Source organism: Uranotaenia lowii, chromosome 1 (assembly GCF_029784155.1).
Source record: "Uranotaenia lowii strain MFRU-FL chromosome 1, ASM2978415v1, whole genome shotgun sequence".
Lineage (NCBI taxonomy): Eukaryota > Metazoa > Arthropoda > Insecta > Diptera > Culicidae > Uranotaenia > Uranotaenia lowii.
This window is the reverse complement of record NC_073691.1, coordinates 19,971,369-20,085,382: the sequence shown is the minus strand read 5'-3', so window position 1 is coordinate 20,085,382 and position 114,014 is coordinate 19,971,369. Positions and strand designations below refer to the sequence as shown.

The 114,014-nt window shown below is 34.8% G+C and overlaps 1 protein-coding gene across 1 annotated transcript; it reads left to right on the top strand.

Annotated features, from left to right (window-relative positions):
- The first annotated feature begins 36,065 nt into the window (after positions 1-36,065).
- LOC129757113 (probable ATP-dependent RNA helicase CG8611) lies at positions 36,066-88,624 on the top strand. The gene is made up of 4 exons (XM_055754242.1): positions 36,066-36,282; positions 36,347-38,252; positions 81,775-82,024; positions 88,133-88,624. The coding sequence occupies exons 1-4, from the start codon at positions 36,229-36,231 to the stop codon at positions 88,374-88,376; spliced, it is 2,454 nt and encodes an 817-aa protein (XP_055610217.1). The 5' UTR covers positions 36,066-36,228; the 3' UTR covers positions 88,377-88,624.
- The last annotated feature ends 25,390 nt before the right edge of the window (positions 88,625-114,014 follow it).

The window sequence follows — 114,014 nt, the reverse complement described above, 5'->3', positions numbered from 1 at the left end:
TATCGCCGAAAAACGCTTCTAAAGGCCAGAAATCGCATTTTAAAGTTGTGATCCCAAATTAAGCTCAGAATCACGAAAAAACGTTTCTAAAGGCCAGAAATCGCATTTTAAAGTTGTGATCCCAAATTAAGCTCAGAATCACGAAAAAACGCTTCTAAAGGCCAGAAATCGCATTTTAAAGTTGTGATCCCAAATTAAGCTCAGAATCACGAAAAAACGTTTCTAAAGGCCAGAAATCGCATTTTAAAGTTGTGATCCCAAATTAAGCTCAGAATCACGAAAAAACGCTTCTAAAGGACAGAAATCGCATTTTAAAGTTGTGATCCCAAATTAAGCTCAGAATCACGAAAAAACGCTTCTAAAGGCCAGAAATCGCATGTTAAAGTTGTGATCCCAAATTAAGCTCAGAATCACGAAAAAACGCTTCTAAAGGCCAGAAATCGCATTTTAAAGTTGTGATCCCAAATTAAGCTCAGAATCGCTGAAAAACGCTTCTAAAGGCCAGAAATCGCATTTTAAAGTTGTGATCCCAAATTAAGCTCAGAATCGCCGAAAAACGCTTCTAAAGGCCAGAAATCGCATTTTAAAGTTGTGATCCCAAATTAAGCTCAGAATCACGAAAAAACGCTTCTAAAGGCCAGAAATCGCATTTTAAAGTTGTGATCCCAAATTAAGCTCAGAATCACGAAAAAACGCTTCTAAAGGCCAGAAATCGCATTTTAAAGTTGTGATCCCAAATTAAGCTCAGAATCACGAAAAAACGCTTCTAAAGGCCAGAAATCGCATTTTAAAGTTGTGATCCCAAATTAAGCTCAGAATCACGAAAAAACGCTTCTAAAGGCCAGAAATCGCATTTTAAAGTTGTGATCCCAAATTAAGCTCAGAATCACGAAAAAACGCTTCTAAAGGCCAGAAATCGCATTTTAAAGTTGTGATCCCAAATTAAGCTCAGAATCACGAAAAAACGCTTCTAAAGGCCAGAAATCGCATTTTAAAGTTGTGATCCCAAATTAAGCTCAGAATCACGAAAAAACGCTTCTAAAGGCCAGAAATCGCATTTTAAAGTTGTGATCCCAAATTAAGCTCAGAATCACGAAAAAACGCTTCTAAAGGCCAGAAATCGCATTTTAAAGTTGTGATCCCAAATTAAGCTCAGAATCACGAAAAAACGCTTCTAAAGGCCAGAAATCGCATTTTAAAGTTGTGATCCCAAATTAAGCTCAGAATCACGAAAAAACGCTTCTAAAGGCCAGAAATCGCATTTTAAAGTTGTGATCCCAAATTAAACTCAGAATCGCCGAAAAAACGCTTCTAAAGGCCAGAAATCGCATTTTAAAGTTGTGATCCCAAATTAAACTCAGAATCGCCGAAAAACGCTTCTAAAGGCCAGAAATCGCATTTTAAAGTTGTGATCCCAAATTAAGCTCAGAATCGCTAAAAAACGCTTCTAAAGGCCAGAAATCGCATTTTAAAGTTGTGATCCCAAATTAAGCTCAGAATCACGAAAAAACGCTTCTAAAGGCCAGAAATCGCATTTTAAAGTTGTGATCCCAAATTAAGCTCAGAATCACGAAAAAACGCTTCTAAAGGCCAGAAATCGCATTTTAAAGTTGTGATCCCAAATTAAGCTCAGAATCGCCGAAAAACGCTTCTAAAGGCCAGAAATCGCATTTTAAAGTTGTGATCCCAAATTAAGCTCAGAATCACGAAAAAACGCTTCTGAAGGCCAGAAATCGCATTTTAAAGTTGTGATCCCAAATTAAGCTCAGAATCACGAAAAAACGCTTCTAAAGGCCAGAAATCGCATTTTAAAGTTGTGATCCCAAATTAAGCTCAGAATCGCCGAAAAACGCTTCTAAAGGCCAGAAATCGCATTTTAAAGTTGTGATCCCAAATTAAGCTCAGAATCACGAAAAAACGCTTCTAAAGGCCAGAAATCGCATTTTAAAGTTGTGATCCCAAATTAAGCTCAGAATCACGAAAAAACGCTTCTAAAGGCCAGAAATCGCATTTTAAAGTTGTGATCCCAAATTAAGCTCAGAATCACGAAAAAACGCTTCTAAAGGCCAGAAATCGCATTTTAAAGTTGTGATCCCAAATTAAACTCAGAATCGCCGAAAAACGCTTCTAAAGGCCAGAAATCGCATTTTAAAGTTGTGATCCCAAATTAAACTCAGAATCGCCGAAAAACGCTTCTAAAGGCCAGAAAACGCATTTTAAAGTTGTGATCCCAAATTAAGCTCAGAATCGCTAAAAAACGCTTCTAAAGGCCAGAAATCGCATTTTAAAGTTGTGATCCCAAATTAAGCTCAGAATCGCCGAAAAACGCTTCTAAAGGCCAGAAATCGCATTTTAAAGTTGTGATCCCAAATTAAGCTCAGAATCACGAAAAAACGCTTCTGAAGGCCAGAAATCGCATTTTAAAGTTGTGATCCCAAATTAAGCTCAGAATCACGAAAAAACGCTTTTAAAGGCCAGAAATCGCATTTTAAAGTTGTGATCCCAAATTAAGCTCAGAATCACGAAAAAACGCTTCTGAAGGCCAAAAATCGCATTTTAAAGTTGTGATCCCAAATTAATCTCAGAATCACGAAAAAACGTTTCTAAAGGCCAGAAATCGCATTTTAAAGTTGTGATCCCAAATTAAGCTCAGAATCGCCGAAAAACGCTTCTAAAGGCCAGAAATCGCATTTTAAAGTTGTGATCCCAAATTTAGCTCAGAATCGCCGAAAAACGCTTCTAAAGGCCAGAAATCGCATTTTAAAGTTGTGATCCCAAATTAAGCTCAGAATCGCCGAAAAACGCTTCTAAAGGCCAGAAATCGCATTTTAAAGTTGTGATCCCAAATTAAGCTCAGAATCACGAAAAAACGCTTCTAAAGGCCAGAAATCGCATTTTAAAGTTGTGATCCCAAATTAAGCTCAGAATCGCCGAAAAACGCTTCTAAAGGCCAGAAATCGCATTTTAAAGTTGTGATCCCAAATTAAGCTCAGAATCGCCGAAAAACGCTTCTAAAGGCCAGAAATCGCATTTTAAAGTTGTGATCCCAAATTAAGCTCAGAATCACGAAAAAACGCTTTTAAAGGCCAGAAATCGCATTTTAAAGTTGTGATCCCAAATTAAGCTCAGAATCACGAAAAAACGCTTCTGAAGGCCAAAAATCGCATTTTAAAGTTGTGATCCCAAATTAATCTCAGAATCACGAAAAAACGTTTCTAAAGGCCAGAAATCGCATTTTAAAGTTGTGATCCCAAATTAAGCTCAGAATCGCCGAAAAACGCTTCTAAAGGCCAGAAATCGCATTTTAAAGTTGTGATCCCAAATTTAGCTCAGAATCGCCGAAAAACGCTTCTAAAGGCCAGAAATCGCATTTTAAAGTTGTGATCCCAAATTAAGCTCAGAATCGCCGAAAAACGCTTCTAAAGGCCAGAAATCGCATTTTAAAGTTGTGATCCCAAATTAAGCTCAGAATCACGAAAAAACGCTTCTAAAGGCCAGAAATCGCATTTTAAAGTTGTGATCCAAAATTAAGCTCAGAATCGCCGAAAAACGCTTCTAAAGGCCAGAAATCGCATTTTAAAGTTGTGATCCCAAATTAAGCTCAGAATGGCCAAAAAACGCTTCTAAAGGCCAGAAATCGCATTTTAAAGTTGTGATCCCAAATTAAGCCCAGAATGGCCAAAAAACGCTTCTAAAGGCCAGAAATCGCATTTTAAAGTTATGATCCAAAATTAAGCTCAGAATCGCCGAAAAACGCTTCTAAAGGCCAGAAATCGCATTTTAAAGTTATGATCCAAAATTAAGCTCAGAATCGCCGAAAAACGCTTCTAAAGGCCAGAAATCGCATTTTAAAGTTGTGATCCCAAATTAAGCTCAGAATGGCCAAAAAACGCTTCTAAAGGCCAGAAATCGCATTTTAAAGTTGTGATCCCAAATTAAGCCCAGAATGGCCAAAAAACGCTTCTAAAGGCCAGAAATCGCATTTTAAAGTTATGATCCAAAATTAAGCTCAGAATCGCCGAAAAACGCTTCTAAAGGCCAGAAATCGCATTTTAAAGTTATGATCCAAAATTAAGCTCAGAATCGCCGAAAAACGCTTCTAAAGGCCAGAAATCGCATTTTAAAGTTGTGATCCCAAATTAAGCTCAGAATGGCCAAAAAACGCTTCTAAAGGCCAGAAATCGCATTTTAAAGTTGTGATCCCAAATTAAGCCCAGAATGGCCAAAAAACGCTTCTAAAGGCCAGAAATCGCATTTTAAAGTTGTGATCCCAAATTAAGCTCAGAATCGCCGAAAAACGCTTCTAAAGGCCAGAAATCGCATTTTAAAGTTGTGATCCCAAATTAAGCTCAGAATCACGAAAAAACGCTTCTATAGGCCAGAAATCGCATTTTAAAGTTGTGATCCCAAATTAAGCTCAGAATCACGAAAAAACGCTTCTATAGGCCAGAAATCGCATTTTAAAGTTGTGATCCCAAATTAAGCTCAGAATCGCCGAAAAACGCTTCTAAAGGCCAGAAATCGCATTTTAAAGTTATGATCCAAAATTAAGCTCAGAATCGCCGAAAAACGCTTCTAAAGGCCAGAAATCGCATTTTAAAGTTGTGATCCCAAATTAAGCTCAGAATGGCCAAAAAACGCTTCTAAAGGCCAGAAATCGCATTTTAAAGTTGTGATCCCAAATTAAGCCCAGAATGGCCAAAAAACGCTTCTAAAGGCCAGAAATCGCATTTTAAAGTTGTGATCCCAAATTAAGCTCAGAATCGCCGAAAAACGCTTCTAAAGGCCAGAAATCGCATTTTAAAGTTGTGATCCCAAATTAAGCTCAGAATCGCCGAAAAACGCTTCTAAAGGCCAGAAATCGCATTTTAAAGTTGTGATCCCAAATTAAGCTCAGAATCACGAAAAAACGCTTCTAAAGGCCAGAAATCGCATTTTAAAGTTGTGATCCCAAATTAAGCCCAGAATGGCCAAAAAACGCTTCTAAAGGCCAGAAATCGCATTTTAAAGTTGTGATCCCAAATTAAGCTCAGAATCACGAAAAAACGCTTCTAAAGGCCAGAAATCGCATTTTAAAGTTGTGATCCCAAATTAAGCTCAGAATCACGAAAAAACGCTTCTAAAGGCCAGAAATCGCATTTTAAAGTTGTGATCCCAAATTAAACTCAGAATCGCCGAAAAACGCTTCTAAAGGCCAGAAATCGCATTTTAAAGTTGTGATCCCAAATTAAACTCAGAATCGCCGAAAAACGCTTCTAAAGGCCAGAAAACGCATTTTAAAGTTGTGATCCCAAATTAAGCTCAGAATCGCTAAAAAACGCTTCTAAAGGCCAGAAATCGCATTTTAAAGTTGTGATCCCAAATTAAGCTCAGAATCGCCGAAAAGCGCTTCTAAAGGCCAGAAATCGCATTTTAAAGTTGTGATCCCAAATTAAGCTCAGAATCACGAAAAAACGCTTCTATAGGCCAGAAATCGCATTTTAAAGTTGTGATCCCAAATTAAGCTCAGAATCACGAAAAAACGCTTCTAAAGGCCAGAAATCGCATTTTAAAGTTGTGATCCCAAATTAAGCTCAGAATCACGAAAAAACGCTTCTAAAGGCCAGAAATCGCATTTTAAAGTTGTGATCCCAAATTAAGCTCAGAATCACGAAAAAACGCTTCTAAAGGCCAGAAATCGCATTTTAAAGTTGTGATCCCAAATTAAGCCCAGAATGGCCAAAAAACGCTTCTAAAGGCCAGAAATCGCATTTTAAAGTTGTGATCCCAAATTAAGCTCAGAATCGCCGAAAAACGCTTCTAAAGGCCAGAAATCGCATTTTAAAGTTGTGATCCCAAATTAAGCTCAGAATCGCCGAAAAACGCTTCTAAAGGCCAGAAATCGCATTTTAAAGTTGTGATCCCAAATTAAGCTCAGAATCACGAAAAAACGCTTCTAAAGGCCAGAAATCGCATTTTAAAGTTGTGATCCCAAATTAAGCCCAGAATGGCCAAAAAACGCTTCTAAAGGCCAGAAATCGCATTTTAAAGTTGTGATCCCAAATTAAGCTCAGAATCACGAAAAAACGCTTCTAAAGGCCAGAAATCGCATTTTAAAGTTGTGATCCCAAATTAAGCTCAGAATCACGAAAAAACGCTTCTAAAGGCCAGAAATCGCATTTTAAAGTTGTGATCCCAAATTAAACTCAGAATCGCCGAAAAACGCTTCTAAAGGCCAGAAATCGCATTTTAAAGTTGTGATCCCAAATTAAACTCAGAATCGCCGAAAAACGCTTCTAAAGGCCAGAAAACGCATTTTAAAGTTGTGATCCCAAATTAAGCTCAGAATCGCTAAAAAACGCTTCTAAAGGCCAGAAATCGCATTTTAAAGTTGTGATCCCAAATTAAGCTCAGAATCACGAAAAAACGCTTCTGAAGGCCAGAAATCGCATTTTAAAGTTGTGATCCCAAATTAAGCTCAGAATCACGAAAAAACGCTTCTAAAGGCCAGAAATCGCATTTTAAAGTTGTGATCCCAAATTAAGCTCAGAATCGCCGAAAAACGCTTCTAAAGGCCAGAAATCGCATTTTAAAGTTGTGATCCCAAATTAAGCTCAGAATCGCCGAAAAACGCTTCTAAAGGCCAGAAATCGCATTTTAAAGTTGTGATCCCAAATTAAGCTCAGAATCGCCGAAAAACGCTTCTAAAGGCCAGAAATCGCATTTTAAAGTTGTGATCCCAAATTAAGCTCAGAATGGCCAAAAAACGCTTCTAAAGGCCAGAAATCGCATTTTAAAGTTGTGATCCCAAATTAAGCCCAGAATGGCCAAAAAACGCTTCTAAAGGCCAGAAATCGCATTTTAAAGTTGTGATCCCAAATTAAGCTCAGAATCACGAAAAAACGCTTCTAAAGGCCAGAAATCGCATTTTAAAGTTGTGATCCCAAATTAAGCTCAGAATCGCCGAAAAACGCTTCTAAAGGCCAGAAATCGCATTTTAAAGTTGTGATCCCAAATTAAGCTCAGAATCACGAAAAAACGCTTCTAAAGGCCAGAAATCGCATTTTAAAGTTGTGATCCCAAATTAAGCCCAGAATGGCCAAAAAACGCTTCTAAAGGCCAGAAATCGCATTTTAAAGTTGTGATCCCAAATTAAGCTCAGAATCACGAAAAAACGCTTCTAAAGGCCAGAAATCGCATTTTAAAGTTGTGATCCCAAATTAAGCTCAGAATCGCCGAAAAACGCTTCTAAAGGCCAGAAATCGCATTTTAAAGTTGTGATCCCAAATTAAGCTCAGAATCGCCGAAAAACGCTTCTAAAGGCCAGAAATCGCATTTTAAAGTTGTGATCCCAAATTAAGCTCAGAATCGCCGAAAAACGCTTCTAAAGGCCAGAAATCGCATTTTAAAGTTGTGATCCCAAATTAAGCTCAGAATCGCCGAAAAACGCTTCTAAAGGCCAGAAATCGCATTTTAAAGTTGTGATCCCAAATTAAGCTCAGAATCACCGAAAAACGCTTCTAAAGGCCAGAAATCGCATTTTAAAGTTGTGATCCCAAATTAAGCTCAGAATCGCCGAAAAACGCTTCTAAAGGCCAGAAATCGCATTTTAAAGTTGTGATCCCAAATTAAGCTCAGAATCGCCGAAAAACGCTTCTAAAGGCCAGAAATCGCATTTTAAAGTTGTGATCCCAAATTAAGCTCAGAATCGCCGAAAAACGCTTCTAAAGGCCAGAAATCGCATTTTAAAGTTGTGATCCCAAATTAAGCTCAGAATCACGAAAAAACGCTTCTAAAGGCCAGAAATCGCATTTTAAAGTTGTGATCCCAAATTAAGCTCAGAATCGCCGAAAAACGCTTCTAAAGGCCAGAAATCGCATTTTAAAGTTGTGATCCCAAATTAAGCTCAGAATCGCCGAAAAACGCTTCTAAAGGCCAGAAATCGCATTTTAAAGTTGTGATCCCAAATTAAGCTCAGAATCGCCGAAAAACGCTTCTAAAGGCCAGAAATCGCATTTTAAAGTTGTGATCCCAAATTAAGCTCAGAATCGCCGAAAAACGCTTCTAAAGGCCAGAAATCGCATTTTAAAGTTGTGTTCCCAAATTAAGCTCAGAATCGCCGAAAAACGCTTCTAAAGGCCAGAAATCGCATTTTAAAGTTGTGATCCCAAATTAAGCTCAGAATCGCCGAAAAACGCTTCTAAAGGCCAGAAATCGCATTTTAAAGTTGTGATCCCAAATTAAGCTCAGAATCACGAAAAAACGCTTCTAAAGGCCAGAAATCGCATTTTAAAGTTATGATCCCAAATTAAGCTCAGAATCGCCGAAAAACGCTTCTAAATGCCAGAAATCGCATTTTAAAGTTGTGATCCCAAATTAAGCCCAGAATGGCCAAAAAACGCTTCTAAAGGCCAGAAATCGCATTTTAAAGTTGTGATCCCAAATTAAGCTCAGAATCGCCGAAAAACGCTTCTAAAGGCCAGAAATCGCATTTTAAAGTTGTGATCCCAAATTAAGCTCAGAATCACGAAAAAACGCTTCTAAAGGCCAGAAATCGCATTTTAAAGTTGTGATCCCAAATTAAGCTCAGAATCGCCGAAAAACGCTTCTAAAGGCCAGAAATCGCATTTTAAAGTTGTGATCCCAAATTAAGCTCAGAATCACGAAAAAACGCTTCTAAAGGCCAGAAATCGCATTTTAAAGTTATGATCCCAAATTAAGCTCAGAATCGCCGAAAAACGCTTCTAAATGCCAGAAATCGCATTTTAAAGTTGTGATCCCAAATTAAGCCCAGAATGGCCAAAAAACGCTTCTAAAGGCCAGAAATCGCATTTTAAAGTTGTGATCCCAAATTAAGCTCAGAATCGCCGAAAAACGCTTCTAAAGGCCAGAAATCGCATTTTAAAGTTGTGATCCCAAATTAAGCTCAGAATCGCCGAAAAACGCTTCTAAAGGCCAGAAATCGCATTTTAAAGTTGTGATCCCAAATTAAGCTCAGAATCACGAAAAAACGCTTCTAAAGGCCAGAAATCGCATTTTAAAGTTATGATCCCAAATTAAGCTCAGAATCGCCGAAAAACGCTTCTAAATGCCAGAAATCGCATTTTAAAGTTGTGATCCCAAATTAAGCCCAGAATGGCCAAAAAACGCTTCTAAAGGCCAGAAATCGCATTTTAAAGTTGTGATCCCAAATTAAGCTCAGAATCGCCGAAAAACGCTTCTAAAGGCCAGAAATCGCATTTTAAAGTTGTGATCCCAAATTAAGCTCAGAATCACGAAAAAACGCTTCTAAAGGCCAGAAATCGCATTTTAAAGTTGTGATCCCAAATTAAGCTCAGAATCGCCGAAAAACGCTTCTAAAGGCCAGAAATCGCATTTTAAAGTTGTGATCCCAAATTAAGCTCAGAATCGCCGAAAAACGCTTCTAAAGGCCAGAAATCGCATTTTAAAGTTGTGATCCCAAATTAAGCTCAGAATCACGAAAAAACGCTTCTAAAGGCCAGAAATCGCATTTTAAAGTTGTGATCCCAAATTAAGCTCAGAATCGCCGAAAAACGCTTCTAAAGGCCAGAAATCGCATTTTAAAGTTGTGATCCCAAATTAAGCTCAGAATCACGAAAAAACGCTTCTAAAGGCCAGAAATCGCATTTTAAAGTTATGATCCCAAATTAAGCTCAGAATCGCCGAAAAACGCTTCTAAATGCCAGAAATCGCATTTTAAAGTTGTGATCCCAAATTAAGCCCAGAATGGCCAAAAAACGCTTCTAAAGGCCAGAAATCGCATTTTAAAGTTGTGATCCCAAATTAAGCTCAGAATCACGAAAAAACGCTTCTAAAGGCCAGAAATCGCATTTTAAAGTTATGATCCCAAATTAAGCTCAGAATCGCCGAAAAACGCTTCTAAAGGCCAGAAATCGCATTTTAAAGTTGTGATCCCAAATTAAGCTCAGAATCACGAAAAAACGCTTCTAAAGGCCAGAAATCGCATTTTAAAGTTGTGATCCCAAATTAAGCTCAGAATCACGAAAAAACGCTTCTAAAGGCCAGAAATCGCATTTTAAAGTTGTGATCCCAAATTAAGCTCAGAATCGCCGAAAAACGCTTCTAAAGGCCAGAAATCGCATTTTAAAGTTGTGATCCCAAATTAAGCTCAAAATCGCTGAAAAACGCTTCTAAAGGCCAGAAATCGCATTTTAAAGTTATGATCCCAAATTAAGCTCAGAATCGCCGAAAAACGCTTCTTAAGGCTAGAAATCGAATTTTAAAGTTGTGATCCCAAATTTAGCTCAGAATCGCCGAAAAACGCTTCTAAAGGCCAGAAATCGCATTTTAAAGTTGTGATCCCAAATTAAGCTCAGAATCATGAAAAAACGCTTCTAAAGGCTAGAAATCGCATTTTAAAGTTGTGATCCCAAATTAAGCTCAGAATCACGAAAAAACGCTTCTAAAGGCCAGAAATCGCATTTTAAAGTTGTGATCCCAAATTAAGCTCAGAATCGCCGAAAAACGCTTCTAAAGGCCAGAAATCGCATTTTAAAGTTGTGATCCCAAATTAAGCTCAAAATCGCTGAAAAACGCTTCTAAAGGCCAGAAATCGCATTTTAAAGTTATGATCCCAAATTAAGCTCAGAATCGCCGAAAAACGCTTCTTAAGGCTAGAAATCGAATTTTAAAGTTGTGATCCCAAATTTAGCTCAGAATCGCCGAAAAACGCTTCTAAAGGCCAGAAATCGCATTTTAAAGTTGTGATCCCAAATTAAGCTCAGAATCACGAAAAAACGCTTCTAAAGGCCAGAAATCGCATTTTAAAGTTGTGATCCCAAATTAAGCTCAAAATCGCTGAAAAACGCTTCTAAAGGCCAGAAATCGCATTTTAAAGTTATGATCCCAAATTAAGCTCAGAATCACGAAAAACGCTTCTTAAGGCTAGAAATCGAATTTTAAAGTTGTGATCCCAAATTTAGCTCAGAATCGCCGAAAAACGCTTCTAAAGGCCAGAAATTGCATTTTAAAGTTGTGATCCCAAATTAAGCTCAGAATCATGAAAAAAGTCTTCTAAAGGCCAGAAATCGCATTTTAAAGTTGTGATCCCAAATTAAGCTCAGAATCACGAAAAAACGCTTCTAAAGGCCAGAAATCGCATTTTAAAGTTGTGATCCCAAATTAAGCTCAAAATCGCTGAAAAACGCTTCTAAAGGCCAGAAATCGCATTTTAAAGTTGTGATCCCAAATTAAGCTCAGAATCACGAAAAAACGCTTCTAAAGGCCAGAAATCGCATTTTAAAGTTGTGATCCCAAATTAAGCTCAGAATCATGAAAAAACGCTTCTAAAGGCTAGAAATCGCATTTTAAAGTTGTGATCCCAAATTAAGCTCAGAATCATGAAAAAACGCTTCTAAAGGCTAGAAATCGCATTTTAAAGTTGTGATCCCAAATTAAGCTCAGAATGCCGAAGAAACGAGGTCTAAAGGAATGTTTTATTTGAAACGATTCTTCGGAATCACAAAAACACGGAACGACAAAAATACCCACCACCCCCAGAAAATTTATGGTAGGGCAATTCCACCCACTGAAGTTCAACACAACATAGAACTTTTCGAGACCGAACGTGGCTTTTTCGTTGTTTATGTAACGAAAACATAGATGGCACTCGTAGTTATGCTTTCGAATCTTTCGAACTTAGCTGTGAACGGATTCGTGAATTCTTACGAAACAAGCTTTTGATTTTGAGATTTATTTCCGAGTGTCCTTTTCTCGGTCTGGTCTGGGAAATAATTCACAGTGGGAACGACGGAAACGGTAAATTTTCCCACGTTGAGCATGAGGATTTACTTATCTAGTTCAGAGGATTTTCGATTCAATAAAAAAAAACATAGCGAATAAAGCATACAAACCACGTGGGATCACAACTTTAAAATGCGATTTCTGGCCTTTAGAAGCGTTTTTCGGCGATTCTGAGCTTAATTTGGGATCACAACTTTAAAATGCATTTTCTGGTCTACAAACCACGTGGAGAAGAAAAAAAAATTCTGAAAGGTTTTAATATTCAAGGCCTACTTATAGAATGAGTTGAACTTAAACAAAAACCGCACGCAAAAGATTGCCACCAAAATCATTGTTTTGAATAACGCAAATCATCAACGAGTAACTCGGCGAAAGGTCGAAACGTATTTGTTTACAAAACCAAAAAGTTTATTTGTTTTTGGGTTGTTTTTCTCCCTCAAACGAAACACCATTGAAGTAATAAATAGCCCGATAATTTAGTGCCACGTGGCAGCGTTTTATGCTCGAACATCATCAATAATAGCGGACAGAAGCAGCAATAATTCCACTGTTGATAATGTGCGATACGTCGCGCCGCCGGGAGTGTGTTAGCCCTTTTGTTTGATGACAGACTTTATTGTTCGATGAATGGATCAGTTTGATACACTTAAATTTCCATACTGCCGTAAACGATCCAATCGGAACTAATGCGCTATTGCTTGCTGCTGTTGTCCAAATTTTGAACCGTAAATGGAAAGGTCAACGTATTGTTTGTGGGAAGGATCAAAACATCAAATGCTTGAAGGGGTTGGTAATCGAACCACCAAAACGGAAAGCGGATTTATTTTTGGCAATCAATCGATTATTTTTTTTGTAAAATGCTTTCAACGATCATAATCAGTGATGCGATATGTATCCTAGAGACTGAAAAAAAACTTCTCTAAAAGTATAAAATATTCATCATAAATCAATGAAGTGACCGTTTCCTCATCGAAGACAGATTTCCTTATCTTCCGAACCGTATCTGTTATGCTAAACTTATCCATAAAAGCATCCGTTAAAAACATTTGCTGATCAGAAGGAAAAAAACGACGAACCATCCATTATGTTTTTTACAGATGTATGAAAAAAAACCCACCACATCCCTCCCGAAAATATCAAAACATTCGTCGTCGTGTCGGTCGTCGTTTTAAAATTCCACTCAAATGACCGAAAACTTTTCAACCCCCAACTCCAGATTGATGGTCGGTGAAATCCTGTCGTCGAAGTCCTCTCCCTTCTGCATATGGCCAATTGTTATCGGAGGGTGATTTGCCAAATCCACGTCCTTCGCCTTTTGGTTGGCTTTTTCATCTCTCTCGCTCCCAAAACATACATATAAGTAGCTATTATGTTACACATTTACTCGATTTTATTTTCGGGGAATGTAGCGGAGAATTTTATGAATTGGGAAAATTTATTGGTCTTTTTCGGGAGATGCGCATGCAGAGGAAATCGACGATGAATTGAGTCGAAACCTGTCTGTGTACCTATCTACATTTATTTGATATTTATCAATCGTTTGTTGATAGATAGAAGAAATGAGGCAAGGGGAAAATTTTCTGGGGTTTATTTACCATGTTTGATTGAGCCTTTGTTTTGATTCGGATTGACTATCAAAATTTATTCACTTGCTTCTAAAATCTCTGATAATTTTTTTCCCAAATTATTGCATTTCGATGCTATAGAATTCAAGAATTAAATTGGCAAAATATTATTTACGACACATTAGTGACAATTTCAGTTATTTTGATTCAATTTTTATATCACTGTTTTAAATTGTTGATCTCACTCCGGTTTGATTTTTCTGTTAATTAATCAGTGAGTTCCACTGATTACGTGATTAATTTTATCGCCTTATTTAAAAATAAAATAGAATAATAGTAGTATTCGGCAACACTGAAGATAAATAAAATAAAACAAATTTGTATGGCAACGTTTGTTATTTTGGCAACACTGGCAAAACAAACAAAAAAGTCAGTCATTGATCTATTCTTGTGAGTGAAAGACAAGTCTGAGTGAATCTCTGAATTGAGATTCACAACAATCGTAAAATCACGACAATGCACAGTGGTTTAAAACTCGAAAAACGTGATCATGGGCTTTTTGATGCCTTAGATGTCAAAATAGCTTAATGACATGTTCTACAATGTTTCATTATTTTTAATTGCGCATATTTTATCATTATTATTTTTCTGATCGATTCACCTAAAAGTGAGATATTTTTTTTATTTTTTGAATTTGTCATCCAATCAAAATGATGTGTTCAGAAAACTTGTAGACAATACAATTTTAAAAACCTTTGTAAAAAACTTTGAAGCTCTATCTCTCAAAACAACAGATTTATAAACATTTTTCTAAAAACTAACCTCAAAAAACGAAATTTTCGTTTAACTTTTTTCAAAGCAACTTTCGAGTCTTACTTTATATGAGAGAGTTGTAACAATTGTAAAAGTGCACAACTTTATTGAAGGTGTCAAGTTTCTATCTTGACGTTAAATGGTACTTTTTGTGTAGTAACGTTTTAAAATTGCATATTTTCATTGATCCATATCTCTAAAAGTTGCAAACTTATGGAAACAAAATTATATGCATTTGAAAGGCACATTCTTGAGCTTTAATGAACATATAATTTCATTCGTATGTATCAGGTTTTACTACTAAAATCATTTATCTGAAAGATGGTAGTTTTGAAGTTTTTGTTAAGCCAGCCTGGCAAACTCTTGCTTTTAAGCAAAAGGAAGGATGAAATCTTTTTTTTTCTATTCCCACCGTTGACAAGTGAAGACGACAGTTCTTAATTTGTTAAGATTGAAGAGTTGGCCCTGTCTAGAAGCGTTAGTACTAGCTTAGCTAGCTTAGCTTGTTTGACTACTCATATCCACCTTTAATCATTGAACTCGAAATGCTTAATTTACAGTTTTTAATTTTAAATCGATTTTAGAGGAATGAAGTATTTTTAACATTTGATTTCAAACTATACATTTCGAATTCGATGATCGCTGGCGTGGCTAAGCAGAACAAGTTCCACGTCGCCAATGGTTACTACTCCGTGATTAATCGAGGCCCTCAATTTTGCACAAAGTCCAAAAGAATGGTGCTTGGGATTAGCAGCCATTCTCATTGTACAAAATTGATGCTCTCCCTTTTTTATATGATTTATCTGATTAATAACGGCGCCGGCCACGTCCTAGTAGTCAATGGGGAAAAGGGAAGGATTGTTAGTTAGATACTCTTTAAGTTCAACTAGCCACCTCTCACTCCTGCATACTCCAAAAACATTTTTTTGAAATAGTCAGAACCAGAGATAAGCTAGTATCATCATCTATGGAAACCGTCTATACGTCTGCGAATCCATATTCAAGTATCCAAGGAAGGAGTTGTGTTAGTTGGTGAAAGGTAGAGATCAGGATTCATTTTGGTAAATGGTGCGATCATGATTTTCCTACACCCTGTCTAGAAGCGTTAGTTCTATTATAGTAAGTAAATCATTTATCTGAAAGACCTGATGGCAATTGTGTGAATGGATAAAACGGACACTTCGATATTCGACACGAGCGTGCACGCCAGTCAGTCAGTCAGTCGGCGAGCGAGCGAGCCAACCGAGTAGTGCGTGCGATTCCCGTGGCTGTAAGTGATTCGGTGGGCCACCAGTGCTTCTTCCGGGCTTCAGAGCTTCGGACAGGTCTGCACATTTGGCGACCGTGGCAGGTAATTTTTAAGAAGCTTATAAAAAAATGAGAAATTCGAAAAAAAAAGCGAACCGAAAAAGAACAACAAATGCGATTCACGATGAAATAGTTTTCATCAAACGAGGTTGAAAACCAAACAGTTTATTATTTACCTATTGCAAAAACGGGAAAAATGAGTAGGTTGATTACCTAACATTTCAAAACTTGTTTAAGAAAAAGCAACACTGTTGGAAGATTTTCGGAAGCTATTTCGATCAAGGGGAAGAAAGGCAACGTTCCATCCGGGAATAATGCCGAAACTGGACTGGAAGAAAATCACAATTCTGATTAAATTTCAAGTCCGTTGAGAAGAGAGCTTGGAAAAAAATGTTATGTTAAGCGAGTCGCAAGGGCAGCTTTATTATGTTCACAATTTCAAGCGAGTTGAGAGGACAGCTTGAAATTGGAAGGCATGATGAGAGAACAGCCTGAACATATTGACGTTAGTTTCAAGCGAGTTGAGAGGACAGCTTGAAACTGAAAGGCGAGTTGAGAGGACAGCCTAAAGAAGTCGATTAAAATTTCAAGCGAGTTGAGAGGACTGCTTGAAATAGGAAGGCGTGTTTAGAGGACAGCCTGAGCGTTTTGGTAACAATTTCAAACGAGTTGAGAGGACAGCTTGAAATTGGATGGCGAGTTGAAAGGACCGCCATTTCATATTGACGAGAATTTTAAGCGAGTTGAGAGGACAGCTTGAAACTGAATGGCGAGTTGAGAGGACAGCCTGAATAAATCTATTAAAATTTCAAGCGAGTTGAGAGGACAGCTTGAAATTGAATGGCGAGTTGAGAGGACAGCCTGAACAAATCGATAAAAATTTTAAGCGAGTTGAGAGGACAGCTTAACATTGAAAGGCGAGTTGAGAGGACAGCCTGAAGAAATCGATTGAAATGGAGAGAAAGAACAGCTTGGGATTTGAAACGCGAATTGAGAGGACAGGCTTTAAGTATTATTAGAAATTTTGAGTGTGTTACAAGTATAGGTAGAAATTAAAAGGCGAGTGGATAGGGCAGCCTAAACGTATTGATAAAAATCAATTCAAGCGTGTTGAGAGGACAGCTGGAAATTGAAAGGCATGTGGAAAAGACGATACAAGTATTGCATCTCATTGGAAACTATGCGAGTAGGAATGACAGCTTAAGATAAGAACGAATTTTAAAACGTATCGATAGTATAGAGGGCTTTATATTAAAATATTTCTTTAAAATTTCAGTCGATTTGAATGAACAAAGAAGTGATAAAGCAGATAGGAAAATACAATACTTAGCGAGTCGAGATAACGGATCGAGTAAATACGTTAAGCATTCTTGAATTGAAATAACAGCAAGGTCACGGCTTAAAGCTTGAGGTAGAATAAAATTTGCAATAAAATTGAATACAAAATAGTGAGAACATATTTATTGGACTGCTTGAAATTGAAAGACGAGGTAAGAAGGTCTCTTGAAAAAAGGAGTCAAGCTAACTGTTTGGTTGAACACAGTAGAGGGGATACACTGGACAGCTTGCAGGAAATGTATAAAACAGTTCCTTTACTGATATTTGAATTGATCGATGAACACGTCCTGGGAACGAACCAATTGATGTTAGAAATTGCACCTTGCATCGAAGTAAGATTTTCCGATGATTATCTTGCAAAGTGAGTAAGTAAATTACCTTAAGCTATCGTATTGCAACCTGAATAGAATTTAAAAGTCTGTCAACATAGTAATAAATGATGTCAGGTCTTTCGTTGGTTTTTTTTTACCTCTCATAAAGATTTTGGAATGTGAATCTGTTAAATGTTTGAGAGAGTTCTCTAAAGAAATTGCGAGAGTGTTGAGATAAGATAACCTATTGTGCATAATCACTCATAATGCAGCTCAACATTCAAATACCTTGCTTACATACACTCTGTCAATTCCTTGAGTTAGCGATCTTGAATAAAATTTGGAAAAAAACATTTAAAATGTATGAGATAGTATTTTTTTTAAATATTTTCAATCATATTTTTTTAGGATAGGAGGGGGATGTGTGAATGGATAAAACGGACACTTCGATATTCGACACGAGCGTGCACGCCAGTCAGTCAGTCAGTCGGCGAGCGAGCGAGCCAACCGAGTAGTGCGTGCGATTCCCGTGGCTGTAAGTGATTCGGTGGGCCACCAGTGCTTCTTCCGGGCTTCAGAGCTCCGGACAGGTCTGCACAGCAATACAGCAAGGCGTTTTTTTCAAGAATCTGAAAAATCTGCAGAAATCAATGGTACTCATAGAGTACGATTTGTTTTTTCTGTACTAACTTTTAATATTTAAGGTATAGATTTGGAAGTCATCCAACGATGCGGTGCTATTCTGCTAGTTTTGGCTTCTGGCCAGAAAATAAATGTGGAAAAATTCGATAAGTTTTCTAAGGAAACGGCCATGAAACTAGTCAATTTGTATCCGTGGTTTTACATATATACCCGCAGTAGTTCACAAAATTTTATTTCATGGGGCCCAAATCGCGATACACTTTTTAATACCCTTTGGGCAATTATCCGAAGTCGCTCAAGAGTCTAGGAATAAGGATATTTGAAATTATAGAGAACATCACACTCGAAAATTTTCAAGGCAAGCAACAAACATCGACCTTATGCATCGGATGCTCGAATCTCGGATCCTCTTATAACGAGCCTAAGAAAATCTAAACCAAGACCACATTTTTCTTTTGTTGCCGATGCAAAAAAAAAAGCTTGATTTAAAACAATCAGAAGAAGAAGATCATGAATATTAATTTTAATATTTCATTCTAATTTACTCTCTTACACAACTATTCAACCAAAAATAAAACTTTATAAATAAAGAAAAAACTTTAAAGATAGCCATGAAAATTAAAGGTTACAAAATCATGCATCTATGCCACTTTCGTGTTAAAAGGGCAACATTTTTTAAATATGTGTGTTGATAAAATACGCAAAATGCCCATTATTTCGAAACTACCTTCTTTCAGATAAATGATTAACTAACTATAATGGAACTAACGCTTCTAGACAGGGCCAACTCTTCAATCTTAACAAATTAAGAACTATCGTCTTCACTTGTCAACGGTGGGAATAGAAAAAAAAGAAGATTTCATCCTTCCTTTTGCTTAAAAGCAAGAGTTTGCCAGGCTGGCTTAACAAAAACTTCAAAACTACCATCTTTCAGATAAATGATTTTAGTAGTAAAACCTGACACATACAAATGAAATTATATGTTCATTAAAGCTCAAGAATGTGCCTTTCAAATGCATATAATTTTGTTTCCATAAGTTTGCAACTTTTAGAGATATGGATCAATGAAAATATGCAATTTTAAAACGTAATTACACAAAAAGTACCATTTAACGTCAAGATAGAAACTTGACACCTTCAATGAAGTTGTGCACTTTTACAATTGTTACAACTCTCTCATATAAAGTAAGACTCGAAAGTTGCTTTGAAAAAAGTTAAACGAAAATTTCGTTTTTTGAGGTTAGTTTTTAGAAAAATGTTTATAAATTTATATAAATTGTTTTGAGAGATAGAGCTTCAAAGTCTTTTACAAAGTTTTTTAAAATTGTATTGTCTACAAGTTTTCTGAACACATCATTTTGATTGGATGACAAATTCAAAAAATAAAAAAAATATCTCACTTTTAGGTGAATCGATCAGAAAAATAATAATGACAAAATATGCGCAATTAAAAATAATGAAACATTGTAGAACATGTCATTAAGCTATTTTGACATCTAAGGCATCAAAAAGCCCATGATCACGTTTTTCGAGTTTTAAACCACTGTGCAATGGCGTGGTTGGCAGAATAGGGACAGAGAGCGCAGATTATCAAGGCTGCTGCTACGAACAAAATTGTTTCTGTTTGGGCCACTGGAAAAAAGACGAAATGGCTTAGGAAGCGCAGATTTTTAAGACTGTTGCGACTGACTGTTTGTTATGAAGGCGAAATGGCTTTAGAAACGCAGATTTTTAGAACTGTTGCGGCTGATTGTTTGCTATGATTTGGCCGGCGGAAAAAGACGGAATTGGCTTAGGAAGCGCAGATTTTTAAGACCGTTGCTGCTGATTGTTTACTTTGATTAGGCCTTCCGGTGGAAAAAAATGAAATTGGCTTAGAGAGTGCAGATTTTAAGGCTGCTTTTGCTAATTGTTTGTTTTGATTTGGTTTCTGGTGGAAAAAGACAGAATTGGCTTATGAAGCGCAAATTTTCAAGGCTGCTGCTCTTGATTTTTTATTTTGATTTAGATTTTTAAGGCTACTGCTGCTGATTGTTTGTTTTGAAGCCTTCTGGTTGGGAGGCTGTTTCTCAAGCCTAGTCCACACTCGGCAACTTGAGGTGTGGGGGATAGAATAACACGAGAGTGTTAAAATCCCAGAAAAACAAAAAACAAAAAAAGGCAACTTGAGGTGCAATTTGGGTTGATGAGACTTGTTTATGTTTACATTATGGTTGCCGAAAATCTCCCATACTTGTCGGGAGACTTGAGGTATGCATCACTGGCCCTTACAACCCGAACTGCGATGCAGTTCAATTAGAGAAAGAAGAAGAAGAGGTATGCATCTCTTTGTCTAGTTCAAAACGGAAACATAAACAAGTCTCAGCAACCGAAATCGCAGTTCAAGTTGACGAGTGTGGACTAGGCTTAAGAATACTTCGAATTATTCCGGCTCAAACAGAGTGACAAGAAAAGCACAGTTTGAGAAAGCTGTTGCTAAGAATGTTTTCGGATTGTTCCGGCTCTGGTAAACAAAAGCAGAGCGACAGGAAAAGCACAAATTGGGAAGGCTTTTGTGAAGAATATTTTCGGATTGGATGAAGAATATGCATAAAATAAGATTTGAAAAGTTTTTGCAGAGAATGGAAGGTAGAATAGAGATGAGGGATATTTGAGATATAAAATTTTGTATTTTAGAAAAACAAAAGTCTGTAAATTAAAGATTCTATTGAGAATAGAGATGAGAAATGACATTTTTGTCATTTATTTTGTTTTTTTTTAATATAAGTAATTTTCGCCTCGTTTGGTATTTCATACATTTTATTCTTTTAGCTACGTTGTGTCTGTTTGATTTTTTGTTCCTCTTCTATTTATTCCTAAATTTTCTGGAATTCAAACCGTTTGTAACATGTTTATTTGAAACGGTTCATACCTTTAGGCTTTGAGGAGCCATCTTTCGCTCATTGTCGCAAGTCTCTGCATATAACAATAACATTCGTAGCTCGTAGTCCATTTCGATTTTTCTCAACAAACTGAAGTCTCGATCTGCTGTAACTTTTTCTGTAAAATTTTTTCTAGGCAGAGCTCTCAAGCGACTGAAACACCACTGAAAGAATAGTATAGTATTTCCATCAATAATCTAATTATATTAAATCATATGCAGTGACATTGCTGCTCGATTGTTTTTCCAGTTATGCTGCTGCTCCCCTCTTTCGTCTCACTGGAAGCAGAGGGGGTACCAAATATTCATAGATCTATTTATCGTACCCAAATACCTTTCCAAGCCAAATTTGGTTTCATATGCTTGAATAGTTTTCAAGTTATGCAATAAAATTGGGCTAAAGACCCCCCCTTCTTCCTGTATCTTCGTTGGTCGGAGGGAGGGGTCTGAGATAATCATACAACCATTTCTCGCATTCCCCTACCCTCCCAAATCAAATGTGGTTCCATTAGCTAGATTAGTTCTACAGTTATATAAAAAATTGTATGGTAGGCCCCCTCTCCCCTTCCCATCTCCCCACTAGAAGGAGGGAGGGATACCAAACTATCATACACTCCCGTGCCAAATTTGGTTCCATTTGCATGATCAGTTCTCGAGTTATGAAAACTTATTACATTTATTTGAGAGACCCCCTCCCCCTTCCAGGCATAGGGAGGGGTCCCAAACCATGACAGAAACCTTCCCCTGCCTTCAATACTCTCATCTGCCAAGTTTCACGCAAATCGGTTCAGTAGTTTTCGAGTCTATAGGGAACAGACAGACATACAGAAAGACAGACAGACAGACAGACAGAAATCCATTTTTATATATTTAGATAAATCATACCATTATAGTTAAATCTATAATATTTATAGTTGATTACATAAGGTCAATCAGCAGTATATAGCTGAATCTCTTTTATTTATAATTGAATGTGAAAAAATCAACTGCACTTTGATAATTGATATAAATAGCTGAAATAATTGGAACAACTGTCGTCTTTTTCTCCTTGGCGTTTTATCGAGCAAAAATATCAACCTGCATTTCCCTTTCAGATTACCATTGGAAGTCGCTGTTCGCTGTTATATTTAGTTGCTCATAAATTGTTGTTTCCAAGCCGCTAACTAACCAAAAGTTTTTGCGGTTTTGTCATTTCCGACCTGCGGAAGTCTCAATCCGCTGTGATAATCCAGTAAAAAATTGCAATAAAACGTTAGCCTGTAATCACTACATCAAAATGCGGATATTTTAATGAAAAGTACGACAGTAAGCTAAATGCTTAAAAATAGCAAGAATTTGCGCTTAAAAAAGCCTGGATTTTGAGTTGTAATCGTATCATGGAAAGCAGCTATGTCGATGCCAATTCGGCATCTTTATGATCTTGTTTATTTTTCGAATAATTTCCTTCCTTTAAGTCTTCCACAAACCTCATGCACTTTTGAACAGTGCTGCGCAGGGACGACAACTCGTGCGAAATGCTAAGAGCATTTACATCAATTAAATATAATTCTCCGAATATCCGGTTTTATTGGTTTTGCCACAGGACCGGGCTTTGTATCCCTTCGTTATTCCACAACAAAAGGACACGATGCTATACAGCAGTCAAAATTTCGCGACCACGACCAACCCATTCCATGGAAAAATCAGTTCCTCCGCAATCAATACATATAGACTTCTACGCGCTGATAATGCCATGCCTGCCGCCATTAGGACAATTTGTCACGGTTGATACGGTTTGGCGATTTCGGGATCCTTTTCTCTTTTGCAGTCGCGCGCTTCCCTTCTCATCGGAACAAATCCAGAGCCACTTCAGAGCCGGCACGCTTCTTGCATTTGTCACAGTGACGCATTTCCGCCTGTTTGAACTAGGATTGTGAAGGAGGTTTATTTTTGTGTTACTTGTTTTGGTGTGTTGACAGAAGAGAAGAATTTTAAACTAAATGTTGTGCAAATCGATAAACACTAAAATAATAAAAAAAATCATCCATAGTCTGAAAGTAAACATTCCAGCTCGTAAATCAGACTGTTTACAAAGAAAACGAAACGCTCATTTAGAGAAAAAGGGATCACAATTCAAGCCGGAAGAGCGGAAATTTCTCTCAACTGATCCAAAACGAAACTTTCCGAGGGCAAAGAAACGCAAAATTTACATTCCATTCTTCCGTCCAAACGACATGGCAATAGTGTAGTCGAACATATTACGAGCTTGTTAACATCCGACCGATCCTAAAAAAACTCTCTCAATTCCCATAAGTTTTTATGGCTTGCTTCTTACCAGTGTATCTAAATACGCAACATCTCCCCTAAACTGTTTATTCGATTTCGCTTTATTTCGGAATTGCTTTTTTTTGTCAACCAAAGCGTCTGGCGTACCAATCATATAGACACAATCGCAAACCCCGGGACCGGAAATATTATCCGAAACTGCACGTTTTCCGGCCATAGTGGCGGAAATCGTCTGTTGCCAATCGTTTGCGGACGTCGTCGCCGGCACAAATTGTGCAAACTTGGCATAAAGCATTAAATCTTTCTATTGGATTGGATGTCTATCTATTTGAATAGAGTAAGTATTTGTTGATATGAAATAGCTCCGGACGAACGCACGGCAAATTGCGTGATTTCAGGGTGGTGATATTGTGTATGGAAAACACTTCCGGTCCTAATGTTGCGTGAAAAGAAACTCGGAGTCCGAAGAAACCGTGTGTTGAGATTCTGTCTCTACTTAAAAAGCACAAGAATTTGATTGAGAAAAATGTTAATAATCACAAATTCGAACGTTTGAGTTCATTTTATCAACAAAAACAAGTTGATTAGAAGTAGGCCCTGAAAATTTATCGAGAAGGCGGATAAACAGTTCAGAATATGGTTTCAAAATGAATAAAAAAAATCATGATGACAAAAATGACAAAACTTACAAAAATTTCAGAAATTAAAAATAACAACAATTACACAAATATCAAAAATGACAAATCGTACAAAAATAACAAAAATGACAAAAAATACAAAAATTGAAAAATTATAATAATAACAAAAATAACAAAAATATCAAAAATAACAAAACTTACAAAAATAGCAAAAATTACTAAAATCACAAAAAAAAACAAAAATAACAAAATGACAAAAATATCAAAATTTATAAAAATTACAAAACATTACAAAAATTACAAAAAAAAACAAAAATTAATAAGATGACAAAAATAACCAAAAATTACCAATTACAAAATGTAATTACTAAAAATACAAGAATAACGAAATTAAAAATTACAATAATAACAAAAATTACAAAAATGAAAAATTTACAAAAATGACAAAAATGAAAAAAATGACAAAAATTATAAAAATTGTAAAAATTACAAAAATTACGAAAATAACAAGAATTTCAAAAATAACTAAAATTACCAAAGTTACAAAAATTACAAAAATTATAAAAATTACAAAAATTACAAAAATTACAAAAATTACAAAAATTACAAAAATTACAAAAATTACAAAAATTACAAAAATTACAAAAATTACAAAAATTACAAAACTTACAAAAATTACAAAAATTACAAAAATTAAAAAATTACAAAAATTACAAAAAATTACAAAAATTACAAAAATTACAAAAATTACAAAAATTACAAAAATTAAAAAAATTACAAAAGTTACAAAAATGACAAAAATTACAAAAATTACAAAAATGACAAAAATTACAAAAAGTACAAAAATTACAAAAATTACAAAAAATTACAAAAATAACAAAAATAACAAAATTGACAAAAAATACAAAAATTAAAAAAAAAAAAACAAATATTACAAAAATGACAAATATAACAAAAATGACGAAAATTACAGAAAATACAAAAATTGCAATAATAAAGAAAATAATAAGAATACAAAAATTGGCAAAAATTACGAAAATGACAAAAACGATAAAAATGACAAAAATGACAAAAATGACAAAAATGACAAAAATGACAAAAATGATAAAAATGACAAAAATGATAAAATGATAAAGAAATGACAAAAATGACAAATATGACAAAAATGACAAAACTTACAAAAATGACAAAAATGACAAAAATGACCAAAATGAAAAAAATGACAAATATGACAAATTTAACAAAACTGACAATAATGACAAAAACGACAAAAATGACAAAAATGACAAAAATGACAAAAATGACAAAAATGACAAAAATGACAAAAATGACAAAAATGACAAAAATGACAAAAATGACAAAAATGACAAAAATGACAAAAATGACAAAAATGACAAAAATGACAAAAATGACAAAAATGACAAAAATGACAAAAATGACAAAAATGACAAAAATGACAAAAATGACAAAAATGACAAAAATGACAAAAATGACAAAAATGACAAAAATGACAAAAATGACAAAAATGACAAAAATGACAAAAATGACTAAAATGACAAAAATGACAAAAATGACAAAAATGACAAAAATGACAAAAATGACAAAAATGACAAAAATGACAAAAATGACAAAAATGACAAAAATGACAAAAATGACAAAAATGACAAAAATGACAAAAATGACAAAAATGACAAAAATGACAAAAATGACAAAAATGACAAAAATGACAAAAATGACAAAAATGACAAAAATGACAAAAATGACAAAAATGACAAAAATGACAAAAATGACAAAAATGACAAAAATGACAAAAATGACAAAAATGACAAAATGACAAAAATGATAAAAATGACAAAAACGATAAAAATGACAGAAATGACAAAAATTGACAAAAATGATAAAAATGACAAAACTTACAAAATTGACAAAAATGACAAAAATTACAAAAATTACAAAAATTACAAAAATTACAAAAATGACAAAAATGACAAAAATTGCAAAAATTACAAAAATTACAAAATGACAAAAATTACAAAAGTTACAAAAAAAACAGAAATTCATTTTTGATTTAATTTTTTCTTTTTGGTCAATTTTGTTAATTTTGTCAATTTTGTCAATTTTGTCAATTTTGTCAATTTTGTCAATTTTGTCAATTTTGTCAATTTTGTCAATTTTGTCAATTTTGTCAATTTTGTCAATTTTGTCAATTTTGTCAATTTTGTCAATTTTGTCAATTTTGTCAATTTTGTCAATTTTGTCAATTTTGTCAATTTTGTCAATTTTGTCAATTTTGTCAATTTTGTCAATTTTGTCAATTTTGTCAATTTTGTCAATTTTGTCAATTTTGTCAATTTTGTCAATTTTGTCAATTTTGTCAATTTTGTCAATTTTGTCAATTTTGTCAATTTTGTCAATTTTGTCAATTTTGTCAATTTTGTCAATTTTGTCAATTTTGTCAATTTTGTCAATTTTGTCAATTTTGTCAATTTTGTCAATTTTGTCAATTTTGTCAATTTTGTCAATTTTGTCAATTTTGTCAATTTTGTCAATTTTGTCAATTTTGTCAATTTTGTCAATTTTGTCAATTTTGTCAATTTTGTCAATTTTGTCAATTTTGTCAATTTTGTCAATTTTGTCAATTTTGTCAATTTTGTCAATTTTGTCAATTTTGTCAATTTTGTCAATTTTGTCAATTTTGTCAATTTTGTCAATTTGGTCAATTTTGTCAATTTTGTCAATTTTGTCAATTTTGTCAATTTTGTCAATTTTGTCAATTTTGTCAATTTTGTCAATTTTGTCAATTTTGTCAATTTTGTCAATTTTGTCAATTTTGTCAATTTTGTCAATTTTGTCAATTTTGTCAATTTTGTCAGTTTTGTCAATTTTGTCAATTTTGTCAATTTTGTCAATTTTGTCAATTTTGTCAATTTTGTCAATTTTGTCAATTTTGTCAATTTTGTCAATTTTGTCAATTTTGTCAATTTTGTCAATTTTGTCAATTTTGTCAATTTTGTCAATTTTGTCAATGTTGTCAATTTTGTCAATTTTGTCAATTTTGTCAATTCTGTCAATTTTGTCAATTTTGTCAATTTTGTCAATTTTGTCAATTTTGTCAATTTTGTCAATTTTGTCAATTTTGTCAATTTTGTCAATTTTGTCAATGTTGTCAATGTTGTTAATTTTGTCAATTTTGTCAATTTTGTCAATTTTGTCAATTTTGTCAATTTTGTCAATTTTGTCAATTTTGTCAATTTTGTCAATTTTGTCAATTTTGTCAATTTTGTCAATTTTGTCAATTTTGTCAATTTTGTCAATTTTGTCAATTTTGTCAATTTTGTCAATTTTGTCAATTTTGTCAATTTTGTCAATTTTGTCAATTTTGTCAATTTTGTCAATTTTGTCAATTTTGTCAATTTTGTCAATTTTGTTAATTCTGTCAATTTTGTCAATTTTGTCAATTTTGTCAATTTTTTCATTTTGTCAATTTTGTCAATTTTGTCAATTTTGTCAATTTTGTCAATTTTGTCAATTTTGTCAATTTTGTCAATTTTGTCAATTTTGTCAATTTTGTCAATTTTATCAATTTTGTTAATTTTGTTAATTTTGTCAATTTTGTCAATTTTGTCAATTTTGTCAATTTTGTCAATTTTGTCAATTTTGTCAATTTTGTCAATTTTGTCAATTTTGTCAATTTTGTCAATTTTGTCAATTTTGTCAATTTTGTCAATTTTGTCAATTTTGTCAATTTTTTCAATTTTGTCAATTTTGTCAATTTTGTCAATTTTGTCAATTTTGTCAATTTTGTCAATTTTGTCAATTTTGTCAATTTTGTCAATTTTGTCAATTTTGTCAATTTTGTCAATTTTGTCAATTTTGTCAATCTTGTCAATTTTGTCAATTTTTTCAATTTTTTTAATTTGGCAAATATTGTCAATTCTGTCAATTTTCAATTTTGTTAACTTTGTAATTTTTTTAAATTTTGTAAATTTTGTAAATTTTGTCAATTTGTCAATTTTGTCAATTTTGTCAATTTTGTCGATTTTGTCAATTTTGTCAATTTTGTCAATTTTGTCAATTTTGTCAATTTTGTCAATTTTGTCAATTTTGTCAATTTTGTCAATTTTGTCAATTTTGTCAATTTTGTCAATTTTGTCAATTTTGTCAATTTTGTCAATTTTGTCAATCTTGTCAATTTTGTCAATTTAGTAAATTTTGTCAATTTCGCCAATTTTGGCAATTTTGTCAATTTTGTCAATTTTGTCAATTTTGTCAATTTTGTCAATTTTGTCAATTTTGTCAATTTTGTCAATTTTGTCAATTTTGTCAATTTTGTCAATTTTGTCAATTTTGTCAATTTTGTCAATTTTGTCAATTTTGTCAATTTTGTCAATTTTGTCAATTTTGTCAATTTTGTCAATTTTGTCAATTTTGTCAATTTTGTCAATTTTGTCAATTTTGTCAATTTTGTCAATTTTGTATTTTTTTTCAATTTTGTCAATTTTGTCAATTTTGTCAATTTTGTAAATTTTGTCAATTTTGTCAATTCTGTCAATTTTGACAATTTTGTCAATAATGTCAATGTTGTCAATGTTGTCAATTTTGTCAATTTTGTCAATTTTGTCAATTTTGTCAATTCTGTCAATTTTGTCAATTTTGTCAATTTTGTCAATTTTGTCAATTTTGTCAATTTTGTCAATTTTGCCAATTTTGTCAATTTTGTCAATTTTGTCAGTTTTGTCAATTTTGTCAATTTTGTCAATTTTGTCAATTTTGTCAATTTTGTCAATTTTGTCAATTTTGTCAATTTTGTCAATTTTGTCAATTTTGTCAATTTTGTCAATTTTGTCAATTTTGTCAATTTTGTCAATTTTGTCAATTTTGTCAATTTTGTCAATTTTGTCAATTTTGTCAATTTTGTCAATTTTGTCAATTTTGTCAATTTTGTCAATTTTGTCAATTTTGTCAATTTTGTCAATTTTGTCAATTTTGTCAATTTTGTCAATTTTGTCAATTTTGTCAATTTTTTCAATTTTTTAATTTGGTAAATATTGTCAATTCTGTCAATTTTCAATTTTGTCAATTTTGTCAATTTTGTAAATTTTGTCAATTTTGTCAATTCTGTCAATTTTGACAATTTTGTCAATGTTGTCAATGTTGGCAATTTTGACAATTTTGACAATTTTGTCAATGTTGTCAATTTTGTCAATTTTGTCAATTTTGTCAATTTTGTCAATTTTGTCAATTCTGTCAATTTTGTCAATTTTGTCAATTTTGTCAATTTTGTCAATTTTGTCAATTTTGTCAATTTTGTCAATTTTGTCAATTTTGTCAATTTTGTCAATTTCGTCAATTTTGTCAATTTTGTCAATTTTGTCAATTTTGTCAATTTTGTCAATTTTGTCAATTTTGTCAATTTTGACAATTTTGACAATTTTGTCAATGTTGTCAATGTTGTCAATTTTGACAATTTTGACAATTTTGTCAATGTTGTCAATTTTGTCAATTTTGTCAATTTTGTCAATTCTGTCAATTTTGTCAATTTTGTCAATTTTGTCAATTTTGTCAATTTTGTCAATTTTGTCAATTTTGTCAATTTTGTCAATTTTGTCAATTTTGTCAATTTTGTCAATTTTGTCAATTTTGTCAATTTTGTCAATTTTGTCAATTTTGTCAATTTTGTCAATTTTGTCAATTTTGTCAATTTTGTCAATTTTGTCAATTTTGTCAATTTTGTCAATTTTGTCAATTTTGTCAATTTTGTCAATTTTGTCAATTTTGTCAATTTTGTCAATTTTGTCAATTTTGTCAATTTTGTCAATTTTGTCAATTTTGTCAATTTTGTCAATTTTGTCAATTTTGTCAATTTTGTCAATTTTGTCAATTTTGTCAGTTTTGTCAATTTTGTCAATTTTGTCAATTTTGTCAATTTTGTCAATTTTGTCAATTTTGTCAATTTTGTCAATTTTGTCAATTTTGTCAATTTTGTCAATTTTGTCAATTTTGTCAATTTTGTCAATTTTGTCAATTTTGTCAATTTTGTCAATTTTGTCAATTTTATCAATTTTGTTAATTTTGTTAATTTTGTCAATTTTGTCAATTTTGTCAATTTTGTCAATTTTGTCAATTTTGTCAATTTTGTCAATTTTGTCAATTTTGTCAATTTTGTCAATTTTGTCAATTTTGTCAATTTTGTCAATTTTGTCAATTTTGTCAATTTTGTCAATTTTGTCAATTTTGTCAATTTTGTCAATTTTGTCAATTTTGTCAATTTTGTCAATTTTGTCAATTTTGTCAATTTTGTCAATTTTGTCAATTTTGTCAATTTTGTCAATTTTGTCAATTTTGTCAATTTTGTCAATCTTGTCAATTTTGTCAATTTTTTCAATTTTTTTAATTTGGCAAATATTGTCAATTCTGTCAATTTTCAATTTTGTTAACTTTGTAATTTTTTTAAATTTTGTAAATTTTGTAAATTTTGTCAATTTGTCAATTTTGTCAATTTTGTCAATTTTGTCGATTTTGTCAATTTTGTCAATTTTGTCAATTTTGTCAATTTTGTCAATTTTGTCAATTTTGTCAATTTTGTCAATTTTGTCAATTTTGTCAATTTTGTCAATTTTGTCAATTTTGTCAATTTTGTCAATTTTGTCAATTTTGTCAATTTTGTCAATCTTGTCAATTTTGTCAATTTAGTAAATTTTGTCAATTTCGCCAATTTTGGCAATTTTGTCAATTTTGTCAATTTTGTCAATTTTGTCAATTTTGTCAATTTTGTCAATTTTGTCAATTTTGTCAATTTTGTCAATTTTGTCAATTTTGTCAATTTTGTCAATTTTGTCAATTTTGTCAATTTTGTCAATTTTGTCAATTTTGTCAATTTTGTCAATTTTGTCAATTTTGTCAATTTTGTCAATTTTGTCAATTTTGTCAATTTTGTCAATTTTGTCAATTTTGTATTTTTTTTCAATTTTGTCAATTTTGTCAATTTTGTCAATTTTGTAAATTTTGTCAATTTTGTCAATTCTGTCAATTTTGACAATTTTGTCAATAATGTCAATGTTGTCAATGTTGTCAATTTTGTCAATTTTGTCAATTTTGTCAATTTTGTCAATTCTGTCAATTTTGTCAATTTTGTCAATTTTGTCAATTTTGTCAATTTTGTCAATTTTGTCAATTTTGCCAATTTTGTCAATTTTGTCAATTTTGTCAGTTTTGTCAATTTTGTCAATTTTGTCAATTTTGTCAATTTTGTCAATTTTGTCAATTTTGTCAATTTTGTCAATTTTGTCAATTTTGTCAATTTTGTCAATTTTGTCAATTTTGTCAATTTTGTCAATTTTGTCAATTTTGTCAATTTTGTCAATTTTGTCAATTTTGTCAATTTTGTCAATTTTGTCAATTTTGTCAATTTTGTCAATTTTGTCAATTTTGTCAATTTTGTCAATTTTGTCAATTTTGTCAATTTTGTCAATTTTGTCAATTTTGTCAATTTTGTCAATTTTGTCAATTTTGTCAATTTTTTCAATTTTTTAATTTGGTAAATATTGTCAATTCTGTCAATTTTCAATTTTGTCAATTTTGTCAATTTTGTCAATTTTGTAAATTTTGTCAATTTTGTCAATTCTGTCAATTTTGACAATTTTGTCAATGTTGTCAATGTTGGCAATTTTGACAATTTTGACAATTTTGTCAATGTTGTCAATTTTGTCAATTTTGTCAATTTTGTCAATTTTGTCAATTTTGTCAATTCTGTCAATTTTGTCAATTTTGTCAATTTTGTCAATTTTGTCAATTTTGTCAATTTTGTCAATTTTGTCAATTTTGTCAATTTTGTCAATTTTGTCAATTTCGTCAATTTTGTCAATTTTGTCAATTTTGTCAATTTTGTCAATTTTGTCAATTTTGTCAATTTTGTCAATTTTGACAATTTTGACAATTTTGTCAATGTTGTCAATGTTGTCAATTTTGACAATTTTGACAATTTTGTCAATGTTGTCAATTTTGTCAATTTTGTCAATTTTGTCAATTCTGTCAATTTTGTCAATTTTGTCAATTTTGTCAATTTTGTCAATTTTGTCAATTTTGTCAATTTTGTCAATTTTGTCAATTTTGTCAATTTTGTCAATTTTGTCAATTTTGTCAATTTTGTCAATTTTGTCAATTTTGTCAATTTTGTCAATTTTGTCAATTTTGTCAATTTTGTCAATTTTGTCAATTTTGTCAGTTTTGTCAATTTTGTCAATTTTGTCAATTTTGTCAATTTTGTCAATTTTGTCAATTTTGTCAATTTTGTCAATTTTGTCAATTTTGTCAATTTTGTCAATTTTGTCAATTTTGTCAATTTTGTCAATTTTGTCAATTTTGTCAATTTTGTCAATTTTGTCAATTTTGTCAATTTTGTCAATTTTGTCAATTTTGTCAATTTTGTCAATTTTGTCAATTTTGTCAATTTTGTCAATTTTGTCAATTTTGTCAATTTTGTCAATTTTGTCAATTTTGTCAATTTTGTCAATTTTGTCAATTTTGTCAATTTTGTCAATTTTTTCAATTTTTTAATTTGGTAAATATTGTCAATTCTGTCAATTTTCAATTTTGTCAATTTTGTCAATTTTGTAAATTTTGTCAATTTTGTCAATTCTGTCAATTCTGTCAATTTTGACCATTTTGTCAATGTGGTCAATGTTGTCAATTTTTACAATTTTGACAATTTTGTCAATGTTGTCAATTTTGTCAATTTTGTCAATTTTGTCAATTTTGTCAATTCTGTCAATTTCGTCAATTTTGTCAATTTTGTCAATTTTGTCAATTTTGTCAATTTTGTCAATTTTGTCAATTTTGTCAATTTTGTCAATTTTGTCAATTTTGTCAATTTTGTCAATTTTGTCAATTTTGTCAATTTTGTCAATTTTGTCAATTTTGTCAATTTTGTCAATTTTGTCAATTTTGTCAATTTTGTCAATTTTGTCAATTTTGTCAATTTTGTCAATTTTTTCAATTTTGTCAATTTTGTCAATTTTGTCAATTTTGTCAATTTTGTCAATTTTGTCAATTTTGTCAATTTTGTCAATTTTGTCAATTTTGTCAATTTTGTCAATTTTATCAATTTTGTTAATTTTGTTAATTTTGTCAATTTTGTCAATTTTGTCAATTTCGTCAATTTTGTCAATTTTGTCAATTTTGTCAATTTTGTCAATTTTGTCAATTTTGTCAATTTTGTCAATTTAGTCAATTTTGTCAATTTTGTCAATTTTGTCAATTTCGTCAATTTTGTCAATTTTGTCAATTTTGTCAATTTTGTCAATTTTGTCAATTTTGTCAATTTTGTCAATTTTGTCAATTTTGTCAATTTTGTCAATTTTGTCAATTTTGTCAATTTTGTCAATTTTGTCAATTTTGTCAATTTTGTCAATTTTGTCAATTTTGTCAATTTTGTCAATTTTGTCAATTTTGTCAATTTTGTCAATTTTTTCAATTTTTTAATTTGGTAAATATTGTCAATTCTGTCAATTTTCAATTTTGTTAATTTTGTAAATTTTTTAAATTTTGTAAATTTTGTAAATTTTGTCAATTTGTCAATTTTGTCAATTTTGTCAATTTTGTCGATTTTGTCAATTTTGTCAATTTTGTCAATTTTGTCAATTTTGTCAATTTTGTCAATTTTGTCAATTTTGTCAATTTTGTCAATTTTGTCAATTTTGTCAATTTTGTCAATTTTGTCAATTTTGTCAATTTTGTCAATTTTGTCAATCTTGTCAATTTTTTCAATTTAGTAAATTTTGTCAATTTCGCCAATTTTGGCAATTTTGTCAATTTTGTCAATTTTGGCAATTTTGTCAATTTTGTCAATTTTGTCAATTTTGTCAATTTTGTCAATTTTGTCAATTTTGTCAATTTTGTCAACTTTGTCAATTTTGTCAATTTTGTCAATTTTGTCAATTTTGTCAATTTTGTCAATTTTGTCAATTTTGTCAATTTTGTCAATTTTGTCAATTTTGTCAATTTTGTCAATTTTGTCAATTTTGTCAATTTTGTCAATTTTGTCAATTTTGTCAATTTTGTCAATTTTGTAAATTTTTTCAATTTTGTCAATTTTGTCAATTTTGTAAATTTTGTCAATTTTGTCAATTCTGTCAATTTTGACAATTTTGTCAATGTTGTCAATGTTGTCAATTTTGACAATTTTGACAATTTTGTCAATGTTGTCAATGTTGTCAATTTTGTCAATTTTGTCAATTTTGTCAATTTTGTCAATTCTGTCAATTTTGTCAATTTTGTCAATTTTGTCAATTTTGTCAATTTTGTCAATTTTGTCAATTTTGTCAATTTTGTCAATTTTGTCAATTTTGTCAATTTTGTCAATTTTGTCAATTTTGTCAGTTTTGTCAATTTTGTCAATTTTGTCAATTTTGTCAATTTTGTCAATTTTGTCAATTTTGTCAATTTTGTCAATTTTGTCAATTTGTCAATTTTGTCAATTTTGTCAATTTTGTCAATTTTGTCAATTTTGTCAATTTTGTCAATTTTGTCAATTTTGTCAATTTTGTCAATTTTGTCAATTTTGTCAATTTTGTCAATTTTGTCAATTTTGTCAATTTTGTCAATTTTGTCAATTTTGTCAATTTTATCAATTTTGTTAATTTTGTCAATTTTGTCAATTTTGTCAATTTTGTCAATTTTGTCAATTTTGTCAATTTTGTCAATTTTTTCAATTTTGTCAATTTTGTCAATTTTGTCAATTTTGTCAATTTTGTCAATTTTGTCAATTTTGTCAATTTTGTCAATTTTGTCAATTTTGTCAATTTCGTCAATTTAGTCAATTTTGTCAATTTTGTCAATTTTGTCAATTTTGTCAATTTTGTCAATTTTGTCAATTTTGTCAATTTTGTCAATTTTGTCAATTTTGTCAGTTTTGTCAATTTTGTCAATTTTTTCAATTTTTTAATTTGGTAAATATTGTCAATTCTGTCAATTTTGTCAATTTTGTTAATTTTGTAAATTTTGTAAATTTTTTAAATTTTGTAAATTTTGTAAATTTTGTCAATTTGTCAATTTTGTCAATTTTGTCAATTTTGTCGATTTTGTCAATTTTGTCAATTTTGTCAATTTTGTCAATTTTGTCAATTTTGTCAATTTTGTCAATTTTGTCAATTTTGTCAATTTTGTCAATTTTGTCAATTTTGTCAATCTTGTCAATTTTGTCAATTTTGTCAATTTTGTAAATTTTGTCAATTTCGCCAATTTTGTCAATTTTGGCAATTTTGTCAATTTTGTCAATTTTGTCAATTTTGTCAATTTTGTCAATTTTGTCAATTTTGTCAATTTTGTCAATTTTGTCAATTTTGTCAATTTTGTCAATTTTGTCAATTTTGTCAATTTTGTCAATTTTGTCAATTTTGTCAATTTTGTCAATTTTGTCAATTTTGTCAATTTTGTCAATTTTGTCAATTTTGTCAATTTTGTCAATTTTGTAAATTTTTTCAATTTTGTCAATTTAGTCAATTTTGTAAATTTTGTCAATTTTGTCAATTCTGTCAATTTTGACAATTTTGTCAATGTTGTCAATGTTGTCAATTTTGACAATTTTGACAATTTTGTCAATGTTGTCAATTTTGTCAATTTTGTCAATTTTGTCAATTTTGTCAATTCTGTCAATTTTGTCAATTTTGTCAATTTTGTCAATTTTGTCAATTTTGTCAATGTTGTCAATTTTGTCAATTTTGTCAATTTTTTCAATTTTGTCAATTTTTTCAATTTTGTCAATTTTGTGAATTTCATCAATTCTGTCAATTTTGTAAATTTGGTAAATTTTGTAAATTTGGTTGATTTTGTCAAATTTGTCAATTTTGTCAATATTGTCAATTTAATTAATTTTGTCAATTTTGTCAATTTTTCTAGTTGTCAATTTGGTCATTTTTTGTCAATTTTGTAAGTTTTGTCAATTTTGTCAAAATAGTCAATTTTGTCAATTTTATCAAAGATGTAATTTTTTTTCATTTTGTCAATATTGTCAATGTTTCAATTTTGTCAATGTTGTAAATTTAGTCAATATCGTCTGTGTTGTCTATTTGGTTATTTTTTTTTCAATTCATTCAATTTTATCATTCCTATCAAATTTCCTAATGATGTCATTTATGTCATTTTTGTAACTTTATTATTTTTGTCAAACTCTCTTTAAATATTCTTTTTGCTTTCCTAAAGAAATTTTTATGAGATATTTGATGCAAGAGTTTTTGCTCGTCTTAAAAACAGATAATATTTGCAGCATTTATTATATTCTTTATTTTTGAACACCCGTAAGCCGATTATCAACGTATTTTTGTTGATATTTTCCTCTTAAAATCAACATCGATCATAACAAATAAATTCCAACGATAAATAATTGATGCGCGATTATTTTTCTACGTGCCATGCCAAAGCATCAACAACTTCAGTCGCAGGGGTGAATTCGGAGACGTCAAATTTTACGCTCTCTCTGTTTTGATTCTCCCCTTTTTCGAAAGAGCAAAACTCCGGCGGCCGGCAGCTGCACGAGAAAGACGGCACACGTGCGTTCTGTTGTTTTGATTCGACATCGGTAGTTTTTGGTAGTGCGGTTTTTATTTGCTTGTTTCGCGAGTTTTAAATTGTTAAATTTATCCTACGTGAGTTGAAGGATTACCTTTAAAATGGACTTGATGCTAAGCACCTTTGTCACCGAGGATGTCCCAAAGGTCGAAAAGGTAAGAGCAATGCGGATGTTTAGACAAATCAAACAATGATTGAGAGGATGCTTTTCGTTTTTAGAAAAAGGGCAAATCGTCAGCCGGTGGAACGGATTCCGGTGGTAAATTTTCAATGGTTTTCAGCAAAAGTCAACCTGTGAAGGCTATTGTGGCGAGGAAAAGAGTTATTCCAGCAACGGCTAAGAAATCTGAAACGGATAATCAAGAAAAGTCCTCAGAAAAAACGAAACCGTTTTCCATGAGACTGGAACCACCTAACAAAAAACAACAGAACAAGTTACCAGTTAAAAAAGACAACAATTTGACAAAGAAAGCTAATCCTAAAAATGTTGATAAAACTCCCGAGACTGCGGACGAAAGACCAAAATTTTCGTTGACGGAACAATTCAACAAAAAGGTTCCCCAAAATCGAAAATCCAACATTTTCGACAAACTGAAAACGCAAATGCCCAAAGTAGACCTACCGGAAGTCCACCCATTGACAGAAAAAGTCTTCAGTGATGTCACCGTTGATTCACTAAATATCCATCCTCATTCGAAGAAGAACGTAGCCGATTTGCTGGGCTTCAAGAAGCTAACGGTGGTGCAGAATCTTTCGATTCCGAAAATTTTGTCCGGGAAAGATGTGCTGATTCGAGCGCAAACCGGCTCCGGAAAGACACTGGCCTACGCTTTACCTCTGGTGGAAAGGTTGCATTCCCAGGATGTTAAAATTTCCCGGGGAGATGGAATTTTAGCCGTTATTGTTGTTCCAACAAGAGAATTGGCTCTGCAGACTTACGAGCTTTTCGTGAAGCTATTAAAACCTTTCACGTGGATTGTATCCGGGTTTCTATGTGGCGGAGAGAAGCGGAAAGCTGAGAAGGCTCGCCTTCGAGCTGGTTTGAACATTTTGATCGGTACCCCTGGTAGACTTTGCGATCACATCAAGAATACGGAATCGATGAAATTCAACGCGGTTAAATACTTGATCCTAGATGAAGCTGATCGATTGCTTGAGCTGGGCTACGAAAAAGATGTTAAAGAGATTGTGGAATCGATCAAGGAAGCACGACAGGATCAGGAAGAGTCGATCCAAACAGCTCTTCTTTCAGCCACTTTGACCAATTCCGTCAAGGAGCTTGCCGGATTAACTTTAAACAATCCGGATTATGTCGATACAAGTGACATCGTTGTGGAGCGCCGATTCGACAGTATCAATGTTGAAGATATAGAAGATCGAATAACGATCCCGGCCACTGTTCGACAAAGTTACATCATAATTCCACCGAAACTTCGCTTAGTCATACTTTGTGGAGCGATTGCGGCGGAATTCAATCGAAAAACCAACAAAGCGCTTGTTTTTATGGCCACTCAGGACCTGGTCGACTATCACTACGACGTCATGGTCGAAGTCTTGACTCAGGAGAAACCCGACTCGGACAACGAAAACGATTCCGACGACGATGAAGAAGTTTCGGAGGATGAGGAATCCGACTCCGAATCGAAAGAAACGATCCTTCTACCCAACGTAAGATTTTTCAAACTGCACGGTAAAATGACTCAAATCGAGCGAAGTTCCGTGTTCAAAGAATTTCGGAGTAGTAAATCTGCGGTCCTATTATGCACGGACGTTGCAGCTCGGGGTATTGACGTTCCATCGGTTGATCTCGTGGTTCAGTTCCATGCTCCACAAATTCTATCCGATTACGTTCACCGCGTTGGAAGAACCGCTCGAGCTGGCCAAAGTGGTAAAGCTTTACTGGTAGTGGAACCAGCGGAAGTTGAATTCGTGAAATATCTAACTGAAAAGAAGATTCGACTGGTGGAGGATCCGGTGGATCCGATTTTCAACCGTATTGGATTGATGGTTAACAAGTCGGTTAACCGCAGGAATAAGAATAAGGAACAGGCAGCCGTGGAGTTGCAGCATCGGTTCGAAAAGCTGGTGGCCGCCGAAAAGGAGCTGTACAGTGAGGCGTGTAAGGGTGAGTCATTTTTATGATACTTTTTTTCATATTGAATCATTTAATTCCAACTCCAACCAAAAACCTTATGAAATTGAGTACCCTTTATGAAGAAACTTATTTACTTACTTAATGATCCCGCGTCGATTCTTCGGCACAAAGAGCCGTGGCAAAAGACTTCCACTGTTGGCGATTCGGAGCCAGCGTCTTCACTTTGTTCCAGTCAAGGTTCTCGTCGAGTTTCTGGGTCTGTCGCTTCCTCGATGTCCTTCTGGATTCCATTCGAGTGCCTCTCTGCAAATCTCGTTTTCATCTCTTCGCAGCGTGTGCTCAATCCATCTACAATCTACACTTACGTTCTCGAATCTAGATTTTTAGCGTCCTTAGATGAAACCGGCAATGTAGTTCAGCTTTTTAATGCACCGAAGGGGAGACTTTCATACAATACTTTTTTGGACATCTCGAGAACTTAACAAAAATTTCCAGCAAAGAGAATTACACCTAGTACAAGTTTTGTTTTCTATGATTATTTGAGGCTTCTCCATCCTTTCATTGGGGTAAAAGCAGTGTTGGCATCATTCAACGTCATTAGTCAAATGACTGTGACTGTTGAGCCTCTTGGTCCGTCAAACTCATTTGACTGTTCTTTAACGACCAGTCACTTCGTTTGCCAGTCATTCATTCCCCAGTCATTAGAAGCTAATAGAATTACCTAGTCAAGCAATCGCATTCAAACGACCGAAGACGAAAAAGAAAAGCATTTATTATTATTGTTGCTTCTGCCAGCAAGTCTTTCAATTAGTTGTACCTGCCGTCTGCAGCCGATCGAAGTGTGAAGAGATTTGCCAGTCCACTCATGAGAAATTTGACCATGTGTAGGAGCTTCGCCAGTCGCATGATGGAGAAATGTTGATTGTTGTCGTGCTTTATCCGTCATGCGAGTAGTGAGGCTCCGTCAATTTATGGCGTATTTTTTTTTGATTCCGGATTTGGCTCTGGAACCGTCAGAATAAAAAAACGATTTTCGGGTTTCGAGTTAGAAATCGCGGCAATAATCATTTTCCCGTTCATTATTTCAACTGTTTTGCTTTCAGCCAAAAACAACTGTTTAATGTTTTGACAACAACGTTGAGAGTATGGGGGTCGGACGCAATGTGGTGGAAAGAAGGTGATGAAGAAACACGCACACTAATACAGAACTCGTTATTCGAGAAGTAAAAAGGTAAACAAAGCCTACGTCACTTGCCAGGATGTTTATGTATCCTAGGCGAGAATCGTAAACAGCAGTTGGCAATGATTTTTTTCTCTATAGTTTTCGCTGTTGGTTGTTTGTTTGGAAATACAACTGACGTCACAAATTGTCATGGTTTCAATGTTTACAAAAAAAAACTTTTACTAACACTTAGCACGGGATTTCCATCGTCACCTGAGATGTGTATACAGGTTGGGTCGGACGCACTGAATTTTGACAGCTGAACAGAGTGAAGCAAAATGTAAACAAATGATGCATGGAAACAACATTTTTTAAAGTGAAATTTTGAAACACCTGCCGAGTTTTCACAAAAACTGGTGAAAGGGAAAGTTCGGAAAACTATTCAAGATTCTATTTTTGCTTTTTTTGATTGTTTAAACGTATTCTCAAGGTGAGTATTATGTGATTGAAGTCAGTGGTTTTAAATGTTATTAGAAAACAATCTTTTTTAAAAAGTGAATTTATCAATGAAAAGTTATCAGTTTTCAATTTTTTTCAACTTTATATTCATAAAAAATAGTTGAATAATCACATATAAGCCAGTTTTGGTTGTGTTAAGCCGTCAAGGTATCGTATTTAAATCGGCTTGAAAGTTGATTAAATTTTTTAGGTTTTCTTTGTTGTTTTTAGATTGATTCAGTTGAAAATAAGCACAAAGGTAAGTAAATTAATACAAAAATCAGCATTCATTATACAAAATTTATTATTACTTTAATATTAAACTATATGCTTCACTCAAAAAATGTACTTTTCATGTCTAATTAAATAATTTTAAAACCATAATATCAACAAATTTTAGACATGCTAGTTATTTATACTTGATGTAAAATTTAAAAAGAATCTCATTTTAAAAGTAAGGTACACCGGGGTAAGTGTGGACGGGTTTTCGTATAGTTCAACTTTAAAAAATCATAAAAAAATCAGCAGTGGAGCAATTTTGATAAATTGACGTTCAATGTGATGCAGAACATGTTTTTTACAAAAGCTGAAGAGATGAGCTCGATAGAAGCAAAGCGAAAAAAGTTATCACGCAAATCGTTATGGACGGCTGGTGTCTTCACTCACCCCGCTTTATGGGGTAAGTGTGGACGGTAGATTTTCCCTTTGATTTCTCAGGAAATTTTCAAAAAATTTGTGTTTTCTTGGTTGAATACGTTACTTTATTGCTCGAACCGTCCAAAATTTTGAAAAAAGTTCATGATACTATAATTATAGTGTGTAATTTATGTTACAACACACTAGATCCGATTTCATCAAAAACACAGAACAAATAAGTACTTTACTCAAATTTTCATGATCCGAATGCTTAATATAGCTAAATAATACAACTCATAAAGGATGAAGGACAGAAAATTGAAAAAATGTGTAAACATCAAGTCTTTTTAAAGCCGTCCACACTTACCCCAGGTAGGGGTTGGAGACACAATTTTAGTTTTTTGTAAATAAACTCTTTTTTCTTAATTTTTAACCGCCGTTTCTTTTCCTAACTGGTTGTTTGGAATGTAAGGATTGTTTCAATGTAGAGTTTTTCATCGAGAGCCAGCTAGTTTAGGAGAAATTTGCAATTGAAAAAGATGCACATCAACTCGACATCGTAGTTGAAAATAGAAAATTCCGAAAAAGTCGCTGTAAACAACCGTTATTGTCTGAATCGTATCTTTTTCACAGTTATTGGATAGATTACAAGTAAATTGAACATTCTGCATCAAAAGTTTGAAATAATAGTGCACAGTATTGTTTTTATAGCCATCGTCCACACTTACCCCGCGTCCACACTTACCCCGGTGTACCTTAATTGAATAAATATTGAACCGAGAATTTGATTTTTTTTTTCATAATTTTTCTGCCAAACATATTGTGAGGCCATATGAAATTGATTATCGGATGTGATGAAGCATCGTTCTTAAATAATTGTATGTTGCTGAACTTTTTTCTATTCATTCCTGATAACTATTTTAAATTTTTCTAAACTTTTCAAGTGTTCGGAAAAAAGATCATTTTAACATTATTAAAATAACCAAATTGTAGCCGAATGAACTTAGTTGAATGGACTACACAAACTGTAGCCTTCCATTCGCATATAGTCATTATTCGCTTGCTCGAACTGTATGCATCTTTGAGCTTAAAAACATTTTATTTGAAATTTTTGGCTGCTGCAAAACTGTAAAAGTAAATAAATAAGAATACACTCTAGGTCGTTTGACCAGAACGATTAAAGCGGTTCCGCTAGAGAATTAGTTTTGTTCTCATATGCTTGATTTGGTCAATGAAATCAGTGATTTTTATATGTTAAAAAATTTGGTAGTTTCAAATTTCAAAATTCTACCAAAAATCATTTTGCAACTAGTTATATCTCTTTTAACTTTTAGTGAAAAAAAACGGGGAGGGTTAAAGCAAAAATTCATAATAAAATAATGTTTTTTGTGGGGTTCCATAAATCGATGAATTAAACATGCATTTTATTTTAAGCATCTGTAACTAGATCACGGTGTCTCTGGGAGAAAACTTTACTTTTCAAAAATTAGCATCGCTAATTTTTGCACCAGTCGAAAGCTGGGACTTTCCCCTTTCATTTGAGCCCAAATTTGAAATAATCCACCGTGGGGTCTAGAACATTTTATTTTTATGAAGCTTTTTTAACCTATTTAACGGTTTTTTTTTAAGACAAAATCATACTAATCACTGTGAAAACGTTCGTCTTACCTCTGGCGTAAATCCAACATCATATGTCAATAATACGATTGGATAGGAAGTTTTCCTAGCTACAATTTTGTAGAAGACATCAAAGTGATACAAATTGAGAGAAAAAAGTTGGAATGTCACAAACAGAGGGATTATTATTTCATTTGAAAAATCTAATAAAAATTCTCACCACTGATTGTACTATGACCAGAAAAAGTATTCAACGAGCTTAGTAATTGATCGTAGAGTGAATTTATTAACATTGAAAAATCAATCTTTTACATGAAATTGATCAGGATTATCTGAAGTTATGAGCAATTGTGAGGTTTTATTCTGAAAAAAAATGTCTCCCGCCTTTCTTGAAAATTTAGTTATTTATATTTTGAGCTATGTTAGTTTGAACACTTTATGAACAAAAATTTGGGACTAGGAAACAAATAAGATTTACTTCTTACATTTAAGGCCAAATTTTATCACCTGGATTTCAAAATCAAATTTCTTTGTTGAAAATCATTCATTTTCTTTTATATTTTCTGAAGTTTTCTTTCACTTTTGATTGATTGTAAAACCTTAGGCACGTGTATAACCAGCATGATAAAGTGTCATATATAAAATTTAAAAAAAAAATAACCTTATTTTTTATGTTTGATTGCATAAATCAGTGATTTTGGAGGCACTCATGTATGTAAAAATGTGGTCGAATTTAAATTTTCAAGCAAAAACTCTAGATTGTTCATTTTTCTCAAAAGTACAGGAACTGAACCTAATGTCATCCATTTATTTTATTTTTTTTGATAAAAAGGAAAAACAAGATTACAAAATCTCAACATCAACTTTGTTTTCAACAATATTAAGAGGTTGATTTCATGTAATACTATTATCTGAAAATATTCTCTCAATTCACTTTAAGTTGTCAGATCTGAAGTAAGCAGATTTTTTGCGAATTTTTTATTACGTTTTCTAAAATTATTTCATTTGTTCAAAATAATGATTTTTTCAAATTTCTTAGATAAAATAAAAAAAACATGGGTTTTTATCTGATAGTATGGAACACTGCAAACATTTGTCTGTGGATTTCTGCATTTTTTGCTTTCCCCTGGAGCCTGGAATATTATTTTCTTACTTCTATGAAAACAAAACGTAACATCGTGTCATGAACAGTATTTGAAACAGTGGCTTGAAATGCTTAAAATATTTTTTCTACATATATTTGCCCAGTTTAGGCACTTATTCAAAATGTAATATTGCTCAAAGTATGAAATGAGTAACAACATTTTCATGTCAAGCAGGTGCCATCTTTTTTTATATGGCCGGAACAAATTTGAAATCTATCTTTTGTCACTTGGAGTTTAAACATCACGAGGAGGAGGGGGAGGGAATTCAAAATAAAAAATTATTCAAATTTTCAATACATTGAAAAAAATTGAACCAAAGCTGGCTTGCAACAAACTTGTATACAACCTACATTGCACAAAATCAAACAATCGAGAAAATTAAGATCAAACATTTGAAAAAATTCTAAACAACAGGTGATGTTACTTCAATCCTCTACAGTTCAGCTTTCGCTCTTTCAACTGTTTGAATTTTCGAAGAATGTATCAAATTTTTGTCTGAAATACCTTAAACTCTATTCATTCCCTACTTCGGGATTTTTGGAAAAATCGGAGCGACAAAAAAAAAGAATTTGATATTTGTTCCGGAATAATAAAACACCAAAAATGCTCATAACTTCAGATAACCTTGATCAATTCCATGAAAAAGATTGATTTTTCAATGTAAATAAACCGTTTTGAACATTTATACACTCTACAATCAATAACTAAGCTCGTTGAATACTTTTTCTGGTCATAGTACAATCAGTGGTGAGAAGTTTTATTAGATTTTCAAATGAAAGAATAATCCCTCTGTATGTGACATTCCAACTTTTTTCTCTCAATTTGTATCACTTTGATGTCTTCTTCAAAATTGTAGCCAGGAAAATTTCCTATTAAATCGTGTTATTCACATATGATGTTGGATTTACGCCAGAGGTAAGACGAACGTTTTCACAGTGATTAGTATGATTTTGTCTTTAAAAAAACCGTTAAATAGGTTAAAAAATCTTGAAAAAAAATAAAATGTTCTAGACCCCCCGGTGGATTATTTCAAACTTGGGCTCAAATGAAAGGAGAAAGTCCCAGCTTCCGAATGGTGCAAAAATTAGCGATGCTAATTTTCGATAAATAAAATCGTTCCATCAGAGACACCGTGAGATAGTTGTATAAATTTTTTCAAACTATACGAAATTTGAATCTACTTACGTTAAACAACAAACTCGTAGAAAAAACTGACCAAAAAACCTTTTTAAACTATTGAAATAATTGTTTGAAAAACCTAATAAATATGCTCACTTTATTTACACTTGAGCTCACTCTGTTCGTAAATTTCACAGCTGGCAGAAGTGCAGCTGGACTGAAGCGAATTGGTGAACTTCTCGCAAAACTGACTTTCTTCTCAGGGTGACTCCGTCCGTTTTTCGAGCGAACCTAGGTTGCCTCTCGAGCAATAAATGAGCACGATGACAGCAGTTAGAGCGAACCTAGGTTGCCTCTAGTCAGGCTTCGGACGCTCCTCAGAGCCCTACAAGAGCGGTGTAATTTTCTGCTCCGCTCTTTAAATGATGTTGTGAGCGGAGCAAGAGTGGTCAATAGGATCAGAGTGACGATACACACAGGGAGCGTTTTTCGTCACTCAAACAACACTCAAAATTGAAATAAGTACTCTATAAGTGCGTTTCCCAAAGAGCACTCTGAGAGCGTACACTTAGTGCGTCTAAGTAATGAATTGATGGTGTTGTTCGCTTTGGTTCGTTTTTTGCTGTGTTTTCCAAAGATAAATCAAATAGACAATAATTTCAAAATCGGGATTAATGAATCTAATACACTTTGGTTAAAAAATTGGCATTAAATTACAAGCTTACAGCGGCAATCTCTTCACGATTAGGTCCGAATTTGCAACTTTCGAAAACACCAAATTGCGATTTTTTTCATATTTAGATTTCTTTCATTTCATTGCGGGATGACCTGTTTCAATTTAAAATTTGTTTATATACTTCTGTGTGCGTTGCAACACATCATGTTATGAATTCCATTCAAATTAAATAATGAAAAAAGTCTTGAAATTTAACTTCAACTTCAAATCACTTGAACTTTGAGAAAATCGAAAAAGGTGGTTCGATTTGAACTGCAAGCCAGCCAAGAAACTGGTTACTGCTATTGCATAAATCAAGGCGTTTTCAGCACCTGGATTCCGCCTTTGTTTATGCAATATAAGCAGAGCTGCTTATGATTTCCATAAATCAGGAGATCTCATGAAAAATTCTGATTTTTTGCTGTGAATGATCCTGATTCTTGACGAACCAACCTCGCAACCCTGAATTGTGTTAAGACGTAAACGATCAATTACTTTACATTATAATAATTTCATAAAACCCTTGGAATATGAACCTATGCACGACTGCTAGCGAGCTGCGCTTTTTGTGCGTCTTTATTTTTGTTACGAAAGGAAGGGCGGTTGCCTAAAACACACTTAACTTCCCTCAGTGTTAACACTAAGAGTACACTCTGAGAGCGACACTTACGGAGCACACATCACTCATGTAAGTGAGTGTCGAACATTTTTTTCCGGGAAGCTTGAGCAAAGTGTGTGCGGTTTGTCGCTCACAAGAGTGTGGGTTCCACACCTCTTTGTGAAGCTTTGCTCTTGCACTTATGAGCGACACCTCAGGAGCCGTCCGAAGCCTGCCTCTAGTTTGCCTCCAGGTGAAAAAAAATACGGTATTAGTAAGGTGCCGGTCGTTTGATGAAACAAAACTAGTCGGGTCAAGCGTGACGGGCGAAATTTACCAACCCTGGGTAAAAGGAAGGGAAAAGGGACCTCCAAATCAATGTTTTGCATAACTCGAGAACTCATCGAGCAGATGGATAAAAATCCGGAAGGGGAGAGTATAAAGGTACAAGAAATATTTCTTTCAAGATTTGGTTCCCCCACAGGATAAGAAGGGAGAAGGAGGTGTCCATACATATATTCAGCATAATCCGGGAGCCTGAAATCAATCATACAAATGTATGCTAGCTAATAAACAAATAAAAATTGAATCCCCGCAATAATAGAAAAAAAAAACAAAATCAAAATCCAAACAAGAAAAACCTCAAGAAATACCAAATTCGAGCAACACCCGAAAAAACGTAAATGATAAGTTAAAAAATTTTCATCCGATCGAATCCAAAAGACAATGAAAGGTTCCATCCAAATCAAATTAGGTAGAATTTATTATCCTGATTATGTGTTCCTGCTGGAATGGAATGGCAACTTCCCGCAATGAGACCCCCCATTTCGATATGCGAAAAACCCGTGTAAGATATTTAGATAGAAGTTCGTTCGATACATCCTCATTCATGTAGGTGGTTTTCCATGAATGTACGTATCGTACACAAATGCCCTGAACATGGCGACGAGGCGCCCACCCGAAAATATCGCTTCCAATTACGAGGGAAGGAAATGAAATTAAGAGTATAATGCATAAAACCAATTGTAGCTCAAACACAATAGAAAGCTGTGTTCATGTTGTTGTTGTTCAGATGTAAATTGCAAAGCAAGAGACGAGAGACAAGTTTCGCACGGGTTCGAATTCGTTCCCAAAAACTAGGATAAATAATTTCTGGGAGGTTGAGCACACATCCCAATAAAATTTCCTCCAAAGATTCCAGATGAGATTCGTTCGTTCGTCCCTGCCCGAACAACATCAACATGGTTCGATTATTGTTGTTGTGATACATTTACGAGCACAGGGAGCACACAGCACGTCGTCTGACGCTTTTCGTTTCAGGAGAAGGACCTCTCGTTACAAACCAACTAAAATCGAACCAGCCAGCCGGAAGCCGCATGCGGAAAGCTGTGTCGCATTAACGGTTTTACGGGAATATTTTTGGGGTGGCCAATAAACAGCCAGAAGTCTATTAACTAGGAATGGTGTCGCACCGCCGCATGAAGTGATTATTGGTTCCATGCTTATTAGAGGCTAGGCTTTGGCTGCATCTGTAGGCTAACTCTAACTACAGGGGATTGGAATAAAGTCATTCCGCGATGAGTGGATTCGGCACAGGTTTTGGTCATGGTGATTTCGAATGCGTTGAGTACGACGACAACGCAAACCCGAAAAATAACATGCGAGGGAGATTATGGTAATATAATTGACTGTATTAACAAACTTCATTGGAATGGTTCCCTAGTTAGGGCAGCTTGGCTCTAGCTTTGATTGGAATGATTCTCAACTGAGCGAGGACCGAATTTGAAAATTGTAATCAAAATTGTGGGGATTTAGAACAAATTTGTGTAACTTAGTCTACGAGTTCCCTTAAAAAAGCCAGGAAACATTTTTCCAACAAAACCAGTTTGCTTTTCCTGTACCAATTCCTTAAAAATGCCCTGCCTCAGACTTTTTAAAGAAATTGAACTAGTTGCTTTGGTTTTTTTTAATTCAAATCAACACTCGGTGCATTAAAAAGTTGAAGTTCAGAATAAACGAGGTATTTTACCCCACTTCAATTTATTTATGGACCACAGTAGAGATAATATGAAGCATATGCAGAAAAAAAAATAAAATTTTGTTAAAAAAAAAAATTTGTTATTTGTTATTTATTTCTGATCAACGGATCACATGTTGATCCAAATGATATCTTAAAATTAAAGTTAAAAACAAAACATTCCAATCTAACTATGGGGTTCTCAAGGCCCTAATCACTTTTCTTCGGAAAACATCCCTCGAAATGTCGAAGTCAAAATGCTCCGAAAAACGGTTGAACGATTTCATTGCACCGATGAGGGCGCTGTTAGCTCCGTAATTGTTCATTCGAAAGGGAATGTACAATTGAAGATCCTGATTCCTAAATCCACGGGGTCGTACACTAAGCGGAATAGCCTCCAGTAGCGTGGGACAGTCGATTCGCGATGTCAGGAGGTTGGCGACAAATGAGGCACGTGTTGCTTGTCTGCGGGCTTGAAGGGTGTCGATATCTATGAGGCGGCATCGATTTTCGTAGCTGGGTCTTGCCAGTACAGGTGTCTAAGGGCATATCGCAAGAATCGCCGCTGAATGGCCTCGAGCCGATCGACACCGTTCTGGTAGTAGGGACACCAAACAGCTGAAGCGTATTCAAGGATGGAACGAACAATGCTGCAGTATAAGCTTTTCAGGCAATACACGTCCTTGAAGTCCTTCGCCACTCTAAAAATGAAGCCGAGACTTCTGGATGCTTTGTCAATCACGTAGTTGGTGTGTGCCTTGAATTCCAGCCGCTGATCTAAGATTACGCCAAGATCGTTAACGTGATTCACACGTGAGATAGGTTCGTTTCCAAGGAAGTACTCCGCAATTAAAGGCTGCCGCTTACGAGAAAAGCTGATGACTACACATTTGCTACGGTTTAATGGCAGGCAGTTAATGTCGCACCACTCAGCGAAGAGGTTGAATTGACATTGCAGAAAATTTATGTCGTCGTTGTCGTTTATGGAGTAAAATAGTTTTAGGTCATCAACATAGCAAAGTTTGGGGACGTCGAGGAGTGACAACACGTCGTTAAAATAAATTAGGAAAATAACCGGTCCGAGATGGCTACCATGAGGCACACCGGAGGTGACAGAAAACTGCCTGGAAGTAACTGCGGAACCAGCCGAGTAGAGTACCGCAGAATCCTAAGCGTTCGAGTTTTCCGATGGCAATCTCATGATTCACCTTGTCGAAAGCAGCAGACAGATCGGTATAGATTGCATCGGTTTGAGATTTGGCAGCAAAACTTTCATGCACAAAAGAAGTGAACGTTAGCAAGTTACTTGTCGTAGAGCGTTTGGGCATGAATCCGTGTTGATCATTCGAGATGTTATTTTTGCAGTACGTGAAGAAAGGATCCAAGACCACCAATTCGAATAGTTTGGCAATCGAACATAAGGCAGAGATTCCACGGTAATTGTTAACATCTCTCCTATTTCCTTTTTTATGTACCGGGAACATGTAAGCTTCCTTCCATAGTAGAGGGAAAGTGGCTCTATCTAGCGAAGCTTGAAAAATGAGCCGAATAGGGGTCAGCAAAACAGGCATAAAACTTTTTAAAAAAGCAGCTGGTATTCCGTCCGGGCCCGTAGAAAAGGAATTCTTAAGCTTCGCTGCTGCTCTAGAGATGACTGCTTCCTCGATTTCAATACCATTTATTGAAAAACCCAATGGCAAAACGTTCCTGACAGCGCTAGCTAGATGTTCTGGGGATGTTGATGCTGATGTGAAGATACTGGAAAATTTTTGGGCGAAGAGATCGCAGATTCCACGATCAGAGTTCGCCGTTATGCCGTCCAAAAACATGTTTGAAGGTATGCCAGGTTCTTTCCGCTGACTATTTACGTGTTTCCAAAAGGATTTTGGGCAAGACTTAAGGTTACGTTGTACGCGACGTAGATAGTTATGGTAACAACGTTCACTTGCTTTTTTATAAACGGAGTTAAGTTTACGATATATATCCCTAGTGTAGGATGATTTTTGCTTCTTGTAGTTTCGAAGAGCACATCTTTTCGCCGTCTTCAGTTGTCGCAGTTCAGTCGTGATCCAGGGGATTCGCGTGTTTCCACTGCTAGAGCGTTTTGGAAAGTGGCGATCGATGACATAATTCAGAATGTGTGAAAAGGTATCAGCTGCAGCGTTGGGATTTGAAAGATCAAGCTCAGATACCCAGTCGATAGTGCCCAGAACGTTAGAGATATCGTCGAAGTTAGCGTTCTTGAAGTCGAGGAAGAAGGTCGCTGGTTTCTGTACTGTAGCGTTCAGCCTAGTTACTTCAAGCGATGCCAATAGAGCAGGGTGATGTGGGACTACTTTAACAAGCGGTGCAGGAGCGAATTCGATGGTCGGTAAACGAGGTCCATCATTGGCAAAGCAGAGGTCCAGCGTACGACCGTATTCGTTCACCACGTCGTTGATCTGGCGCAAGGTCGCTGCACTCAGGGAGTCCAATATGATGTTTGAAGGCGCCGAAAAAGTAGAGCGTGCTGGCTCCGGGTACAGAAAGCTGCCATGGTTGGAGCACCACTTCAAACCGGGCATATTGAAGTCGCCAATGACAAGTAAGTCATCATCTGGAGCGCAGGAGAAACTGACTTCGAAGATGCAGCGAGAAAATGACTCAGCGAGGGCAACATCTCTTGAGCGATCGGGTGGCAGATACACTACACATACGTACAATTTCCGGTCTACAAGATCAATGCGAATCCATACAAGTTCCAGATCGCACCAGGAATTGTTGTCGATGAGCTGCGCTGGAAGATTCGACTTTACGGCAAGTAGCACCCCGCCTCCACTGGACTTTTTGCTGTTACGGGCGCTTCGGTCACAACGGAACACTGCGTAATCAGGGCCGAAGATCTGACTTGATAGTGTGTGGTCATTCAGCCATGTTTCCGTGAAGGCGATGACGTCATAGCAGGAACACGAAGTTGCGAGCAGGTAGTCGGTCAGGCAGGAATTTATACCACCCACATTCTGGTAGTAAAGGGTTATGGTATCTAAAGGACCCGGAGCGGATCTGAAGAGACGTGCACTGGAAGGTAGAACATCATCAGGCACAGGAATGCGATCAGAGGTACCATACTTGCCTGAATTCACAGGCCGGAGAGAACCCCTTCGCCGCAGACGAACTCAGGGCCGGGACGACTGATGAAGCTGGCAGGAATCAGCGCGACTGAGTCGAAGGGCTCAGGGGTCTCCGAAGTGTCTAGCTCGTTGCGTCCCGGTGCAGAAATCCCAGAATAGTTGGAGATGTTCTCGTTGGGCGGGTGATTGCCGAAGTAATAATGGCTGGAGTCAGCGCTGTTGGTACGACTGGAAACCGAAAAAGCGTCACGCGGTGTAAAAGTTCCAAAGGACAACTTATACTTGCCTGTCGATACAGGCTGGAGAACCTCGTCGCCGCAATCGAACTCAGGGCCGGGACGACTGATGCCGCTGGCTGGAAACAGCGCGACTGAGTTGAAGGGCTCTGAGGACTCCGGAAGGCCTGATACCTTGCGTCCCGGTGCGGAAAACCCAGAAGAGTCGAAGAAATTCTCGTTCGGCGGGTGCTTGTCGAAGCGATAAGGGCCGAAATCAGGTATATTGAAACAGCTAGGGTTCGAAATTTCGTCACGCAGTGGAAAAGTTTCGAAAAACAATTTATACTTGCCTGTCGTTGCAGGCTGGAGAACCTCGTCGCCGCAATAATATCATAGTTGTATTCGCAACACTGGAAATAATTGAAATACAATAAATTTCTATGATGAAGTTTTATATTTTGGCAACACTAGGCAAAACAAACATAATGAAGTCAGTCATTGATCTATTCTCGTGAGTGGAAGACGAATCTCCATATTGAGATTCGTATTGGTTGGTCGGCTCCTCTCAAACAGCACTCCAGTTCAGCTTCCGAGTGCAATCCTCTTTCGCTAATCTGATCACGTTCATGGGGAAAAAAGACCTCAGTTGTTCTAATTATTTCAGCTGGTTATACCAATCATCTAAGCGTAGTTGATGTTTTTGCATCCAACTATAAATATAATAGACTCAACTACAAACTGATGATTGACTTTACGTAATCAACCGGGGAACTGAAATGAAGGGAGAAAATTCGTCAATGATCACACAAATTGTGCAGCCAATGATTGAATTTGTGGTAAGTTGTGGCAATTTGTTAGAGAAAATTAGAAAGTTTGAGATCAAATGAGAGAAACCAGTGCTCAGAGAGAGTGAAAACGTGCAAATTGTTGCAAGTTGTGAAGGAGTTGTGGAATTTTGATCATTACCACTCCAAATGCAAAGATTTCTCTCTTGATTTCAATCCCTTGTAGAAAATGCTTCGTTTATCGTGTGTTTTAAAAGAGCCCTTTTGAATAACACTATCTTAAGGGAGTTGTAAAAAAGTTGCAAAAGTATTGCTAAAGCTTCAATAAAACACATACTTTGCTGTTTTTATTAGGGCTTTGGTACCTGTTTTAATGAAGCACTCAATGCTCTTTAAAAACTAGCGTTCAAGCCAAGTAGAAAAAAATGTTTTATTGGAAGAGTGGATGTAGGAATGATAAAACTAAGTGACAAATGATTTGACAACCGAGAAAAACGTATACACGCTTAAACTTTTTTACCTCTTTTTGAGATAGCATTAACTCTTTTGAAAGAGTGTTGAGTGATGGCTTTGAGAAAAACGGGCTCTCAAAATGATATAAATTAACACAGCTTCACGTGAAAAATAAAAACAACTTTGTTGCATCCGCATTCGAATTTCAAAAGACGGAAATCAGTCCACATCACTAACAAAACTCTTTCCAGATAAACCGCCCTTGTAGATTTCTAGCAGACTGCAACTACCGGCTGCTTTTTAGCAAAGACGAAGAAATGGAGCTTCATCACACACGAAAATGCTCATTCTAAGCATATATCAGCCTCAACAAGTTTCGGATGATATATCTAGTCAGAAGGAAGACCATTAGCTTTGGCCGATCATTGAAAACTACGATTTATTTAAAGCGTAACGCAGTTCTGATTATCGTGAGGAAAACATCCGAAGCAAGTTTTATAGAATCGTTTTACCGCTTCCAACTGCAACAATCACCATTATAGTTCGATATGCTGCATACTATTATAAAAGCGTTTCCTAAACCGTTAGCATACTGTTTGCAGAAAAGTTATCCCATACAACTGTTTTAACAGTTACATAACCTAACAACATATTCGAAATAGAATCATTTCGGGATTCAAGATTCAAGCAATATATTTTACAATTTTCTATAATCCTTTGCTAAACGTTTTTTACGCTTCATCAAATCGCCGTTTGACGATTTAAAACATCGTTTGGTAATAATAATCCTCATTATCAAATGACCGTCCCAACCCCGGTGCCTCACACAAAATTTAATACCGGCAATCGATTGCCCGTCTCTAAAAATATCCGAGCGCAAATTTTATTCTCATTCCGATGTATAATAACGTCAATATCACAAAAATATTGAAAAGTTAATATTGCCGACCCCTTTTGCCGGTCCCTTACATTATTGAATATGATACCTAAAATCGATTGCACGTCATTCAAAATTCTCGTGTATCAATTTTCATCTGAATCCGATGTATAATACAGGGTGTCGACTACCTGGAAAAACCTGGAAAATCAGGGAACATCAGGGAATTTTTCCACGAATCAGGGAAAAAATAATGATCCTGATTTTATTTGAAGAAATTGAAACGTCATAGTTTATTGTCTGCTTAAAAATTTACTTCAGTGAACGTTGCTCATGTAATTATCGTTATCCCTTTGATTTTTTGCGTTTCCGGGGCTTGTTTTGCATGAGAGCGGTGTTAGCCCTTCAATTTACGCGCTTTTTCATGAAGTGCATGAAATAAAAAATCATCTACCATCGAAAGACTTTGTTCTCGGATATGACACTGAGAATGCTATGAAAAAATGTCCTAAGCTCAGCGAAAAGCAAGTTCTGCAATTTCGTATCGAATGCAAAGGAATGCTGAAGGTACTTAAGTTAATGAAGCGATCGCCATTAACTTATCCTCTGACCAAGGCCGCCTCTTGCCTTGAGACTTCGACTATATTGACAGATCCTCGGCAGATTTAGCAGTACGGCAGTATTCCGGAGTGATTGCCAGAGGCGATAAATTTGATAATTATGACCGTAGCAAAGACAGGCTGGATCATTTTTGGAGTGGAGTGCTAGCAAATGCCAATTGTCCAGAATACTTCAACATCGTCAAAATGATCTGCTGTCTTTCACATGGCAACGCGAATGTTGAACGTGGTTTTTCAGTAAATTCCGAATATCTATTCGAAAATATGCGTGAAGAATCAAGGGTGGCTAAACGACAAATCTATAATGCTGTTTTTACGCTGGAGGGATAAAATCAGTCCAAATTCCCAACAAACTTATTCAGAGGGTTCGAAATTCACATGCTCTGTATTTGGAAGACAAAGATCGCCGCAAAAAGGAAGCTCTTGAATCAGATCAAACAAAGCTGATGAAGCGTCATCGAGAAGCGGAAGCAAAAGCGCTTGAGGTGAAAAGGAGGAAAATTTTGGAAGACGCACAGAAGAAGGCTGATAGCTTGCAAGAGAAAATTGTTATGCTGAAATCATAAGAATTTCTACAAGTGGATCCAAACTTGCTGACTTATCTTAAAATGTTTAGTATCACAAATAATACTTCCATTAAAATTATCGTAATAAATTAGTATTCTCGACTTAATGCTTTCTGTGCGTTTATTTTCGGGAGAAATATATTTTTTATAACTTTTAGTTTGTTTGTTTGTTTCTTCAGGTTGTTTTTCAAACCTGGAAATTTCTGGAAAATCGACTGGAAAATCAGGGAAAATCAGGGAATTTTTTTACCAGATATGAGTCGACACCCTGTAATATCGTCAATATCGCAAAAATAGCGAAAAATTGATATGCACGACCCCTTTTGTTGGCCCCTCAAACAAAATTTGAAACCTGAAATCGATTGACCGTCCCTAAAAACTCTCGTGTACCAATTTTTATCTAAATCCAATTTACAATAACGTCAATATTGCAAAAATAGAGAAAAGTTCATAAGGACGACCTCTTTTGCCGACCCCTGACCCAAAATGCAATTCCTGGAATCAATTGCCCATCTCTCAAAGCCCCCACGTGCAAATTTTCATCATAATCCGACGAAAAATAACGACAATATCGCGGAAACAATATTTGTCTTGTATGGACGAATCCCTTCAAAAGGGGTCATCTGAAAATCTGAAAACGTTTTTCATCATTCCTGGTCCAAATGAGCATCCATGCCAAATTTCAGCTATCTTGCTCTTAAAACGACTGAGTCTATAGAGGACAAACAAACAAACAAACAAACCCACAGAAATTGCTTTTTATATATATAGATAATCCACCATCCTCACAGTCAAAAGGAAACAAAACAAAAAGTTGCATGAATGCCTTTTGCCAAGCAACAAATCGAAATATTCTCATTTACTGCGAAAACTTCTCTTACTCAAAAATGGATAAATCCATCATAAGCGTGTATGCCATTTAGAGAAACGTCAAACGAAGCTGTGATTCAAGGTTTCTCAAAAATATTTTAAAACTGTTGATTGATATTGTTTTATTACAACTAATTTTCTAACTGGCATAAAACTATTTTAAAACTGATTTACAACTGCTTTAAGATTTTCAATTTTAACTTACTAAACGCCATGTTGATTAGGAAATTCAATCAATAGGTAATGAGTTTCAATGCAAAACAAAAATTGGATCACTTGAGCAAATTAATATGTTCCTTAAATTATTACTTTCAAATTAAAAATATTCTTCAAATGTGGTCAACCTTAATTTTCTTTGAGGCGCACTTATGTTTTGATGCTATTTCGTATATATTTCACCAGAAATCTGAGGTTGCAGTAAGTTTCATGCTAAGATATATTAAAAATGAAAATGAAAATATTTTTTTATATAATTCAAATGGAATCTTCACCAATCACCAAATGCTTAGGAGAGAAAGTGATAACACGAGAAAAAATACGGAACAGAAAGCTCCCACAGTAAAATTCCTATCAGATTCCTTGACGTCGTTTTAAAAGAGTTGTGGATAGTCTTAAGAGAGCCTTGAAGGGTTTATTAAAGCTTTGTCTATAAGGTCGAATAAAACTATTCTGTTGTATGTTTAATTATAGCTTGTAGAATTAGCTTTAAAGAGGTTAACAAAACAGGGCCAATTAGTCCATATGCTAGCTTTAAAGTAGTTGTGCTAAAGCATAGAATGCGCTTGGGTTTATAAAGTAGCTTTAGGAAATAGTCTTAAGCGAGCTGTGAAGGTTGGCATACAACTTAAATTGTTACTTGGGACAGCTTCAACAGTCAGCCGTACACAGTGGTTCTAAATCAAAAAAACTAAGTGGAATTAGAGCAACTTACAAAACTTAAGATGTTTTTTTTGCATGTATGTATGTAGGTAATCTACCATGGGTACACAGATTCACCGCAGTTTCGCCAACGCAAGCGCTAACTTGCACCCTTTAGATTATTAGTTCGGCAAATCTGCAATGCAAATCACCGCATACCCGACACCAGGCTTCGTAGGATGTGTACAAAACTCAAGATGTTTTTTATTATCTAAAAACTGTTAGACAGTTTGCAATTTATCACTTTTGTATAGAAATTACTTAATTGTTTAAGTTTAGGATTACTTTTCTATTACCCGGAAAACATTATACTCAGATTTGTTTTGTTTTTTGCTTTTCGTTCGTATTTTTTTCTTGGATAAAGGATGAAGAGTGCAGTAAAATATCGTGTTTTTTTTTAAATGTTACCTTACATCATTAGATGTTGTCGATACTTACGGTTTCGGATTCATAGAAGAACCGTTTTTCCAGATCGGGCCGATCCATAGTATTCCGCGACGAAACCAAGCCACATTGTTTTGGTTCCTCTAGCTTTGTCCAATTTGCAATCGAGAACAATGGATCAATGATTGCTGATGGCAGGTGATGATGATAAACGCGTTACAAATGTTTACATCATCACACGGTTAAGCGAGCCAACAAAAATTGGGTTTGTGGTAACACAACCAGATATTCTGGGTAAGAGTATCACAGTACTCATTGAGAAATGAGTACTTTCCCGGTTAAGGAATATAAGAGGTGAAAAGTGACAAATAGCTATCGCTAATGTAACAGGTAGTTATTTAAGGACTTCACGAACATTACGAATAAAGATTAACTTCATTCCACCACTGAAACCTACGTTTTCAACAGATGTTAATCCAATTAAAAATTTTTTAGCAAGATTCACATTTTTCCAACCTTTTGGCATTTCAAACAACTGCGCAGCGCACCGGGCATTCGAGATGGCTTTTGCTCAGGGGGATGGCATCCCTATCCTTTGGCATTGAATTTGACAACCATCAATATTGAGGGCCCCACATTTTTTGGCCTCCAAAAAAACTGACATTTGACTGTCAAGGACCCGAACTAAATGTCAAATGTTAGAGAAGTATGGTTTATAGCATACTAATAAAAAAATCGTTGAAATTTTGACTTTTTCAACTCTGTACTGCTTTGAGAGGAAAACACAGTAAACGTCTCTCCCGATGGATAGAAAAGAAGAAAAAGATTCTTGCTCGCAAGAAGAATCAGGTCGCCATCCCTCTGCACTTGCTTGATGGCCATGATCAGGGATGCCAGGTGGTTTTGTCGAAAATAAGTACAGCATGAACAAAAAAATCTGGATTGTTCAGGACACCACCGAAAATCTGACAAATTAATTATGCACAAAGGCCAACAGAATGATGCTTGAGATTACAAAGCAGTACATTCTCAATGAACAAAACTAATGCTTTCTCTTTAGTAAATGATCAAAAACGGTGCCGGCCACGTCCTAGTAGTCAATGGGAATAAAAAAAAAAGGAATATTAGTAAGCTACTCTTTGGTTCAGATAGCATCCTCTGAAAAATAGTTCGCTTTGGAATAATGTTGAAATTTAATTTGAAAGAAAGTTTATTTTAATTGAATAATTTTAACGAACTGAATGTTTTCCATGGAAGGGGTGCAACGCACACCAGGTCAGCTAGTTATTATTATTACAATTAAAATACATAAGTACTATTTTTTCGAGTTTTTGACGAGACTGCCAAATTCAGCTCAGAATGTCGAAAAAACGCTTCTAAAGGCCAGAAAACGCATTTTAAAGTTGTGATCTCAAATTAAGCTCAGAATGTCGAAAAAAACGCTTCTAAAGGCCAGAAAACGCGTTAAAAAGTTGTGATCCCAAATTAAGCTCAGAATCGCCGAAAAACGCTTCTAAAGGCCAAAAAAACGGAAAAGTCGTTCATATCATACAATTGTTCGAATTTGTAAAAATGAAAATTAGTTATTTTTAAGGCGGTTTCTGCAACCAATTATATTTTAAAGTTTAAACAAATAAAAGTAAATGTCAGAAAGTCATTTATAATAACGTCAATTTTCCCATAAACCGTTCAAAACTTTATGGGTCAAACCGAATTTGAAGAGAAAATAAATATGTTCAGAAAAGAGGTTATGGATGTTCTGGATGGATTTCAACTAAAAGGGGATTGAATTTTTACGTATAAAAATTTTCACATTTCCGTAAGGAACTCAGCTATTATTCTATCAATTCGTCAGAGCAATCACCGGAAGACAAAGAGCATTCGCGCACGAGCCGACTGTCATTTGATACTCCAATTGAAGTGTCACGAAAATATTTGCAACCCAACTAAACGTGGCCAGTGATGTTCAAAGCTTCCAAAGGAAGCTTCCAACCGAGAACAATCGGTCTAATATTGTTCTATTGTTAAATGGAAAAAATGTAGACCTCTGCTCAAAGAACCCCTAAAATGAGGAACAAATAAATTAAACGAAAATGACCAGAAGCAAAATATTCGCACCTCGGACAAATTGGGCACGCGATTGTTTTCCAAATGTTTCAATTTTCTATACTTTCAGAGAAAGAGAAAATAAAATAAACGCGATGGCTCCAGGGGCCGGAAACGGTTCGACACCATCAATGATACAATCTGCAGAATTGGAAATAGGTAACACGGCAGGGATTCATTGTCGCTCACGGATAGCCCGCAGCCAATTATCATTATTTTAGGAAGGCTAGTATTGATGGTGGAAGTGCCCTAATTTTGGGAAATAAAAAATTTGAAAAGAAGAGACCCTTCCGACTTCCGAAAGGTTCGACACGGCTAGAACTGAAATAATTGATCAAATCTAGGAAAACAAGAACAAACGACAGAAGAAAAAATCGCACCGACAAACCGCAGCACCAGCACCAGCAGCTCGAATTGAATTGACTTGAATTGAAATGAGCGAATGAATTATTATTTTGTTTGATAATAATTCTCCCATTTTCTCGCTTTGGCACTTTTCTCACAGTGGGTGGCGGGTAGCGATATAAAATACACGTAGATTTGTCAGTATAAATTTGGAACAATTCCTGCTGCTGCAATAACAAAAGGAATCGCCAATCGAGGACGGCGCGAGGAGGAGGAGGAGGGTTATATAAAATGGAAATTTTCAAAACCCGAAACAAGCGACGACGACAATAAAAGTAATAACAATAACACACAACACACCCCCTCTGGAAAAATTTGGCCCGTTTATTAGAACCAGAGAATGAAGTGGTTTTTAGTAAGCATGATTCTGATTGTTGTGTAGAAGAGAATGAAATGTACAATAAACACCACCGCAGGCCAATTTGGAAAATATTATAGCCGTACATACACTTCCACATATTTTGAGGAATTTCCCCCCACACCCGTTTTGTGTTTTTGTTTTTTTTTTCTGCTGACAAGATTTTGTAGCATTGCCGTTGTTTTTCATTGGTGAATTCAATTATTCTCCAAAAATTCCAACATGTCTGATGCTGACGAAAATTGCTACAAATTCTACGAAGTTTTCAATCATTTGACAAAAAAAGCATAACAAAAAAAAAAACAAAATATGAAATAACAATTTGTTTTAAAAAAATAAAAAATGACAAAAAGGACAAAAAATTCAAAAAAATAGAGAAACAACAAAATGAAATGTCAAAAAAACTAAGTGGCAAATATTTCAAAAAAGACAAAAAGAAAAAAAAATGATAAAAATTACAAAATGGTAAAAAATGACAAAATGTCAAAAATTTCAAAAACAACATAAATCCCAAATAATGTCAAAAATGACAATACATATAATAAAAAGACAAACATGTCTAAAGTAACAAAAAATTAAAAAAAAATTTAAAATAAAAAAAGGAGAAAAATTTCAAAACTTGCAAAAATTTTACAAATGACATAAATGCCAAAAAAGACAAAAAAACAAAAAAAGACTAAAAAGACAAAAAAAGACTTAAAAGACAAAGAAGAGAAAAAATACAAAAAGACAAAGAAGAGAAAAAATATACAAAAAGACAAAGAAGAGAAAAAAAACCAAAAAAGACAAAAAAGACAAAAAAGACAAAAAAGACAAAAAAGACTAAAAAGACAAAAAAGACACAAATGACAAAAAAGACAAAAAAGACAAAAAAGACAAAAAAGACAAAAAAGACAAAAAAGACAAAAAAGACAAAAAAGACAAAAAAGACAAAAAAGACAAAAAAAAACAAAAAGACAAAAAAGACAAAAAAGAGAAAAAAGGACTAAAAAGACAAAAAAGACAAAAAAAAACAAAAAAGACAAAAAAGACAAAAAAGACAAAAAAGACAAAAAAGACAAAAAAGACAAAAAAGACAAAAAAGACAAAAAAGACAAAAAAGACAAAAAAGACAAAAAAGACAAAAAAGACAAAAAAGACAAAAAAGACAAAAAAGACAAAAAAGACAAAAAAGACAAAAAAGACAAAAAAGACAAAAAAGACAAAAAAGACAAAAAAGACAAAAAAGACAAAAAAGACAAAAAGACAAAAAAGACAAAAAAGACAAAAAAGACAAAAAAGACAAAAAAGACAAAAAAGACAAAAAAGACAAAAAAGACAAAAAAGACAAAAAAGACAAAAAAGACAAAAAAGACAAAAAAGACAAAAAAGACAAAAAAGACAAAAAAGACAAAAAAGACAAAAAAGACAAAAAAGACAAAAAAGACAAAAATGACAAAAAAGACAAAAAAGACAAAAAAGACGAAAAAGACAAAAAAGACAAAAAAGACAAAAAATAAGACAAAAATGACAAAAATGACAAAAATGACAAAAATGACAAAAATGACAAAAATGACAAAAAAGACAAAAAAGACAAAGAAGACAAAAAAGACAAAAAAAAAACAAAAAAGTCAAAAATGACAAAAATGACAAAAAAAACAAAAAAGACAAAAAAGACAAAAAAGACAAAATAGACAAAATAGACAAAAAAGACCAAAAAAGACAAAAAAGACAAAAAAGACAAAAAAGACAAAAAAGACAAAAAAGAAAAAAAAGACAAAAAAGACAAAAAATACAAAAAAGACAAAAAAGACAAAAAAGACAAAAAAGACAAAAAAGACAAAAAAGACAAAAAAGACAAAAAAGACAAAAAAGACAAAAAAGACAAAAAAGACAAAAAAGACAAAAAAGATAAAAAAGACAAAAAAGACAAAAAAGACAAAAAAGACAAAAAAGACAAAAAAGACAAAAAAGACAAAAAAGACAAAAAAGACAAAAAAGACAAAAAAGACAAAAAAGACAAAAAAGACAAAAAAGACAAAAAAGACAAAAAAGACAAAAAAGACAAAAAAGACAAAAAAGACAAAAAAGACAAAAAAGACAAAAAAGACAAAAAAGACAAAAAAGACAAAAAAGACAAAAAAGACAAAAAAGACAAAAAAGACAAAAAAGACAAAAAAGACAAAAAAGACAAAAAAGACAAAAAAGACAAAAAAGACAAAAAAGACAAAAAAGACAAAAAAGACAAAAAAGACAAAAAAGACAAAAAAGACAAAAAAGACAAAAAAGACGAAAAAGACAAAGAAGACAAAATAGCCAAAAAAGACCAAAAAAAGACAAAAAAGACAAAAAAGACAAAAAAGACAAAAAAGACAAAAAAGAAAAAAAGACAAAAAAGACAAACAAGACAAAAAAGACAAAACAAAAAAGACAAAAAATACAAAAAAGACAAAGAAGAGAAAAAAAAGACAAAGAAGACAAAAAAGACAAAAAAGATTAAAAAGACAAAGAAGAGAAAAAAAAAACAAAAAAGACAAAAAAGACAAAAAAGACATTAAAGACAAAAAAGACAAAAAAGACAAAAAAGACAAAAAAGGCAAAAAAGACAAAAAAGACAAAAAAGACAAAAAAGACAAAAAAGACAAAAAAGACAAAAAAGACAAAAAAGACAAAAAAGACAAAAAAGACAAAAAAGACAAAAAAGACAAAAAAGACAAAAAAGACATAAAAGACAAAAAAAAACAAAAAAGACAAAAAAGACAAAAAAGACAAAAAAGACAAAAAAGACAAAAAAGACAAAAAAGACAAAAAATAAGACAAAAAGACCAAAAAGACGAAAAAGACAAAAAAGACAAAAAAGACAAAAAAGACAAAAAAGACAAAAAAGACCAAAAAGACAAAAAAGACAAAAAAGACAAAAAAGACAAAAAAGACAAAAAAGACAAAAAAGACAAAAAAGACAAAAAAGACAAAAAAGACAAAAAAGACAAAAAAGACAAAAAAGACAAAAAAGACAAAAAAGACAAAAAAGACAAAAAAGACAAAAAAGACAAAAAAGACGAAAAAGACAAAAAAGACAAAAAAGACAAAAAATAAGACAAAAATGACAAAAATGACAAAAATGACAAAAATGACAAAAATGACAAAAATGACAAAAAAGACAAAAAAGACAAAGAAGACAAAAAAGACAAAAAAAACAAAAAAGTCAAAAATGACAAAAATGACAAAAAAAACAAAAAAGACAAAAAAGACAAAAAAGACAAAAAAGACAAAATAGACAAAAAAGACCAAAAAAGACAAAAAAGACAAAAAAGACAAAAAAGACAAAAAAGACAAAAAAGAAAAAAAAGACAAAAAAGACAAAAAATACAAAAAAGACAAAAAAGACAAAAAAGACAAAAAAGACAAAAAAGACAAAAAAGTCAAAAAAGACAAAAAAGACAAAAAAGACAAAAAAGACAAAAAAGACAAAAAAGACAAAAAAGACAAAAAAGACAAAAAAGACAAAAAAGACAAAAAAGACAAAAAAGACAAAAAAGACAAAAAAGACAAAAAAGACAAAAAAGACAAAAAAGACAAAAAAGACAAAAAAGACAAAAAAGACAAAAAAGACAAAAAAGACAAAAAAGACAAAAAAGACAAAAAAGACAAAAAAGACAAAAAAGACAAAAAAGACAAAAAAGACAAAAAAGACAAAAAAGACAAAAAAGACAAAAAAGACAAAAAAGACAAAAAAGACAAAAAAGACAAAAAAGACAAAAAAGACAAAAAAGACAAAAAAGACAAAAAAGACGAAAAAGACAAAAAAGACAAAATAGCCAAAAAAGACCAAAAAAGACAAAAAAGACAAAAAAGACAAAAAAGACAAAAAAGACAAAAAAGACAAAAAAGACAAAAAGACATAAAAGACAAAAAAACAAAAAAGACAAAAAAGACAAAAAAGACAAAAAATAAGACAAAAAGACCAAAAAGACGAAAAAGACAAAAAAGACAAAAAAGACAAAAAAGACAAAAAAGACAAAAAAGACAAAAAAGACAAAAAAGACAAAAAAGACAAAGAAGACAAAAAAGACAAAAAAGACAAAAAAGACAAAAAAGACAAAAAAGACAAAAAAGACAAAAAAGACAAAAAAGACAAAAAAGACAAAAAAGACAAAAAAGACAAAAAAGACAAAAAAGACAAAAAAGACAAAAAAGACAAAAAAGACAAAAAAGACAAAAAAGACAAAAAAGACAAAAAAGACAAAAAAGACAAAAAAGACAAAAAAGACAAAAAAGACAAAAAAGACAAAAAAGACAAAAAAGACAAAAAAGACAAAAAAGACAAAAAAGACAAAAAAGACATAAAAGACAAAAAAGACAAAAAAGACAAAAAAGACAAAAAAGACAAAAAAGACAAAAAAGACAAAAAAGACAAAAAAGACAAAAAAGACAAAAAAGACAAAAAAGACATAAAAGACATAAAAGACAAAAAAAACAAAAAAGACAAAAAAGACAAAAAAGACAAAAAAGACAAAAAAGACAAAAAAGACAAACAAGACAAAAAAGACAAAACAAAAAAGACAAAAAATACAAAAAAGACAAAGAAGAGAAAAAAAAGACAAAGAAGACAAAAAAGACAAAAAAGATTAAAAAGACAAAGAAGAGAAAAAAAAACAAAAAAGACAAAAAAGACATAAAAGACAAAAATGACAAAAATGACAAAAATGACAAAAATGACAAAAATGACAAAAATGACAAAAATGACAAAAATGACAAAAATGACAAAAATGACAAAAATGACAAAAATGACAAAAATGACAAAAATGACAAAAATGACAAAAATGACAAAAATGACAAAAATGACAAAAATGACAAAAATGACAAAAATGACAAAAAAGACAAAAAAGACAAAGAAGACAAAGAAGACAAAAAAGACAAAGAAGACAAAAAAGACAAAAAAAACAAAAAAGACAAAAAAGTCAAAAATGACAAAAATGACAAAAAAGACAAAAAAAAAACAAAAAAGACAAAAAAGACAAAATAGACAAAAAAGACCAAAAAAAGACCAAAAAGACAAAAAAGACAAAAAAGACAAAAAAGACAGAAAAGACAAAAAAGACAAAAAAGACAAAAAAGACAAAAAAGACAAAAAAGACAAAAAAGACAAAAAAGACAAAAAAGACAAAAAAGACAAAAAAGACAAAAAAGACAAAAAAGACAAAAAAGACAAAAAAGACAAAAAAGACAAAAAAGACAAAAAAGACAAAAAAGACAAAAAAGACAAAAAAGACAAAAAAGACAAAAAAGACAAAAAAGACAAAAAAAAACAAAAAAGACAAAAAAGACAAAAAAGACAAAAAAGACAAAAAAAAACAAAAAAGTTAAAAAAGACTAAAAAGACTGAAAAGACTAAAAAGACTAAAAAGACTAAAAAGACTAAAAAGACTAAAAAGACTAAAAAGACTAAAAAGACTAAAAAGACTAAAAAGACTAAAAAGACCAAAAAGACAAAAAATGACAAAAAAGACAAAAAAGACCAAAAATACCAAAATGACAAAATTATTTGAAATTGCCAAATAGGCAATTATGACAAATATAAAAATAATGACGAAATGATTGAAAATTTTTCATTTTTGTCATTTTCGTTTTTTTTTTTCATTTTTGTCATTCGATTTTGTCATTTATCATGCAATAAACAAAAATTCAACAAAAACCGCATTTTGGTCATTTTTTTAAATTTTCATTGTTTTGCTATGTTTTGGTCAGTTTTGTTATGTTTCACTTTTTCTGCATTGATGTCGTTTTTGTTGATTTTGTTGCCACCGCCATTTAACACTCGTTAGTCGAATACTTCAAGAGTGTGCAGGTCCTCCTCGAGCAAGGTTCTGTCTTGGACGTTTTAATCATCAACCCAATCCATACTGCATCGCGTTTCAGTTTGCGATTGATCTCCTCCACCGCCGCCGATGATCTGCCGACTATATCAATGTCATCGTCAAAGCAGATACGATTTTACTATGAATCGCCGTGAACATAAATACAGTAGAATTTAATGTTTACTGCGAATAAAATTGAACAGTATACAACTTTATGTGCCCTTGATTACATTGATGGACCTTGTTATAAAAATACTGAATGGCAATTTCCAAATACTGCGTATGCATATTGTCATCTTGTGAACGTCCTTAACTTTAACTGTTGGTTTAATAATGCATATTTTGTTGATCAATCTTCCCTCAGTCTCGATCTCACAACGTTCCGATCCCTCCGATCCCTGTCCTTCGATACTTCCTCGGCACCATTTCATGATGATACAAACAAGCAAATTTGTTCATGTACAGTTGAGAGTTCCGTTTAAAAATCAGTTGATCGTATAAAATATCACTGACTGCATCATTTCGGACTCCAAATCTATTAATAGATACCGTTTTTTGATTTACAACTTTAACCTATCTCATAGACGATTCTATTACAATCAATAATAGTATTCAGCGCTGTGCGATCTTAGCTAGCTATTTACTGTACTGTTAAACGATTCGACAATCTTTTTCTGTCGGAGATATCTTAGAAGCAGCATCTGATTTTATGGAATCATTTATCACAGAACCGGATTTTTTGAAGCATCGCCTGTGTTTTTGCAAACGCCGACTGCATGTGCCATTTTTTTCATTTTTAAATTTTTTTCTCAATTAAAACTGCCTTCATTTTTGCAACAAAATTCGTCAAGGATTTCAAATTTTTGCAATTGTTGACATAAGATGATTACGATATTTCTTAGCATAGAAATTGCATTATTAACAATTATTTACCGATTAAGTTTATCTCAATAAGCGAATTTGAATGACAAGTACGAATAGATTGTTTAAATTCCATTATACGATGTTCTCATAATTACTGTACGACCTTTCATGGAAATAATATTACATCATAGATTGCAAGCATGAAAGATTGCTTAGTTGTACAGTGGGATTAAATATTAAGCTTTACACAATTCTACTGCGATTCAAAACAAGTTTATTGATCATTCTATACGATTAACAAAATGTTATCAAATATAATAAACTATACAATCCATAAACGATAAAATATAACTTGGTTTAGCTGAAACATGATGTTTATGCAATTCCAATCTAAACTGGATGCTGATACAATCTACAATGAACACTACTTTACGATTTCTGGTTATATGGGTAGACCGTTTCTCCATGGCGGCGGATTAGGGTTCGGGACAAAACTTTGTAGGCGGCGGCTTTGAGATTTAATCTAAACTAGAAATAGAAGAATTTCGATACTAGATTTTAAAATAATAATTCCAAACGATTCCGTATATCTTCATGCTTAACACTAGAAAGACCGCACCAGTCATAATGACTGGTCTGACATTTAGTTTGTTGAATATCTTTTAAATTCTTCGTTTTAAAAATTCGCAAAAAATACGACTTTTCATGAATTTTGAATCTCTACTCTCTAGCTCTTTTAATGAGCGCTTTCTTTTAGTTTGATTCGCAATCTTCATTCAAAACAATGATTCCTAGTTGATTTATGGTGAGCAGAACTGTGTCATTCGTTATAAAATTATTGATTTTCGAAGCGAAGTCATGAAGATTTGTGGAAAAAGGTCTCGGATTGACCGCTGTGTAGCGCTTCAAGCACTTTACTCCCAATTTTATTGATCTGTTGCTCAACTCTAATCAAACTAATCCGTCTCACGATACAAGTTGACGAAGTTGAGTAATTTACCATGGGTGCCATCAATTTAAAATTAACTTTTTTGCATGCTGAAGGTAAAAAACAACGGCATTTATAGACTTTTTCAAAAAATGCTATATTCGACGAAAATGCGGTGAATCCATGCACCATAGTGAAGAACCATGTATATAACACCATTTTTCTTTCGAATCCATAAATGCCGTTATTTTTAACCTTCAGCATGCAAAAAAGTTGATTTTGGAAGAATGGCAGCGAATCCATGCACCCATGGTAAATTGCTCTACTTATAGAAAAAATATGCTTTTAAACCTACATATCAGGCAGGCGCGGTCCTATGGGGGGGGGATCGGGGTGATCACCCCCCCTTAAGCGGCAAAAAACCGTTACAAAATACTCGCAAACGCTGGAAATTCTATAAAATCTTAGACATTTTCTTAGAAGGAGTACTTATAAATTTTCAAAATTTTCCACTCCGTGGGGGTGTCTATTAAATAAAAGAAAATATTAATCACTTAAAGGCTCAAGATTGAAAAAAGTCGGTCCGCCAAACTAAAAGAGCTGTAACTTGCAATTCCCTGGACCGAATTTTACCAAATAACTTTTGATGAGGTACTTACAGCGTTGAATTCGAATTTGCTGACCATATACGCTGCCGGCCATAAGTTTGGGATCACCCCCTCAAAATGAAACTTATTTGTTTGGCCATATTTATCTCACTCATCTTATAACATATTGCATTTCTTTTGATCTCATTCTAAAGTCTATGAGCAAAACCTTCTTCGTATGTTTTTGGCAAAATGTTTATGTTCAGAGATCAGTTCAGGGTTGGGTGGACCAAATTCGAGTTGCATTTGAATAAAAATCGAAAAATTTTTTTTAACTACTTAAGTTATCGATCATAAATTTGGGCCCACCCCTCAGTTTGGTGCATCGGCAAAAAGTTTGGGATCATGCGAAACATGCAATTTAATTTCGTGTGTATCTCTGTCATCAAACAACGTTTCGCTAATCTGATAAGTAATCTTGAATGCTCATGAGTTTTTTTTTTTCGCTTTTTGGATATTTAGTGAAAATGTTTTTTCAGACTAACATCGTTAAAACTTAAGCTATAGTTTGATCATTTTTTTAATGTTCACCAAATAGTCGGTATGTTCAATAAATACCTGCAAACCTGTTTCGACCATAACTTTGTTATCTTACAAGTACAAGCAGATCGGTTTGGCTTCATGTTTGATAGATAGAAGTAAAAAAGACTTGAGCCTCTAAGTGTAAAACTACGTTTGGGGCCATTCAGGTACCACGTGGACAAAAAAAATAGATTTTAACCCCCTTTTCGCTCTCCGTGCACAAGTGTGGATATTTGGCAACCCTTGCCCCCTTTCCCAAATGTCCTCCTGAACATATTCGATTTATGTTGCTTTCATCTAATACTACCTACATTTCCATTTCTTGGTTTATTTTTCATTGCAAGCTCCGATTTTTACAGAATGCATCTCCATAGCCCACATTTTTTGCTTAATTAAAGATACCGAAACTGACTAGACAATTTAAATTAAAAAGATACATTTTCGTAGATAATGGAAAAAATTAGAGAAAAATGAGCTATCAAAGAACGAAAGAACATAAGCCGTAAATATCATGAATTTTTCGAAAAAGAAACAACGGCTCACCGGCTGGACTTGAACCTGCAATCTCCGCTTTGCAAGCGGAGTGTATCTTTTTCGAAAAATTCATGATATTTACGGCTTATGTTCTTTCGTTCTTTGATAGCTCATTTTTCTCTAATTCTTTCCATCATCTACGAAAATGTGAATATTTTCAGGTACAAAGATGTACCAAGCGATTTCATAACATCAGTATTGATAAAAAGATACATTTAAATTTCAGATTTTTTAAAAAATAATTTCTTATTTTGGAACGTTTTTGAAAAAAACAAGCTTTGATTGCATTTGCCTCGACGTAGCAAAAATGATCGATTTTGATTTATTGATATGAAACGATTCTTCATAATTTGGTAATTTTTCAGATTTTTAGAATTTTAATTTACATACTTTTACGTTTGGTGTCGAGAGGTGTCGGATAAAATCTAATAACAAATCGAGTTCAGAAATTTATTTCAAAATTCAGTTTTTAAAAAGCACAGGCTCTAAAAACTTGCCTATGTTTTAATTTGTCCCAGGTGAGATAAAACTATTCCGTCATCCCCGACTATTTTCTCGGAATCAAGGCAATCGCTCAAGTTGAACATTCGGAACACATTTTTCTAATTTTTGACCAACACGGCTGGATATCAGGATTCACACCAATTATATCATCGATACTATTTTAAACTCATCTATACAATAATATTTAAATTTTGAATAGAAAGCCAGCTTAATAATTTAGGTTACAAATCCACTCGTAATCTGAATTTTTTGTTATTTGAATTGCAATTGATTATGATTTTTCACTGAAATATTGAAATAGTATTAACTTTAGGAAATTAACTCTTTATTCAATATTCTTTTATTTTATTCAAACATTTGGAAATATTAAGAGCATGAAGAAAAAAATACTACTTTTCACTTTTTCATAAATTGTTCGTTGCAAATTACTTAGTATTTCTTTGGATTCAGTTACAAAAAAAAATCCAGTATGAGAGCTTGAAATTCAAGAAAAACACATAAAAATAAAGTTCCAAAAGCTTCATACCTAAGAATATGATTTTGGTTATTTAGAATTAAATTTATATTTAAAAATTGAAGAATTGGAACAAAAATTAATAATAATTCGATACTTTCGAACAACGATTCAGCAAAATACTTCAGAAAAATAATTAAATATTCAGTTTTTAATTTAGAGCAGTTATAAACGAACACTTTTCTCGAATAATTGTTTTGGAATTGTTGCAAAATGAGAAAAATGAGAATCATTAAAATTTTGGTGAGGGTCTTACGCAGATATGAAGATGACCAGTAAAAATATTGTGGATAACTTGAAATTTTTTTTAATATTCTTCTACAAAAATGTGTCTTTAATTTTAATGTGTGAAATGACATTTATATCGGCAAACTCTTTAAAGAATTCTTAAAGTTAAAATTTTTAAACTTTAAATTGTAAAAATTACGAAAATTATCTTTTTTTTAGCACTTTTTCGCAGTGAACAAGATTTGCAGTTGATTTATAAAAGGATATCAAAATAGATGTATTGAAAAAATTTCTTAAAATTTTTCACTTTTTTTTCTCTAATTTAAATTTTTTCAAATTACAACCCTACAACTATACAAACCTACAAAATACAAGTCTTATTTGCAACTGTAAACCCTCTCCCCCCTTCTCCCCTCCTCCACCCTGTTTCTCAAAATAAACGTTTTTTCAGCAGATATTTACGATCCTTCTTATTTACTGATTTTTGAAAATTTGGAAAATCACCCCCCCCCCCCCCCCCCCAAGAGCCAACTCTAGGACCGCCCCTGATATCAGGTATGATTATTAGCAACATGTTGAAGAACTTCAGAGCGGTAGGTGCTAGAAAATATCTACTACGACAAAATTGGAGTGAAACCGTCACCTATTGTCAAAACCAATAACCATTTAACGTTAATTTCTAATATGATTGGTAATGTATTTCAATTTTTTGATAATTATTTTAAATATTCAATTTATAACATACACGCGAAGGTCAACTACGCCAAAATGAGGTGATTCCGTGCACCCATGGTGAAACAATATCCATTTTATAACAAAAATATTATCGAATAAGTAACAAAATAGTATCAAAAGAAAAAAAGTTAAAAATAACTATTATGTTATAAAAAATTTCCCCTTTACCAGTCATTTTGACTGGTCACGGTTATTGGTCCCTTATGCTTTTTAAACCCCTTCCGTTCTGGGGGCCTCAAATATGACTACGACGACTAACATTATTGAGATTCGTTTAATTTAAAACAAATTAAATCTGGAAAGTTTTGTCGAATTGAAGTTGCCAGGATCCTTTAACCTCCGATCGAAACCTCAAATAAAAAATACAGATATACAGTGAGCGAAATAAGAATAGCACCACTATGTATTTTGCTTGTTAAAATATGAATAATTGAAAATCAGCCAACACTTTGTTCTATAAGTTGTTTTCAATTGTTTAACGAATAAATCAAGCATAAGTTTACTTTTTTTGGACGTTGCAATTGGCGTTGAGGACCAAAACTATGGAAAAAGGGTGCGAAATAAGAATAGCACCACTTGTGTTTTTTCAACAAAAACAAGATTATTTCTAAAAATTTACTGTGTAAAAGTGAATAATAATACTTCTACGAATCATCTGAATAGATAACTGTATGTTAAGGAGTTTTCTAGAATTTCAAAGATTTTCAAAGGTTTTAAAAAGGGGTTTAAAGAGATGCTCCTCTAGCGTTTAGGAATTTGATACTTGAGCTATAATACTTGATCAAACTGCTTTATATCTTCATTATCATTCATAAGTATGATCCAAATTGACGAAACGTAGATTTGATGCTGAATTTGAATAAAAAACAGGCTTCAAATTCAAAAATACTAATGTTTTTAAATAGTCAAACGCTATTTCTCTAGTTTCAAGTCATAGATGGCAGCACTATCTTGCAATTAAACCGAATTGATGCCCATTCTCGAATATTTGGGATTAATTCAGGTGTGCTGGATGATTTTGGCCAAGAAATAAGTACTTGGTACTGTGTGACCGCCTTGGAAATTCTAAGATCACAATATCAAAAAATAAGAATTTCATCAAGGACCCATAAAAGTGAATTTCTTGGACCGATAATCAGAATAATTTTGTACTTTCCGATGGAGTTTGCTGAACCAGATAACTAGCAGTATTATTGGTATGATTTGAAATTGAATCAGAAGTTGAGACGAGCAGGAATTTCGGTGGTGGTATATTCTTGTGCTGGTGATTTTTTTTGCAAATTCGGAAAAGTTTTCTGCAGCGTGAATCCAACAAAACTGTGTTGGAAAACTGCCTCGAAATGATGAATATGAGCCTTAATATACCTGAAAAATCAATATTGAGACTGAATTTGGTTTTAACGGCAAGATAGTGCTGCCATCTATGACTTGAAACTGGAGAAAGTGATGTTTATTGAAAAAAAAATCTAAGTTTATGAATTCCAACCTGTTTTTTTTCTGATTTAAAATGAACCGAAAATGTTCGATTCATCATTTCACATCATTGTAATGAAGAAAGTAAGTAGTTTGGTAAAGAATTACAGCTCAAATATCAAATTCTTTAGTTCCAGAAGAGCATCTCTTAAAACACCATTTTAAAACCTTTGAAAATCTTTGAAATTCTAGAAAACTCCTTAAAATGCAGTAAACTATTCAAATAATTCGTAGAAGCATTATTATTCACTTTTACACAGTAAATTTTTAGATATAATCTTGTTTTTGTTGATAAAACACAAGTGGTGCTATTCTTATTTCGCACCCTTTTTTCATAGTTTTGGTCCTCAACGCCAATTGCAACGTCCAAAAAGAATAAACTTATGCTTGATTTATCCGTTAAACAATTCAAAACAATTTATAGAAGATAATTTTGGTGATTTTCAAACATTCATATTTTAACAAGCAAAACACATAGTGGTGCTATTCTTATTTCGCTCACTGTATGTATACTCAGATAAAATTGCAGTGTTCTCAAGCGAGTTTCGATCGAGTAATTAATCTCACGATTCTCCAAATGGTCCCAATCGAACTCGAGAGATTATACAAAACAGAGAATAAAATCCGATTCAATTACCACTCAAGAATATTCGACTTCTTCTTCCCGGGAAATGTGGTCACCGACAAACGACAAGACTAAATCTAACAATTCCGTGTGAGTAGGTATTCAAATCCGACCGCCGCGCCGATTCACAAAAGCCGGAACGAATGAATCCACGGTCGGAACGCCCAACTAATTGTGGTTTTGGTCCGTCATGACCCATTGAATGCCGAGTGTCAATGTGGAAAAATATTTCCCTTCATTAAATGTAACTTCCATTAATTATGTCTGTGAGATTGTGCGAGCGAGGAGGGAAAAAGGTTCCTGGCTCCTGAAGATGTTCTTAGCTAGCATCAAGTATTTAACTCCCCTACACGACGAGAACGTTTTAACATTTTCCCTTACGATTAGGTTTCTACCTTGGTTTTTCCCTCGAGAGTGTTTGGTTTGCTGCAGAAGACGGTTTGATTCGGCTAGGAAGGAAAAGGGAAGCACAACATGAATCAGAAGGTAGGAAGTAACGAAAGTCGTAAGTAATGTGAGATGCTGGGTACTTTACGTGGGTACCAATGTATGGCATCGAGCACGAGATTATTTGTTAGCCGCAGTCAAATTCCCATTCAAATTCACATTCCATTCAATGTTTGATTAATATTCTTTTCCCCCTCCCCATCATGTGCAATGATGTGAGGTAATGAATAAATTGTTGTTTCTGTCCAGAGGCGTTACTGGTCTTCTAAAATTCTTAATACATAGAAATAAATTGAAAAATGTTGCAAAGCAAAATCACTGAATTCAAAATTTACTCTATCTTATACATTAAGTGAGTGAACAATATACCGCAAAATGAGATAAATAGGGACAAAAAGGGGGAAAATCATCAAAATTTGAATTTACACAAATTGTTAAGATTTTCCCCCTTTTTTCAGAATTATAAAAGTATTTCTATTCTCGTTTTAATAATATTCCCGATTATACATAGCTCGATTTACCTTGCAGTGTTTTTATTCTAATACAACTATGTTCTTAAAAATGTTAAAATTTTTGCAACTACCTACCGGTTGATTTTTTCATTTATTTATGAGCAAAAGAAACTTAAAAATGCTAGTCTAAAATTTGAAAAACAACTTCATCAACAATTTGACGGCATATAAGAATTATCTAAAAATTTATTTGGGAACTCATTTTAAACTATTACTTTATTTTGTTGTGATAAAATTCAATTGCCCTCGAAAACATAAGGTGATAAAAAATTAATCGTAGATTCGAATGCTAAGATTTTATTCCGAGAAACTTCAATGGGTTTTGACGGAGAATGAATGATCAAGTTCTTGAACATTTTTCATGAACATCTACACGAATTGCATAAGAAAAACTATGCTATAGTTGAAATTTATCAATAAGTCGAAGTAACTACACAAATTACTCACTGAGGAGTAAGACTCTGTTCTACCTCTGTTCTTCTGAAGTTTAACTGAAGTTCTACCCATAAGGACTACTGACAGTCACCATGAGTTACCATAAGTGAGTTTTATTTTTTAAGATAGGTGGAAATAAAGTTTTCTTGGCGACTGAAAAGCCTGGAGTTTTTATGAATTCTGATATCAGCGTTGTTAAGTTGGTTTTAAAAAAAATCTCCATGGTGGTTTCCACTTTTTTTTAAGCTGTAAATAATCAGAAGTGGCACGAACCTAAAATATAGGTTTCGGGTAATATGACATCACAAGCTAAAATTGAATACCTGTTACGACAAAGTCACTTAGAAATTCACGCCTAACATATCTCGTTTCACGTCTTATTACCCACAGCTCGTGTCTCACTAAGGTCTTACGTCTTAGGCCTTAGGTATCAGTTCTCATTTCTTGTATCTTAGGCCGCGTTTTCACAAAACTCAGTATTCATGTATACGTATTGATGCGTTTATCTTGAAAATTTCATCCGTAATGTACACACTTTTAATGATAATTTAAAGTTTCAGAATATCAGAATATTTTTTAAAAAATGAAATGAACTTGTTTTTATACTCATAGAAGTTTCAAAACTCTATATTCAATGATTTTTAAAATCATAATTTAAGTGCAATTATTGCACTCATCGATAGAAAAAGCCCCTAGATGTAGACTTTTGATGTCTGTATAACAGTTGAAGGCTCTGCTGGAGCTTTCAAATGAGCTGTCAATTCTGGCAAACAATATGCTTCTCTTTCCAGCATAGGTGAATTTAGGCTAGGGAGACAAAGGGAGACAAAAGTTCCAACTGCTGGATTTTTCGACTGTTATAATGTGTGCAACATTTCATTTATGCACGCATCAATAAGAAATTTTGTGAAAACGATGCCTTACATTCTCTCTTATTCTTACTCTGCACTTTCAAAATCTTACGTATCGCGTTCCCAATTTATCCCTCATATCGCACGTCTCTGTCTGGCGTCTCACATCTGAAGTCTGAAGCGTTACGTATGTATGTTCTTACATTTATGCGTTATACGTCTGACGTATTGCGTTCTGCGTCTTCATTTTAGAATCTCACCTTCTCACATTTAACCTCCTAAGTCTCGCGTCTAATTTTTCACATCTTACATGTCACGTATCATGTCTTGCGTATCATAGTGCTCGTATCTTGTCTTAGGTGTCACATCTCACCTTCTCAGCTTCTCATATTTCACTCCTCAGCTTTCACATTTCACCCTGTTACATCTCACGCGTTACACTTCAGCTTGTGCTTGTCAAATTGAGCAACTCACACACATTTGTTCTTATTTCTCATACGTCCTACATCTCGCAACTTACATCACAAGTTATTATCAGAATCTTGTCACTTCTCACGTCTCGATTCACCTTGTCACGTTTCACGTCCCTTGCCTTACGTTTGACGCCCAATGTGTCACGTGATACCTTCTCATATGTGTCATGTCTTGTTTCTCACGTCTTACGTGGCTTCATTATATGAATTCGATTTCTGCTCGTGAAGCCTGTTTACCTGATTTTCATATCGTAGAGATTTTATGCCGTCTTTAAAAAAAACAGATCCTTTTACTAGACGTTTATTTTTAATGTTAAAATTTTTTAGGGTATACATAAATTTGGGTGGTTCAAAAATAGATCTGTCTCCAATTAAAACCTTAAGAACCAACATTGCTTCTAAGCCTAACATAAAGTTTCATGCCAAATATTGGCTTAAATAATTGGTTTAGTGGCTAATTCGATAGATGAGCTCATTATGGAAATCCTTCATGAGAAAGCAGAGATACACAGATTTGAAGCTGCTATGAGCTGTTTCTACACCGTAATCGTTCGAAATAACATTCAACGTTGCCACATTGAAATCTGTATTTTGATCTGTATAAAATCTCAAATATCTCAATTGAAATGATTATTCAAAATTTTGATTCCGATTTTATAATGCGTAGCGCGCTCATTTGAACTACGCTCCACATTACTGCGTCTATTTATTTGTGTAACATGTCAAATCAGTGTTTATTCTGTTATTTTGCTACACACGAATAGTTTTTTTTTTCTTAAATTAACTTTGTACGAATAACTGCAACTGCAAAACATTGCATGAAGTCCAGTTTCCAGTGCGTCCGTTGCAAATACATGTCCGCTACAAGTTAAAAAATAAATTTACGTAAAGTTTCGAGTCGGCGAGAAAAATATCCACAGTGTGTGGCATCTGGCATCCTCATGTATGCTCTCTCGCCATGAGAGCCATATTGAGAGATAAGCGATATTGAACAATCGGTAGCACAAAAGGGCTAGAAGAAATGTTAAATAATTAGAGATTAAAGAAAAATTGAATACATTATTAATCGATAGTGAGCTAGGTTTCAGTCCATGACCGTCGAAAGTTGTAAGCGTTGCTAGTCTGTCGGAGGATGTTGCAGTGATCTTGTTGTAAATTTATTTAAATAACGTTGCTGTGGTGTTCGTGGGGTTTAAGGGTTTCTCTTTGGTGAGGCAGTTCACAAAGCCACCCTAACCCAGTGAACGACAAAGCGAAAATGTTCGTTCTACAACCCGCCACCAGAGGACCGTTGGAAGATGTGAGCCGCATATGGAGCGAATTGGCGAAGGGGCGAAATGATCGGGCAAAGCGAAAACAGACGCAGACGAGGGCAATGAACGGTAATGGGGTTAAAGCAGGTCAAGACGGAAATGGTCATAGACTTTGCCATTAGTTCGCGAACGCATTCAGAGATCTCACGCAAAAATTCAGAGATCCTTTAATTAGTTCAAATACAGAAACGTGTGGTGTTTTGTTCTTCCCGTTAAAATTGTGGAACAGGAACTACCACCCGCAGAAGAGTCCCAGAAGAAATCTATTGGTGACAAACAATATTAGAACTCCAGGACCCCGCTGTTTTGAGTTAAACTCTAAACTGACTCAATCCCAGAGCGTCTTGCGCGACGCCCTATAACGTCGACCAACAACCGCTACAACGTTGGTTTGATCTACACCGATACCTGGTTCAGCACCCAAGGTGGGACCAGGTACGCCATTGCCACGCGCCGCTTCGCTTACCGTCGAAGACCCAACAGTGCCCGGTTCAGCACCCAAGGTGGGACCGGGTACACTCTGCGAGAACCAGCGGACCTCAAAGCCGACATCAACGAACCCGAGCTCGACGCCGAAGGAGGAAGAAGGAGCACATTCCCGCTACTTTTCCCGCAACACAGCTAAAGGTCAGATAGAAGTAAGAAAGTGGTGGGTGGAATCCTAAAATAATAAAAGGTACCAATTTGCTAAGCCGAGGAGTTTTCCCTTAGATTTCCCGAACTTCCCTGCAACGTAGTATTTTTGTGGTAAGCGTGCCGACCCTAGGGATTGATAGGGGTTCACAGCACTTTCTACCGATTGGCTAACAGCCAGTCTTACAAAGTAGAAATAAAATAAAAAGTTAAGAAAGCCAGATTTCAGCCCATGGGTTGAGGAGGAATGAATCAACCTTAAGGATGAAAATCCCTGAAAAAATAGAAAAAAATCATGATTTTAGCCGGGTTATAGCCCATGGCCATTAGTTAATAAACTCCACAGTTAGCAATGTTTTCAGCCCATTTGCCGTCGATAAATACATAAGCCTGATTTCAACCCATGGCAATCAATAGTGAGCCGGGTATAGCCCATGGCCATCGATAATACATAAATGAATGAGTCGTGTAAAGCCCATCCAATGAATGAATGAATAAGAGAGAGAGTAGGTAATTAAAATTCAAAACGAGATAATGTGGCATCCTCGAGTAGTGTTCACTTTGCTCTCTCACCATGAGAGTCATTTTGAGAGACATGCGATATTTAGCCATCGCTAGCATAACTGACCGTTCTTGTATCTAGAACCTCATCAGTTGTGCGTCAATCTCGATGTATGATTCTCAAACACAGATTTCAAAACTGTTTTCAAACCCTTGCTTTTTGTGTTGTATTTTAACGGTACAAAACTCTAATCTGGAAAATGTTTTTGGTTTGAACTTTTAATCATCAAAGTAGATTATTATCGATACTCAAAGCATAATAGAGGCCCCTAGAATCAAAGGGGTGCAAGTGCCAAAATCATCAATTTGGAGTTAAGTATACCGAACGATTTTTCATGTTTCAATTTACATCTGGTGAAAAACTCAGATTTTATAAATAATATTATTGACACTTTTTGATTACATTAAAACTGCCCGAATTCGAATAAATATATGAAAAATCGTTCACCTTCACAACTTTGAAGCGTGTTTTCTCGAAACTATCATTTAGGCACCTCTCTGATCCCAAGCCCCTCAATAAAAAAAATATCTTGGAAAATTCTAATTTTCTGAAAATCTGTATAAAATCTGAATAAATTTCCAATTATCTGAAATCTGTATATACAGATTCTTGGTTTGCAAAATTAAAAAAAAAAAACATGTATGATTACGGAAAACTTTGTAAATGTGGTATCGCTGATAACAATTAGTTTCAGAAAACCAATTTATGGAACAATTGTAAATGTGGTATCGCTGATAACAATTAGTTTCAGAAAACCAATTTATGGAACAATTGAAAGTGATTTTTCACAATTTTTATAAATTTTTGTCAATTTTTTGTCATTTTATGTTAATTACTATCAAATTTTATCAATTTTTGTTAATTTTTGTCAGTTTTTGTCAAGTTTTGTCAGTTTTCGTCAATTTTTGTATTTTTTTCATTTTTTGCAAAATTTTCTCAAATTTTTGAAAAATTTTGGAGGTGTTTTTTTATTTCTGTAGAATTATATAAGGGAGAGTGGGGTAACGTGGGCCACTCTAAAATCTCAGCTGTGTGTTGAGATAAAAATCTCAATTCAACTGTCATCGTCGTCGCTGGAATAGGAATTTTTCATGAAACATCAATAAGTCACACAAACGCAACCAATATGCAAGTCATTGCTTGTTGGGAATCATGAGCCACTTTTTGTGGGGTATCTTGGGCCACCTATATTTTGGTGTTTTTATACACATTCAAAACTTAAAATACGTTATTACTATCTGTAAAGTTTTTTTTATACCAAATTAAGGGTTATGAAAAATGTTTTGTTCATCTTTTCTTATTAGATAGAGACGAACATAAATCCTATATAAGGAATTTTTCCAAAACGTTTCCGAGCCAGGTTTAAGGAACTATTCGATCATACACAACTCTCCTTTTTATTTTCTCATCTGAAATGGCTTTAAAATAACTGAATGAATTATGAAATTTCAGTTTTGGGTCCACTCATAAACATTGCACGTTATCTAGTCAATTTGGATTTGGGCCCACGTTTCCCCACAGTTTTTCAAAATCCAAAAGAAAAATTTTAAATAGTCAGAACTCGGGAAATAAATGTATTTAAAAAATACAAAAATATGCCAAATGATACCTTAAAAATGTAGAAAACCTTTCGATTTTTATCATTTCATGTATTAAAATAAAGAAATTATGAAGCAAAGAAGAAAAGTGGCCCATAATACCCTATTATAATTTTTTGGAGATTTTTGCCAATAATTGTCATTGTTAATTCACTTTTTGTTAATTTTTGAAAAAATTTCTCGATTTTTGTTAATTTTTCTCGATTTTTGTTAATTTTTCTCGATTTTTGTAAATTTTTGTAAATTTTTCAAATTTATATAAATTTATGTATTTTTTTTAAAGTGTTGTAAATTTTGTAAATTTTTGTTTATTCTTGAAAAATTTTGTAATTTTTTTAAATTTTTGTAGATTTTAATTTTTTTTGTAATTTTTGTAAATTTTTATTGTCAATTATTTAAAAAATTTTCAATTTTTTAAATATTCTCAATTTTTGTAATTTTTTTTCAATTTTTGCCAAATTTTAAAAAAATTTGTAATTTTTTGTGAATTTTGCAAATTGGTGGTTAGACCATGTGGAGCGTGATCTGACGAATGTGGGATGCCCGAGAAGTTGGAGAACGTTTGCCTTGAACCGAGTGATTTGGAGGAATATTGTTCATCAGTTTTCGTGGAACGGAACACCAAATCAATAAAATAAATAAAGTGATTTTTCACCTTTGTGAGATCAAATAGTGTCAAATTGCCAAACAAATTCGAACCACCCCTTAAGGTCCATTTACGGTTGACGTGTAAATAAAAATAAAAAATCCAATATCGTAAATGATTAAACCTATAGTTGAAGGATGAAATGCAATCCGGTCTCGTTTTTAAAAGCAGTTTTAAATTGGTTGTCGGTTGGAATTTCATTCCTCAATCATTCCCCATCGATTCCATCATGTTACAAAAACTTTTGCGAATAAATTACCCTGAGAAAACTGAAATATTACAGATCCCGAAAGAGTAGTCTCCAATAAAGAAAACAACTTGTCAATTTTGACAGTAACGAAGCGCATTGATAAATAGAACGCTGTACAAAAAAGTTAACTACTTACCTGTGAAATACGATGATAAAAACATAGATACTACCAGATTGAACAAATTTTGCCGTAATAAATGAAACTGCTCGTGTTTTTCATCAAAGCAATCGAAAAATTCCCTTTAATTCAACCACGGTATAAGAAGTTCAGATACCGGTATTTAGATTCTAAAGGAACGTTTCGCACTCACATTAAGCGTTCCAACAGATTGCCTATGATATGTCCTCTCCTCATTGCTTACTCATATAACTAGTAACGGTATTCATCTGTTTGGGCGATTGCCGTTTGGTCTCAAAAACGCACCCGTTGTGTTCCGAGGAATTATAACTTCGGTTCTCTCATTTGAAAACAAATGATTGCTGCGATTGAAAATGGAAACGATTTTACGCTTCTTTCCTTGAATGTTACTGAACTTAATCGTTTATTATAAAAAAAATCAATCAAATTCAATAACGGTGTCATGAATGAATTATCCCAGGAAGGAATAATTTAAACTTAGAACCCTGGTGACGTCTCTATCCTTCTTTTGTAACCAAAAAAAACCCTCGTCCGGAGGACTGGCGCGGCCGATTTCCAGTTCACGGGGTAGAGAGGGTTCTCAAATGACAAAATAATTGTTACCGATTGCTTGCCAGCTTACTTGCTGACGATATACATTCATATGTGTACCTACCTATGCGCTTTTGTCTGTCGGAATCTCGGTTTCGGTTGATCACGAAAAAAGGGCCCGACATCTCTTGACTTGGACTTAACTCGTGGATGGATAACACCACTTCACCGACTCAAGATCGGAGTCAAGAGTCAATTCAATAGCTCAAGAGGAGACGACGTAAACGACGACGGGGATCATTCAACAACCGCGCACGTACTTGAGGAATTCAATTGAAACTTGAAAATGCGATTATACGATGATGTGTTGTGTACATAGTTAGGCAGGATATTAAGATTTAAAATTAAGAAGGCGATCACAGGGGGATCTTTTGGGAAATTGTAGTCCATTAACCATTATGATGAGATGAGCAACCTTCCTGGGAGGTTGAACGATCTCCCCCGAAAAAAAAAACAACCTCCAAGCTAATGGGAGTTTAATGTTCCGTTTGTCTATTTTTTCCCCCCATTCTAGCGTTCGTTTCCTGGGTGCGATACTATTCCAACTTCCCGAAGGAGCTGCGGCGAATTTTCGCCATCAAGGCGGTCAACATGGGTCACTACGCGAAGAGTTTGGGTCTGCGGGATCCGCCGAAGCAATTTATGCGGCACCACACTGGACCGAGAGACGGAGACTTTGGTGATGACGGAGGAAGTGGCGAGCGGAAGTTTAACAACCGGGGCAAGCAAGGAGGAAATCGGTCGTTTGGCGGCACCGGCAAAAGGTAATTGTTTCAATTTTTCGTTCTATTAAGGCTGTAATTCATCTCGCTAGATTTATTTAAGGGGTTTTGTGTGTTTGAAAAATTGTTTAATAATAGCCGCTGAGAGCAAAGCATTACCGTAATCCGGGGTAAGATTGATCACTTTTTTCAATATATTTCGATTATTTTTTCTGTTAAGGAGAATGTGGCATGTTTTATATTTTTAAACCCAGTACTCAACTCCTATGAACGTCATACATGGTTGCAGAAATTAATTAGACTACTTTAAATTTGATTTAAAAATCGTTTTCGTCTCTGTTCAGAATTTGATGCTTTGGGGTGACATTGATCAGTCTCTATTCTGAAGGTTTTAACGAGTTTTCTTGATCATAAAGGATACAAAACATCTTCATAATATTTACATGTACTAGTTCATCAGTTTAACCTTGGTCCTTAACGTTTTATTTTAAAAATATTTATAATCGAAAAAAATAACTATGATGCTGCCTACATTTAGGGGCAAAAATAATAATAATTGTTAAATAGTTTGAGCTTCAAAATACAAATGAAATTTTACCTTCACACATTTCCCTAGGCTTTCCCATTATTTCCATTTTAATTTTTTCTTCAAAATTAACGATTTGATAGGGTTCATATCCATCTGTCCAATACAGGCTTACTCTTGGAAAATGTCCTTATTTTTTAAATATCAAAAATTTATCATTCAATGACTATAAAGAAAAGCACTATAACCGTTCATATACAAAGGATAAAAGTTGTTCTTTCACATTAAACAACTTGTTTGCTTCTGAATGCTTTTTGGTATCATCAGGAGAGCTGTTTGTTTGTGAGCATTGGAGAAAATAGATATTTTAAGATTTTTAAATTAGATTTTTACTGAAAGAAAAAATTTCAAATACAAACCAAATTTTGCCTATTTGATACTCAATTAATAGGCTCTCAAACGTAGAAAACAGTTTTCAAAAATTCAAACTACAGACTGAGTTATTGATGATAATGTGGAAAAAATCATTGTTAGTCAAAGTTACCCCGGTGATCAAAGTTACCCCGTTTTACGGTACCTAAAAAGCGGCAATGTGGTTGATCTTTAGCAGGGAATATTTTTCAGTAATGAAAAACAGATAACTGGGGTGGAGGAAGGACCCAAATGGGCCTGCGGGATCACCGAAAAAAAACAAAAAACTAACAATTTCTTAAACAATCTGCTACAAACGCAAGAATTCAGTTGTTGAATAGTGAATGAATTTAAAACAATGAAAGGTTCTTTATAAATTTTATCTGAAATGATTTTTTCTGTTTGTAATTTCGTTTCTCGTTTCTGCCTTTTTTTTAAAGAAAAACTAAGATTAAAGAATCGTTGCATTTCATTTTCTATCATTCATGTGCAAACTATTATTAGAGCTGGAGTTTTCTGTTGCGTACCTCGGATAGTCGTTTGTAACGACTATTTGTAAACTAAGGAAAAATGTATACGTATATGCTTATGATACATACACCGCCAGATCTTGTCAGCATCCCGGTGAGTAGTAAAAGTACATTTACTGCTAATCTTAGCTCGGGCAGGCCCACTGTGCAGTATTGGGCGCAAAGACAACTGGAACCAAGGGAGGAAGAAACGTGGACAACAGTACCATACGTTTCCATTTTAATAAAATGTTTAAGATGTTCACTTTGGAAACACATTTGCTAAAATTTACTGTGCTTCTTGATGGTGACCCTTGTGAGTACGTCCTTCTGTTGATGAAAATGAGGTTTTTCTGTACAGAAATCCAAAACAATGCGGTATAAATTGAATCCCACAACAACACAAACCGCGAAAAAATTCAATATCTTCCCTCCTACACGAAATAAATCTATGAAAAAGTACTTTCCTTTTGTAAAAATGTCTGGAAAATCGATTGGACGTAGTTTCAGATGCCGCACGAGCTCACGAACTGAGTTATAGTGTCTTTTTAACCCCTATTTAATTTCCCTATATTTTGTAAACAAACCTGGAAAAAAACTACTTTAGACAACAATAGACCTATCAAGTGTGTTTTTTTCTGAGGAATCCATTGGAGGCTGCACCGAACGCTTCAGAAAATGGAGTTATTGATGTTTTTACCTTCAATTCCCCTACATTTTTCAATTATTCCAGAAAAAGCATGTTCGACTTAAAATTTTTGAACCAAATAGGACGTATGTTGTGTGATTTTTTCCGAGAAATTTAATGAATTCTGTTCGAATCACCGCACTCATTGAAAAATGGAGTTATGGCTGTTCTGCCGCTCATAGCAAGTCCGTCCCATTTGCGTTTTTGTCATTTTTCAGTTTATCGCTGGAATCACTTTAATTTTATCTGTAGTTTCAATAGAAAATTTTGTTTTCAGCACTTTGTTCTGATGAACATTGAAAAAAACCTCAAGTCATTTTGTCCCATCGCACAAATGATCGCAAGTCGGTCCCATGTAGCTTTAATCATCGCATGTCGGTCCCACTGCCATAAGAGCCCAGCAAATGATTTTAAACAGAATTAAAACGAAAAATCAAACCTTATAAAACGAAAAACTTTAGATTGCCGTTGCAGTGACAGATTCTGGTGATTACTTTGATTAAAAAAGCATACAAGTGGCGAATTTCTATGGATCATTTTACGATTTTTCATTGTCGTTTTTCTCTATTCAACAAAAACGCAAATGGGACGGGCTTGCTATGAGCGGCAGTGTTTTACCTTCAATTCCCCTAGATTTTTCAAATACTTAGTAAAACGCATGTTCGGACTTGAAAATTTCGAATCAAACGGGACGTATCTTGTGTGATTTTTTTTCGAGAAATCCAATAAAGGCTGTTTCAGCTACCGCACGCAATGGAAAATGAAGTTATGGCTGTTTTTACCCCCATTTCCCTACATTATTTTATATTATTTCAGAAAAAAGCATGTTCGGACTTGAACATTTTGAGCAAAATAAGACGTTTTAAAGTGATTTTTTTCGAGGAATCCAACGAAGCCTATTTGAGCCACCGCACAGATTGGAGTTATGGCTGTTTTACCCTTAATTTCCCAATATTTTTCAAATTGTCAAATGTCAAATGCAGCATGTTCGGACTTGAAAATTTTGAACCAAATGGGACGTATCTTATGTGATTTTTTCCAGGGAACTCAACGAAGCCTGTTTGAGCCTTCGCACGGATTGGAAACTGGAGTAATGGCTGTTTTACCCACAATTTTCTGAATTGATTGAAAATGTTGGGAAATTGTGGGTCAAGTAGGCTTCGTTGGGCTCCCCGGAAAAAAATCGCATAAGAAACGTCTCATTTGGTTCAAAATTTTCTAGTCCGAACATGCTTTTTTCTCAAATATTTGAAGAATGTAGGGGAAAGGAGAGTAAAAAGAGCCATAACTCCAGTTTCCAATCCGTGCGGTGGCTCAAATAGGCTTCATTGGATTCCTCGAAAAAAAAATCACACAAGATACGTCCCGTTTGATTCGAAATTCAAAGTCCAAACATGCGATTTCTTAACTATTTCAAAAATGTAGGGGAATCGAGGGTAAAACAGCAATAAATCAATTTTCCGAAGCGTGCGGTGCAGCCTCCATTGCAAAGAGCCTGCATTGGATTCCTCAGAAAAAAATCACTTATTGTTGGAGTACTAAGGAAAGTACTTTTTCATAGATTTGTTTCCTGTAGGAGGGAAGATATTGAATTTCTTCGCAGTTTATACACATTTTTCCCCATTGTGCATTGGGTAAAAATCAACCAAATTTTGCACACTTTCTCATTGACGTGTATTGTTTGCAAACAGTCAAACTCGAAGTCGTGTTTTTCGATTCAACGAAAATGGAGGTGAACCAACGTGAGTCGAAAGAACAAATTCTTTACAAACACCTGGAAATTCCTGACCTGTCGCACCGGCAAATAGGAAAAATTTTGAAAATTCACCATTCAACCGTCTTCAGAGTGTTGAAGCGGTTGACGTTGGACCACCGGCAAAGGAGCTGGAAGAAAACCGAGATCGGAGAACAAAAAGACGGAGGGAAAGGTAAAGCGGATGATTAAAGCAAATCCCCACGTCTCAAACCGTGATTTGGCTAAAAAGATCGGCATGTCGCAGAGTTACGTCCAGAAGAAGTGCAAAGAAGAAAGCTGGACTACATACATAGAAAGTACAGAACTTCCCAAACCACGATGAGCGGCAACAATCGATGGATAAAACTCGGGCACGAAATGTCTACGAGAAGATGCTGATAAAATATGGCAGCTGTGTGATGGACGACGAAACGTATATAAAAGCCGATTTTAAGCATATTCCGGGGTTAGAGTTTTTCACCGGCAAGAACAAGTTTGATGTGGACGACAAATTTAAGAAGAAAAAAATGTCGAAGCTCACCTCCAAATATATCGTTTGGCAGGCCATCTGCTCTTGCGGACTGAGGAGTGAGCCTTTCGTGACAAAGGGCACAGTAAATGGCGAGATCTACAAATCTAAGTGCTTCGAGAAGCACTTTTTTGCCGTTCTTGCAGCAGCACGACGAAGCTCCGCTATTTTGACCAGATTTGGTATCATGCCACTATTCTTGAAGTGTCCTGGAGTGGTATGAGGCCAATTCTGTCCATTTTGTTCCAAAGGACATGAACCCGCCAAACTGTCTGGAGCTGCGCCCAGTGGAGCAATTCTGGGCAATAACGAAATTTTGCTGGTTTTTGTCCCGCTGCAGCGCGCTGGTTTTCCAGCAAAATTTTCAGCAATATGAATTTGAAGTTGGAAACGATCAGCAAACCCAATTGCAGGAAATCAGGAATCTCAATTGCTGGAAATCAGCACCAACCGGAAATTTTTGATTCTCCATTAGATGTTCAATATAAATTTTAATATTTAACCCGCATGGGAGTCATGTTTGAAAAATAGAAAATCGTTAATACATCTTGAGCGACATTTATTGAAATTTTATTTCAAAATAAAATAATATTTGGAAGTGGGGTGGCCGCTTTGCGCCAAGTCATGGACATCCTGCTCGATCAGAAATAAAAATGATTTATGTGTATATTAGTTGCTGTTACTAAATACTTATGATCTATTCAAGAAATTTACCCTTGGTTTGATTACTTCTTTTAATACAGTAGTTCATCGGATAGATTTCAAACTTGCGACACCTTCATCACCGTTGCATAATCGGCAAAAAACAAACACTCTTCGCGGGCAACGAAAATTAACTATATGGAACAACGTTTTCGGTCGCGATTTCGATAAATCATCACAAATTCTGCGAGCTGTCTGAAAATCCACGAGGAAACGGACCAACTAAAAGTAAACAGATCCGAATTGCAATCTAACCTCAAATTTCCAACACTTTGTAGAAATTTTCACTAGATGATCGTTTCTTTCAATATTGTTTCCAAAAATTGTTTTTTCAGCCGGTTGAATAATGGAAAACATTGATTGGAAAGCTAGCCAGTGAATCTTATGCAACTTTTGTGAACTTCCGAAAAACTTCTCTACGTTTAACTGCTGATAATTACTAAAAGACTAAAAGTTCAAAGTGCGCGGCCATTGGTGCTTTCACAGTACTCAATAAACTAACACAGTGGGAAATATTTTAACTCTTTTTTTGTTCTAATTCTATTAATTATAATTCGTCAATCGCAAATTGATAATTTTTTTAAACATACTTCATATATTTACTAGCCCTAACACACTTGGTTCCAACTAGGAGTTATCGACTCCCACCGTTCTCTACCAAAATTTGTTCATCTGTGAAATAAGTTTTCGAAACAGGCATGTATAGTTCATATCATGACTTATTTTCCAACCGTAAAAAACTAGATGTAAGATAAAGTTTCTAATTTTGATAAACAGTCAATGGAAATGAGCAAAATAGCTAAGACTACTGGTATATAAATGTTTTGCGTAGATCGTATCCTGCATAGAATGAGATACCTAAGAGTCAATATGATGGCCAATGAACTCGAGCTAAACGATGACCTGTTTCAGAACAAATTATTATCTAACCATATCTATAATTTGTTTAGCATTTTGTACAACAGTCTTTATGGAAAAATACACATCGTAACAAAAAATCATAGTATTTTATTCAGAACAAAAATCAATCTTTCAATTGTTTCTTTTCAGTTTCGCCAAAGGTGGTCCCCTTCACAACGGCCAAAATCGTAAACGATCGTTTGGTGCATCCGATCGAGGATCCGGCGGCCCAGGACAGCGTCCCTTCAAGCCCCATCAGCAGCAATCCCAGCACCGGGACCTGGCCAGCTATGCCCAAAGCTCCCGCATGGTCAACACGTCCGAGTTCGATAGCGGATTTTCGTCGGCGCCCAGAAGCGGCGGCTCGGCCAGAAAGAAACCACGAAAACACTGATGATGATGTCTGTCTGATCCTTTGCTGATTGATCAAATTAGCTTCCCCGATTGCCGGGGGAAAACACTCAACTGGTTCAAAACCATAATCGGTTCCAGTTATTTATGTTGCGAAAGGTAAGTGGTAACTCCGGAGAGATCCGGATGAAAGTGTGTGCCGAAAAAACTAAGATGAAAGTGTACAGAAATTTGTTTTTATTTTCTGAATGTTTTATTGAAGAAGTGGAAAAAATAAAGCCAGAAATTCTTCCCGACAATAACAATTTGCGCAATTCAGCTCTCGGCAGTCCCGAGTGAGTAAATTAAGCCTAAAAACAATTGCGCCTGCCAGGGCAATTGCCCCGAGGAGTCAGTCGGGTGGCATCAAAACACTCAGGTGGCGCCAAGAGGCCACCGCAGAAATGATCCGAAAGCCATGAGCCGCCAGCAACCAAACCAAACCAAACCGCACCCCCACGAATGGAATGGAATTTGGCGGCATCTTTTTTGTTTGCTTCTGTTGTTTGATTGTTGTTAAATTTACCGGTGCGCTTCTTCACTCATCCGAGAGGAAGACCTTGAAGGGGAAATTATTGACCATCTCGGTAGCCGCAAAACATCAGTAGCAGCATCAGTATGAGCGGTATGTATTCTGAATTGAAGTCAATCAGAAGAGCAAACAAACTAATAAAATTTGAGCTTCAGCTCAGTTGCTACCAGTTGAGTGGCGAGAAAGTGGAAAAATCGGTTTATCGGTTCCCATTTGCGAGGATAATCTTCGCCTATTTCCGGTATATGATCCGTGGAATAATTTACCAAGAACGTCGGTAGAAAATCTTAAGATTTTAATAACTGCTTCTAAAACAAGATCTACCCCACACCACCACCTGGATGCAATTTACCTACCAGTCATTACTAATCGATTGTACGTTTGTATGGAACAAAGTGTTACTCTAAGGAAGGTGGTGAATCGACCGGATTTGATGAAGTCCTCCGAATGACGCCACTAGCACAGAATTATGCCGCCAATAGCATTATCTCAGTGGCTATGGTAATGATGATGATAATCAGATTTTTTTTTCCTCTCTCGTTCATGTTATGATTATTTTGCACCCCTCTCTCGGGGGTCCATTAAGTGATGAAAAGCGGTAAATCTTGCTTTTAGTCCCGGGAAACTGCAGTCGAAAAAAGATCCAGAAGCCAATCGGCTTCTGGTGCTGGTACCTTCACTGGGTAATTGCTGATTCGTTTGTGGTGGCGGCGGAAAATTAACACATATTTTTCTCTCCGAAATCTGAAAAGAGGGCGATCATAATAAGAGTTGCCAGGGCTTTTTTTTTTATTAAATGGCGAACACGAAATTATTGCGACACATTCAACAGGGCATAACTATTTTACCATTGGGTAAAAATCAATCAAATTTTGCACACTTTCTCATTGATGTGTATTGTTTACATGCTGTCAAACTCGAAGTCGTGTTTTTTGATTCAACGAAAATGGAGGTGAATCAACGCGAATCGAATCCTAACCAGACGCACCGGCAGTTGGGAAAAATGTTGAACATTCACCGTCCAACCGCCTCCAGAGTGTTGAAGCGGTTCCAGGAGCGGTTGACGTTGGACCACGGCAAAGGAGCTGGAAGAAAACCGGGAGCAGAGAACGAAAAGCCGAAGGGAAACGTAAAGCGGATAATTAAAGCAAATCCCAACGTCTCAAGCCGTGATTTTGCTAAAAAGATCGGCATGTCGCAGAGCTACGTCTAGAATGCAAAGAAGAGTGCTGGACTGCATACATACAAAGAACAGAACTTCCCAAACCGCGATGAGCGGCAACAATCGATGGCTAAAACTCGGGCACGGAAGCTCTACGAGAAAATGCTGACAAAATATGCTGTGTGATGGACGAAGAAACGTATATAAAAGCCGATTTTAAACCAATTCCAAGATAGGAGTTTTTACCGGAAAGAGCACATTCGATGTGGACGAAAAAGTTAAGAAGAAAAAAATGTCGAAGTTCGCCTCCAAATATCTCGTTTGGCAGGTCATCTGTTCTTGCGGACTGAGAACTGAGCCTTTCGTGACAAAAGGCACAGTAAATGGCGAGATCTATATATCCGAGTGCCTCGAGACTTGGTAGGCTGTGGCTGAACGTGACGGTTGGATTTTTTTCGGGCAGATAATTTTTAGCTCATCAAATTGAGAAAATTTTATTAGTTTTCAAGTGCTTGAATGAAAAATTGAAGTTTGCTGTTGAAAGTTTGGATATTTTCAAAAGTGATACAGTGCACGGGGAAAGCGCTACACCACCCAGATTGTCCAGGAATACTACTGCCCAGTTGAAGGTACCGCGACATTCTTCTTGCGAATGGTGATCCTGAGCCTGATTGAGATAAGTAGACTTTTTCCATTATACTCGGTTGAAGAACTGTGTAAAAGAATGTTTAAGTTTTTTAAACCTAAAAATTCTTTTTTAGGTTTAAAAAACCTGAAAATTCTTTTACACAGTTCGTCAACCGAGTATAATCTACTTATCTCAATCAGGCTCAGGATCACCATTCGCAAGAAGAATGTCGCGGTACCTTCCACTGGGCAGTAGTATTCCTGGACAATCTGGGTGAATAAAATTCAAACAAAGTAGAATTTGTTTAAAATAATTTGCAATTGCAGTTCTCTGCGGCCATTTTTGCTCCACTGCTGGAAATATTTCAAAAGAATGTTTCACTTGTTCTATGAAAACTGGAATATAAGTTTTCAATCAAGAATAAGCTTAACGGAACTGATCATGCAAGCTTTATTCAGTTCAACGAGCTTTTGATTTTGACATATCTAAAACTAATTATGATAAATAGTTTAACAAACATTTAGGTTTTTCTGTTTCGTTAAATTTGAATGGCTGAAAAAAGTGAATCATAACGATTGAAACATTTGTACCTGAACAGAGGAACGCTTTATTAGTTTAATAATTTTGTAATTGTAGAAGTTTTGATAGGCTGGAAGCTATTATGTAAATTGGTAATCAAATTTGAAAATATGTTGTTTAATTTCGTGCTGAGAGCAGGATTATTGAAGTGAACTCTAGAGAGTTTTTTCTAAAGAAAAAAGAAGTTTAAGTCAAAGCTATCTTTCTCTTCCTTTCAACAAAAATATTTATTAATATGCTGAAATTCTTTTATTTTGTGTTTAGGCAAAGATACCGTCACTTCAAGATAAAGAAGTGGGCTTCGCCGCGAACATTAATTCTTCTATACGGACTTTCGATGTTCACAACGCCACCTTAAGAGTTCGGGCAACAAGATTCATGCATCTAGCCATGGTAACCAATGTGTGTCTTGGAAAAACAAATCTGCTTTAAAAGTATTTCTGTTGGAAGTGAGTACTTCAGAGCCATCTACAATGCTTTAAATGATAAAAATATATTTTGGTTGATCTTTTGGACGAATTATTAACCTTATATTGCCATCTGGAAAAAAATATTGATTTGAATTTGAATTAAACCGAAACTCAGCTTTTCTTATTTTACTTTGTTCGAGAAGAAAATCATCTATTGAATGCTCAATTGAGAATCTTTTTGTTCATAAAAACAAGTATGTTGAAATTGATACCAACAGTGCGAATACGAACAACGGTTGCTTTGATAATTTGGTATGTTATTTAACGTTGACGTTGTTGAATACTCGAACCATTTACCCCCATGGAGGGTGTACAAGCTATTTTAGTCGCCTGTTATGATCCCTCTTCTCAGAAGGGAGCAGCACTGAGCGTATAGAAAGAATTTTCGATAAGGTACATGGGTCTGGTTTAGGATACTTTATAATATAAAAATGCGCCAAATGATTTTCGTCGTACGAGGATAGTTTTTGTTGTAGTTAGAACTAATTTTCTGCTTAGAACACTTAAATTAGATTTCATTATTGCAAATGTTGTTAAAATTCAACACAATACAAATATTAATGAGCAATTTTTGCATTTTTCATGTTTGAATGTCACCAACAGCTAGTGCAGGTTTCATGTCCTGAGATATATGTGTCAATCATGGCCGTAGGAACGGGGGGGGGAGGGGTTTGGGGGTTAAACCCCCCCCCCCCACCCATGAGGATCCAAAACAGCAAGCGAGAGGTTCTACTCTACACTAAAAATTTTTAATTTTGAACGAACAAAATTATGATAATAGAGTAAGGTTAATCAACAGTAACAAAATAGACTTAAAACTAATGGCAAAACCTCAAAACCCCAACCCAAGTCCAAAATTCTGCTACACTTTTTAAGTTTTTTTTTCACTTTTTCATCGAAATTCAGGTCTGCATATTGAATTTCGAATTAAATCAAACCCACTTCAGAGGTTCTGATTCCATAATACCCATAACCAAAAGTGTATTTATCGTAAAGTTTTTCGAATTTTGGATTCTGTATCCAACTCAGGATTGTTGATTTTCAGTTCGAATAATCATAATAAATTAGAAATGAAAAGCTGCTTCGAAATCCTGGTTCAAATTTGATTTTACATTTCATATCAAATTTGAATCATGTTCTCGAGATGATATGCATTTTCAATATTTTGATAGTAGTTTTCCGAATACGAAAAAATAGAGAAATTTTGGTTTATTTCCAAATTCGGCATTCTTGAACATAGTTTTTCCTATGTTTACATAAGATTAAAGCTTCAAAATGGCATTCCAAAATTTGAAGTAAAATTCCGATCTTTGTAAATTCATATTTAAATTCTGATTCAGAATGCAGTTTAAGAATAAATTATTTAAAAGTGAATTAAGATTAAACGGCTCTATAACTTGGCTCATAAAATGCAAATCTGGAATAAAATTCGGAAATTGGATTTTTTGTACATTTTAGAAATCGTATGGAAATTCGGATACGAATTCAAAGCCCAATTTTTGACGTCAGGTTCAGAGTTCATATTCAAAACGCAGATTCAAAATACAGAAAAAGGTTTAGGTTGTAAATGAATTATCCAATCTACATAAATTGTTGAGCAATGCAAGAGATCATGAACATAACATATTGCAGACCAATCGAAAAATATATTTTTTTCACTTGCCTACAGTGTGCTACACTTCGAAGTATAACTCGAATTGACTGAATTCAAGTGTTAAACTTTGTTTGACAAAATTGAACACAATGTTTGCCGTTACTTAAAAATGCTTATTTTGTAAAACTTAGTTCAGGGGTTTTACTGAGATACTGATTGCCAAATATCGGTGTTTCTCGTCAAAGATTTCTTTGCGGTCCTTAATGTGTTAAGGTTAAATTTTCAGACTTCAAATTTTTATACAAAATTAGTTTGTGAACACAATTCAGCTGAAAATCACAAATCAAAGATAGAATTTGAGTTTTCTGTTTTATCATCAAAACCCAAATTAAAAAAAAATCATCTATAAGATTTTCATTATGGATTTGATTCTTTATGAAAAATATTTACTGTTCAAGAAAAAATTTTGGCCTAAAAAATCTGCAAAAAAATCTCTATTTTTCCAGTGTATTGTTCAACATTATTAACACATTAAAGACATCAAAATTTGTCATTTTATGTTTCAGAAACCAACGTGAACGAACAAAATAGTCTGTTCTGTTACATTTTGTAGATTTAGATTAGATTCATATCATTCGAATTATGTTAGCATACTAGCGGCAAGCGAAAAAACGAGAAATCTCGTATTTGGTCCGCAATGTATGGCAATTTTTTTAAAACCAAATTTCATACTAAATCATTGATTTCGTTCTAGTTTGCATAAAAAAAATTGATCCGAAAATCTGATAATTTTTATCGCTTTTTTTTGAAAAATTTAATTTATTTTCATCAAAGGTTAAAATCTATGAATTTGAAAAATTGTTTGGAAGATTGGGCTTATTTGATTTGAGTATAGAATTTTTTTTTTAGGAATGAACAACTCTCCTAAAAAAGCTTATTTTATGCCGAAATCAACTAAATTTGATTGATTTTACCATCGATGAAAGCGAATTCAGCTCACCTTTTAGGTTTAGGACCAGTTTTCTAAAGTTACAATTTAATACGAAAACTTTTAAGTATTTAAAAATGAATAACCATATAGTTACAAACATAATTTCTTTAAATTTTGTTTTTTTTTCGTGAATTGTTGGGAAAAAAATCATAGATAAAAATCAGTTACAAAACCCCCCCCCATGAGTCGGTTCTTCCTACGGCCCTGGTGTCAATAGTAGTGTAGCATAATCAGTATGATAATTTTTTCAGTGATTCAAATAGGGATACGTTTGTGATTCAAATTTTATTCCATCTGTGTTTATAATTTTACTTTATTTTTCTGGAAGACGAAGAGCTTACGAAGGTGTTGCATGTTAGTTGGTATTGAAGCAAACATGAATAACATTGTTCAGTATCCATAAAGATTTGTTAAAATCGGTTTTGCTGGTATGACTTTTTTACTGGCATACCAGTGCTATTGAATTTAAATCTTTCATTCAGGAATGGAATTTTTTTAAAGAAAACTTTAATTTTATTCCATAATAGAATCTTATAATCGGAAATATCAAAATAAATAAACAGTAAGAAATTAAAAGTTCTAGATCTCGTTATTTGTTCAATTATATGAAGCAACAGAAGCATATAAGATAAGGTTTACAACCAAAACTATTGCACTAGTCAAAAGTGTCTCCTGATCATATCCTTATACCCGTACTCCAAACCAAAATTATTTTGCTAGGATGCAGAGGTGACCTCGGTCCTAAAGCGCGATATCATTCTTTCATCACTTTCTCTTTCTTCCAATCTATCTATCGACTGCTAGGACGTGGCCGGCGCCGTTATTGATGTTAAAAGAGAGAGCATCAGTTTTGGGCAATGTGAATGAGCTGTCAGTCCCAGACACCATTCATTTGACCTTTGAACAAAATTGGTGGCCTCGGTCCATCACGGAGTAGCAACCATTGGCGATGTGGAATTTGTTCCACTGAGCCACGTCTGCGATCGTGGGATTTGAAATGCAAAGCTTGTAATGATGATTTTATAAAGAGACTTTATTTTAAATCAAGCAAGGTTTTGAAAAGAGGGAGAAAATTACGTGCATTATAAATTGAGTTTTGCTGATTTCAGGTTCAACGATTTAAGATGGATGTGAGCAGTCAATCAAGCTATGCTAATTAAGCTAAGATCTATATATCCGAGTGCCCCGAGCCATTTCCCGGCGATTTAGCGTTCCCGGGAATCGGGAAATCTGACGATCCTTTTCCCGGGAATTCCCGGGATCCCGGGAAAAACCTCTACTTAACCCTCTGCTGCATACGAATTCTTATCAATATGATAATTTTAAATTTTAATGTAGTACCTAGTATTGAAAAACATTTCAAACTTTTTTAAAGAAAATTCAATAAGCAAACCAAGGACCCACAAACAACCTTTAACCGACAAACTGGTCCGATTTTAGCTGCAAAAATTTGAGAAAGAGTTCTAACTATCGATAAAAGTTAGTTAGCTAGACTTCAGGTTATTAATCAAATATTGTAAATTTTCGATAATTATCCATTTGTTTTACAATATGTCATTTTTTTGTTGATGATTTTGCTTGACAGTATCCGAAACGGAAGTTCTAAATGATAAGTGTTACAAAATAGATCATCCAGATTCTTACCGGTCAATATTAGAATTGTTTGGTTTTAAAGTCTGTTTGTCGTTTTTTACTTTTACACTAAGTTTTCGATTGGAAATTCATTTTTTCTATTTAATCAAATTCAATGTATTAACCAGATTTAAGAAAAAAAATATTTAAAACTCAGTCATCAAGGTAGAACCACTGATCACACTGACATGATTCCTAGAACAAAAATTCGACCATTTTCTGGCTAATTTTTGTAGGTCCACCGTCGGTATTCCTTCGGCGAACCTTCAAAATTTGACAAAAATATGCCCTGTAGGGAAAATGTAACTGTATAGCCTGATTTTATCGTTGAAATAGCCTTTTTTTAAAGTTGCATGCCACTTTCTAACTGGGATAGCATTTCTTCAAATCGGAGCATTGATCTGGAATTGATATTCCGTACTGTTGGAAAATTCATTTTTTCCAGTTTAGATCGAGTAAATTTGAAGTATTTGAGCACATTTTACTGGCTTCGGGCTTCCCGAATTTTTCTAATTCCCGGGAAATCCCGGGTAGGACGCTCTACTCGGGAAGCGCCTTTTGCCGTTCTTGCAGCAGCACGACAAAGCTGCGCTATTTTGGCTAGATTTGGCATCATGCCACTATTCTAAACCTGTCCTGGAGTGGTGTGGTATGAGGCCAGTTCTGCCCATTTTCTCCCAAAGAACATGAATCTTAAACAGTTTCTCACCACTTGAGATGAAATTTTGTCAAAGGGTCAAAATCCATGAAAATGTTTGTTCAAAAGAATATTAAGGGAGGTCGAAAAAAACTATAACTTTAAAATCATAATTTTATAGGCCTATATGTTAAATTTCAGCTCACTCGGTAAACTCTAGGAAGTTGCTCAACAACACTCTTGTTTTCTAGCCTTCCTGTAACGAGCACTTCGAAATCCTGTAAAGAGTTAGACAACCTGCAAAAGAGTTTGAATTGGTCATCCCGTGCGTCCAATTCTTCAGCCTATGGAATAACAAACGAAGACGTCTGGCGCCTTTCAATCGATCCTATCGAATCAACACTTGTGGAAAAGGCGTCAAATGGCCCTAATTACAAGGGAAAATATTTCTTTTGATCCCGGGCCGCTTTTGTACATTCATAGATCTGCTCAGCCTCTTTTTTTTAAAGGGAAACTCTTCATTTAACAGATTTTACCTTCCTCCTTCCCCTATCTAAATGTACTCTCACCCCTTAAGTATAAGTATTCGAGTGCCGCCGCCAAGAAACACCGGTAGCTAAATGGCTTTGGACAGCTTTCGATCACGCCCCCTATCAATTAGGCCGGCAAAAAGGCTGCTGCACCGCGAGATTTCACCGCCAATGATCTGATGCGTACTGCTGCTCGCCACTTTAAAGCTTAAAAGCCTACTCCTTAAACTTCGGAGGGGCGTCGTAGAGGGCACTCGTCAAGACCGGTAGCCGCGATTCGCAGATTTTCAATAAAATAAAATATCAAAAGGAACAACGGTTCGGTTTTCGTCGTCTTCGTCGTAGCGTGGAAGATAGATCTCGGGACGTCTCCGCGAATGGGTAGAAGTAACCTGATCGGTTGTGATGCCGCTGAAGCCGCCGGGGAGGTCACGAGTTTTAAAATGCTCCCGACCAACCTCTAAGGAAGGAGTAGATGACCGTTCGGGTGGCGTGGCTGTATCGTTCCGATAAAGATCAGCACGGCTACCGAATGTGTCGGAGATACCCACTAGGCAACTTCTGAACTGAGCTAAGGTATAGCAAAGAAAGATCGCATCATGGTAATAAATTATCGACTTTTAACACTCGTGATCGTTTTCGCCAGCGCATTAATAATGGTAATTATAATCGACACCAAATAGAAACTTGCCTGTCTGCCACCCGGTGATGATCGACCTTTTAAAGCGCGTCGCGTCGCCCGTCGCCGTGCGTCGTATTTCGCGATGGACGGGTGAAGGGATCAAACTATTCTAAGTTAACTAGGGTAACAGACTTATTTTGGACCGGGTACATATTTTGGACCACCTTGCAGCTTTTTTCCAATACTTTCCCATATATCATGTTAATCATGGACATTTTGAACAAATATAGTTGAGGCTACTTTTTATGATTCTAATCATATCTAACATGCCATTTAAATAAGCTGATAAGAAAGAGAAAATTAAAAATAAAGTTTCGATTTTTCACAGTTGAGCCGAATCAAGCCCATTTCAGGAGGACGTGCCATTAAAGTCTGTTTCACATAGAATCTGGTCACATCTTTTCATTTACTGCAGCGCCCCTAGTTGTCACATCGCGAATCTATTGACAGTGTTTTGATCCGGATGGTTTTTTTACGTAGTGGTGAAAATTTCATCAATTTGATTTGCATTTTGATGGACGACGAAACTTACGTCAAAATGGATTTTAGACAAATACCCGGTAACAAATTTTACCTTGCGAAGCGTAAAGGGAATGTTGCGGGTAGATTCAAGTTTGTTTTCGCAGATAAATTTGCTCGTAAGTTGATGATTTGGCAAAGGATCTGTAGTTGTGGGAAGAAGACTAAGATTTTCATCACTGGGGACACAATGAATGGAAATGTTTACAAAGAAGAATGTCTCCAGAAGAGGGTTTTGCCATTCATTCGGTCCCACAAAGGTCCGGTGAAGTTCTGGCCGGACCTGGCAAGCTGCCACTACAGCCGGGATGTCGTTATGTGGTAGGGGAAAAGTTCATATAACGCCCCATGTGGCTAATACGCGCCACCCTTGTTTTGAAGATTCTGAAGCATTTTAAGCCTGCAAAATATTACCAATTTGTTCTAAATGCTGTAATTGGTCATGGCAAGTATGAATTTTTCCTTAAAATGCTCCTGTGTCGTGATAATTTCACAATTTAGGTTTTTCTTCATTTCGATCTAAATTTTAAAACACTTTCAATAAGGTGTCACCAAGCAGAGAAAAACGAATAAGACAATATTTTCTGACACATCGATAGAGGAGAATCTAAACTACGATTTAATGCTAAAAAATTATAACGAACTCGCTATGGTATGTTTTTATGGGTATGTTCTATCACGGCCCATGCGCTCGTTATAACGCGCCAATCGTAGTAGGCTGAAAATAGCATTAATTTTTCAAAAAGGCCAATTTTCATTGAAAATGAACAAAAAGTCTAAAACCTTATTTTGAGCGTTAATTCAGCCCAAAAAATCAACTTTTATTTTTTTTAAATTTTGATTAGTTCATTTTGATTTTATTTTCATTCAAAGTGTCTGTAAGTATTGGTGTGTTTTCGGTCTTCGGATGCTTTCGGGTGTGTTCGGCTGCTAGGCGCGTATTGAATACACGGCGGCGCGTATTTGCAACACAGTTTTGTTCTGTGGCTTTGAATAAAGTTTTTAAAAATCAAGTTTTTTAAGCAACTATAGCAATTTGAGTAATAAAAAAATCATAGGCATTTGTAGAAAACAATTTTCTTCAACGATTGCACCCATTTTTAACACAATTTGTACGTGGAATACATAAAAAATCAGCGATTCGCTTAGGTGGCGCATAATAGGGCATGTTCCCCTATAAGGAGACAAGATCGATTTTGTTGAAAAAAGTATAAATCCACCAAACTGTCCGGATTTTCGTCCCATCGAGAAATATTGAGCTATAGTTAAGGGCAAACTGAAGAAATGTGGCAGAACCATGAAAAAACCCGGTCAAATGGAAAAGTGGTGGAACAAGATGGCGAATGAGGTTACCAGCAGTACTGAGCAGAAAATGATGGGTGGTATCACAAAAAAAGTTCGAAAATTCATCCGAAAAGCTGACGAATGATTTTTAATGTATTTTTTTTTCTTAAAGTGCAATAAAAACCCTACAAAATGACATTTTTACTTTTGTTGTACGTTATTTCTTTGCGGAGAAATGATCTATTTTATCCGACCAGTTTCTATGTGAAACAGACTTTATTGAAGTAAACTTTCAAAAGGTTTTATGCATAGCTGTGATGATTTTGGTGATGGTTTTAATAGCAATTTGACCCAAGTCGAAAAAAGGGCCGACTTAATTTCTTAGGGACTTATTTTGGACCACCCAACATAACCTGGGTATTGAACTTGCTGTTGAATGTTCATGAACGTAATAAGACGTTGTACGACGGTATGAAAAGAATAATGCACTGTGTTTCAATCGCTTAATATAAATGAAATTTCGGATTTTGATATTATTTAATCTAATCAACTTGCTAAAGCCCCAACCTGCCTTTAGACGAAGTTCACTTCAATCTGCATAAAACCGAACCAATCATTGTTTAAAGTACTTTTTTTGCATTATGCTTTAATTTACGTTAATCTGCCACATTAGTACCAACTGTGTGATAAGCAGTTGTCAAAAGCTGCAGCTTAAATTAGCTGAAAAACATGAAAAAACTGAACATGCACAAACTTTTTGATAAGATCATTATTTTTAAATGCTTCATGGAAAATTATTGACACTTTGGGTTGATTTTTTTTAGAAATAAATACACTAGAAGGGGTTGGAAAAAAAACGACAACAAATCGGCAAATATGTAAAAGTTTATTTTTTTTAAAGTTGGAATATCTCTGTTAATAGAAGAACAAATTTAACAAAAAATGTATTCAACTAAGCTTTGTATGTTTCAAAACATAGGAAAAAATTGTCAAACTGTGTGAAAATTACAAGCGAAAAAGTACTGAAAATCTAGCTTTTCAGCCCCTGTTGTTATGCATTTTTTTAGAAAAAAAACAGAAAAATTTACCTTTAACGATAACTTTTTTTTTGTAGAACAAAAGTTGTTTTAAAGATAAAACTGAACTTTTGAGAATTTTTCAGTGAAAAATCTGTGCATTCTACAGAACTGAAGCTAAACCAAATCCACTGAGTTGAGTTGATGACGAACCAGCCCGAGGCTGAAAGTCTCTATAATAAAGAAAAAAAAAGTTGATTTGATGATGTCAGACTTTCTTAACTTATCATTGGGTCGCCTGAAGGAGATTTGCGTTCTAAAAGTTGATCCTTAAGATAAGCCAATTGGCCAGTATTTAGCACTGCAGAACAAATTTATTCGAGATTGCAGTGCGCTGCCGCCATTTTCAAAACATTTGAAACACACTATAGAATGGAGAAGTTTTTCTGTTTTTACTCTATTCTTATCGAAAACTACTGATTTAAATCATAAAAAGTTGTAGAAAAAAAACAGATGGGTGTAGTAAGAAATATTCAACAATTAAGTATACCACAATAAATAGATGCTGGGGAAAATTTGAAGAAAGTTATACACTGAGGTTTTTTTTTACGCGGTATTTGGTCCCGCGTAAAAAAAATCCGCGTAAAAAAAACCGCGTTAATTCGAAAATCCGCGTAAAAAAACCGCGTTAATTTGAAAATCCGCGTAAAAAAAAACTTCGTTAATTCGAAAATCCACGTAAAAAACCCCAAAATTCGAAAATCCACATAAAAAATCCATTTTAATTAAAAAATTCGCGCAAAAAAGCACGTTACTAAAATAACGCGTAAGAACCATGATTATTTAAAAATTTGCGTACAATGATAGTTTATTTTTATGATAAAAAACAAAATCAATTAGAATAATAGAATAGTAGAGTATAGTGAGGCTTATTTGATAGTGTGGAATTCAGATCGTCTCATGTCTCAGGTCTCATGTCTCATGTCTCATGTCTCATGTCTCAGGTCTCATGTCTTATGTCTCAGGTCTCATGTTTTAGGTTTCATGTCTTAGGTCTCATGTCTTAGGTCTTATGTCTCATGTCTCATGTCTCAGGTCTCATGTCTCATGTCTCAAGACTCGAGTCTCATGTCTCATGTCTCCTGTCTCAGATCTCGAGTCTCATATTTCAGGTCTCAAATCTCAGGTCTCATGTCTCAGGTCTCAGGTCTCAGGTCTCAAGTCTCAGGTCTCAGGTCTCAGATCTCATGTATCACGTTCTTAGTCTCAGAGCTAAGATTTTCCCAACTACAAAAAGATTCTAAGTGTTTTCCTTTGAAAAAGTCTATTTTCTCTCAAAAACCGCGTTAATTCGAAAATCCGCGTAAAAAAAAACCGAGTTAATTCGAAAATCCGCGTAAAAAAACCGCGTTAATTCGAAAATCCGCGTAAAAAAAGCCGCGTAAAAAAACCGTGTAAAAAAACCGCTTAAAAAAAACCTCAGTGTATTGTTCAGGTATGCATTATAGTGAACAAACAAAACTTGACTACAAGAATAAGAAAGGAAAGATTAACTGAATTGTTCGCATGATTGCGCATTAATCGCTGACGTTAATTTCGCAAAATTTAGAAACAAAAAACTTATTTAGTTTAAGGGTGGTCCAAAATACCGACCAGAGAAATGATCAAAGAAACGAGCTTTTAGGCTTAAATCTTGTAACATTGCAACAAACGACGATATGTTTCGATAGATATTGCCTTGATCTTCGTAATTAACGGATGAAGCCGTCAAAAATTGTAACATGTACTTTTTTTATTTAAGAAAATAGCATAGGGGGCATCCATTTATTACGTAACGCTCCAAGGGGAGGTATGCGATTTTTTCCTTCGAAAAATTTTATTTTAATCGCAGCTGTTTTGTCATGCAATTTTTGCAAGGGAATAATGAGCAAACCCAATTAGTTAAATTGGTAAGCTGTGGCGTAGAGGATAGCCTTCAAGTCTTCTAAGCCCGGGGGCATGAGATCGAATCTCGGTCAGGAGACAACAGACTTGCCAACTGAGCTATATCACAATCCCGCATTTGTAAGATGATAGCCATTATACCTTCGAAAGATGTACGCTTAACTCTTAGTTAAGAAAAAGGAATCTCTTTGAGGAAACTTCAAGCTCCACATTGAGATCCTGTATGTGTTTGTGTTAGTTTTGTATTTTTTGTATTTTGTGTTTGTAACAACAATTTCTCCCCCGCAACCATGCCCACTGCTGTTTGCTGTTTTAGATTTTTTTTTACTTGCAAAAGGTGGCTTTCGGAGAAGAGGTGCCAGGTGATTTCGTCAAAAAATCTGGACACCGCGAAGAAAATGAAACAGGATTTTCCAGGACACCAGTAGATTGGTTGAAATTAAATTCAGTTTTCTTAGATTGCATAAATTAAGGGGAAACTACGGTGCTGTATACGCTTTAATTTCTGCAACAGAAGAGATAGGAAGTGAGCAGGCTTGTAGTTTATATCGAAAAAATTCGTTCAAATATCATCCGAACCAAAGATAACCATCGGTTTATGATGTTAAACTATTTCATTACAAATTCAATTATAATTAAGACAGTTTAAAAAAAAACAGGACGGCTTCTAGAAAATTAAGACACCTCTGGCACCTATGGTTTGGAGAGCAGCGTCTTTTCTCGTGAACGTACCAAGAATAAATTGTGTTATTTTGCTCTCAGATTTCTCCTCAACACAATGCGCAACAGATTTGTCCGGAGAAGGGAATTCTCTTCATCAGCGGATGTATGTGAATGCTCTCGCTCACTCTTATGTGTTGACATCTTACTCTTGATTTCAATGCGATTTATCTCTCCCAGCATACCTTGGGGGCAGAGATGCCAATGTGCCTGATTTTGCAGGATTTGCCTGATTTTTCGAGACTCAGCCTGACAATCTGATATCAATGGCTTATATTTCCCTGATTTTTGAAAATATGCCTGATTTTGCCTGATTTTTGCGAATGTGATGAAAAATTGGTAGTAAGGAACTGTTAAAAAGTGAAAATGTGGCTGAATCGAAGCAATCGAAAGATTATGTTAAAAAGAGAATTAAAGGGACTCGGTAGAATTATCTAACCAAGTAGGCTCACAACATATATTAGAGTGAAAACGTGGAGCGCTGACTAAAACAACCCGATTTAATACACTTAACAGTGGATTGGAGTTTTTCTTATAGAGTATTGGAAGCATATCACACAACAATGGATTCCTTATTTCTGATTGATATATGATTAATCTATAAAAAAGATTATGATTAAAGAAAATCGAAAGCAAAAATTACCAAACTCAATATATAAAAAGATAGCCAGTACGTTTTTTGGGAGATAAGCGAACTGATATTCAACGAGTTCATTTACTATCAAAATATTTCAAACTGTTTAAGTTTGAGAGCCCCATTTCTCGATACTCTCTAGTGGTCAAGGGGTTAGCCTCCTTAGTTTTCATGACAGATGGGTGGGATCTAATCTCGGATGTTTGATGAACTTGTTATCAAATTTTCGATTGCCTCTGTAATTAATTTAGCGATTGCTGGCTACTGCTGCTGAGAAAATGGCTACCTTTTTGGAGCCAACATAAGCATGATATTTACTATGTAATAGAACAATTTTAACCAATTTGGCTTTGTTTTTGTTTTTAGGATATAATCTACAGGGAAAAAAATCCAATTTTTTTAAACTAAATTCATTACAATCGTAAAACCCAGAATAGGAGAAAGTAAGAACATTTCAATGGAACATACAAATCCACGGACATCTTCGTAACTCGTCGAGCTGAGTCGATTGGTATATATAAAGTGGAGTCTTGGGTCCTTAATTAATGATAGCCCCAACTGACGGTTCGCTTTGCCTTTCTGTAAGAAAGCCAAAAAGGTCATCACTTTGAGCGAAATTTCCGTTACTTTAACCTAGCTTGATTTTACCTGATTTTTATTTCACCAGTTCCCTGATTAAAAAAAAATGTTGGCAATCCTGCTTGGGGGAGCAGACGGAAAAAAATAGCACTCTCTTTCACTGGACAAGCCAATCTGAGGAGTTTTGCCATCCTATTCGATGACTTTCTGCTGCTTCCATTTACCAAAAAGATCCTAGAACAACATAGTGTTGAAAAAGCATAAATTGGTTATGTGTAATTAAAAATTAATGTTACTTACCGCTACCGACCAAACTGGCACCGTCATCTATCGATCCAATCTCTTCCAGCTTTGCTAAACTGGCCGTAACTCAGCCTCATGAATATTTGTCTAAGCGATTTCCGACGATTGGCGAAAGTCCGTATTAAACAAACAAATCAGAGAATCTGGCATCCCAGCCAAAGTTTCGGCTGCGTTTCGCCCCTTCCACCGCATTTAACCCTCGTCTAATTTTTGCCAATCTGAGACCACCATACAAGAGGCTTCATGGTCTTGCCCTTGCATCATTTTACTCAAGAGCTCGAGTCTTCAAAAAGGTTGCCGAAAAACCCTGATTTTACCCCAAAATTCAGTGGTAGTTTTCTATGAAATTGAAATTTATATTGACATAAAAAATTAGTTTTGAAAAATCGTCCAAAATTTTAAAATTGTGTGAAATCTGTGAATATTTCTAAAATTCTGTGTTCTGTGACACAAATTCTGTGATGAAAATTTGCTCAAAATTCAGTGAAATTTCAGATTTTTCTGTGATTTCGGCAACCTAGGTCTTCATGCCAGTTGTCACAAAGGCGATCATGTCATTTTCGGGGCAATGCAGGTTCCAGTACATTTTTGGTATAGAGTTAGCTCTAAACGGCATTGAAATTTTGCAACCTCTTCTCTGGGTGTGAATATATTTGAAACACTTGATAAGTAATTCTGGATTTCAATGATGATGTCTAGAGAACTTTAGTTGAAGAAAACGGAAATTGTATGCGACCCGATTCCAAGTGGAACACGCCTTGTTTTGGTTAGATAAGTTTTATATTAAGTATACATATGAATATACAATGTCATATACGGCAGCAGACATCTAAAATTTCTTTTAATTTAGACATCGCAATCAGCTGGAGCATAATTAACAGAACTCCAGTCGTTAATAAGTTTATCTTCGGAAAATTTCCGAGTGGTCAAAGTTATCGATTTCAACTGACCACGATGTTCGAGGTGCGAGAAGGCCCCATATTTAGACAAACATTTACCCGAAGACATCTGCTAATGACTTCAACTTAGTGGTATTCCAATTGAAACCGATCTCCAGTTCAGAAACCCCATCCCAACCGGATATTGTCTAAAACATTTTTTTCCTAAACAAAACCAAAGACATCGAAACAACTGATCCCATTTGCACGTCTTCAAAGGTGCGGGTTGGTTCAATCTCGGCAGTAACCAACTTTCTGGTAAGATGTTCGAGATATTTTTTTTTGTTTTATTTCAATGGAAAACGGGTTGACATGACAGGACCGCCGGGATTGATCTCTCTAAGAAGAGAATCGGTTGAAAAAAGTCGAACACAAATCCGTAATCTGATCACCTGTTTTTCCTTTCATCCTCCAGGCCAGGTCACTCGCTTGATCGAGCTCAGCCCGGGTTCCAGAATCAGGTGAGTGAGTGTGTTTGTTGTGCGGACTATTACCGAATCAATTTTTCTCGTAATTGGACTTTTTCCTCCTACCTCCTTCAGAGGTTCGAATGATCTGATCCGTGTGTAGGGGGATCATCTTTCGAAAGTTTCATTCATCATTTCGTGAGGGCTTTCGTTGGGTTATCCACCTCAAGCGTTTTGCGCTTCTGATCCCTGATCTGATCCGAGAAGTCGGCCGACCGGCCGGCCGAAGCGGCAAAGAAATTCGATCCCTGAAACAATTACATATTTTTATTGTTCCTTTTTATGGTAATTTAAAAACCTGCGGTTAGAGCCAGGGCGTCTAGAGTTATTCCGAAGAAGTGGCCTCCGGGCGTCTTTCGAGGTCTCTCTATAGGGGTGAATCCTTATTACGACATCGCCTTGTGGATGCGTCTGCGTTATACGCTTGAAGAAAAACGCGCGGCTTCGTAGATTCCTCGGACTTCCTTCTCACCCATCATTAGGCTACCGCACTGAACCCTATAGGTCATCGTGTGAAGACTCAAAAGACAACCTCTAAGCCGTCTGGGAATTGTCATTATTGTCGTCATTCGTCAACGGTTTTCCAACCTTTAATGTCATCGAACCCCAGCTGAAATGAAAAAACAACCAAATGAGACATAAACTTCCGTTTTCCGAACACTCCAAACAAATTTAACAACCAATCAATTCCGACTAATCTGATCCCTTTTCAAAAATTCGCATCAATTTCGCGCCAAATTTCTGGGATCAATCGAAGCCCAACAGAGAGCGTGTAGCGTTAGTGTTGTTGTTCGATAAAAAAGTCACACTTTTTTTCGCCCTTCCTATCCTCATGTGTCTGTTGATCGGATTGAGCCGATTTTCGGAAATTTGGGGCCACCCATAATCAATCGCCGCGCGATCCCCACGAGAGGATCACACTGCAGGAGGCCCAATCCATCACTGATGCTAGAACCCCAAACAAAGTTCTAAAGAAGTTTGTTGGGGTTAAAAAAAATCATGTCAAACCCTTTCATCGAGACACTCTTTTCTCTCTTCGTTCCCCATTTTTTTTGCCTTCGATTTGGATATGAGAAATTTGTCCTAACCAACCTCATCATCAGATAGATCATCATCAGGGGACCACACCTGGAGTGAACACCTTCTTCTGTGTCGCTTTTTTACATTTTTTTCTCGTTTGTTGGCCAATCTTCTCGAATCCGATATTGTCACCCTCTACCGGTGTCCCGCGCCCTAGAAGATTGGAGCAACTAAGTGGAGCAGAAATCTCCCGCCAAGCGATCGATCTCCGTCCGTCCGTTCATTCATGTACAATTAATTGAATGCTCACAGAGCGTGGTGGAGGGCACAGATAGTTAGGTGAACAGATGTAACCGGTTGGTTACAAATCGTTTGATTTTTGTTTATTTTTTGTAGTTTTGTATATTTAGCTCTAGAAAATTCATGTTCCTAGTACAGTCTCACAACAAGATAGCACCACAGTAGGCTACATTTTACTGCTGGCTGCTGTCAATTAACAGAGGAGGCTAAGGAGGAAAGAAAAAGAGAACATAGAAGGCGAAAAGGAAGCTTGCTTCCGGAAAATTCGCTCTCTTCTAAATCAGGCGTTCGTGAGTTAAGTCGGTTCCCTTACAGTGTTCGTGAACATCCAAGGATTTCACCCGAGAGATAAGTGTTCTACTGCTACACGGATCGGCCCGCAGACCCTGAGTGGTCTCGCGCCTAAACGTAAAAGACCAGCATCATCGTCCTCAGGTTCTGCGGATTTCTAATTTCTAAGGAGGACTTCTCTTCTCGGCCTGTCCGGATACGGGACACTCTCGTGGGCAGGCCGATCAAATGCCAACGAAGGAAGACGCCTGCAACCACCGAGTCCAGCAACGCCTGCTGGCGCCGACGGTTTCGGCACTCCGTTGATACGCCAATACATCGACGGCCCTCCTGCTTCCGGAACTGGATTACCGGAGCCACGACGTTGCGACGCAACAGCAACTACAACACATCACGGCAAGGTTGCCGAAAAAAATTTTGTGTTTTTGAGAAAAATAATTCTGACTTTCTGTGATTTTACCCAAAAATTCTGTGATGGATTTCTGTGATGCTATTTCTTTGAATTTCATGGTAAATTGGGTCTTTTTCACATTTTAATTAGGCGAAATCAATAACCATTACTAATTTTATCATACTTTTCTTATTCAAAGTAAGAAATCTAAATTTAAATTTGTCCAAAAAACTGTTCGCGGCCATTTCTGCACATTGATAATTTCTGAAATTCATTCAAAATTTTAATATTCTGTGAAATCTGTGAAAATTTGAAAATTCTGTGTTCTGTGACACAGATTCTGTGATGAAAATTTGCTTGAAATTCTGTGAAATTACAGATTTTTCTGTGGTCTCGGCAACCTTGCATCACGGTTAGTGAATCAATTACACGCCACACAAGACACAGAACATTGTTTTATACACACAGACACACGCCACAAGAAATCATTAATAAGAAAAATATAGAAACATGAAATTTCCGGATTCTTGTATTTTATCCGTAAAGTCCATGGTTACCCAGTAGCCAGCCAGCCCAGAGATTCCAAACTCTTAGAGTACCTTGCCTTGGCAGGTCTAGCCGCTGCTTATCAATCAGTTACACAGATGAACCCGTTTTCAAAACAAAAATTTAAAAAAGTAGAAAACAGATTCAAAATAAGAATATTGGCAGAAATATCCTAATTTCTGCCAAGTTCAAATTAGAATCTCAGACGATTACTCAACCAATCAAACGTTGTAAAAATGATTCCAAAAATCACGCGTTTCAAATAACATATGAAGAGATCAATCACCGTTACTTAATTTATCGGCCTTATCGGTGAAAAGTTATGGTTTTTTTAGTAAGATCATCTTAAGATTTTGAAATTTTATAGACGGATAGAAAGTTGGAAGAAATGAAATATGGTGAAAATGAGCGGGTTGAATTTATTTAGAAGCATTATCATCACATACAAAAAAAATTCAGCATGGGCCAACTACTTTGGAAGTTCGAGTAGGCGTTGACCCGTGTGGACGTCAAAAATTTTCGCTGAGAGAAAAAAAGTTGAAATAAGGAAGAACCAGTATCGAATCTAGTTGAAAATAATTGCAAAGCTGAACAAAATTGTGAAGTGTGCTGTACTTAAAATATACTACAGAAAGCGGGAAGAAACGAATTCGCTCCAGAAACTTCGGTTGCAGTAGATTATGATATTGAAATAGCATCAGATCGGCTCCTGCCAACTTTGGATGTACGGTTCCGAATCATTGAAGAATATGTACTATCCTGTTTGGTCGGTTGTCGATACGACGTCCGCCTTTTGGAGAATCCAGAGGTGAAAAGGGCATACGTTGAACAGCTAGAATCCCGAGCCTCGGAGCTGCCAACAGACGGAACAGTCGAAGAACAGTGGTGTGGAATCAAGAATGCCATGGTACTCTCGGTAAAGTTTGTGGAAAAGAACTGAATGGATGTCGGATGAAACTTGGAGGATGATCGATTATCAGAGAAAGGCGAAAATCGGAATTGAGCAGACATGTACCGGGTCAGCCAAAGCAGCCGCCTTCTTACGATATGCGGAGCTAGAAAAGGCAGTTTAACGAGCTTTTAGACGAGACAAGAGAGCCTGAAAAACTCCCTAGTCGAAGAGTTAGAAAGAGCCGCCGCCATTGGAGATATCCGATTACTTTATGACATTTTTCACCGCCTTAGTGGTGTAAGGACTAATGCAAGAATGCCACTGAATGACCGAGTAGGTCAGCTGTTGACAGATGGAACAGATTAGCTCAAGCGTTGGACTGAGCATTTTGAACAACTTTTCCGTGTCACAAATAGCGATGGCCAACAGAACCCGCAGCTCGAGGCGCCAACAGTAAGTCGCATTAATGCCGTCAACTCGGAAGCGCCCTCACTGGCTGAAATAGAAGCGGGAATCAAAGACATGAAATTCAAAAAAGCGTCTGGAATCGATTGCATTCCTGCTGAAATGCTCAAAGCCGACCCTGCCCTGTCAGCACAAATGTTGCACCGTCTTTTCGCTGACATCTGCGATACTGCAACATTCCCGGCCGACTGGATGCAGGGTATCCTCGTAAAGGTCCCGAAGAAAGCAGACCTGACAGAGTGCGGTAACTGGCGTGCCATAACTTTGATCTGTACAACTCTCAAAGTACTCTACAAAGTGATCCTGAACAGGATCCAGGAGAAAATCGACGCTACACTCCGACGGCAATCATGTGTGGACCACATCACAACGCTACGAATCATACTGGAAAAAATCAACGAATTTCAGGACTCTCTTTTGCTAGTGTTCGTTGATTTCGAAAAAGCATTTAACCGACTGAACCACGAAAACACCTGGACGGCTCTGAGGCGACGAGGAGTCCCAGAGAAACTAGTCCATCTCATCGAAGCACAATACGAGGCATTTTCATGCAAAGTCCTGCACAACGGTGTCTTGTCTGATCCAATCCCGGTAACTGATGGAGTGAGACAAGGATGTATCTTATCAATTTCATTGGGACCGCCCCCTTCCCCTTCAATGGATTGGAGGTTATTTAATAGGGGCTACCCAAGTTCATCCTGTCCAGCTGAGCGCCCCTTCACCTTACGGAGGGCGTTTTCCAAATCGTGAAGAGTGAAGTCAGAGTTTTAATCGTGGTCTAAATTTGTTCTAAAATCGAACTTTGATGGCAGTTAACTTCTGGACCCCGCCAAGGAACGGATTGTTTATCAGTTACTCCGCGGGCTTAGGGTATGAATTGGTGGGCTGTTTCAAACAGTACTTTGTGAAGGATGCGGGAGTTTGAAGAGTTCTTGGAATTTTTTTGAGGAGTCTTCAAGTGATTTGAAGGGGGTTATGTAGAGTGAATCCCAATATAGTGGTAAAACCAATATACCTCACTCTTCAAAAAACTAGGCGTTACATCAAACACGCCATCATGTGGGGAAAGTTCTAACTATCATGTATAAACAACGACGATTTGAACTACTTCTGGCGGATTTCTCACATGTAGGTGGTGCTGTTGCCGCTGGAGGTGGTAATGGTATTGGCGATTTGCAGCAAAACTATTTGACATGCAGCGCCAACTGTATTTCACTTGCAAAACTAACAAAAGGATGAAGATAGCTGTTTTCCAACACGGCAGTGAATACAAATGGTTTTCAAAATTGATTTTTTTGCAGACACCGTAATATTCCGGAGAATAGTAATAGTTTTGTTTGGTAAGAAAATCATTATTCTACTGGTTTCAATGATTTTTGCAAAAACGAATAATAGTTTTGACAATTTATCTGACAAAAAAAATTTGTGAATTTGTAAATTTGAAACGACTTTTCTCGACAACTGATCGTCTTTGTCATGCTTGTTCTTGATGAGATGTATGAAGAAGGCTGACAGTGAGATATATTTGTTTTACTATATTTAGTGAAACGATAGTGATGTTCATGGGAGATTCCAGGCGGATACAAATAACGTTGAGAGGTGAGCCGTTTACACTATTTTTGTAGGGATAGCCATCTTTTATTGCAAGGCAAGATCCTTGCCCATGATTTGTACTGAAATGAAATTTGTACCTTTTGAGGAAGTCATGAGAGGGTTTTTCTCTGGTAAGTGAGAGTTTCTTGTAGGGCGAGAACGACGGGGGAAAATTGGGTGATGAGTATTTCTAACTTGGATGTTCTGGCTCTCAAGCCGTATATCCCACTGAAGGGCAAAGGTAAGTTTTCTTCTTTGGGTTGGAGTTCTAATAATGGTAGATGCGTTTTGTGGACCGGTTGAAAATGTTAGGTGGTTGAGATTTTTGGGGTACACTGTTTGTCAGGAAGATTCCTAGTTGAAGAGGAAGGTTGGGTCCACGTTGTGATAGATTATTTCCTTTTTCAGTGTTTGTTTGTTGGGACTTACCGACCTGTTGGGGTAAGGGGGAACAGCGCCTGGTGGTTTTTGACGAACCCGGCTTGTTTGTTTGATTTGTCATCTTTTGATTTTCGAGTACGTTGGCTTCTTTTTGAGGTGGTGCAGTTATGACTGTTATCGGTGTTTCGGCTCCTGTGCTAGATTCGGTTGCGGGGTTGCATTGGAGTTGTTCCAGTTAGGCGATAAACTGAGCTACTTCTTCTTGAAATTAACGGATGCGGTGGTCTTTTGAGTTACCGCTCATTGATGGAATGTCGAGGCGCTGTTGGACTTTGTTTCTGCTTGGCGGCCTCGGAACTCTATGTAGCGGCTCCTCGAGAAATTCGCAAAACCACTGAAACTTTGATGATATCCTACTCCTCCTTCTGAACCGGACAGAGGCAGCACATGGCGGAGTGTGTTCCGTCGCAGTTCAGGCAATGTTGTTCATTGGGACAGTGAGACAGTCATTGTCGTCAGCAAAGAAGGAACGGGTACGGAACAACAACTATGAAGTGTGTAACGTTATAGCACGTTATAGTTTGTTATTTGTGGTTATTTAATTTTAAGCGTAAAGTGATTGTATTAATTCGAGCTAAGAATCAGTGTTTAGAATTAAGAGTGTTAATTGTCAAACGTACACGTGCAACAAAATATAAACAATCATCAACGTAAACAACGAGTGTTGCACCTAGGTGCTGTCAAACTGTTTCTTTATTCGGACAGTGTTGCACTGGTTTTGACCTGGTGTTGCACTGCCATCGGTCGGTAGTGCCCCGAAAATTTTGTCAGTGTTGCGAGAGAGCGTGAGAGTGAGTGAGGTAGCAATACACAGGCGACGATTTGTGTTTGTTTTTATCGGGTACGGTGGAACACTAAACAAGGAGAGAAAACAAATACGGTATTTCATCGCAAAATTTCTAGAGGGGGGGAGGCGACAAAAGAAATCGGGAAAATCTAAATTTCAATGTTGTTGCCAAATGACTTAAAAATGCATGAAACTTTATGATCTGGTGTTAACTCGAAAAAAAAGTTGGCCAAAAATTGACTTCCTGGGACGATTTGCCGAAAAAACGGCTGGGTTTTAAATGATGATGTTTATAATCTGGCAGTACTGTATTGTTCAGTTTGAAAAGGTTTACCAATATTATAAAATGAGAAAAAAAATTGAGATACCAAACAATTGATAAAAACTGGTGAAATAGTTCCAGGGATTCTGATTTAGCTGTTACCTTTCTATTGATTTCATATGAATATATTTGAAAAACCTACAATCCATGTAACTTTTTTCACCTGTGTCAAAAGGCATCAAAATGTTCTACAAAGTTGTTTAAAAATGTTTCATCTTTTCCATCAGTTATCTGTGCCATCGATTGTTTCATGAATGGAAGTGAGTAACTCAATGCCGCACCTCATTGCTGCTGGAATGTAGCTTTTTCGAGTATATAAGTAGGTAATCAGAAGAAGGAGGAAAATATCCGATAGTCAAGTGTAAATTTTCTTTCATTACCTGAGTCTTATTTTTTTCTCGATCGAGAGGGCAGAAGGAATGCAACATCTGAGCTCCAAGCTTGTCTCACTTACCTACTTGGGTCGAGAGTTAGCATGAATGGGAAAAATCAAAGTCACATTTTTTTCTGTTACTTGCTCTTGTGCGTCATATGATCTTCTCGTATGGGTATGGGCTTTTTTTATTAGGAGTCAAGCACTGTATTAAACCATACCGTTGTTGCTTGCATGTAAGATGATAGGTCGATATGGCTCGTGCAAAAAAGTAGACCCTTCTGTATCGTCCAGTTCAAAAGTAGGTACGTAGGGAAAAAACTAGGTTCACTGCTGCAGGTGATTATGCGACATTGATGAAGCCCTTTTCTGGTCAATAA

Excerpts from the sequence above, each read along its gene's own strand:
- LOC129757113 (XM_055754242.1), top strand. The coding sequence starts at position 36,229 with ATGGACTTGATGCTAAGCACCTTTGTCACCGAGGATGTCCCAAAGGTC. Across the intron at positions 36,283-36,346 it reads ATGTCCCAAAGGTCGAAAAG|AAAAAGGGCAAATCGTCAGC; the intron begins GTAAGAGCAATG and ends TTTCGTTTTTAG. Across the intron at positions 38,253-81,774 it reads GTACAGTGAGGCGTGTAAGG|CGTTCGTTTCCTGGGTGCGA; the intron begins GTGAGTCATTTT and ends CCCCCATTCTAG.